This window comes from Alternaria triticimaculans (assembly GCF_023758025.1).
Source record: "Alternaria triticimaculans strain BMP 0046 chromosome Unknown scaffold_6, whole genome shotgun sequence".
In the NCBI taxonomy this organism is placed as follows: Eukaryota; Fungi; Ascomycota; class Dothideomycetes; order Pleosporales; family Pleosporaceae; genus Alternaria; species Alternaria triticimaculans.
Window position 1 is genome coordinate 553,031 of NW_026055963.1, and position 103,024 is coordinate 656,054.

The following is a 103,024-nucleotide window of genomic DNA, read 5'->3' on the forward strand; positions in this document are numbered from 1 at the left end:
TTCGTCTTCGTTAATGGATCAAAGGGTAGCATGTTGGCAAACGAATATGGTGTTCTAGATAGTCTTGGGAGGATATGGGACGAGATGCTGTTATTTGAGAACTGATTGTTGTTTGATATAGCAGAATCATCTCGCCCCCGCATGCATTCGATAAGCCGACAAAGTAGATGGTGTGGTTGGAAAACGCCATGGCATTGGCTCAAACCACTCGCAATTTGGCGAGCGTAATGGCATACTACCTTATACGGCCCCGAGGGGCTATGCGCAAGGCAGAGAATATGTTGCTGCGCAGTGCATGCGACATATCCCCATGCTAATGTCAAACAACAAGATCTTTTACGGAGGTGGATGCACGTCAGGATTCAATAAGCAGGTGTATTTTTCTGAGAGACAAGAGACGAATCGCTATCGAGCTACGATAGCGATTGTCGGGTGTATATGCCTAGGTCGAGTCAGCTCGGGCTTGTTTAGGCTAGGGTAGAAAGCTTGTCCTGAGAGGACTGCATTTCGCATATTAGTTGACAGCCCCATTCAGCTGGCAATCTCATGTCAGCTTACAGTTTCAAGCTTGCCTACTCCATGCTTTCATGACGTCTTTCCCTGCGGAGCGGTCTGTTCAGCGAATTGTACGATCAATAATAATAGGACGGGCATTCTGCAGAGAGTTGTGTCACCAAAGGCCACCGGAATTGCACCAAGCACTGTTGTCGAAAAGGCTGTGAAGGGTGCGTTGCGGCATTGGTTGAAGACCATGCCCCGCAGTCGCGCACGCGAGCGGTACCGTAACATTCGTCGGATCTTGCGTGCAATCTTGAAGCTTCGTCAAAGAAAGTCGTGCGGGTCTTTATTGTGCGGATGTAATTACATTGTGTTGCCAGGTAGATGCAGCGGTACCTAGATGCGTGGAATAAAAAGTGAGCCGCTTGCTATCGCGTCGACTAAACACGAGAACATAGTAACTGGAGCACTTCTGCTTTGGCTAGAGACGTTTTGAGGCTGCAGTGGAGCGCGGGCGGGACCGGGTGCTGAGCCTGCAAAGCTTTCCGGCTCCGCGCCCTCACCTGGAGGGATACTAGCCGCGTCTTTCGCGCTCTGTCTGCTATTGTCAAGCAAGCAGGTGGATATTTTGCGAGTTCGCAACAAGATAGGCGCTCGGCATACCGTTGAGGACCCGCATACCCCGGCCCGCAGCCTTAGTGCCCCCCAATCATCGCTTGCCGTCTGCCGAGGGAGCAGCCGCCCGTTGCGTGTTGAGACCACGATGAATCCAGATCAATAGTCCTTTCTCTTTTGAGAAGGTCGTCAGTCCTATGGCGGGACAGTCGCTTAGGCTTTCGCTTTGTACTGCGATGGTCGCACAGCGTCTCCCTTGTGCCACCATAAGCACACATATTTACCAATCGACAGCATGCACATCGGTTGCGTTACATCTATCGATGCGCTTTCCACGAGAGAGCCCGACTTCATCGTCATTGGCGGCGGTATCGGCGGGTTGGTGGTTGCCAATCGCCTGAGCGAGGATGCAGACAAGAGCGTGCTATTGATCGAAGCTGGCGCCAACCGACAAGGAGACCCCAAGATCGACACTGTTGGTATACTATCAACGCTTTATGGCGATCCTGACTACGATTGGGACTTCATGTCTGAGCCTCAGGTGAGTCCAGCGGCACGATGCCATGTTGCCGTTAAAGAGAACATCGAACTCAACTGACAATCGGGCTTGTAAGACACACGTCAACGGTCGCCAGATCCCGCATCCCCGAGGAAAGGTTCTTGGTGGATCTTCAGCCATCAACTTTGGCGCGATCGTATATCCATCAAAGGCTAACTTTGAAGCCTGGGAAGCACTCGGCAATGAGGGTTGGGACGCTGCTGGCATCGCGCCGTACCTTCGCAAGTTCAGCCGCTTCACGCCACCCAGTGCGGAGACGAAAGAACTTCTCAACATAGACTACATCAATGAGGAGTTGCACGGCAAGGAAGGTCCTGTTCCAGTCACAATTCCGGACGTGTATGGACCGTTCCAGGCGTCGTGGGCCAAGACCCTGGACAAGATGGGTTGGTGCAACACGGATGATCCTATTGAGGGCGAGAAGCTGGGTACATTCGCGTGCGGATTGTCCATTGATGCCGAGACGAAAACTCGCGGCTATGCAGCGTCAGCATACTACACTCCAGAAGTTGCGAAGAGACCAAATCTCGAGGTCTTGACGGAGGCATTCGTCGAAAAGATCCTGACGAAGGGCTCTGACAGCTCTGTAGAGGCAACGGGTGTGAGTGTGCGAACAAAGGATGGATCGAACCATGAGATCATAGCGAAGAAGGAGGTCATCCTTTCCGCAGGAGCCATTCAATCACCGCATATCCTTGAACTTTCCGGAATCGGCCAGAAAGAGCTTCTTAGCAAACATGGTATACCAGTAGTCCTCGATAGCCCTGGTGTGGGTGAGAACCTCCAAGACCACGCCATCTCTGCTCCTTCGTTCGAGATCGCCGACGACCAGTTCTCTGGAGACATCATGCGCGATCCGAATATCGTCCAGGCCGTACTCCAACAATACATGACCACCAAGACCGGCCCGCTCGTCGGTATCCCGATCAGCATGACCATGCTTCCGCTCGTCGACTCTGACGGTCGCATTAGCCACGAAGAGATCGCGAAATTGACAAAGGAGTACATCAACGACAAGGAACTGCCACTCTGGCAGAAGAAGCAGTATGAGCAGCTCGAGAAGCAAATCCTAGGCCCCAAGGAAGCAGCAGGATACGCGATGATGCTACCACTGCAGTTGAACATCTCTTCTGGTGCGACGCAGATGAACGCATTGCTTGCGCCAACTCACCCCAACAACTTCATCACAGTAATGGCAGTCAACAATCATCCCTTCTCACGCGGCTTCTGCCACATCCGATCAGCAGATCCGACGGAAAAGCCCATTCTAGACCCCCAGTATCTTTCCCATCCACTGGATCTAGAAATCCTCGCCCGGTATACGCAATACATCGAGACCATAGTCAAGACCGAGCCGTTCGCTTCTCTTCTCAAGCCAAGTGGAAGGTTGCCCGAGGGCAAGGAAGCCAAGGATTTGGATACGGCGAAGGAGATCGTCAAGGAGCGATTGTTGAGCACGTTTCATCCGACCGGTACATGTGCGATGATGCCGAGGGAACTGAATGGAGTCGTCGACAGCAGATTGAAGGTATACGGAACAAAGAACCTTAGGGTCGTTGATGCGTCGATCTTCCCGATGGAGACGTTAGGTAATATACAGGCAACGGTGTACGCTGTGGCGGAGAAAGCAGCCGACATCATTAAAGATGATTGGAAGATCTGAGAGCGATATGCGAGTACATCCGTATAAATATGAAGAACCGGGATCAGCCTATCCTAGCACTATCATCACATGCCCACAACGCTCGAAAATGGCATCTGAACGGTGTTAGAGGAGAGCAATACAGGCGATGTTCGAATTGACTTGCTCGACTTGTTTGTTTTCAGCTCTACCTACCACGTCGACCAACCACGCTCAACCGCTTGCTGATACGGCTCGAGCGTGATGTTTTGCGTGTCGCCGTTGGAAAGGTAATACATATCCTCGCCCGCATGCTGCGGGCCAACACCATATTCTTCACCCTTTTGAAATGCTCGTAGATCGACTCGATTTGGCGGAAGTACACCATCAACCGTACATTCTTTCATTACTTCCTCGGCCAATACATGAAGCTTTTCTTCAGGGAGAGGATCGAAGCTTATACCGCGTGCAGGCTGCTTGTCCGTGCTCCAGCTGGCTCCTTGGTAGCTGTAGAGACGCCCTCGTAGCCAATCGCAATTTTCGTATTGTATGTAACTCGATACGAAGCCAGGTAGACTACCGCTGGGAATGATGGATGTCTCATAGTGTATGATCTGGCTCGAATAGTCGCCTCGGTGGCGTTTCTCTTCGAGATAGTGGGCGATGCAGGCTTTGTCGCATTCTTCAACCGTTACACCAGGCATGGGCAGGAAATGTAACTCCAGACGGTAGGGACATCCATAGGCAAAGTACGGGGTGTCTCGGATGAGAGCTTCGAGAAGTTCGACCGGCTGGACATTCCCGGGATTGACGTCTTGATGGGTGAAATAGACGTGGAAACTGTAGAGCGGTGGAAGTGGACATGTTTGTCTGCCTCTAAACACCATGAGCGCCTCTTTGCCAGCATGGTCGGTGAATGGAAGAACATGTATTTTGACGCGATATATGCGACCCATTTTCCCCAGGCCTCCGCTCAAGGTCGCGCTGTTTTCGTCTCTCTTTAGGATCGAGCGGGTTGTTGCAGGCTGACGAGACTGGTACGCGGAGGCGATGGGAAGACGCGTTGGTGCCTAGTCGCGGAGACGCCAGCGCACGTGCATGACCAAGGCTAGCCGAATTCATCAGTCAAGCTAGCTGGAGGCATCTCAGGCTATATCTGATCACGTCCCGGTTGTACGTGACTGTGTTTGGGTGTGATGTGCGCAGCGAGTTTCTGCATTTTTGCAGTAGTTACTCGGTTTGCCTGTGGGGAGGACGCTTCTTGTTGGGCGGCTTTCGTCATGACTCCGCACGTACACGGAAAGAACTGCAGAGACTACATCGAGACATGGCTGATAGTGCCCTGTTCAGACTGCGCGACGCCAGCGAAGCGGTAGAGAGATGAACAGCGTAAATGATGGGGATCAGTACCCGTTTTCTGGTGTCGTGATGGCAGCGACGCGTCGATGCGAGTGAGGCCGGTGACGCGTGAGGTCTATGCTTGCGGTCAAGCCGTAAAATGCCGTTGGACAGCATCACGTGTCAACTGGAGCCTTGGCTTTGGGAAGCGGTCAACTTTTGGTTCGCAGCAAGAACCCGAATATTGCACCAACGTATATGAGACAGCAGTAGCACGCCTTCGTATCTGCTCTCGGTTTATCGCGACTACCGCAATCTTGCTTCTCCCACGACTTCATCCTTACATTAATTCTTCGCACCTCCAAGCCATGGCCGCCGAAACACTGGCCGACGGTGAAAATCCCCTACTCATCGACGATATCAGTCAGGCTGACCCGAACAAATATCATCCGTCCGACGTTCTACTCTACAAGTGGTATACCGCCAAGCAAATAGCTACCAGCCAAAACCGTTCAGCACTCTATGCGTCAGCTGCTATGCGAGAGACCTCGGGTGAGGTACCACCCCGAGTGCCGTGGCCTCTTCCATTTCCTCGACCGCGCGAGCAGTTAGAGATTGGTGTCGAAGAGTGGAGAGAAGCAAGTCTGCGCATCATCGACCAGCGTATCGCACTCTACGACTCAAAGTCCTCCGGAAAGCGTTCCCCACTTGCGACCCCTCCGGCCAAATCGGAAAATAGGCATGGCCTCCCCCATCGCGCCTTGGGTATCAAGGAGCTACTTGAGCAGATACTCCGATACGCCACGCCAAGCACACAGTACGCTGCATGGAACGTTTCGAAAGGTTGGAGGGATATGGTGAGATACATCCTGCAAACTCAATTCCGTATTCCATATCCGTGCGGACCTGTCGAGTATGGTGACGCTATTCAGCCTGACCTGAACTGGTTGCAACCATCCGACTCCGAGATCGCAAAGTTTCAGGAAGTCGTGGATCAACTGTTGCAGAACTCGTATTGCGGGTTGTTCCCCGACTCCTTCTTCACGGCACGGCTGTCGCATGCAGACAAGCTGCCACTGTCGACATTCGATGAATTCGCCGCATTCTGTGAATGTGTTCTCCCAGTAGAGTCTACGGCAGCGCCTCTTTCTCGAGATGATGGACCTTGCTGGATGGATCTAAGTCAATTCGAGGTAAACCCACACTTCACCGACCGGTTTGGGGATAGTCTGCAGCCGTTGGATTGTGGCTACGCTCTTACTATAACGCCTCACCTACAGCGACATCTGAGAGGTCAGGCATTGATGCCAGAGCTAAACGAGCTCGTTCATAACATGTTCCTTACGAATCCCCCATGTAAGGGCTTGGGCATATACGCCTTTGGTCCGGAGACTAGGTTCAGAGACTTAGAACTAGTTGAAAGAATCCACAACGTGGACGGCATTCGTATTGGAGATCTGTTGCCACGAATCCGACAGCATCTCCCCATGGCAATTGAGCGCTGGCGCTATAGAGCTCTCTCTATGCGCGAAGTCATTGCGGAAGAGTCGTGGATCTCAATGTCGTCTGACTCGGAGAAACTCTCAAAGTGGACTGAACCTGGCATTCCGCAACTCCTGTTCTTTCTCGAGTCAGCGGATCATAATGAATTTGATCCAACGTTCGCACAAGCCCTTTTTCAAACTCGCGATTCCTGGATCGAGCGCGAGGCACAGTGGAAACGACCTATCTGAAGTCTACGTCACCTTTGGACTTGTCAATCTTCGTCTTGGTTTGAATGTACACTGTAGCGCAACGGGTTTAATCCGTTCCTCTCATGAGATGTAGGCACCGACAAGATGAGATGAGATGAACAAACCGATGCTGATGACGCGGCGAGTTCATCTTACATGACCTCTTAGTGCGACACCTCTCTATAGCCTCAAAAAAAGAACCCCCAACATTGTCCCTCCCACGCTCCCTTCCTTTTAGTGACAAGATTAGCCACACCTACATTAGTCCTGCTTAGTCGTACACCCACCGCACCACCCATCACACTATGCAGTTTATGTTTCCCTCGTGGCAGCCTCAGCCTACGTGTCTTGTTTTCCTTTTCCGTTCGGCGTCCGCGCATCCGAACTCTTGGGGAAAGAAAACAAAGGAGAGAACCCGGAGTCCCCCAAGATGGCTCGCACGTCACCATGCGCGCAAGACAAGATTAGGACGGGGGGTCCAATTACCCGACCGATCTGGTATCGGGTGCAGGATCGGGAAGGGGGTGGTAGATGGACGTCTAGCATGGCCTTCGCACGGACGCCAGACGGGGAAAGGACTGGCGATGAGGGAGTCGGAGTATGTACCCGCACTGTCCAAATGAGTAATCGGATGAGCAAAAGCTATAGTGGGTATCTTCCAAATAGAATGCTCAGGAGATATTCGCTGGAATTGTCTGGCTACCCCTTTGGACCCAGTGTACCATCGCGACTCATCAATCGGCAAATCGAAATAACCGCTGCACTGACGGTATAGAGATACTAGAAAGAACTTTAAGACAGCTTCCAGGCAACCAGCACAGTGCTTCCAACCCGGAAGAACTACCGATGGGTGACAACGTGATGAACCGTGAGTGATCGCGGGTACCTGTGCAAAGCATGACGAACGTGATATCAGTGCTCGACTGCCGATGTAGTCGCCATGGGACATCGCTGATGAGTGTGGCTTCATGATCGTCGGCGACATGGGTTGACCAGGGGAGGCGAGATGGCCTGGGAAGAGTCGAGACGTTCATCACATCGTATCGTGTAGTAATTCGCTGACATCCCGAAAGGATGTGACGAGTCAGCACATTGAAGGACGTGCAGACGCGCATACCCTTCCGCGTGGCACTTGCAAGGAAGAGCCAGAGCATGTCGAGCCGATATAGTTGCCGCCGTCTTCGGGGAATTTCCTAGGTGCTGTATTGAGTTGTAGCTACTTCACTACCAAGATTGCAGTGTGGATCGGACGCGATGGTCGTGACAATTATCGATCACCGTGGATATCATGACCACGCCTCTGGCCGTGATGCATTCCTGGGGACTTGTAACGTCCTTGTTGAGAGCGATAACCCATGCTGAGGACGTTTGTAGGCTTCAACGGTGTGATGCTAGGGCCAGGAGCTGGTCAATTGGAAGCCGTCCCGCAGTCGCATATCGAGCCGTTAGGACATGACTGGTTTTGTAATGCTCTGAATCAGTCCTGATATGGCGCAATCAAAACACACTTCCGAGGGGTCAACAACATGTTGAGCGACGAAAGGGGACATCGATCAGCTTGGACATGTCGTGGACGTCCAATTGTATGCTGTAGCCGGCACCAGACGGGAAAGGGAAGCTTTGTCACTTAGCCGCTGTGGCTAGCGGGTCTCTAATTCGAGGCCGTACCCCACAGCACTGGACCCACGCGGGTGCCGAGATAGGGACAGGAGCTGCGCCCGTGTTGTAGGAGTGGTTTTTGGTAGCCAATACTTGGGGAGCTGAAAAGTAAAACCGTTGCCAACGAGCGAGCACGGTGGCCTCTGTATACACGACGTCGTGTGCATGTCGGTAGATGAGATGCATGTGCATGCCTCCAGGGAGTGGAGCACAGCCGCGGAAGGATCATTAGTGTTTTGACGGTGGAAGTACGTAACGGCTGAGTATTCCCAAAGGCCAGGAATTGCTGGCGGGGAAGCGGCTTGGAGAGAGTGATCTTTGCAAGGAAGAGGGATGAAGTCTTCACAGGACCGGGATCAGGTTTCTTGAGTGCGGAAGTCAATCGAGGCCTCGTACGTCCAACTCGAAGTTTCTGCGTGGCGCAATAGATGCCGTCTGAGGCGCCCGCATAGGCGTCCCTGGTCTTAATGGGTCTCGTAATGTGGATCGCGTGAGTCTCGAAACAACAGCCATGTGTACCTGAGGGTAGGCTGGATCGGGGATACCGCTTACTGTGGCTCCTCTGGTCAAAGACACAACGTGCTGACGACACACAGTGGGTAGGTGGTACCGAAGCCGCGACGTCACCAAGACAACTAGACAGCGAGAAGACGTCGGCGAGTAGGTTAGGTGGAAAAAGACGGCGGGCGGAGTATTGCCAGCCACGAGAGAGCGGAGACAGCAACAGGCGCCGTCAATGTCCCGCATCCGCAGGGCATCGCGCAGAGCGAAGGCGGATCACACTTTGTCGTGATGCGGTGAGATTATTCGTTGTTGAGATAGACGAGGCCGGGGGTGGCCCCTGCTGCTAGGCGGGCGATCCGAAAGCGCTTCGCCACGACGGGCGAAATCTCAACGCTGGACCCTTCGATCTCTGCTCACGACACGCGACAATCGCGCGATGGTGGGAAAAGCAGCATTGCGGCTTGCCAGAATGCGGTAGTCTAGAGGACGCCGCTGGTCTCCCAAAGTATCGGCTCATATACGGGCGCCCAAATCAGGTTGTCCTGCGGCAAAACGTCCAGACGCCGGATTCGGTACTACTGCTCAGCTACCCCGGCTCCGGGACAGCGATTGGCCATGCGTGGAATGCGACTCTACCCACTGATGAGCCGCAGCAACAACCTGCCTGAACCCAGTCACATTAACGCTCCACAGTCAGCTCCCGGCTACTGGTCACCTATCCACACTATTCATTTGTACCAGCAAGTCACAGCGCGAGCTGAAGGGACTACCGACGTCGCTGGTACCTGGACCCCTGCGGGCGAAACCGACACCATTCCGTACCCGCAACGGAGCTCCCGTGGTGCACTGCCAATGGTGCTGCGCAGATGAGCTTTCTGTACTCCAGCATACCATGCTTCCCAACGATGGCCAAGCCCCACTGGAAGTCGAGCCTTTGTGTGCACGGCGCAGCTGGAGCATACGGGTGGAGATCTGGCTCGCCCTGAGTGAAGGTTATATTCCTGTCCATTCCCAGTCCCGTGCTCTTTGGACGCTGGTGACGCTCGTTCCTCAGTCTCATCCTACTATCGACTAACATCGATTAACAAACGTTCACGGCTTTCGAAACACATACGCCATCACCATGAGGTCTCCCCCGCCCGAGGTCCTTGCGACATGGCCCAAGCCGAACTACGTCGACCCCGTCACGAGGGGCTCAGGCCTGATGATTGTCGAGTTGACATTATTACCCATTGCTATGATCGTCGTCTTTCTTCGACTATGGGTACGGATAGCATGGCTCAAGAAGAGCTGGTATGACGACTACCTCATGATCGTGGCAATGGTCTTCAGTATTGGTACGGAACCCGAGCTTGTCATGACTTTCATCATCTAACCCTTTCTACAGGCACAACAGTAATCGTCATCATGGCATCCCAACTGTATGGTTGGGATCGCCACGTTTGGGACCTCAAGCCGCACGAGCTGATGGTCGGTAGACAGGTACGACAATGTGCAACCCGTGTCACCACACGCTGATATTGACGGCTTTAGGCTTCCATGGCAGGCCAAACACTATTCGTCCTGGCCTCTTCCACCGTCAAGATGTCCATCCTCATCTCGTATTTCCGCATCGCGCCAGAGAAGTCGCTCTTCCGCAAGCTCGTCTGGGCAACCTTTGCCCTCGTGTTCGCCGCCTTCGTCGTTTTCCTGGTCGCACTCTGGGTACAATGCATGTAAGTACATCCACGTGATCAACTTGATCCAATGCTGACAACCACAGCCCAATCTCCAGCTACTGGACACTGCAAGCCGACCACCGCGACTGCATCCCTGAAGGACCGCCACTGGTTGTGCAAAGTGTTCTAAACGTCGTGACCGACTTCATGATCTACGCGCTACCTATTCCCACGCTCTTCGGCCTCTCGTTACCGACCACCCAACGTATCGGTCTCGTCATTCTCTTCTCGGTCGGCGGTGTTATCGTTGTTGCAAGCAGCTTCCGCGCCTACTGGGTCCACTACACACTCTTCGAGACATACGATGCCACGTGGGAGGGATACCAGATTTGGGTCTGGACTGCCATTGAAACAAACGTCGGTGTCATCTGCGGGTGCATTCCAGCGCTCAAGCCTCTGCTCTTCCCGCACCGGGCAAGACAGCAAGGGTCCAAGTACGGCAACAACTCGCAAAACAGCAGAAGGAAGGAGAAGATCACGCCTGTCCTTGACCAAGTCGAGATGGACACACGGAAGCTCACGGGCGACGATGAGACGCGGCCCGGGACCGCCATCACCCCGGTCCACTTCCGTGCGCCCTCGGAACGACCGATGAGTGGCGATACCGACGATACCGATAAGAGCCGGTTCGATATCGATATAGAGCAGCAAAAAAGCTTCATGTACTGATCGCGAGGCGCAGTACTTTTCACATTACTTAGTTTAATATGCGCATCCGTTCAGCGAGCGATGTTTCAGCTTTCTGTAGGCAGCAGACCCACAAAGAGCCTCTTCTCTTCAACTCACCTCACTACATCTCTTTCCTTTCTCTTTTCTCTTGTCAATACCCGTCGGATACGACAGCTGGGCGGTTTCTTCCAATTTAGCGAGTTCAGGCTCTTAGAAGCAGCTTCTTCTTCTCGTCGCCTAAAAGGCGTCGAGCACAATAGCGAATCATACGATTACTACACTCTCTTGGCTGTCGCTTCTTTTATGTTTGGCCTCTGATTCGTTCGGTGTCGACGTGTTTTCGCGACGCGCAACAACCATGCCGCAACTTCTTTTTTCGTCTCGCGAAGACTGCGCCACCGGTTGAAACTGAAGGTGTGCTCACTGTCGCATTGCTTTGCCCCAGTCGTGCCGAAGCGAAGCAAGCTATTCAGAGGTCGTCTGCTGCTTTATTTCGGGCAATTGAGATTTCACGGAAAGATACTGCCGAAGCGGTCATCATGCGGTGAGATCATTAAATCGGGGGCTGGTTCGTCATGCCGTGTGCATTGAACATCGTCGAAATGAACAGACAGGTTGGTGGTGTGGAAGAGTTGGAGCATGGTGCGACGGCAGAACTTTGCTTTTCTTCTATCCCAGCTGGACCCTGAGTTTGTCGCTTCAACCTCGTGAAATTGGGCTGGCGGTCGGTCTGTGCAGCGAGCATGTCGTCATTCTGCCAACTTACCTCTGTTCTACGCAACCTTCCATCGCAGCTGCAATTTCCATCCAGTGGAGGCTTGAACATGTTTCCGCCCAGAGCTGGACGGTGAGTTGTCAGGCTCGCGGAAAGGCCAACGCAGCGATGTTCCGGCACGGGATGACGTCCACGCCGCAATGTATACGGGCATACGGCGCAGCGGACGTCAGATACCGAATCATGACCTTGTCGCAATGTCGCAATGCCGGAATTGGTGTCTCATACAACGAGCGCATTTGCGATATTGTCGGGCATAGGAGCTTTTTCAAGAGTCAGGAACCACTCCCGAGTATTTGGGCGGCTGGGCCTCAAACGGTGGCTTGGAGGCTAGCGACAGGGCTGAAGGCCAAACCTCGGCACCAATCCACTGGCACCAGCGACAGGCTGCATACAGCTGCAGCATGATGTCTGCAGACAGCTGTTCACCGCTTCTAGCGCCTGCAGTGTGAATTTAGCGATTGCGAAGATGCGACGCATCAAGGAGGCACAACTCAGCGGCAATTGAAGCTGTGAATAGCAGCAGCGCTTTCCTCGCTGGCGGTTACCTGGACTACAGATATGCCAGGGGTAAAGATTAATAAAAAATCAACGCTCCGGTAGCAGACCCTCGTCTCAAACGTCACAGCGGCGCTCAGTGCTCCGCCGCACGACCGTTGCCGTTCAAACTTACCTCATTGATGCTCCTTTAGGCCTGATGAGGCTTGCGAATCGCCCATCTGGCTTCGAGAAAGCATGCTAGCCTGGCCCCTTCCCGTTTAATGCCAACGCACCGTGCAGCGCCTGCCCCAGCTATGCCTTCCTTCACCTGTACAAACGAAGTCAAAAGTGCCCAAAGGCACGCAGGGACCTGCAATCGCGTCGCTTGCTATTATAAGCAGTAGGTACCTCATCCCTTCCCTAAAGCATTCGCTGTCCCCATTGTTCTCGACAAACAATTCACTTTCAACCCGCCAACATGTGGTCGTCGCTAGTGCTACCACTGCTCGCGCTTTCCTCGCTCACCGTCACAGCCCTCCCCAAAGGTCAACGTTGCAATTGCGAGGAACACCCAGTATGCATCATTGGCGCGGGCCCGGCCGGCCTAGCTGCTGCTGGCCGGTTAGAAGAGAAGGGCATCAAGGCAGTCATGTTCGACCGTCAAGATGAAGTTGGTGGTAAATGCCAGGCTTGGTATGATGACCAGTAAGTGTTACACAGCGTCCGCCTCCAAGCGCATTAGGCGCGGCTGACCACCCTTCCAGAGGCATCTTCCACCCACTCGGCGCCGCCTTCCTCTCCAATGCGTCGTACCCGAACACCATCGACATCCTCAACCAGACCAATGTCTCGATCGAGCCCTTCGCGCTTGCCGGCGCGCGCGAAATGTACCGCTACAATTACACCAACGGCGACATCATGGTGAACCCCGCCCTGACCCCGCAGTTCACCGCGCAGGTATCTGCAGAAATTCCGAGGTACATTCAGCTGTGGACGCAGCGCTTCCGACCGATTAGTGTCGTGAACTACAAGGTACGACACCCGTTGTGGTGCGCCGTTGCACAAACCCGGGTAGGCTAATGCAGGAACAGAATGGTGTACCAGACGAATTCACCGTATCCGGCGCAGAATGGTTCCGCCAGAACAACTTCACTGCGCTGCCCATTCTGCTCGTGAACCCCGTCGCGCTCTACGGTTATGGCGACATCAACATTGTCCCAGCGGTACGTCATCATTCTCCAGAAAATTCTTGCAGGGATCGCGCATGCAGGACGCTAACGTGTGATTAGCTGTACATACTGCAGTACTTCACCCCGGATATCCTCACGGCCTTTATCGGCTTACACAGCGTGTACTACATGGACTTCCACAAGATGTTCGTCGAGTACGCCAAGAACCAGCTATGCAAGACGCCCATCCACACTTCTTCCGAAGTCCGTTGCGTCGACCGGTCCGGCGACCACCCTATCGTGTCTTACACTACACCTATGAAGAACGGCAGCTACGTCTCCTGGGAGAAGCAAGAGTGCTCATCCGTCATCTTCGCATTCCCGCCAAGCATCGAGAACCTCGAGCGCGTAGGTGTGGACATGACAGAGCAGGAGCACGACACCTTCAACAACATCACGACGCACCAATACTACTCTTCCGCCGTAGAGCTCGAACTCCCCTTCGGCGTCTCCTACATCGCCAACAGCACCGACGAGACAGTCCCGCCCCCGAACGACGGCGAGCCCGTAGCCGTCCTCCACCTAAGCAAAGAATCCAACGTCTCCGTAGCCTGGTCCTGGGGTCCATACGACTTCCAAACCGAAGCCGCAGCCGAGAACCTCCTCATCGACAGCTTATCCAAGGTTAACAAGGACCCGCGCAATGCCACGGAGCCATCGCAGCCCTTCTGCAAAGACGACGTCAAGGCCTTCAAGAAGTGGGACTACTTCCCGCATTTCGAAGGCGATGCGCTTTCCAACGGCGCGTATGCTAAGCTTAACAAGCTGCAGGGCCAGAAGAAGACGTACTATGCGAGTGGACTCAGCGGCATGGAGATTGTCGAGTGGGCTATTCGCGGTGGACGTGACGTTGTCGACACGTACTTCTAAGCGCTGTTACGAATTTCCTTGATTGCTCGATTACGACATTGTTGCACGGTATTCGGATGAAATGCCGTGTTAAACTGGACCCCCCACCGTTTGCGACATCTGCGCGTATATACCTGGAGGATACTTGTTTGTTCGTTTTTTTGTTTATCGTTTATTGTTTCCTGCTGTTCGGACAATGATATCACGGCTGGATTTCTGTTGTTTCTGCGCGCTTTAGATGATGATACCTACACGCCTTCGATGAGCGTCATGATCAGTTGTTCCTGGAGGGTTCTGCAATATGAGTGCGGATGGGAGGGACTTTACGATTATGACCCGCATATGCCCCTACTCATGGGGTTCTTTAATGGTAATTACGAGTTTCATTCTGGTTTAAAAAGAGATGGAGATGGGAATTTCTACATTTGGTAGGATTAGATATGTAGATATGTAGATCTTTGAGCTGGAACTAAAATGTATCTCTCACCACAATCTTGGCTCCCTACTTTCTCTTACCTTACTCCAAGACTCCCCGGGTCCTGTATAGTACAGCTGCACATCAAGAACAAAAAGATAAATAGCTGGACTCGCGACGATTCGAACGTCGATCTCCCACTCCACCCTGAGCCTCTTATTGGATCCGGTAGTGGCCTGATCTAATAAGAGGCTCCATACCAGAGGCATGGGGCTACTTAAAGCCTCTTCGACGTGAAACGTATGGTGTAGGCGCTCTACCGTTGAGCTACGTGTCCTTGGGTGGTGATTGTTGGAGGTTTGACGATCCAAATGATACATGTAGTAGTGTATAGAGCAATGACTTTAGCAAATAGCCTTCCTCTCACTTGAAAACATATCGCAGGAGTCTATACCTAAAAAGAAACTACACTCTTCGTCCTATGGCTATGCAAAAAGAGAACCTAGCATAAACAGACAAAAGCCATGCAAAAAGAGAGACTACATAGTCTACAGCCACGCAAAAAGAAAAAGATGCTATCTTAGACATGGTGTGAGTCGAACACACAATCTCTTACAGTCTCAATCCGACAGGTCCCTCCGTGTATCAGAGCCCTCGTTTGCATGCAACGAGGTCGACCCAGGTTGCTCAAAGACTCGATAGCCCAGATCACACCCGTCAGAGTGACTAAGATGCAAGTGCCTTACCATTAGGCCACACGTCTTGAGTGACTTTGCTTTGATGGAGTAAAGGCGGATTTGGATGGTACAGATAGAAGGAGCGAGGGACTAAGTGACTGGGTAAGAGCAAGGACTGGTGGTAAGTGAGGAACCGGAGAAAGATTGAACGTTGGATTGTAGAAGCTCGTTTGAAGATCAAGGCAAAGAGAAGTCCTGACTTACGTGTCAGTCAAGGCCCTGCCAGTGTGCGGTACATCTTGGTCCTGTCTGTAGTACCAGGTCTGATGCAACCAGTACGACTGGCATTACTATCAATTCCGGTATACGCGGAGATCTCGCAGATTACACATGTTTCAAGATTCGAGAATCCCGTCACCACCATCGAACAAGAACGGAACTTCCGGCCGCTCCATCTGTTACTGCTATAGAACCATACGTTGAGACCGAGATGTGTGTAGCAGCCTCCAACACCATCACATACCAAGTGTAGTGCTTGAGAAGCCGCCACAACGGATATCACTCCTGAACCCTCGTGTACTCTCAACCCATCGTTCTATTTTCGTAACAAGCTGACGTAGATTCCGTCAGTGCCAACTGTGGGTCAGTGTAGGGAAACGGCGTGGGTCTAGGTTCAGCCCAACACGAGGAAGACGCGTGTTGCTTACAAGCCTCCCCCTCCTCACGGACGTGCTCGAACGTTATATAACTAGACCGTTTCACCTTGAACGTCTCTTCATCGTCAGGCTTCGACTTCAGGCATACTTATCACAGGGTCTTCCATCTCTCTGCGTCGACTGATTAAATATTAAGCTACTACGGATTACTATCTACCCAACATCCATCATCCATCCGGCCACATCCACGTCCTTGAATCCACCAAACCAGCGTAAACAACTACAATAATCCCAGCCGGAGAAGCCACCGCATAAAGATGCATCAATCCACCCTGCCATTCCTCCCCTCCCCTCGCCAAGCACAAAAAAGTCAAAAAGGTATATTGCGAATCATTTTCCCCAAGAAGGATAAGAGCATCGCGTCGTAAAGAAACGTTAGAGTGAAGAAAGGAGCAACCAGCCGCTACCCATGCTCAGCGGTCCAGTGCTACGAAGGTAACAGTAGCAAAGTTGGTAGATACACCAAGGTATGTCTACAAAGCGAGCATAGCAAGCATGACCGCAGCACCGAGACCGGCGCCGACAGACATCTTGGAAGCTGCACCTTCGAAAGGAGGGGATTCTGGAGAGGGCGAGGCACTGCCGCTGGGGCTGGGGAGCAGTGAGACGGTGACGCTGCCGGTGGCGCTCATGGTGGGCATGGCCATGGTGCTGTTGCTTCCAGTGGGGTAAGGAGTAACCATGGCGGAGCTGGATGTCTCAACAACACTGCTGCTCTTCGCGACGTACGCGCTCGACGAAGATGATGGGGTAGGTGTAGGAGTAGGTGTCGGTGTGACCATGGCCGGGTAGATCTCGGGCAGCAGGCTCTGGACGTCGGTGGGGAGTGCTTGGTACCAAGCTGGCGTGTTGCCAGCAGCGAGCGAGGAAGCCATCTCAGCGGCGAACGCAGACGACGAGGCGATCGCGTAGGCGACTTGGTCGGAAGGGATCGCCTGCGCGAGTTCCATGAGGACGGACGACTGGACTTCGGGCCTACGTCACCAGCATGTTAGCATGGATCTACATTGTAGTCATGATGATTATCGCGGGTAGTCGCGTCGCGTTTGCGGGTGAGGCAGCAACCGCAGATTGGAAAGATGTGGAGAACAGGGTAAACTTACGCAACACCCTGAGCGGTCACGCCCATAGCAAGCGCACCCAACGCCAGCGTGATAGTGTTGTACTTCATCTTGATAGTCTTGTCTCGTGTTGAATGATCGTAATTACAGCGAGTGTGTTTAGGGCTTCGTATGACGTGTTGGACAGCAACGGACCGACAGACGTTGAGTTTAATAAGAGAGTGTGGAGAAAGTCTGCTTGATGATTACGACGCGTTGAACAGACAGTCTGACTGACAGTGAAAAACTGCAGGGAGCGAGCAAAAAACAGTGTAATGAGCGTAAAGGTTTGCGGTAACAAAGTGAGAGCGAGAGATGAGCAAAGGGAGGATCCCCGGCTGTATTTGAAACTATGGGCACAGGGCTCACGCGCTCCCTTCACGATAGGTTTGCTGCTCGCCTGCCTGTGTGTTATTCCCCTTGGGGGGACGGGGGCCAGTGGGAAAAGCGGCTAACGGATGGGGAAAAAATAAGATTACTACACCAATCTTGTGACGGGGCCTGAGGCGGGCGACCGCAAAATGGTAATTGGAATGGGGATATTGGCAGCGCAAGCGAAAGTGATTCGCTGATCGCGGTAACTCCTTTATGCTGTGCTGTTTCTGTTTGGTTGGGGGCCCTCCAGTTTTCTTGCGACGTTTGACAGTTGATTCTTTTTTGCTTTTGCGCGCACCCGTTTGTTCGCCCGCTGGATGTCCGCAACAACTCCAAACACGACGGGATCGTGATCACGCGATAGAGTCGCCGGCGTGCGATGGCGGTTGGCGGCGCTCAGGGCAAGGTGTCTCATCTCCTTGAAGCGCGGAGAAGCTTGTGGGCAGGCCAATCAGAAGCGGCAACGACGTCGTTAGTGGCAGGGTCAAATTTCCACTTTTTAAGCATGGCAGGGGTTCGCGCTGCCGTCTCCAGGGCAGCCCACATGGCCTCAATTCGTGTGCTGCAGGGACGCATGAGGTGCATATCGTGTTCTTCGCAGCCTCGTTTTGTCGCGTGCGAAGCTGGTACTGTGTCATGAGAGCGCTCATGGCATGCAGCGCTGCAGTACTCTTTCAGGTACGGCGTGTATAGGACATCGCCGTTTCCATAGTTCGTCGCGATATGCCAAGGGAGGATTGCCAAACTGAAAACTGACAAGCGACACTGCACATCGCAATTAGTCGCCGGCAATTCGGCACTACTGCCCAGATAGCAGAACACCAAGCGCCGTTTTCCCATCTGCCGTCAAGACATCGTGAACTTGGCCATCATGGTTGATCTGCATAACACATTTCGTTTATAACGGAACACATGTTCTTTTGGTCATTCCACCGTCGAATAACGGCTGGCGGTTATTTTCCCAGGTGCTCGTCCACGGCGCAGGCCTTATTCTGGACGCGGTCGACGAGAACCGTTGGTAGTCAGGGTCAAAGATAAAGCGCGGGTCTCGCTATCTCGCCCTATTACGTTACGTACTATCGTTTCAACCACAACGCGATTCACGAACAACATCTGCAACGATAGTACGTTTCTCGCAAATGCTGATGCATTATGATAGCGGACACAGCTACACCTCAAGAGCTTGGGCGAAGATAATCGAGATCTACGGCACTCATCTACCGACAGAACATTTTAGATGAGGCTGGAACGACGCACATAGCTTCGCAATATCACCGAAGCGCCAATCCGTCTTTCTTCAATCCTCCATCTCCCTGGCGCGTGATACTCCAGCGACGGCAGTATGATTCTGGCCACCGACGGGCTGACCGCATTCCGGACAGCGCGCTTGCTGCATGGGCATACCGCATTCTCCAATGGCGAACTGCACTGTGTTAGATTATGATATTTCAGATCGGAGAGGAGGCACTTACTGGATGGCCGTTCACACACTTGTACCAATGCCCAGAGTGAGTCGCGATACCGCCACGTCCACTAACCATGGCCTTCTTGATAGATTCCAGTTCTTCCTTGGACACTGCCTCGTAGAACTCCTTGCTGAGCATCTTCGATGCAGCGACGACAGCTTGTCGCAAGTTATCCCGTCCACTGAAGGAACTCTCACAAAGCGTGTCCGCCTTTGCCAACAGGTCCTTGGCGGTGTTGCGGTAATTCATGGCCCTTGCGCGATCGTTGTTCTTATCAGACTGAGCACTACCAAAGAACTGGGCGATTCGAGCGTAGTGCAGTGTAGCCTCAACCGCAAGTTTAGGCAGACTCTCACGTATGCAGTCATCAATGAGCCTCTTCGTGTCTTTGAGGAACCGATCCGTCTTGGCAACGGGTGAACCACTGGGAAACTTGAGGGGCAAGGTACTCTGGAAATGCTTCTGATCCACAGTACGCATGATCTCGAAGTTCTCCTCTAACACTAAGCAGCGTACCTTGATTTCGAGGAGGCGGCCGCCGAGGGTGATGCGTTGATCGCGATCGCGTTTGGCAGACTTTTCGGACGAGTCGATTGTCAACCTTGCGAGCTCAACATCCAGTGGTTCACTTCGCGCCATACTATGCACGGTCGCCTGGTGCAGCTTGTATGTCGGTTGGTGTCGGGTATCCATCCTAAGCTGAAACGCCTTGACTGCGTTTAGGAGCTGAATAGTATCCCTTGCGCGATTGTTAATCTCGTCGTTGATGGACTGCATGGTGAACTCGTGAGCTTCCTGACCGCGGAGCTGGACTGGCTTATCGGGAACAACCGACATGCGCGACTTTTCGAGGTCCTTCCTGACTTCTATGAGCTGGCCTTCCAGTTGCTGCAAGTCTTGTTGACCGTTGACGATGAAGCGCTTGGACATCTCATCGATGACAGCTCGGTTGATGAGCCGGTTGTAGCGCTGGGTAACATACTGCTTGACAGGCTCTCGACATTTGGGGCATTGTGGAATCGATGCAGACAGCTCGGCGTCCTCAATCAGTCCGGTAAAGGCGCCCGTCTTCGTATCGACGCTATACACGTCTTTGAGGCCGACGACTCCGTCCAGAGTTTCGGTGGTGAAGAAGTGACCGCAACCGAGAACGACTATGGGCGATTGATCCAGGTCGATTTTAGCATAACGAGACCCCATGATCAAGTCTGGCTCTTCCTCCGGCTTCATGCCACACTCTTGACAATACTCGACCGGGCATACTTCCCCACAAATGCTCGGACACTGATGACCGCACGGGAGAAGCTTGGTGCATCGCTCGTCGCATGGTAAGCGGCTACACGGGGCCGAGCAAGGCATTTTGCAATCGCCTTGATGCTCGCAGGACCATGCACAAGGCTCAACGCACGGAGCACAGGGCTCGTGGCACCTCTGTGGACACTTGGTATGTTTGCAACGTACCTGAATGAGATTAGAGAAGTGTCACAAAATTGATAGGTATCACTTACTTCGCAAGGCGCTTGACAAAGACCGCAATCCGTACCATCGTGACATCGGCGATTACAGTCGTGATTGCAAGTCCCATGCTTTCTACCACAGGTCTTCCTGCAAGTAGCGTGCTTCACCACCGGCTGATCGTACATATCCTTGGTATTGCACTGAGCGCAGGTTCCGGGGCATGGATGACCACACGATAGAGGTGTGTTGCACAGTGTAGGGCACTTGAAGTCTTTCTTGGAGACATCTACCGAGCACTTCAAGACTACATCGTGTTCGCAGCCAGGTACACGCTTCGAGATCTTGACGTCGCAGGGTATGCTGGTAGGATTCTGGGTGAGATGACAGGCGACGCCGTGCTTGACATGACCACATGGAAGCTGTACGTGGTCCATCAATATCATACACTTCCCACAAGGCTCTCCACATGTAGCCTTCTGGCATGCATGGTCGCAGGGCTGATGCCGGCGCTGACACGGCTGCTCGCAAAGGAAAACCTCATGCATGGCTTCCGAGTGACATCGGGCCCCACATTGATGGCCGCAGTCGAGACGGTCGGCGCATGCTTCCCTACAACCACCTTCAGGGCTCAACTTGTGAAAGTCGTCAGGCTGCTGTACTTGGGCGTCGGTATCAGGGTGTCGAGGGCAACGCAAAGCCAGAGCTTTCCCAACTGATTCGGTCGCACGTAGCATCCCGATGACTTTCTGCCACATGTCGACGCTAGAGTAGGTATCTGCATTACCTATGAGGTACATGCCATGTTGAGCGCGACTCAGCAAAACGTTGATACGGTTTGTCGTTTTGAGAAAGCCGACGTTCTGTCTATCGTTGCTTCGCACAAGAGACACAATGATGATCTTCGCCTCTTCTCCTTGGAAATTATCGACCGTCGCAACCCTCAATAGTTCCGACAATTGTTTCTTCTCCAGCGGCTTGCCCTGGTAACTCTCGTGAGCGGGTACTGCGGTCTTTGCTGTATCGTTGTCTTCTACAGCGAAACCGTCCCTCTCAAGCGCTTCTCGATCTCGATCACTGAGGCAGATCTCAAAATCGCTGCTCATCGCGGCGCGGAGTTTCTGAAGCTGGCCAGTGTATGGGGTTAAGACTGCGATGTCATCGGGCTTGTACACACCCTGCCGAACGATATGCCGGACCATGGCATGCACCATCTTGACTTCCCACAAGTTGGACTTGGACTTCGTATCATGTGTATCTGCACCCTTCTCGTTTTCGAAGTTGGTGTGGTCGAGCCAGAAGACATTGCGGCGCATACCAACAACATCCGGCAGCTCGATGGTAGACGGATGGTCCTTGAGCTTATCGTAGATGGTTTCGCGAATCAGCGAAGAGATTTGCGGGCGCATTCGACGCTGTACATTCAGTTGAGCAACAGGCATCAGAGGCCGCCCGGGCTCACCGATCGAGAGTCGCTCGAACTGACTCCTATCGAGCGCGTGAAGCTTTCCTCGCTCGCTCTCGAGCGATAAGTCGCGGAAGTTGCTGACAGAGGGCCGAAGCTGCTCGTGATCACCAATCTGGATGAGATGCTCAACATCGGGAAGCATCGCCGAGATCATGTGACTCTCCATGACCTCACCGGCTTCCTCGCAGATGATCACCTTACACTTCACCTGCTGGAGAACCGAGATACGTTTCGCCAAGCCGGACGTGGTAACCCCAATGACTTCAGCCTCTTCTAGCAGTCGTCGGTTCAACTCCTCATGGATATTGCTCAATTGTCGTTGAGTCTTGGCTGCACTATTGACGATTTCGAAGAGCTCGCTGACCTTGTTTCCTTGAGCTTGCGATACCCAGGAGGCGACAAGTGCGCTTCTCTCAAGCATTGACAAAGAGAACACGCTTGCAGTCGCCCGCTGGATTATCTGCTGTAACTCGCTTTGAGTTAATGAGGTTTGGCCATATGCCTCAGTACCGGCGATCCATACATCGAATGGGTGGCGGCCGGCTGTCTTGAAGCCTTCGTCATCGACAGAACGGAACTGATTGTAGATCTTCGGATATTCTTCGTGGATATGGTCTTTGAGCTTATGCCAGTCCGGACGCTTCGACAAGCCATGAAGACCACCAAAGAGCATCTTGGCCTCCTTCTCATTCTGATCTAGATCCTGATAGTTCATCGCCGCCATATACTTTTCTGACTTGGTCTTCGTCTCCAATTCGCCGACGGTGCGCAGGCTGTGGTTGAGAAGCTTCTTGGACTTGCTCATGCCGCCAACCCGGATGAGCTTGTGGACGCCGATATCGATTAGGTGTTCGAGGAACTGATCCAAGGCGTGGTTAGTGTAACATACGATGAGTATAGGACCGAGATCGCTGTTCTCCTTGATCCCCAGCAGTATCCGCATGATCTGTAGGCCCAAAAAGCTTTTTCCCGTTCCTGGAGGTCCTTGGATGAAGGCGAACTCTCGGGTTAGCGCAGCAATGAGCGCGCGACACTGTCCACAGTCAAGTTGCGTTTTGGCCTCCAGCTTATCGAGTAACGCCTGGTCGTCACATGATGATGTTGGTTCGATAGAAAAAGAGTCTTCTTTGTTGCCATCTTTCAGGAGAGCAGTCACGGGGAACTTGAAGCCAGGCGCGCGCGCGTATAGAGGTGGAGGAATTTCGTGAGTCTTAGGCGTCGAAGGACGGTCATTGTGTTTGTCCGGGACAACCCACTGCTGAAACGGTAGACGATTCAGTCGCTGCATCGCCTGTAGGCTTTCCAAAGTGGGTGAAAAGGTCGCCGGCATGACCTTCGGGAACTCTAGCAGAACACCCCGGGCTGCTCCGATGTTGGCTTGCATGAGCATCTTGACCGTTGCTCGATCTTGAGTTACCAGGCTAGCCGTCATGTAGGCCATTTGATTGTGGTGTGTCAAGCTGTACTCCTTTGTCGGATCAGTGTCCTTGTTTGAGACAGTAAGGAAGATGTGTTGAACGACATTGTCCTGGATCCATATGAAGGACAAAAGCGACCCTTCGTCGAATCGCCTTGATTCCTCCCACCAATTCACCTTTTGGCTAACACTTTTCTTGCGGACTATCGCAGGCTGCAAAAATTCCATCTGAGCTTGCAACCCCATTCGCTTGTCGAGTGTGACATAGCTGACGCGAGCGCTGGTGTACTGATTGGCGCGTATATCTCCTAGGCTGATATTGGGGTGAAGCAACGTGTTGGCGTCTTGCGATACAGCATGCATGATTCCAGCCAATGACCCCTTCAGCTCACCGAAGATATCGTGGCGCAACAGGCGGAAGTAAGTATCTATGTGGCGTTGCACGCGATCCTCAAGGAAGTGTGGCTGGTCGGGATCGGTATAGGGCAGATATTCCTTCGCATCGCTTATGATCTCATCCCGGGTCGGGAAGATTACCATGTCGCCAATGTCCTTCTTGTCGTTGTCAAAGCGGTCCGAGGGGACTACGATGTCTCTTGGGTAGAATGATACAGGGCCGCCAGCATAGTTGTCGTCTTCAACCCCATTGTCACCGGTGGTTTCGGCGAGGAGTCCGTGAGCTCTAGCTACCAGGGCTCGAATATCATGGAGGCGATTGCTTATTCGTGTTGAGGTATCTGGCGATACCAAGTCTTTGTAGAGGTCGCTTACAGCCTGGATGGAGTCCACCAGCGGGATGATCTCATCGTTGAACCGGGCTCTACGCTCACGTCTCAACAGCTCGAAGAGAGCCGTCGCCATGGCGAGAAGGGTCGTCTCGTGGTCCTTGGTAGATGCCGAAGAAGATGTCCGAGCTGCCACCAGAGCCTTGCAAACCCGCTGGAGATATGAGACTGCAGTCCGCCCACCGACACCACCGAAGAGGTTGTAGATGGAACCGACGTGTGTATCGATCGCAAGACATCGAAGGAGTGAGGAATGCGTAAGCGTAAGTAGGAAATGGCGGGCGTTGCTGAGGAAGGTGTCGTAGTCCGAGCCGACAACCTTTGAGTTCAGAATGGCGAGGATATGACGATGACCACTTTCATCATCCGAATCATCGTTGAGGTCTTGCGGGAGCTGCTGTCGCCAGTCTCGGTCTCCAGCTTCGAGTATGCCAAAAGCACCCTCCCAGAGGCGTCGCATGGTCGTTGGATCAGTTTCCGACTCACCAAGGCGGCGCTTCCATGAGCTATAGGACTTTCGTGCGGCTCTCTGCTCATCCGTCTCTTTGGCCCTCGCGGGCTTGGAATCCTTTGTGTTGCGATCGTGCCTGCCTTGGGTAGAACCACCACGTCCACGACCGCGATCTCCGCCTCTGCCACCTCTTCCACCACGGCCGCCTCGTGGATTGCGTCCGTCGCCGCGCCCGTACATCGTGAGCTGGTTCGGGCGTAGGTTTCAGCAAGATCTGTGAGAAGATGCGTCGCTGTAGGGATGGTGTTGGTGATAGTCTCCGTTGGGAAGGAGCGACTGTATGTTTTGTGCGGACGCTAGCCGCCGGAAAAACCCTGCACGGTGTGGTGAGAGGTGAGAGTGAGACGTGAAGCGGTGGGGGGGCGGACGTAGACAGCAGTGCCGCGAGTGCTGTATCCAGCGCAAACATTCTTGCATGAGCATACGGGCGCCTGTATCAGTCAGTCTCGACGGTGCAGCAAGTCTTAAATATATCACCTGCCCTTTATCGTGACTTCGGAAAACTGATGTTGAACGCATCATGCCACCCTTCCACTGTGAACCTGTTGTGATGACGTAATGCGAGTAAGAAGAGGAAAGAGCGAGGTGGTCACCCATCAATCATAGACGGAACGAACAGGAAACACAAGAATGTCAATAAGAAGAACATAGACAATATGGCATTGAAGAAAATCCAATACTCCACCTTGATGAGTCCCGAACGCCAGTTATGCTCTTCTCATGCCCACATCACTTCGTCCCAACATCCGGAAACAGAACCTGCACCATCTCGTCGAGAAGCGTGAAAGCGATATGTGTACTGCATCCTCATTAGCATCATCCACCCAAGAACCATTCCGTAAACTTACTTCAACCGGGTATTATTGATAGTCCCCTCAATCTTCTTCGCCGCCAACTGCGCATTCTGCCTCCCCACAACACTACTCGCCAACTCCGGGACGAGAGTGCTCAGAACCTCGCTCGCCGCCTTCCTACTGTTCTCTTTATCTTTGCTGGTTCGTTCAACACCGACTTTCATCCTGCCGTTAGGCCACATACTGTCCTTCAGCGTGTCGATGTACTTGACGATGTTGTTTTCAGACAGTAGGTTATCGAAAGATTCGCGGACTTTGCGTTCAATGGTGCCGCCAAGAAGTTGGTGCAAGACTACGACGACAGCGCGGCCTCGGAGCCAGTTGTTCTCGCGGTTTAGTTCGAACGTTTCGAGGAAGATGTCGCAGATTGGTTTGACGAAGGGCTCGAGCTCTTTGTTTTCGAAGGCGAGGAGTTCGGCTTCTGCTTCTGCGTCGTTGTTGGGTTCGCCCGCGACCAGAACGCCGGAGGAAGACAGGTTGCCCGGTTGGGCGGTCGCGCCGTTTGTGTTGGCAAGCTGGGTGGTTGCGGCTGATATGAGGTTTTGGCCTGCGACGGATAGCTGATCGAGGACGGGTATGTTGCCTAGAAACTCTTCCATACCATCTGCGACTGAGTTGTAGATGCGAGTTACGAAGTCGTTGGAGTTTGGGTCCTGGTTTCGCAGGGCATCGGCGGGGCTGATCGCAGCTTGTGAGAGGAAGGCGCGTAGTTCGCGGCTGCGGCATACAGCTGGAATGAGTAGAAGCTCCCTTAAATATTTCTCAAGTCCAAGCCTTCTCTTGTGCAGGAAGTCTTTCTGGAGCTTCAGCATCATCTGCCGGCGTGGGAACTCCAGATTTCGGACTTGGGGAAATTTGGCGCGGAGCCTTTTGTTCAGTTCGTGGAACTCGCTGTATCGTCGTGAGACGACCCAAGTAGCGGCAGGCATCTGGTCGCCAGCACGTCGTCGTACTTCGATGACGTACATAGCATACTCCTTGCCGTCTTCCTCTGTGCCGACCATGATTGATTGAATGAACACAGTCGCGCGTCCGTACAAGCTGTTGTCGCTTTCTTGGACGATGTACTGCTGACGCTGTAGCTCTTTCCTCTGTATCTCACGCTGAAGGCTGGCTTTCGATTTTCGCAAGATCCTCAGTTCTGCAGCGTTGTTTGTCAACTCAGCTTTTGATGTAAGAGAGTCGACGATAGACTCTTGGGATACCAGGCGCTCAATATCAGCCGTTAGTGCATCGATAGCTTCGGCGAGACCCAGGTCTCCAGGCGCCGCCTCGTGAATCTCTTCCTCTTCTGCTTTGCTCCTCGGGACTGGGTCATCGATCTCGTCCTCCATGAACCTTTCTTCATCACCAAACAGGTCATCATCAAAGACACCGCGCGTTCTGGGCTCTCCAACCAAGCCAAGGGACGCTATGCTTGGCTTGAGACTGTCTTTGCTTTGCTGCAATTGTGCTTGCGGGGCTGGGGATGACGCTCGTGGTAGATCGACGGATCCTCGCATGGAAACACTGTCTAGTGGCGATTTCAGACCCGGCTCGTAGAATATCGAACCCTCAGGCTCGTCCATAATGTCGATGATGGCAGCCTGCATAGCATCGACGACCTGCGTATTGTTGCCATTGGAGCGGTCATGACCAAAGTCTGAGTTGAGGCTTGCGGTTGAGTGTGCGAGAGGGTCTGAGTCGTAGTCCTCGTCGAAGAGAGGTGCGCGTGCAGATGATGACCTATGTACATCCAAAGAACGGCGTGCAGGTGGCTCAGCGTTTTTGACGGCTCCTTGGCTCTTAAGATCTGATGACGATGCGACGGCTCGGCGCAAGTCTCCTTGTGGTATCTGCAATGCGCTCTTCTGCCTTGACTGGGTGCGAATCATAGCAGGGGCAGCCGCAGACGAATTGTCGAGTGTTTGCGCTACAGTCCTCGTATTCACACTGCTGTTCTGAGCGTTCGCCGCCTCGTCCATGGCCAGCCACTTGTAATACAAGTTGGACTTCTTGAACCTTCGGAAGTAGGGTTCCTGTAATTGTTCGTACGCCGCCGTCTGAGCTTGGAGCAAAGAACGTCGCGCATTATGATACTGCTGCGGAGTCGCCTTCCGCCCGGCTTTGAGAAACTCAGAGACCGCTTGTCGAGCTTCGGGAAGTATCTTCAACTCCGGGTTCGACAAATATCCGTCGTAGATCTGCGCCAGGTCTGCACGGTCAGACTCTGTCCATGCAGGAAGCGAGCCTATATAGTCTGGCGCTTCTTCAGTCTCTACTTCCAATGGATTGCGAAAGCCGTCCACCACGATCCAAAACTGCACCAGCCGCATCAAGTCCGCCTGATCCATGAACTCCATGAAGCAAGACAGTCCTGACGCATCGTACAGCACTTCGCGTAGAGACGCGTTCGCGAACTTGGACGAAGTACGCTTGTGCTTCGGCTTCTCCTGTGCGGCAACCTTTGCCCGAACCGAGCCACCAGCACTGAGGTTGTTGACTTTTGTATCCAGAATCTGTCGCGCTGTTTCTAGACGCCGCAGATAGACAGGGTCTTGATCTTCTACCGTGGAATCCTTCCGCAATTGACTTGACACTTCGCTGCGAAATCGTCTAGCATCTGCAAGAGTATTGGTCTGCCTAATGGCTCGTATGAAACGTTCGAATCGTCGCTCGTTATCGCCGGGCGCAAGCTTTGGAAACTGGACGTTCTTGGGGTTCTTCGGTGAGGGCGGAGCATGTTCATCGAGAGCAGCTCGAATCTTGCGGACAGTTTTCCTTTCCTGTATCAACGATCGTCCCTGAATAGATTAGCGACGGTTTACTATGAGCGGGGATTTTCTTACATATCCCTCCATAAGCTGGTTCCATGTATCTGGGTCAGCAAGCATCTGCATCACAGGAGAGAGGACTGCGCAGGCCACAAGCTCTTTGATCAGTACATTGACAGCGGGACTGGTTGACATGTTCGCAGGCATAATCTTTGGCAGTAGTCGCGTGACGATGCTTCGTAGATGTTGCTGCTGTATAGGCTTGGTATTCGAGTATGCCAACGACGCCGCCGGGTGCAACCGGCCCTCTTTGTATTTGGCTGCGATGGCCAGATCAAGCTCCTCAGAATCTGTGATGTTCCGCGACAGCTTGCGTCCGCGAACTATGCGCTCTGCCTCGTAGGACGCCCGCAAGTGATCGGTGATGAGAGGTATCATGCGCGACACGACTGTCTCGACCATATCTACTGCCAGTATGCGCTCCCGAACTTCGCCCATTGCAGCCCGTATCGCATTGTCCACCTCGTTGACGAATGTCGGGCTTTTGCTGATACTGCCGTACCAGCTCTTCACGAAGTCGCGCAGTATCAGCCCAATGAGCACGTCGATGCTGTCTGATATCATGAAGGACGCGGGGTATAGCGGCTCCATCATGTACATGTTCCTCATGTCCAAAGCCTCCCTCTCAGCCTTCCACCTGTCCGGCGCAACGAAGGCGACATGGCGCGGTCCATAGTCGACCTTTCCTCCGCTTCGTAGGTCTGTGTCCCAGGCGATCGTGAAGGTGAGCCATGCTAGCAGGGCAAGCGTCGCGAGTACTCCGGCGAAGAAGGCGTAGGGCAGGTAGTGCAGCTTCGGCTGCCAATGGGTCAGGTACCCCCAGGCGATGAAGACGGCGATAGCGGCGAAGACCAGATCTCTGCGCTTCACGGGGGCCATAATCGTGCGGGTGGCGCCCGTTTCTGCATCTTGAGCGGGATGGCTGAGGGTGCGGGAGGCTTGGTGTTCTTTGGACAACCCACTTTCGAGCTTAGACCACTGCTGACGTCGACCCGCGTATATCGTATTCAGCGAGTATACAAGCGTTAGTATCTTGATCTTGACAGCGAACTCAACAAGTGTAGAACATAGAGAGCACCTTATGAAGTTTCTGGATTGCGCTAGAGTTTTGAGCGCTATCAACCCCCGTGGAAAACTGCGCTCCTCGTATTTGGTATAACCTCCAATGCAGATAATGCCATGATCCCAATAGTTTACATTCATGACGCCGTTCCAACTCCGATACTATGCACAAGCTTTCTCGTCTGCCCCGACCATATCCATCTAGAATTTCCGTCGTCCAAGTGTCGGCTTCCAGTCGAGCGGGTGTGTCTCTTCCGTGGCGTTCTCGTCCTGCTTCCAAATCTTGATAGACTTGTCCGACTCTCCGGTGATGAGACGCAGGCCGGTCTTGTCGAATGTCGAGCACATAACACCTGCTTCGGCCTCAAGAGAACCCGGTTGTGCGATACTTTCGCCATGCTGGAACCGATGGCCTGTCTTCCAGTCGTAGAACGAGGCTTCGCCGTTGTCGCTACCGGCAAACATGATGTTGTCCTCGTTTACGGAGAGTGTGTTGATGATGCTGTTGACCGGCGAGAAGTTCTGCATGAAGTCGCCGTTCGGGCACAGCCATTGTTTCGCCGATTGCGCCGATCCAGATGCAAATGTGAATTCAGTAGGATGTGTAGCGAGAGAGCGAACCGACTTCTTGTGATGTGTGAGAACCGTTCGAGTCTTTCCAGCGACTAGGTCCCAGAGTCGTATTGTGCTATCCATGCTTCCAGACAAGACTTGGGGCTCGGCTTCTTGACATTGGATCGAGGAAATGGTTCCTTTGTGGCCTCCGAGAACATGGATGTTGCTGCGCGAGCGCATATCCCAAACGCGGACTACACCATCTCGTCCTCCGGTGCAGAGCACATCCACAGTCGGGTGAAGCGAAAGCGAGTAGACTCCGCTCAAGTGGCCGTGGTAATGTCGGATGACTTTGTTGGTCTCGAGATCCCAGCATTTGACCATTTTGTCTTCTCCGCAAGAGAAGAGATATGGATGCCTCGGGCTCACTGCAAGTCCTCTGACTGCAGAAATGTGTCCTGTCAAGGTAATCTTCAGTTGACCGCTGGCTAGATCCCAAAGCTTGATTGTCCTGTCCGCGGCACCGGTCGCGAACCATTGGTTTCCAGGCTCCATCGCCACCGATCGCACCTATACGTAGTCAGCCGCTGTCGCTCTCTTGTATAATACTATCGCATAACTTACCCATCCCATATGTCCGCTAATAACCGTCTTGACCTTCCACGGCGCATGCCAGTCGGGCTTCGCTTGGCGAACCACGTCCTTCCTGACCAACGCGCTGGACGTCTGGTCTCTGCTTGGCGTAGGTCCATGAGCGTTCGGTGCAGCGCCCTTGCCTCCTGCTCTCACTGCCAACTGCATCGACTGTGCATCACGCGCCTTGTCCGCCTTCTCTGAGACACCATCAATCATCTTCTGCATCTTAGGATCCGAGGCCTTCTCTTCAGCGTTCTGTGCCTTGATCTTCTTGCGTCGCTCGGCCGCTGTAGATGCTGCGCTGGCCATCTTCGCAGCTAGTGCGGGTGGTAGCTCGCGTACATGCTCATATTCGTTGCGAATGCGCGATGCGACGCTGGCCTGGTCTGCGGCGGCCGAGGGCGCTGGTGTGGTTGGGTGGATTGAGAAGCTGCCATTCGAAGCGTGATCTAGCGCCGCTGATGACGCGAAATCGGCGGCGAATATCTCGCGTGTCCGTTTCGACGAGGATCGAATAAGCTGTTCCGCCGTGCTGAGAGGTCGCGAAGCTGCGGTTTCGGCCATGTTGGCGACGTGATGTGGAGGGGAGGAGGATTACTGCATCAAGATTAGCTGTGGCTGTTCGCGACTGAAGCGACAGTGATAAGAGAGACTCACGTGTTGACTTATGGGGTGATGCTGAAGGCCAACTGCTGGTCGTCGACTCTCCATCGCGAAGTTTCACTAGCGCGCCTTGCGAGCTAAGCCGAGCTAAGGCCGAGCACTATCTTATCTAATCATCTCCGCCGCCCAAACACTCTCTCACCAGAGTGTCTACCCAGAACACATCTTGCTACCTTAAGTATCGCTTAGCTCGTCAAACCATCTGTCGCATTCTGCACGCAATTCTACAGCTTTCGAATCCCTATTGCGGAAATCGTCTGAATGGTTGCTGAATGGGTTGTTTATTGTGGTACAGCGGCCCCGTCTAGGACAAGACTTGGAGCTTGTGACTGCCGTCCTGGACGATTCTTGCCAAGACAGAGTATGTGGTTGTTGTACCTATCCCCAGGCTGAACATGGTCGTGGCCCTCAACTGCTTCTCGCCAACCATCAACGACGCTTGTCTGCAAGCAGCACTGTATCCCTTGATACCAAGCGCACACCGATGCAAGCATCATATTGTACTCATGGTTGACAGGTAACATGAATAAACTCATGAGTTCGGTCTCCCAACTACCCTGAAAAGGCATTCTAGGTTGTTGCATACAAACAGTCGTACGCCAACACAGAATTCTCAACCCACGCTACATACGAAAAGATTCATCGAGCTCGGGCGCGAAAGCCGAACGAAGTCGGCAAGACATGATACCACAGTGTTGCTTTCGACTACAGCATACTTCATCTTCGTGAGATCTGGATTGAGCATCTCGACAAGCCTGGGAAGCAAAGAATCCAGGCTTCGAGTAAATGACGGTGGTCTATGGCGGTTGGATGGAAGGTCCAATGCACACATCCCAAGCGGAGGAGCCGACTGGTCTTACTCCGCAGTAGGGAACCCAGGACGCAATGCTGGGTGCTCAATGGGGTTACATGACCGGTAATTTGTACGTAAGAGCCCTCATCTGGTTATTCACATGGGTGCCAACTTTGGATCGTCCAATACTCGTCGTGGCTAGACGATCCAATGCCCAACGCTCGCGTGCACACATCAGAATGTGCGGGACATGCAGGGGATACGAGTGAGCCTCTCCTTCGTACAGCATGGCACTGTAATATTGCGCCGCAAAGCTCACATGCCAGATGCTGTCAGCACCGCGCACATGTTTCCTGCATCGTGACCACGTTTATGACTGCGCAAAACTGTCGCGAACCTGTGGATACAGAAAACCCAGCTGTCACGGCGACGATGCTTGTTTCCCCAGATCTTCCGGGTTCTCCGCTTCATAGCTCCAGGATTGCGCAAAAGCAGCTGAACGGCGCGCGGTCAAGCACATGCTGCCGAGGAAGTTGAATGGAGAGCCAGACCGAGTCGTCAGATCCTTCCAGAGGAGGAAAGCCACCTCCGCACGAAATGACGCAGGAACGGTTAAACCCTTGCACTTCAGCAACAGGGTCGTATTGGCGGCACACCCACCACAAAGTAACTCAAAAGAAAGTGTCCTGTGCCTAGAAGTAGGTATTTCGTCTCTTGGGAATAGGAGTACACAAGCATATTTCTTACAGCTGCCTAGACACACGAATGCAGGTACAACAAGGCCGCCAGTCTTACGCCATGCCACCGTCTTTTTGCCGGGAATTTCGCAGACAGCGGTGGACGTTCGGATGGCGCATCCGTTCGGCGGGTTAGCCATGTTCCTGCGCGACCGAGCTTAGCCAAAGGGTGTAAGCATGGATTATCCCGGATGTTTGGCCGAGAATGGTCGAGATGTCGCGGGGTTTGTAACACTGGATCCTGCGCCATATATCGATTCCTGTGTCGCATTTGCGCTTGCCGCCGTCCAATGGCCACCCAGCCGGACTGGAGATGAGAACTTTGACGATTGAAAATCTGCGCAAAGCGACGATGCACATAGTGGTTGGTTTTGCCTCGTTGCGTGGCTTCACAGCCTCAGGGCTGCCCCGGATCTTCTCGCTTCACACTAGTCCCGGAAGCGATTAGGTGGGAACGGCCGCACCGTCACTGGCCTCATGAGACCCAATCAGCAAAAGCTTCTAGTCTCTGCGGCATGGTTCTTGGCGCCTTGATCAATTCGATCCCTGTTCTATGCTGGAGCTCGCCGTCGCCCAACACCAATGCTCACCAATGATGTCCAATCGACGATCGGATGGGTTCTTACTCGGTTCAATAGCACTACACGCTCCTCGCAATCTCTACATGACACTCAAGAAGTTGTAGAGAAAGTTACGCGGTACCATCTCCTTTCTTTCAATCTTCATGATTCACGACCATTCGCTGGCAAGGCGCGCCGCGCCTAGTTGTGTGGCAATAGACTCTGCCCTCACAAGTCCGGCCTCGACGAGCCGCAGCTAGCGATGCGTAGTCTGGGGTAGTGTCATCACGCGCTACCACATCGAGCAATACCTCCAGGGGCTGCTTGAAGATCTCGAACGGGGGCGAACAACACGCCCAGTGTGGAGCCACTTGGGTGCTAGCTTGTTTCTCACCTGGACACGGGTGGCCTACGGTTCCGCTTGATATAAAGAGCTTATGGGAGCCTCCTGTTCGAGTTCCTGCAAGCTTCAACTGTCGTTATACATACATCAAAGAACTTTTACTACACCGATCACCGTATCAACACCAAGACAACCGTCAATATGAAGACCTTCACCATCGCTGCCTTCGCCGCTCTGGCCTCCGTTGGAACTGCCCAGCTCAGCAACATCCCATCTTGCGCCGTATGTCATACCATGATAACCTTTGCACTCATCACAAACTAACACCTTCCAGCTTCAATGCTTCCTCGCTCCCCTCCAGAGCGACGGCTGCTCCTCCCTCACCGACTTCGAGTGCCACTGCAAGAAGGGTGCTGAGCTCCTCGGCAAGGTCCAGCCTTGCGTCCAGGGTGCCTGCGAGCAGGAGGACCAGGCCAAGGCCATCTCCGCCGTCCAGGACACCTGCAAGGCTGCCGGTGTTCCCATCAACATCCCCGGTGCCAGCGCTGCTCCCTCAATGGCCAGCTCTGCTGTCGCCAGCGCCACATCCGCTGCCGCCTCCATGGCATCTTCTGCCGCCGCCTCTGCCTCCTCCATGGCTTCCTCCGTCATGTCTGAGGCCTCCTCCGCTGTTGAGTCTGCTGCTTCCTCCATGGCCTCCGAGATGTCCTCCGCCATGATGACCGGTACCCCCACTGCCAGCGAGAGCATGATGAGCATGACCCCCTCTGCTTCTATGTCCGAGTTCACCGGTGCCGCTGCCCAGGCTACCCAGGCTGTCGGTATCCTCGGTGCCGCTGCCCTTGCCATGCTCGCTTTGTAGATACCCTCAAGCCCTTGGTGGCAAGCATGAACGGATTGACTGGTTAGTCATGGTCAGGATGTAATGGAATCACGTTGGGATGGATGGATCGAATCTTGTATTACCACCTAAAACCGATAATGCGATACCTAATATTTCGAACTTGATCCTTTTCTCTCGTATCATCATATTTTGTCACTCTCTAAACCTGATGCATTTCCCATCCCGCTACCTCGCTGCCATTTTGCAGTGTTTGTAACGCGTCAGAATCTCCCGGTGGCTGTTCGCATTCGGTCGTACCGAAGCTGAAAAGTTGCCCAGTGACGTCAGAGTAAGCACCATCGTGCCGCCGAAATGAGAACACAAGGGTTACCATGCCTTCGTTCGGTTTGAAGCTACCCGCACTTTTATCGTATACAGACGCCACAGCTGTGTAATGCGCTCTTTTTGTGCAAATTATCACGATGCCCTTTTACCGATTCACCGCAGTGGAAGCGACGGAGGCGCTCTCGTACTGCTATTCTTTTGCGTAATTACCGTAGACGGCCTTACTCTTAGCTCGGCTCTTATAGACGTTATTGTGTCGTCTGCCCAATTCAATTGAACACGCTTGGTACCTAGGTATTTGTTGATGAACAACACAATCGATCTCATATACGTCAAGAGAGCTTGGGGACTTGACGGACGCTGTGGAAATTCCAGTATCTGCCCAGTTGTTAGGAAACATAATTGTTGCTGGACAAGGTTTCTCTTGAGCTCTTTCCATTGCAACTCTGTGTCAGTTAGCTAGCCACTTACTTGTATCGTGCGAGGTATACTGCTGGAAGAGAACAAGCCCCTCAACATTTAAGCAACTGTTCGCGATACCCAGCTGCGTCATCTCACCGATGACCGAATACTCAGCTTGAGTGACAACGCCATCAGTTGCGCAAAGCAAGACCATAAAACTTTGGTCCCAGACCTGCGCTTACTCGATCGAAATATTCATGATCCTGAAAAAGGAAAACTACCCCAGCGGAAGTCTAGATCGCGTGCATGCTGCAGGCGCGACGTTAGTAAGCGTTGTAAAGGGTGACAACTCGCTGCAGCAGACAAGGCAACCACACACGATTAATTTGTGACGTCAATTCCTGCCTACCCAGATAGCTAAAAGGGCGCTGTCGTGCTTTGAGATGTAAAAGAGGGGTCATCGTAAACTAGAGAGCGGACGAGCGTAGTAGCAACATTGCCAACTTCAACATTAGCAACCCTTCCTAAACAATCATCATGGCCCCAGAACCCGACCCATACACGATATCAGTTCCCGACTCCGCAATCGAAAAGCTTAAACGCAAGCTCTCAGATGCCGACTTCCCTGATGAATTAGACACACCCGATCAATGGCCCTACGGCTCACCCCTCTCCGACATCAAGCGACTAGCAAAACACTGGGAAACGAATTACTCCTGGCGAGACGCCGAATCCAAAATGAACGAGCTACCCAACTACCGCAAAAAAGTCCAAGTCGACGGTTTCGGGCAGATCGACATCCACTTCGTCCACAAGAAAAGTTCCAACCCCAACGCCATACCCCTCCTCTTCAGCCACGGCTGGCCAGGCTCCTTCCTCGAAGTAACAAAACTGCTTCCGCTCCTTGAAGCTGGTGAGAAAGAAGGGAAACCCGCATTTCACGTCGTCGCGCCGTCTTTACCGAACTTTGGGTTTAGTCAGAGGATTAGCAAGCCTGGCTTTGCGTTGTCGCAATACGCGGAAACGTGCCATCGGTTGATGCAGGACCTTGGGTACGAGAAATACGTGACGCAGGGTGGCGATTGGGGGTTTTGGATTACGAGATCGATGGGTTTGCTGTATCCTGACTATGTCCTTGCTAGTCACATCAATATGGTGCGCGCGCAGGCACCGACGTTTACATCGCAGCCTGCACTTGCTCTGCAGCACGCCATTACTCCCTACACAGAAGCCGAGAGTAGAGGAATCGAGCGCTCGGAGTGGTTTCTCAACGAGGGCCAGGCGTATCGCCAGCTACAATCTACCAAGCCACAGACGCTGTCCTACGCATTCGCTGACAGCCCTGTGGCTCTACTGGCATGGATCTACGAGAAGCTGATCGACTGGACCGACGGCTATCCCTGGACCGATGACGAGGTGCTTACTTGGGTTAGTGTATACTGGTTCAGCACTGCAGGTCCCAATGCGCATGTCAGGATTTACTACGAAGCGCAACACAACCCTACAGATCTGATTCCGAATCGAGAGCGCACGACGACGTGGATTGATCGGGTGAAGTTGGGTGTTGCGCACTTTCCTAAGGAGATTACTGTTGTGCCGAGGGTATGGGCGAAGACTTTGGGTGAGTTATCCTCGTGACGATGAGGTTGTGGCCTATACTGACTGATCTGCCACTAGGTCCTCTCGTTCATGAGAGTGTTCACGATAAGGGCGGGCATTTCGCTGCGCATGAGAGACCAGATGTGATCGTTGCTGATCTACAGAAGATGTTTGGGAAGGACGGACCGTGTTACGGCATAGTTCCAGGAAAGTCAGGTTATTGATATGGGTTTGTACATGGAAACAATTTCGATGGAATGATATGATGAGCTATGTTATGTATCGTCATTGTTTGACAGGTGCCGGCTTTATCAGCTCAGCCGTCGAGTCTCGAGCGCCTTCACACGAGAAGTCAAACCCGGCCATGTGTGCGTCTGTTGGTTTTTCGGTCGTGCATTGCGTGATATTTTTGGCTTCGTCGCGACTTCTCAATGGGGAGAGGACTCGTCCCTGTATCGGATCGATCTCATCTTCAGACACCAATGTCGATCGCGACAAGTCCTTCTCTGCCGCCGACGCCGAAGAATTGAATGTAAGCCAGTGGATTATAAGAGCGTCCCAGCAAACGTCCACCAAGCAGATCGCAAGGCATATCATGCCCAGCTCTTCGCCCCTGGTCAGGAAGAATTGTACCATGTTCGCCGCCGTTGGTATCTCTATCAAGAGCGACCCAATGATACTCTTCCACAGCAGTGTCTTGATATTCTTTCTAGCTGGCGTATCCTGTCCTCCATGCACTGTAGCCTCATTTTGACTCGACTTCCTCTTGAAGATCCTGGAAAGAGTAGATGCACCAGGCAACCCTACGACCGGATAGAGTAGGTAAAAGAAGACCACAGTCAGAATGATATTCGTGAAGAAGTTGACCACGGTGAATGGTATCGATGCGATGCCGCGAATGCCAAAGTGGCAGCGTCCGTCCGATTCGTGCAACTCGGTGACATGGTTGAGATAGGAGTTGATGGCGACAGTACCGTACAATACGACGATCATGGCCATGCAACATAGGTATATCTTGTCTTTTCGCCTATTGACGAAAGGCGCGCGGACGACATGGATGCGTTCGACCAAGAAGATATAGCTGCCATGTGTTAGTAAATGACCGGGTTTCGTCGATACACACTTACATGATAGCTTTGATGAGCGTGTAGAAGATCAAGCAGACCCATGTGCCCGCAACGCAGAGCTCGTAGGTATAGAGCCCCTGGCCTGCCACAAGAACGGCTGAGCAGATGATGAACATCAAGACCAGTACGTATAGCATGAAGACAAGCGCAGACATGAGGCGATGCTTTCTCAAAATGCGGCGTTTGAGTTTCTCGAACCGCGAACCTATGGTCTGTGTCAGAAAGTGAACGCATGCCTGGTCCAAACTTGATGGCGTGATGCATGTTGCAGAGGCCATCGTCTAGCCTCGAGATCGGTTGGGTACGGAAGGAGAACTTACCCAGTAATAGCGAGCACACCATCATGCACAACAGCGATATGATCGTGAAGATCGACCTATCCCGTGGGAGTTCGCCATTGTCGATGAAAACGTTCGAGTTCCGAAAATCCTCTTGCCGCACCTGTAGGGGGAGGGCTTGAGCAGCGAACGTCTGCATCAAGAAAAGACAGGCGAACAGCCTCATTCTTGACAGAAATTCGGAACCGATATCGAAACGAGTCGTACGCGTTCGCAGAAAGAAAGACGTGATCAATAATCATTCGATTGGGGATCCTTGAGTCCTTAACTGGACCCTTTTCGCAACCTGACATCTGTCTTGGTCCCACAAAATGACGGTCCATTATTTTCTTCTTGCGTAAATCATATGGTCAAGCCTATGATCGACCGGGAGTTGCTAGGGACTGTGGCGCTGAGGGCGATCGTTTTGCTTGACTTCCAATGTTGCGTGAGGCTGATTGGGTTTACGCTAGTGATGCGGAGATGGGGCCGGCTGGCCGATGCGGCCTCGAACGCGAGATTCCCGGTGAGAAATCCACGTGCGTGCCGCTGCTCCCGTTCCTAGTAGCTGTTGGATGCGGTTTTTCTCAAATATCTCCGTCAGGGACAGGGTCGGTATTTGAGGCCGGTGTGCATTTTGCTTTTTCTACCTGACAGGTGTCATGGCTCGCTGATTCTTACCAGATGTCGCGATGTCTCAACCATGCATACTTCACCCATTCATACCCCACGTTGTCGAGCGGAAAATCCTGTTGGCTTCCCCTGGCGAGGATCCTAGTCCAATGTGTAACTGGATCTCGTCCCTTTGGAGCCAATATTGCCGTATCGGGATTGCGACAATCCGCCGAACGCCATTGCGCCATTCTCTTGCTCTGCTGAAAGATCCTGATCTTGATCTCCGAGGGTGAGTTTTGCCGACGTTGCAACGGCCTGTTCTTCGCTCACGGGCAACATCTCGTTCCATTCCAAGAACAACCATAGCCAGGATGGAGCACATTCGATGTTCCCTGAGGCAGGTGAAGATGTGCTCAGCAGGACCTTGCACGTCTCCTGTCTTCTCCAAAGAGACAGCTGGTGAAGCTGAATAGTACACAGCCCTCAGATCTGGCAGGGGTCGCAGGGATGCTGAATCATAGTAGTCTGAACGAGTGGCTCCGAGGAACGAGCTGAGCAGATTGACTTCGGAAAGTCACGAACAACTGTGGGGACTCTCGTAAACTTTGCGTACACTCTTCGCACGTTCGTACCCCACGCCGTGGGGTGCAAGGAGCATTGCGAATACTCGGCCAGAGGTGGCTATACGAGCATGTGATTGATACAAGGTCGTTTCGGCTGATGATCGCTGGTATAGGCGCGCTGCGAGAGCATCCTGAAACACCTGCTGGTATCCACGGGGAATTTCTCGTCACAGCCCATGTTGCTGATCACACGTCTATCCAGATGTAGAAGTTGGTCCCCTAACGGCCAGAGGATGTTGAAAAGATGCGCGCAGTCTTCTGATTCGGCTTGGAGAAGACGCTGCGGCAGGTTAGTAAGCCCTTGGAAGTGGCGTGTGGTGACTGACTTGTTCGCCCAGGGCGCGTTCAACCAGCTCCTCCCGCGAAAGCTCAATGAAGACATCGTCAAACCGGCGTTCTCCGACTGCAACTAGTGGTGATATATTGACTTTCGCTCGGTCATATATCAAAGTAGGAACACAGCCGCATTGCAACCTTGGAAGTGAAGGTTGCCAAATGTGATGTGCGTGTGCGATGGGCGTCCCGGCGGATGTCGCGCATACGCGCACGGCGCGTCGCACTAGAGCGGATCTGGACTTGCCGGATCGCTGATCTCCGAAAGCATCTATGTAGCCATCCACTCATAACTCTACGACTGCACCTCAACCAATAATGAGTGGCGATACAAGATTGAAAAAGAAGCGGAGAGGCGGCCCGCGCAGTAGAACAGGTATGTGCCGTGATCTATGAAACTCTGCTGCGATGCTGAGATAAGCTAATGGCATCAAGGTTGGTACGTCTGGCTGCTATTTTCAACGCGAAAACCTGTACTTCTGGCTGACTGAGTCGCTCCAGCGCCACCTGCAAACGCCGTCACACTCGCTGCGATGAGAAAAGGCCAGTATGCGGGAATTGTGAACGCCTCAACCTCGACTGCGAGCTATCCGAGGAGATCGTCTGGGCTACTCCTCGTGTCGATACAACACCGGACGAACCAAACAATGATGCGCCGCTTCTCGTTGACGTGTTTAGGACACGGATGAATGATCTTGACCTGCCTGAAGACACTTTGTCAAGTCAGAACTACATACCTGCTAATGGTGTCACGACAGCAGGTTCCGACGAAGCGAACGGTCCGAAGAAGGTACGCTTGACACCAGAAAGCGCCTTTTTACTCCAGACCTATGTACGCACCGTCGCAACATGGATGGATATCTTTGATCATGCCAGCACCTTCCAGCACAAAATCCCACAGCTGGTCCTCAGATCGCCGCTTCTGTTTCATTGTGTATGCGCCTTTACCGCCAACTATCTAGCCCTTTCCAATTCGAGCAATGATCCTTCTTGGCAAGTCACAGCTTCCAAGCATTATGGCGAATCGTTGCGCCTACTCATAGAAGCTTTGAGCATGCCTTCGCACGAACATGCGCTTACCGCAAGTATGCTGCTCTTGAGCTACGAAATCCACGGAGCCTTGCGCTCTGAAGACTACCGGCGACACTTCCTAGGCCTTACAGTATTAATCAAATCACGACATGTTACCGCACAGTCAAGCGGCACTGATCTGGCCAACTTCTGGATCTATATCCGACACGAGATCGTTGTAGCTATGGCTAGCGAGCAGCCTCTGGTACTAGACCCTGCAGAATGGGAGGTGTCCTGGGTAGAGGGTGAGACTAGAGAAGATATTTTGGGAAACCACATGCTTTGGATATTAGCGCGAGTTCTCAATCTCATTTTTGGACCAGATGGACGAACTGAAGCAGGTAAAGAGCAGCGCCAAAGCTTCCTGCACGAGATCGAAATGTGGCGAAGGGGGCTTTCTGACACGTTTGTTGGTATTTCATATGGGGAGAAAGACGAAGATGGCTTTGGCAAAGTATACTTCCCAGTGGCGGCCGCAGCCGCCACAGCGTTTTGTACGTTTATAGACGCACGTAGCGCTCAGCATAATCTAACGGGTTCAGGGTATCACATAACACATATCCTGCTCTATGCAGAGCCAGAGCTTCAAGACGAGGCATACATTCCCCTGATCCAGGAGCAGGCTATGGAGATTACCAACATAGCAATATCAGATTTCCCCCCATCGCTGATGGTATTCTCTACGCATGGTCTCTTCTATGGTACGTATCCATTCTTCCGGCTACACATAGTCAAATTATTATTCGATCACAGCGAAACGGTCACTGATACGTTCCAGCCGCGAAACATATCCATGGGATCTCAAGAAAGGCGCGTATCTGGAACGTCTTGAACGAGGTTGAGCGGCAAACTGGATACAATACGAATACGACCGTGAGGCTTCTTCAGGCTTTGATAGAGGAAGGCGCGCAAAATCGAAGCGCAAGCATCTTATGAGCGATTCCTACTGCTTCGAAAGCAAAGCCATCGTAATTCACCAGTCTCCGCCTACCAAGTATCTGGAGAATGGCCGGCATCGGACCGAGCCGCCTCGTTGGTCAGCTGCGGGCTGAAGCGAAGCCAACGACTGATCAAGCATTGACTGCGAGGCTTCCGGGGTGATGATGGGGTCGGAAGTTTTCATCCTATCGCATTGTCTGGGTGTAGCGAATTCGGTCACACTCCAGAATAGTGGCGCGTAGAGCACACCTCTTACTGGTAACCATTGCCGTTACCCACCCCACGTACATCCTCAGGCCCAACACGGATGCTGGAAACAATTCAAAGACATCTCCAAAGACATCTTCAAAGACATCTTCAATCACGATTTCAAATTTCCTTATCTATCAGGTTTCGTTCCAAGACAGAGCTGTGACAAGATTTGGCATGCGCAGCCGGGTTCTGGCGCACGTCGCGAGGCTGCGCCGCCTGCACAGCCCGCGAACAGTCGGGTAGGCAGCAGCAACACAACCAGTCGAAAGATGTCCCTTGTTCTAACAAGCGACTGGGCAGCGCAAATCAGTACCCTATTCGCGACATCTCTGAGCGTATCGCATGAACTTGTTCAGCTTTTGGATATCGTCAACGCCACAACTTCGTTTATGCGCGGGCAGTCTCAGCCATGCACGACAGGTTGTTTCGCGCAGCCTCCACGAGAGCGTTGATGGGACGTTGGTTATATTCGCCACTCCAACCGATTTCTGAAATGGCATATTCGTCATTCTATTTCACACCATCATGGTACCTCCACTCAACTCTCAAGATGATCGTGCAGCGTTCGTTGACGCTTGTATTAACAAGCGTAAGAAAGCGATGCATGCCTGGGAGTCACTTGGCTTGATCAGTGAGAAGCTACACGATGAGCAACATGGCTACTTCGTCAACAAGGAAAAGGCCGACAAGGCTAACGAGCTGCAAAGAGTGGTTGAGGGAATAGCAAAGTCGTTCGCTACGTCGTATCGTGGCACCATTGAAGAGCTCCATACGTATCTAGCTGAAGAGAATGCGTTCTTGGAAGACGTCCTCCGGCTCGGACAAGAATTTGGAGTGAAGATATGGGGCCGTATAGAAGACGGTGAAATACGCTCGTCAGGCGAATCCCAAGGAAACGGCATCGAGGAGCAGGACTGGGACGACCCGAAAGACCGCCAGAAGTGAGCACTTGATGCGTTCTCATAAACGACTTTACTGACTCCCTCTCAGTATTATGTTCTACATCCGATGCTGGCTCATATGTACTGTGGTCAGAGAGTACAAGGCGACTCCACGAAAAGGGAAAGCAAAAGGTCGGATCCGCGACTTGCCATCTCAAGATCAACAGAACGAAGACACCGTCGAAGATCTCGCAGAAATTGACAGCCCTAGAATCATAGGTGGATCGTTTCGGGCGCCAGAGCCACCACGCATGTATCCAACACCAGAACCGCGCAGAGATACTACAGCCACCAGTGCCAACGAGAAGACTACAAGCACCAGCTTCACCTCCGTGAATAAGACCACAACACCAAGTAAGAGGAAAGCGCAATATTCCCACGAACGAACACCTTCCGGGAAGCTTGCGAAGCCTTCAAAGGGCGGTCGAACGATCCCTGTTCTCACTAATCAGTCACGAGATCCATACTCGATCCCCATATCTCCTCCTGCTTTGTCTCCGATATCGCCTCCCGCATTCCCGAACCTAGGCCGCTCATCGTTTGGAAGACGAAGAGAGTCCACATATGACTCAGACGCGACTTGGGCACCGCCTCGTGAAGAAACCGCAGACGCGGAAACGGTGGTCGATGCGGAAGAGTTGCATCCCGGAGACGTCGGTAAGTTCCTCACTTGGAGAGGAGTATAGGACATCTAAGCTAATCTGAATTAGATTCAAGAATCCAGAACGACATCGCCACATCTAATGCAGACGAAATGCAATACGAGTACGACAACCAGAACGAGAGCGTCGCCGGCCCATCGGGCACCTACCGAAACCCTCTCAGACAAGATTCCGTCATACCAGACACACAAACGCAAAACGATGCAGTAGACACTATCGTCTACCCTCCAAGTGGCCAAATCATCCAAATCGACGAAGACATATCAAGCGATGCATATACCGACGCCATAATCCGCTCCCTCATCTCCGATCCCTCTCCCACAACCCGTCAAACGCGCATATACCGTCTCGAACTCTACAGACTGCTTGTAGCGTACCTAAATGGCATCAAGAACTTTGATCCCACCAACTACGACTCCGCTGCGGAAGAACGCATGGACTTTCTGCTCAACCAGTTCCATTGTACCAACGCTGATGCGTGGCATTCTGATCATAACGATAGTGCGCTTCGCCTACACCTCGCATTCGAGAAATGGATGAGTATGCGTCACCGTCTCGCCGCTTTTCGCAGCGTAACGGGATATTTTGGCCCACCGGGGAGGCAGTGGGAGGAACATTTGAGGGGGCTGGATGATGTGCCGCATGCGGAGGCTATCTTAGCTTTTGTCGATCTGAAGGATCCTGGGGACAGAGAAGAGGGAGGCAGGGTGCTTGGTGATGGGTTTGATAATGATCTTATGATGATGTTTGATGGGTTAACTAAGTTTCAGGACTGTAATGGGCCAGAGGCTTTCAAGGGGGTGAGGAAGTTTAATGAGAGGTTGTTGGCGTGGTTTAGGGATGAGTGATTGGGTGGGGGTAGAGACAAGACAAACCACACAGGAGACGCAACTGAGACGATACATGATGCGCTTGCTAGTTTGAGATACCTCATCATAAAGTCCTGAGGTGAGGTAAAAGCTTCGGACAATGATGGGGTATATAAACTGATCACACCTGCATATTCCGGAGCGTTGTAGTATCTGAGCACCTAGGGATGCAGAATCTCTCGCACACACAGCTTTGCAGCGACTACGCATCCGCTCTTCGCGATCACACTCTTCATGATTGAGACCATTCCTTCTTGCTTCCAGTCAGCCAGTAACTACCAGACTTGTCACGACACGCAGCAATTATCCGGCCCAAGGTCCAGCGCTGGCGCGGAGGGCGATTGCTTCGATCGAGCTTTCGAGAATGCACGAGCTGGCAAGTGGGTAGAAACCTAATGTGGCTTTTGAATAGAAGTAGGCGCGGATTTCATCGCAGAGGAAGCGACATGTCACAGATAGCTCGGTTGGTGCCATTTGGTCGATGTAAGCGGTTAATTGCTCATATGGGTGCGCAGTCCGATTCCGCTTAGGTCCCTGGCGGCAGAGATGGTCGTAGATCTCGTAGCGCAGTTCTTTGGGGAGACGGAGGAGAGGGCTGGAGGGAATGGATGAAGACATGATGGGTGGTGTACGTATAGGCGGCAAATGACGTGGGTTGGGTTGAGGGTACGAAGGTCTGTTTAGACAGTTGGATGGAAGATGGTAAGAAGGAGGCAGGTTCATGACAGTCATGTACTGTTAGAAGGTGACATGTGGGTTGGCATTGTGGCACGCCTTGTGATGCATGATGACGTACTACCTGGTGTGCTTTGGTTGATCTGGTCATGGACGAAGAGATTGGGTTTGCAATATCCCGGAGCCTGAGCTTCTCAGGCAGTGCAATCGACCGTAGACTATTGCACGCGTCATTATCACTAGCAGGCCATAAGTGAATCAAAGAGCACAATATTCGGGCAAAAGCATAGAACTGTTACATTTTCCGTCCTTGCTCCAACGCCGTGCGAATGCAAGTCATGTAAAAGAGACATATTACATATCCCATATCTAACTCCACAGCCTCAACGTGCCATCCGCACCAGCCGACACACACCACGGCTCCCTCGGATGCCAATCCAGACCCATAACACCCAGCCTGCTCTTGACCTTGTGTCCGCGCAATACCTTCAAAGGAACGATAGTCGCGTTCTCCATAAGATCCCCCACGACCTTTCCGTGGAAAATTTGAATAGTGCCGTCGTCGGAGGTATCGGCGAAGAGGGGCAGACCGCCTTGGTGGAAGCGCACTGAACGGATGGCTTCCTTGTGGAAACGAAGGGTTTTGTAGGGTTTGTTGGAGAGGTCGAGGTCGTGCCAGAGGAGGCGCTGGAAGAAATCAGCATATGTTTTAATGATGTTTCTGAATAGTGAGGACTTACCTTGTCGTATGTTCCGACAATGATGTTGTCACCACCGGGATGCACATCGATGGACGAGATCCATTTAGCACCTGGTTGCAGGATCTTGACGAGTTCCTGCTTGGCGAGATCGTAGCTGCGGATGGTGTTGCGGGTGGCGACGAAGAAGATGGCTTTGGAGGGGTGGAATTGGGCGGTTTGCGCGATACCCTTGAGGCGGCGGAAGGGGAGTTGGGTGAGGTGTTTCGAGACGGTGTGGATGGCTACTGCTGTGCTTTGGCCGCGGGGCGAGACTGTGGCAAAGTAGTCTCCTCTCCGGTGCCAGTTGACTATCTTGACTGCTGCTCGGACTTCGATTTGGACGAGAACGCCCTTGTTCTCAAGACGGGCTCCTGGACGGCTCCACTTGCCTGGGACTGCTTTGGGTGCCTCGCCGAATGTTGTTGTGGTGGGCTTTGATGCTGCGTAACCCCAACCGGCGTCGAGAATTTCGCGGCTGGCTTGCTCAACGTCCGGCGAAAGAAGTGTGAAGGGTACGATTAGGTAGACGTTCTCGCCGCAAGCAGCAGCTACTACGGATGTCTCCTTGGTGGGTCTCCATTGTACGGCATCAACAGCCTCCTCATCTGACAGCTTTGCGTTCCAGACCTGGCGACCAGTCAATAGCTCCCAGATCCTTACGTAGCCGTCGTCACCTCCACTGGCAACAAAGATACCGTTAGGATCGACCGAAACACAACGAACACGTCCCTCTTGTCCACGGTATATCGCTGCGCATGTAGTCGGGAAAGGCTTGAGCTCTTCAGGGTTCGGCAGCTTAGGTAGCAGTGATTCGGGGTCGATGTTGAGTCGGTTTCTCCGGATACGGGGAGCCAAGTAGAGATCCAAGCTTCGCTCAAACCTTTCCTTGACGAATGTCTCGTAACCAGGGACCTTGCGCAGGGCATCGTAATTCTTGGGCAAGAAGTCTGTCTCCCGCTCTTCATCGTCTTGCTCCAGCCACTTCTGCTCCTCAACCTTATCTGGCAAGTACTCGGGCGGTGGGTGGTAACTCGCTTCGTAGCCAGGCGGTGGCAGCTTGGGCGCGGGAATGTGCATTGTGTTGTCAGGGCGGGGCTTCTCGTCCGCCCACACGTCAAAGGTGAAAACGTCTTGCTCTTCCTCCTGCTCCTCCGGTGCCCTGTATGGCTTGATGCGACCTTCCCTAATCGCCTTGACGATCTTCATGACGCGCTTCGCTTCGTGCTTGGAGGGGATGAATCGTCGCTTGGGCTCTGGCGCAGCGCTCAGTGGCATAATCTCCGTGTTGACGCCAGAGAAGTAGGCGACCATCTCTGGGTATGGGTCGTAACCATCTTCCACAATCTCGTTCCTTGTGAGCCTCTTGAGTACATCGAGCTCCTCGGGTGACAGGTTCAGCGGCTTTCCTGTCTGGGGATCCGTCAAGCCTGTCCAGCCCTTGGGTATGTCGATACTGTCCAGCAGCGCATCTAGCGCCTCTCCCTTTGCCGGGCGCATGATCTTCTTGCCGTTGATATCGTAGCCAATATGCGGGTATTCATCGTAGTACTTGAGGTCGATGTTGCCGATCGTGTTGGTAGCTTCGGCGTCAGAATCGTCGGATTCGTAGACTGGGTCGATCTCTTTGTAGATGTAGCGAGTGTTGCCGTGCGCATCGGTGGTGACAGTGTAGTTGGGCTTCAGGTCTTCATCGTCTTCTAGTTCCCCATTCGCGCCACCCACGTCCAGATCCATCTCGTGTGTAGGTACTCCATTCTTCTTGCGCAATGGAACATCCGAGGTATTCAGGTTGCGCATTTCCTCACGAATCTGCTCTGCATCGCTGTCTTCCTCCTCCTCTTCATCTTCGTCGGAAAGACCCTCAATCACACTGCTAGCATCGGTATCGGCGCCTTCATCTTGGCTGTCGTCCGAGTCGTCCTCGGAATGCGACAGGATGCCCTCGAGCAGTCCGTCGGCCAATTCACCTTCCGAGTCACTGGGCTCGGGCGCCGGGCGCGTCACGACCTTTCTCTTGCGCGGGTTGACTGACATTTTGGGCGTTTGATGTTTCCTCCTCACGTTCACCGCGGACTGTCGCAACTTCCCAAAAATTATCGCTAGCGTCCAAGATTTCGGTTTTAGCGCGTCGCACGTGCCAGGCTGCCATCAGCCAAGCATATCCTCGGAGACTCTACAGCAACTTTATCGCAAACTCCGCAACTCCAACTCTCTGTTTACCCCACGCAATTGCATCCACCACCCGCATCTGCTACGCCAAGACGCCACCCCAGACTGATTGCAGCAGTAATTCCACCGACTCACCATGGCGACGCGCCACTCTGACTACGATCGTAGGCGCCATTCCCCGCGCCGCGACCGCGACCGCGGAGATCGGGGAGACCGCTATGGCGAGAGCCGCTTCAGAGACGACCGTGACCGCCGAGACCGCCGCGATGACCGTCGAGAGCCTGACCGTCGAGACCGCGACCGCGGCGACACGTATCGTCGACGTTCGCGCTCCCCGCCTCGCCGCCGCGACCGATCCCGTGACCGAGGAGACCGTGCCGACCGTGGAGACAGCTACAGGCGCGACCGCGACGGTGATAGAGACAGGCGTCGCCGCTCTACTTCCCGCCGCCCTGGTTCCCGTTCATCTGCCACACCTGCACCAGGCTCAGACAGCTGGAGGCGCGATGACGGCAGACGCGACGACAGCAGGCGCGATCGGCTAGATCACTCCTCGCGCGACGACAGGAAGAAAGACCCCGAGACACAAGCCAAGGACAAGCTTGCGGACCGCGCTGCGAAGCTAGCCGAGTGGAAGAAGCTCAATGCCGAGCGCCTGCTCAAAGAGAAGACCGACACATCCGGTTCCGGTGCTTCGCCAGCTGCCACTGCACCTGCAACCCCGTCAGTCACTGCGACGCCCCCGCCAGCTCCGGCATCTGAGGCCAAGCTTGTTGATACCGCTAAGACCAAAGTCATTCCGCAGAAGAGTGCTACTGAGAAAGTCAAGCAGAAGCAGCCCGAGAAGTCGACCTTCAGACTGGATGCTTCCGCCGCAGCCCGTCCTCTAGACATGGCCAAGCCTGCAGGCAAGACTGTCACCAACGCTAGCAGTATGTTCATCCCAAACCCTCGTTTCACGAACCACAAGCTTACACGTACAGACGTTCCCATTGTTAAGGGCAATGGTAACATTGGCTCGTTCGGTCTCAAGACCAAGACTGCTGCTGAGACCGAGGAAGAGAATTCCAGAAAGGCATTGCTCGACGAGGAAGGCCCGACCCGCAAGCGCAAGCTACAGGCTCTCCCCGAATTCGACGCCAACGAGGCACCCTCGCTCGAAGCTGACGGCGACGACGCGGATTCTCCAATGAGTGACATCGGCAGTGATGACGAGAACAACGCGGAGCTTCAGGCTCGCCTTGAGAAGCGTCGCGCTGAGATCGCCAACGAGAACCAAGAGGACACGGCCATGGAAGAGGCAACTGCTGTCGAAGCCCCTGCCGACGACAAGATGGAAGTTGACGAAAATGCAGGCGCCGAAGAAGATGACGTCGATCCTCTCGATGCCTTCATGGCCGATCTCACTGAGCCACAACCAAGCCGCGGAGCTCCTTCGGGTCAGACTATGTTTGCTGACGAGCTTGAGACTGTCGAGACTTCCGTCGAACATGAGGACCTTAACGAACTTCGCGCTGCCAAGAAAAAGAAGAAGAAGGAGGTGCCTACCGTCAACCACGATAAAGTTGAGTACGAACCGTTTAGGAAAGACTTCTACACTGAGCCCTCCGAAGTTGCACAGATGACACCTGAGGAGGTCGCAGATCTTCGCCACGAGCTCGACGGCATCAAAGTCAAGCCTGATGACGTTCCCCGTCCTGTCACCAAGTGGGCGCAGATGGGCCTGCTGCAAGCTACCATGGACGTCTTCACCAAGATCGGCTACGAGAGGCCTACAGGTATCCAGTCTCAAGGTGTACCCGCAATTCTCTCTGGCCGAGATCTCATCGGAGTCGCCAAGACCGGTTCTGGAAAGACACTTGCATTCGGTATCCCTATGATTCGTCATGTCCTTGATCAGCGCCCACTGAAACCAACTGATGGGCCTATCGGACTGATTCTCGCCCCAACCCGAGAGCTAGCACTGCAGATTGTCAACGAGCTCAAGCCATTCCTTGCAGCATCGGGTGTTACCATCAAGTGTGCCTATGGTGGTCAGCCCATCTCTGAACAAATTGCTATGATCAAGCGTGGTGGCATCCACATTCTATGTGCAACTCCTGGCAGAATGATTGATCTGACCAACGTCAACCAAGGACGAGTGCTTTCTTTCCGCCGCATCACTTACGTTGTCCTTGATGAAGCTGATCGCATGTTCGATATGGGCTTCGAGCCTCAAGTCATGAAGATTCTTGCGAATGTACGTCCTGATCGCCAAACTGTCCTCTTCTCAGCAACTATGCCCAAGAACATGCAATCTTTGGCTCGCAAAGCACTGCACAACCCAGCCGAGATCACCATCGGTGGTAAGAGCAAAGTAGCTCCCGAGATCACTCAGATCATCTCTGTCGTCCCGAACAGTTATGAGAAGAAGATCAACAAGACTCTACTGTATCTTGGTCAGTTGTTCTCTGAAGACGAGAATGCCCAGGTATTGATCTTCACTGAGCGGCAAGAGACAGCTGAAGATCTCCTGTCCAAGCTTTACAAGTCTAAGTATTTCTCTGTCAACACGATTCACGGAGCTAAAGATCAAACTGATCGTAACGAAGCGATCAACGACTTCAAGCAAGGTGTTCTTTCGATTCTCATTGCCACATCTGTAGCCGCCCGTGGTCTTGATGTCCCAGGACTGGCTATGGTCTTGAACTTTGATTCGCCAACCCATCTAGAAGATTACGTGCACCGCTGCGGACGTACCGGCCGTGCTGGCAACAAAGGTACCGCTGTTACGCTTATCGAGAACCCCGGTCAAGAGCGCTTCGCTCTTCACATCGTCAAGGCGCTCAAGGAGAGCGGTACAGAAGTGCCTCCAGAGCTCCAGGAGATGGCTAACACATTCCATGAGAAGGCCAAGGCAGGTACCGAGAAGTACTATGGCGGTTTCGGTGGCAAGGGTCTCGACAAGCTCGATGCAGCACGCGCACTTGAGAAGAAGCGCGAGAAGCGTCAACTTAAGCTGGAAGGTGTTGACGAGAGTGAAGACGAAGAAGAGATTGCACCACTCATCAAGAAGCCCGAGGTCGCTGGCCCAGCTGGTGCTGTTAACGCTTCTGGTCCTGCTGCAGCTGCCGAAGAAGATCAACCACACTGGATGAAGCTGCTGAACAGCAAGATTGTGGTCAGCAAGACTGAGCGCCCCGACGCTGCCGCTTCTGGCAAGCCGATGACCGCGCGCGAGCGAGCCATGGCCGCTGCTTCCAAGGTCGACGGCAGGCTGAGCAAGAAGGGTATGATCCACGCGGGTCAGCCCATCGATAACAAGGGCCCCGATGCTGGTCTCTACCACTCAACCATCGAGATCAACGACTTTCCTCAGAAGGCTCGATGGGCCGTCACCAACCGCACCAACGTCGCCAAGATTCTGGAGCAGACTGGTGTTTCCATCACGACCAAGGGCAACTACTACCCAGCTCCTAAGCAGCCTGGTGAGAATGATCTACCCAAGTTGTACATTCTCGTCGAGGGTGACACCGAGAACATTGTCACTCAGGCTATGATGGAGCTCACTCGTCTTCTGCGCGAGGGAACCATTGCCGCTGAGGATGCCTCTGCGACTCGTGGTCCTACCGGCCGTTACAGTGTGGTTTGAGAAGTTTTACTTCCGTAAGGTATGCTCGACACTTTTTTCTCTCTTTCCAGCGTTTCTTTCTGTTCTTTCAGCGTTGCTTTCTTTTCCATGGCGTCAGTCTACTGCATTGGGAGGAATGGTCAAATGGATGGATGGGAAGGGCATGGGACGGAGTTGAAGGTTTCGACAAAACACGGTCGTGCTACGATACATGCCTCTGGGCTATACCAAAACGTAAGTTCTCACCTCATTGCTCCATTCAGAGTCTACGTTGATTTACACAACCCGTCACAGGTCTTTACTCTACTACTCAGCTTTCGTCGGCAGCGACCTCATTGTACATTACGGGCTCGGCCACACGGTCCGCCGGCATGCGATATGCGGGAAGGGGAGTGGAGGCTTGACTCTGGTAGTTCTGGTAAAACATGTCTGGTACGAAGGAGTGGGGTCTTGACTCTGGTGCTTTTCCGTGCAGCCTGATATGGCACGAACATGTAGCTCAAGATAGTCTTCCGAATGAGAGGCATTCCTGCTTATCACATGAACTCCTTCGCGTGTTCCTGACCACACATATCTCGCGGTGTATCCTCCAACTTGCCTGGCGGCACTTACTCCCGATCTCCGGAGACATGAGACTGCATCGCGACCTCATAGCGGGCCTCTTCGCCGATCATGTATACTCCATCGATGAATGATCTCCTCAACATCACCCTCTGCGCGACAATCAATACATGCAGACGCGAACCGACATTTATTCATTCATTCCTCAGACCCAAATCCGTGGTACGACCACGCCGTATTGCCCTGAACACTGATGACGCAGCTCTACAGGACCCACGCCGCACCGCACTGACGCCATATCGCCTCTCAAGCCAAGCTGCAGCTGCATCATCTGAAAAAACCCTCCTCGGGGGTATATCCATCGGAATATGTAGGTGTAGGTGTAATGGCGCCATAGCTGCATGTCGCATATTGCATGCTGCACCTTCCTCCCATATTCTTCCTCTCCAATCCTCCCCTCCATCCTCCGACCGCCGAACCTCACGCCGCAACACTGCATATCTCCTTCGCGCACATCTCCGCCTATTTTAGGCCCGGCGTCCAGGACCACCTGCAGGGTCGATACATGTCTTAACCTCGCGAAAAGCGAACCTGGACTATTCTGTTGATGATGCAGATGCAGGTGTAAGGCGCGTACGTGCGTGCGTGCGTGCGTTGCTCGCAGAAAAGACGCACAGCACAGCCCTGCCGCCCCCCAACGCCACTCGCGAAGCTGGATCTGGATATCCCTTCGTCTCGGATGCGGCTCGGCGAACCCAGGTTCAGGGCGGGTTTTACAGAATGGGGGTGTAGCGGGGGAGGGTGCATGGCGAAGGATGCACGCGGTAGGGTAGGTCTGCGGAAGGACGTTCCGATGTATTTGGTTGGCTCACAGGTTTCGTTAGAGAGGGTGGTCGATGCGAAGTGCCCTGGTGGGGACTTGGTAAAGGGTAGGTGGGGTGAGGTTTGCGGCCAATCTTTCATGTATTGGACTGATTTTTGGTCGCTGATGAGGTCGAAGGAATGGTTTCTGGTTGCTGAAGCGGTCGGAGGAAGTGTAGCAGGTTGATTAGCTGAGTCGTTGGAGGTATCCTTGCGCAATTAGGCGTTCGACGTCGCCTTGCCGGACGTAGAATTGGGAGTTTTTGGTAAGGGTTATGGAGCTGTGACGTCGGTTAGCTGTGGTGACTAGTATGCAATATTTCGGATGCGGAAGGAAGGGTCGTAGGCTTCGGCATGCCGAGATGGCGGTCACGTACCCGTATTCCGTTTGGATCTCGCCTGCGTCCTTCAAGACGCGCACGTCGATGAAGAGATCGCGCGGCGGCTCCAGACTCCCCGTTAGATCGATATCCGTCCATTGCCCCTTATACGCAGCAAGCAGATCACTGTATTGCCTCACATACTCCTCCTCTTCAGGACTCAAACTACTCTCTTCTTTCCCGCCCCCAGCGCCCATTCCACTGCCCCTCCCCCGTTCTCCGCTATGGTCCTTGCTGCCCTGTTGTTCCAGCACGTCGACGCCCTCCCAGCAGTATTCTTCGAGCTTGTCGCTCCGCACGCGGTGGTAGGCGAGTAGACAGCGCTTGTTCCGGCGCATGCAGAGATGGTTTACGAGGAGGGCGCAGGCGGTTTCGGGGGATGCGCTGGGGTTGAAAGACCCGCTGTAGGGGGCGAGGATGGATGAAACGTCTTTGTCGAGGTCGCGCACTTCGCGCACTATCGAGCGTGTGAGCTCCGAGGCGTAGGGTGGGAGATGGGGGAGGGCGAGGGTGCGTTTGGCGTTTTGGACCTGGGGTTGTTAGTGAGGGTACATAGTATTGGGGTATGGGTGAAGTGTTCGTACCAACTTGTTGGCCGCTTCTCCATACATGATCGCGTTCTGTGTTATGGATGTTCTGAGTGTCTTCCTCTGGTGGTGCGAAGATGTGACAATTAAGCAAACGCGACTGTCACTGCAATTTCTAGAATGCGCAGAAGTAGTGGGTTGTTCAGTATAGAGAGGACGCGAGAATTCCCGCTGCGGAGTTCTTGTTCATTGAAAGATCCCAAAGATTGAGTAGTTCGAGCAAGAGCAATACCGCATGCGATGTAACCGTAACATTTGTTGGACCCTCCGCGAAGGGCAGGCGCGTTCCTGACGCGGGGGCAGGTGGGGCGGGGACGGGTCTTGGCTTGTCGAGTCCAACTTCAAACCTCTTCCGGCAATCCCTTTCACAACGCCAGCAATCCACGCAACCTCATTCGCCAGCATCGACAAACTCTCGGCTGGCATCATACATGCTATCACATACACGGAAAGATGGATCGGTAATACGCACGATGAACACGACATCACGTCAGCCTCGCGTCGAGAGAAGAGCAAAGGAGGATTGACCTAATATGTACATCTCGATCTACGCATGCGATAACACCATGTCTAAATGCTCTAAGCCCCCGAGCTTTTGGTCCGATCAACGCCTTGAATGCTGCCCGCCATGGAAGCGCTCATCAGAAACCACCCAACGATGCTGAAAAGAACGGTAATAGCCATGAACGACGTCGCACGTAAGCGTAAGAGCAACATAACCACCCAGAATGCACTAGCTAACGTGATATAGATCACTGCTCACCCATCCACTTATCAAACTCCGACTCTTGTTCGAGCGACACCATGGTCGGGTCTGACTGCCAAGCTTGGTACTCATCATGCGGAAGATCCAACAAGCCATCAAGGTTGTGTTGCTCAAGCCTATCTTCTTGCATGTCCGGATGAGGATTCCGGTATACGGCATTCTGCAGCGCTGAAGGGTCGATGTCTGAATGGCTTCCTCCGTCATAAGCCAACAGCAATGGATCCAGCTGCCCCTCGTCGAATGATGAACTCATATTCGGATGCAGCTGTTGCAGAAGATCGTTCGCATTACCTCCAGGCAATCCCAGCATCGATGGATTCGAGTGGAACTGCATGGAAGAGGATGGCGTGTCTACCCTCCTCATGTGCATGTCGTCTGCGTAGGTCGGACTGATCTGCATATTCGGGTAGGCGGCAGTCTGGTAGTACTGATTGTAGAGCTCGTTGTGGCTTATCGGCATCGGCATCGGTCGCCCTTCGTTTGTCATCTCCCAGGACGATCGGTTGATACCATTGCCATTCGGTCCGAACGACTGATCGAAGTACTCTACAGCAACACCATTTGACGGATAGCTGAATGATCGATCGATTCTCCTGGCCTGTCGGGGACGAGACCTGCCACCACCGGGAGCCCATTCGGCATCGTCAAGGTCGCTAGGTTCTTCTTCGTCAGACCACTCGCTTCTTCGCTTACGAGCCGGCGCTGCTGTCTTGCTAGGCGAGAACTTGTACGTCGGGTGTGCGTTTTGGTGGTTGATCCTCTCGATCTTTGCGTACTCGTTGTATAGCTCGCGAATCTCCGGCGGCTCCAGCGGCCAGCTCTCCCCCGCTACGGACGATACGACTTGATGATTGTTTTGAAGACACCATGACTTGGCCCTTTCCGCAAACGCCGACCGGTACAGCATGAACGAGTTCATGGGACGAGTGATGTATCCATTCCTCTTCTCAACTTCGCGTCTCCTGACATCCGCTGGCCTGTTCACCCATTCCTCCATATTCTTGACCGGGATATGATGCAGCTCCTTCGTCAGTATGCTCAACGGCGCAGTAAGCTTGGGCGTCTTGTGCTTCTCGTTTTTCGGTGCTTTCGGCTTCTTCACTCTCGGTGTCGCCTTCCGTCTAGGGCTGGTCTCATTCAGGCGTGGAGAACTGGACGACGTCGTTGCTCGTCCGCTACGAGTTGTCCTACGTCCGGAATCCTCATCGTTCGCGGATCTTGGTGTCGGTGGCGAGAACAAGGCTTGCTCGTTCTATCATCCATTAGCAATCGGGTCAGAAACAACCGGCGACATTACTTACCTGCATGCCGTTATACGGCCCGTTCTGGTAATACTCCGCTGGTGGACCATATCCCTCCTGTACCTCGATCAGCATGGTTACATGTGTGAAGACGCAGGGACTCTTACATATTGTATACCTAGTCCGAGCCCACGAGGATGGTTGTCGGCATGTGACGCATGTGAAGGGATCCCTTCGTGCGCCACCGAGCCTGGCGAGCCGTACCCTGTCTCACCGAACGAATAGCCGCGATCGACGCCATATTGCGCAACTGGATGCAGCCCGGACTGATAATCTGACCCAGCATTCGGTGGGGTCGGAGGATGTTGTTGGACGAGCGTGTCACCCCTCATCATGGCGAGTGTTGACGCACAAGTTAGTTGCTGCGACAGTGGAGATTGCGGACTGCCGATTGGCCCTGTTTCCGGACTCAACGCAACGCTTAAGCGATGGAGATCGATAGTTGAACAGAGCAAGCGCAACTGCAATGGATGGAATGACTCTTCTGTTGGTCAAAGGCCGTGCAACATGAAGACCGAAGGATTTTGTTGCTGGTGGATACCGAGATGCGTTCGTTGGTCTCTCGAGAAGATGCTGGATCAGACTGTTCTGTTCCAGATATTGTACTGGATATGTGTCAGTACGTCTAGCGAATGCGTCGCTCTCTGCTGGGTTTGCTTCACCGCAATGATGCATAGCAGTTCGCAAAGTGTTCAGGGAACGAACCTGTTGCAGTTACCCGCTTCTCACCGGCACCAAGGCTTTGGTGCAGAGACAATCAGCGTGGACGACTATGCGATACCAACTTGCAAGTCAGACACCGCCGTACTGTTTGAGTTGTGTTGTTCCGGCCCGTGTCTCTTTGTGGCGAAAGCAGAGCTCGAGCAAAGTGTGAAGGGCAAATCAACGGAGAAGGATTCTTTGTCCGGGATCAGTCGCCAGAAGGTATTTGTAGCGACTACACAACCTCGAGGTCGACTGCTCACGTATGTGTATAGTGTACTTAGTCGTCTGAACATGGACAAAGGCACTACCGGATTGGTGTTGGCTGGGCGCGCTTGACACACTCAGACGTCGCGCTGCTTTTGGCCTGCGAACCTCTCAAGCGATGAACTACCTGCGAAATGGCGCAAGACCTAGCTTTCTGGTCCGTTCACGTTTCGAAGTCGAAAATATCATGTCCGTCCTGTTGTGGGGTTGAAAGCGGCCCTCAGCCCCTCCACATCGACAGCTATAGACGGAAGCTACTCTCAATCTAGGCGCCCTTCCTTTCAAATCGCCTACCCCAAGAAGCTGTCTACCAATCTTAGCAGGGGTGTACTATGGCTTGCAGCAGTCATGTGCACTGGGCGCTCGCTATAGCAAGCCACACGCTCACTGGTATCTTTAGCCTCCAGAACGACCCCTGAAGTTATGTTCCGCCAGAACATGGGCTGCATTCCTGCACCAATTGCATCACCGGGGGGTCGCGGTCCCCTTTCCCAGCAACCAATGACATAGATGGTACATGACCAGAAATCTTCCCAAGGCCGAACGTGGTTGGTCGACCAAAACTTGGGTTCTTTCGCTACGTAGTCAAGCCTGACGTGCTGTTCACGGATGGCTGCAGCCTTCTATGTCAGAACCCTGACAGCTGGTCATACTTGGCAGGGCTGACCACGACACAACGACTTCTAACATCCACACCGCACATCAAAATGCAACTACACAGTCAATCTACAGGCGGCGACAAACTAGGCACATCTCAAACACTCGATCTCAAACACATTATCATGATTTTGCGGTCGCCGGACAAAGGGTAGGGTCGGTACGGCAATCCCGACAGGCTGGTTACGATGCGCCCCCGCGGCGAGGTTCAGGTCTGTGTTGACCGCTCAAGCTCAGAATAATTCCGTCCATCTTGCCTCTCGGCTATTGAACCCAACATGCTGCAGCGACGACATTTGGGGTAAGCCCGTCACAGTCAACAGGCACTCAACGTCCTTCGGTGCCAGGCCGCGGAAATCTGGGCAAGGTTCTGCATATTGCATGCATACAGCAGAAATTCGGTTGCTTCCGGTCGATCGTGTTGACATGGGGACCTGCCTTTGGAATGCGTACTATCGCCGTTTCGGCACCACGACCAAACAGTTACAGCCTTGTGCGACCAGGTTTGGCTGAGCCTCAAAGACGATAGTGATTGGTTCGAGCAAGCGCGAAACAAAAGTGGAGACCACTGTCTGGAGTATTGCTTTGAACCAGGAGGCTTGAATGAGTTTGTACTGTTTGAGCATGCTTCTCTGACCGGTCTACCCAAAAATGAACGCAAACGGACTATCACCATGCCAAAGTGCTCTGGCAGTATCGAGAAGGACTACGCCAGGACACATGATCGGTATTCATGGTGGGTACAGCATTGTCGACTCGAGCTACTCGTAGTCACAGGTGTCGAGAGCATCATCTGCGCACGTGTGTGTGATCGACGCCGTAGCTGTCAATGTCTGCCTCCACTGACCCAACTTCTGCATTACCTAGATAGGCTATATCTCCGTTACCTTTGCCAGCTATCGCAATTGCAAGAAACCATTTCCGCAATCTGCCATACGGTGATCCCGTCGGCGGGCTAGAGAGATTGGATCCGCTGGTTCTACCCGTCATCGACCCGGATGTTCTCGGTCACAGACCTCCCCGCGCCTCTTTCCACTTTTTACAACGACTATCTACACCTAAAACGCTCGGTACCTTGCAATAACTGCAAACCAAGAGATGTTGTACTACCATTCCGCGGACGCTAAGAGTCAAGGTCAGCCCCCATTTTGCTGGAAGGGTTTGGCGGTTGAGCGGTCTACCCCACTTCCCAGCATTGTTACCATGGGACGAGCTTCTGGCACGGGAATTCCGTCAATAGTATGATCGAAACCACCAATATCATTGCGCTCGAAGCAAGCTACGCTCAAGCTTCGGCCCTTTTCTGCTCACAGCACGACAAGTGCCGCGCCACCGGCACACTCGCGTTGAAGATGCACTGCATGTCATCTTGCACGCTGAAGTTGCCTAGTCACCTCAGGTATACACGCCTCCGGCACCAGGAAGCTGGCGCTGGTACGCTAGTATGCGCTCTTGCAGTAGGCCAACGGTCGCAGTTCGATCCAGCAACTATGCCGCGAGGTACCCATATACCGATTGATGCTTGGTACGGCTCTCATGCAAGTATCGCACGATTTGCCTGACATTCTTCAATGTACCTTGATGAAAACTTACCCGTTCCAGAATGATCAGAAGACACGGCACAGTGGCACAGTCGACGAAGCTCCCGGCAAAAGCTTACGATATATCTATGGCGTCAAGGCAATATCCCAGCATGCCGCTCAGCAACGGGACGCCTCTGTCGCTTCTGGCGCGAAGGCGCTTATCTCGCGTAGTTTTGCCGGCTAAAGTAGGTGTAAGGTATGTGACGAGTAGCGCACCAGCATCAGGGCAGCACTTGTCACACAACAACACGTGCAAGATCGGGGCTTCCGCTCGATCATCGCTTTCCAACGGTGGACTAAGGTCGTTGTAGACTGAGCGCCACCGTCAGCCTGGACATTCGCCTCTTGCTTTACCCCTCATTTCACGTCAAGGCCTGAATCCTTCTCCATTCCATTCGGCTAAAACGTCAGCGTCGCTCACCACTCCACTCACCTTATCTCCTTGCTGAACCGATGCGGCTTAAAGATGACATGGGTCTTTCCTCAACCAGCTAGCATCGTGTTACGCCACCCCATGGAGTCGGTACACGCTAGCACGTGATGTCACTAACGCTGCGCTCCTGTCGCTTACCCCAGTCGTTGGTTGACGCCCATCCACAACGGCTGCCAGCCTGGATGTGGGAAATGCTGAATCCTGTAGGGGTGGCGAAAGTGCATGTTCGCATTAGCTCGCATCTTCCTGCCCAACGTACGTTCGTTGAGCTATCTAACTTTGTATCACATTGCGCGAATGCGCGCGATATGAGATGGCTGGTCCTAGTGCAGAGGAAGGTCAGGGTATCCTCGCAGTACAACTTGCCAGTCATGCAGCGCACACTTTCCATGGCTGTTCCTTCAATCTCAGCGGTGAGGTCGACAACCAGTACCTTGCGTTTCTGGTAATACCAATTGGATGCAATTCTCACAGTAGCAACGTTGACAAAGAGAGTACACTTTTCCGCCGTGAAAAGTCTAAACAGTGTCTCGTCAAATTTCACTATGTCGCTGAGATAAATCCACTACATTCACGACGCCATCAAGACATTGACACATTGATACGACGCGAGGAACACTGTGATGTGCAAAACATAGACGAGACAATGTAGTGATCAATCAATGAGACAAGCATGTAGAATGGTCATTCATGTAGCTGACGGAAAGATTTGTTTGTGCCAATAATTTATATCGCGATATCATATGAATCGCGCAAACGTGCCCGTAACCACAGCTCAGGGAAATAGTACTCAAGCTGAACGCGACTGACTGACATAAACCCGCGATATGAACCAGACCAAACCAATGTCGTCCCCTGACCACAAAGCTGCGTCACCGGAGTCTTCCAACGAAGAGCAGCAAGGCACAGTCAGACCCGTAACACGAACGAATGCATCATCTTTTGCCGCCCCGACCAGGGCGTCCGAGGCGAAGAAGAACGAGAAGATTGAACTTGCTCAGTATGGGAAGAGGTCGGTGTCGACGAAGGAACCGTCTTCGAGGCCGGGCAGTGCGATGCGGCAGTATTCGTCTCCTGGGTTTGGTAGTAGACCACAGAGTCGTCAGCGGGTGGGGGGTGGTACGCCCACGCAGGATAGGGATGATGGTGAGGTAGATGATGTTGATGACGATGTTGACATTGATGAGGAGAACGCAGATGACGACGAGGCACACATCAATGATGACGACTCTAGTCAGTTTGATAGCGATGTGGAACACGAGAGATGCGCAGAGGAAGAAGAAGAAGAAGAAGAAGAAGAAGAAGAAGAAGAAGAAGAAGAAGAAGAAGAAGAAGAAGAAGAAGAAGAAGAAGAAGAAGAAGAAGAAGAAGAAGAAGAAGAAGAAGAAGAAGAAGAAGAAGAAGAAGAAGAAGAAGAAGAAGAAGCACCGCCTATCCTAGAAGGGGAAGGGCTGGAAGGAAAGCCGCTAGAGAAGGAGGATCTAGGAGAAAATAAGCCAGAAGAGGAAGAGCTCGAGAAGCAAGCACTAGAGCAAGTATCAGAGCCCGAAGAAGAGCTGACCGTACGGGAACAGGAGCAATCGTATGACTTGGAAGATCTCTTAGCCCAGGAAGAGCCACAGGAGCACCATGTTGAGAACTCCAGTCCTGATGTTCAGCCATCACAAGAGCGGGAACCAGCTTTGACGCAAGATGATATGGCTGCAGTGTCACAAGAAGATCATTTCGAGAATGTGGAAAGCGAGGCCGCCGCACCTCAAGACCAGATTAAAAGCGTATCGCCCCATGGTAAGGAGGAAAAACCCGTCGTTCCGCCCGAGATCGTTGCAGAGATACAAGAGCTCCAAATCAAACGCCAGAAAGTGGAAGAAGAGCGCGATGAGGCGATGAGACAGCGTGAAACCGTACTACAAGAGTTGCAAACCGTTAAAGAAGAAGCGACGAACCTGAAGCAAGAGTACGAGAAGCTATCTGTCCAACTTCGCGAGAGCGAAGCCAAGATTGCAGCGCGCAACGCACGTGAGCCTGGATTACCTCCTCTTGAAGAGGTGGAAGCGGAGAACAAAAAGCTCCGAGCATCAGTCGAGCGGACACGGTTGGAACTCCAGGCGAAGAAAACAGAGGCAGAAGATGCGACTGCTGCCTGCAAGTCATTTGATGACTCACTGAGGGAAGTGGATGAAAAGCTAAAGAACAACCAGGAGTCTATCCGCACACTCTGCGAAGTTGTCAACCAAGTGGCCGAAAACTTGCCACGGATCTCGAAATGCGAGGCCAAAGAGCTCGATGCAGTTTTCTTGAGTCTTTCGCAAGATGATGAGACTGGAAAATTGCGAGGTGAATTCCTAAAACTGATCAAAAACTTCAATGGGAACTCTAAAGAGTTGAGGGAGCAGATCGAAGATTTGAATCGTGAGCTAGCGGAGAAAGAATACGAGATTAATAGTTTGGGAAAGACCATCGAAATCGAGAGGAAGGGGTTGTTGAGCCCCGGTCTACCAAGTCCGCATCCCATGCAAACGGGAAAGAATGAATGGGAACAGTACTACGAACGAGAAAAAAAGAAGCGCCGTGATGCAGAGTTGGAGCTCGCCAAAGCGAAGAAACAGCTGTTACAACTCCAGCCCGAGAATGAAAGACTACAGTCAGACCTTACCAAAGCGGAAGAAGAGCTCGCAGAGCTTCGGCCAAAAAACGACCGGTTGGAAATGGAGGCCAAGACCTGGAAGGAAGAACTAGAAGAAAACAAGGCTCAATTCGAACAATGCAGCCTCGCATTCGAAGCGAATATGTCCGAGCAACAGCTGGAGCACTTCCGATACATCCGAGACTACTACCAAAAGGTCAAAGACCATGCCCACTGGGAAGTCCAGGGCCTCCAACAGAAGCTCTCAGTAGCAGACCAAGTAAAGGAGGCACTCAAACGAGACTATAAGCGCGAACAGGTCGTCAACACGCGCTTAGAGGACGCGGTGATTAGACTGAGGAAGAGCGTTAAAGCCCGGGATATCCATATCGGAAAGACAGAACAGGCATTCATGCGCGAAGCACCGTTTCCTATCCGTTCACCTAGTACCTCCGGTAGCCGCACACCTGATAGCGATACCTCATCGTCCACTTCACCTTCTTCGATCTCAGATTGGACTCATCCGCTCGAACGTATAAAGAGGCCTCCGCTCATCCCCCGCTGCCACCTCCCCGCCGCGATCCAAGCGCGCGAAGCCAGACTAGATACCTATAAACGAGAACTTGAGGAAGCGCGAGAGGTGGAAATCTTCAAGGCCAGTGTCAAACCACGCGGATCGACAGCCAGGGGTGGAACTATCGCGACCGATATCATGGACCAAGTGCGGAAATCCGGCATGGGGTCTTTGTATCCGGTTGAAAAGACGGGGTGGGCGGATTCGAGCTGGAAAAGTGCGTGGGTGCGGTGGGATGGGGATTACTGGGCGAGGGAGTTTGCGAAGGGGAATCAAGTAGACTTTTTGAAGAAGGTGGGGGTTTGGCGGGAGGATTGGAATTAGTAGCATGACGTAAATAGCAATGATCTGTAACAGAATGCTGTATTAGTTCGTTTATATGTCTCAGTAATCTCAACAAGAACGAAGCGCTGGAGAGTCCAAAGTAACAACTGGATTCGTTCAAAGCAAGCCCAATATGGCATTGTCGGTGATATGTGTGCGGACAACCGCACATTCCAACCTGCTTAGACCGCTTCAGTGGTCTCAGTCTCGCCCTTCTCCTTCTTTGCGACATTATTGATGGTGGCAAGCGCTTCTCCCTTGGCTTGCGCAGCAGCAACGTTTTCGAGGTCGCGCGCGAGATTGTCACTGCCCTTCTTGGTTTTCCAAGCGTGTGGGCCTTCTTTGCTAAATAGGAACTCAACCTCCTCAAGAGTCTTGCCACAAGTCTGTCCTCAGAGTTAGCTGAAGTCGTAACAGAAATTCCAGAGTTCCTTGCCTCGGGGTAGGTGAAGAAGAATTGGACGGCGGCCATGAAGCAGAGGATTCCGAAGACGAGGAAAAGTCCCCATCGAATGTTGACAAACGCAGGTGGAATGAACAATCCAATGGCGAAGTTGAAAAGCCAATTGCCAATAGCTGCGATACCCATTCCAGAAGCACGGGTTTCTAGTGACCAGACCTCAGCGGCGTAGACCCAGCAGATGGGCGCGAGGGTAAGTGCGTAGAACTGAAAGATATACGATTAGTGTATGGTTCATATGGAATGGCCAGAGGTACTTACGATTATCAAAAGGTAGGAGAATGCGATAACGGTGTACGCCGGCGACCCGGTGACACTCATGGTGACATTCGCGTCGCCATCGACACCATCGGGGACATATGTGTAGAAACCGCCGAGCATTCCAGCTACGACCAGATGGCATATGCCCATTGCAATGGCTCCCCAAACCAGAAGTGTCCGCCGGCCAATCTTGTCGACGAAGAAGAACATGATAGACGAGAAGATGATGAACAAAGCGTACTGCACACCGGAGGAGATAAGCTTGGTATTGCCTTTAAGGCCAGCCATGGCGAAGATGTATACGACGTAGTAAGTCATGACCTGAGAACTGTTAGCAGGACGGTACTACGCGAAGTATGCTCAACATACATTAGCACCCGAAAGCTGCTGCCAGGCCTGGACGGAGAAACCGGCAAGAGTCCGTTTCCACATGCCGTTGTAGACGAACTTTCGCCATCCTTGGGGAGCTAAACGTTCTGCAGTGAGAGCAGTTACGATCTCCTCGTATTCGGCGATGACGTAGGGATCCTCGATGTTGCCGTCGGCTTGGATGGAGGCCAGAATGTGGATCGCTTCTTCTGTACGGTCGACCTTCGCGAGCCATCGTGGAGACTCTGGGAGGAATGGGAGACCGATCATGAACATGACGCAGGGGACGTATTGAATTCCCCAGGCCGTACGGAATGAAGCTGACTCGCCAGGAATGAAAGTACACCCGTAACCGATGAAGTACCTGCGACCTTTTAGCTTGGGCTTACTTCGTGTGTTCGGTGTACTTACATGATAAGAATACCCCACTCAATAGCGAGTTGTTGAATAATAATGATGGCACCACGCTGCGAGTGCTTGGAAATTTCGGCCAGGTAGACGGGAACCTGAGACGAAGTGATACCGACAGTGACTCCGTTCAACACACGACCGGCGATAAGCATGCCGCGACCAGTTGTAGCAACCTGAAGCGCAGTTCCGACTAGCCACCAAAGACAGGCGAACATAAGGGCATCGCGACGACCAAACTTATCGGAGATAGGACCAGCAATAGCACTGCCAACCACTGAGCCCGCAGCAAGGGCCGCGCCAATAGCTCCCTGAACGACGCCGGTTGGGTTGTCGAAGTAGGTGCTGTTCGTTGTTAGGGATCAATAAGTGAGGTGTTTGACGTCACTGCGACTTACAGATATTGGTCACTCGGAATGATGGCACTCATCGAAGAGATATCGAAACCGAAGAGCATGCCTCCCATCGTGGCAACAATTGCCAAGAAGTAGACATTGTAAATCTTAGGAAACCTTTCGAACATCTTGACCGGGACCTGTCCAGAGCCTTGGGTTGATGCAGAGATGGCAGTCGTTCGACCTGTCGATCCACAGACGTGGGGAGGGTCGAATATAAAGGTCGAGAAAGTCGGCACTACACGCCGCTGTGCTCGACGTGACAATCATATCGCTTGAAGCAGTCGTCTCCACTCGAGTCCTTGCTCCGCATGGAGACTCCATACTCGTTGGTCATAGCCCTGGACAGCCAGGTAAAATGGTTAAAATGGTTTTACCGACCCAAGTATAGCGGCCGCATGCCGAGAAGCCTGCCGTCTTGACCATCGGAGAGAAACGAGATTGAGTCAGTGTCGGAGCTCGTGTGATTTGTGGAAAAACGATTCTGGGGTTAGGCTGGAGGCGGAGAAAGACGCGCTCAGGCCCGGAGAGTTGTGGAGATCGCCTCACCCGCGTTGTGCATGTGTGGATGTCGTCAGTGGCATCTTAACCGAACCGGCGGCTCTTCTTGCAGACTGCCGGGATCCGACTAAGGTGGTTGCTTCGATGCGCGATGTTACATGTGACTGGAGATGTTTCCTGAGCAGGTGGTGCTTCCGATTGTTGTTGTGGGTGATTGGGCAGGAATGCGCTTGGAGGTTCAGAACGTACGACGAAGCGCGATCGTCGCTCTTCTCGGCAACGTTGACTCTTCCGACTTTTACCTTACCATCGCGATGCCATCAGCGACGACACATCGCAGTCGCATCGAATTGGGATGGTTGAGATGATTTGCGACAAAGGACATATTCTGTGGAAAGCGAGTCTGGTGAGGGAGCTCTTTTGTCACATGCCTAGGCGCATCTGCTATCGGCGCAGATCCAATATCCCTTCTCATAATCGGAGTCGTGACGAACATCGGACTTGCTCATCGATGATCGGGCTTTCTTCCCTAAGATGTTCGCGTTTGGGCTAACCTATTGCGTCGCCCTGCGCGTCGACCAGGATTCTCACAACATGGGAATGTTGAAGCGGGACGACTCAGAAAGTCAGGCCATTCGCCATAATACGCGTACAAATCTTGCTTCGATCACAGCGCCGTGATTGCAGGTCTGGCTTATAAGCTCACACACCTAGCCAATCTACAGTGTGCGCGTAAATCAATAAAGGTTTCGAGTGCGTATTGACAACAAATTCAGCACTGCGAGCATCGTAGCCGTGATAAAAACTGCAGCAATCGCGAGTCGGTGAGAAGATCCGAGAAAATGGTCGCTATAATGTTTGGCTTTCTTGCTGCATACAACACCTATGTGTGTGATGTAAGATATACTTCCCGAAAGTGTGGCGCATACATGAGAAGACGTGCGAGCCGTGCGAAGGCGTAATGCTGGAGATGGACTGCGTCATCGATTTTTGGATTTCGACTATGTACTGCGCAGACGCGCTGTCGCTCACAAGAGACTATTGCAATCAAATACCAGATCTTGTCGCTGTTTCGAGTAGAGACTAGCTGTGCCCAAGTGCTCCGTACGAACAAAGAATTGCGAATATTACGAACAGCGTATCGGAGGGACATGTTCGCGCTGAGTCTGGCTCCCTACCCTTCAACTTCACCAGATCACTCACTAATACTATTATACCAATAATGCTTCACGCCCGTATCGCTACGCGGTTGCGCAGGAGTCTCGAATACTCCTGCTAAGTTTTGGTGTTCGAGCAGCTATCTGCCGCCCCTGGCCCGCCCAAGCCAGCGGCTAAGTTCGGCCACGTCAACCATCAGTGCCATCAATTCCAAACTGCCACCAGTCAGAACCCCACAAAATTTGGTGGGAAGCACAAGGCCCACACTACAAACGACCTGGCGTTGCATTTGGTGTTCCAGAACATGCCCATTTTTCGAAACATCTGTTTTCAAAGATTTCCTTTATATATGCTCCTTTTTGTTACCATTCCATCAACAAGAACAACAGCTTCACAGCAGTTGCCTCGGTCTTATGGGTAAAACATCACCACATCATTCAGCATCAACACCATCTAACAAATACCAGTCTAGTGGTATGATTCTCGGTAAGTTCTTCTGTACCAAGTGCACATGAGATATATCCTGACATCGCACCAGCTTAGGGAAAGCATCTTCGGATACTTGCAAACCCAAGCACAGCTTGCGAGAGGCCCCGCGTTCGAGTCGCGGTAAGACCCATTTTTTGCACTTCCAGCGGTCACAACACGCACAGCAATCACGGTACAAGTTCCAAAGGCTTGGGGAAACATCTCCAAGCCTTTAGAAAGACACTGCTATGCATATGTGCAAGGAAAAACTTTTTTTGCCTACTTAGGTCTGCCGCACAAGGACCTTGGGACTTCAAATATTCACTCTGCAAGACCTAGAGCGCGCCCAAGACACTCTCATAATCACGTCTTGGAATCTCCGAAATTGTTCTTCAGCGTGTTTTCAAAGCTGTGAGAAGAAGGATTATCTTTCTAACAGTCTTGTATGTTTGCCGTGCTTAGAAGGTTAATTCTGTAGTGAAGCCTCGCAACTAGGTATTTCGCAATTCAACTCTTAATCCTCACTCTTCAAGAACTCCTACTGCTGGATTCTCCCCGTGTTTGTTTGCTTTTCCACGCGTCTTCGTATAGTCTTTTCGTAGCGTGCAAAGTGGAACCGTGATCAGGGGTCAAAGCGCGAACCCTCCTGCTCCAAATAGAAAACCACAGAACCTTGGAAACAACAACGTCACCTCACCTCATAACATCGGATCAACCTCCCATCGTGTAGCCTTCACAATTGAAAATGCAGTGGCGATGGGATTACCCCAGCCCCAACGAATACATCGTCGGGGCGTGGGAGCCGAAGACGTCGAATCACAAGTGAGTTTGCACGCGGTACCTGTATGTTTAATTGGGCTTGGCTGACTTGAAGTAGTTTTTGTGAAGAGGTACGCAAGATAAAACAAAGATATATGTATCTCAGAAGTTAATTGATGTTTAGGACTACATAATAACGCCCTACATCGGCGAATTCATAAACACCCTCACAAACATCACCTACGGTCCGCCTTGCCCCATCCCCCATCCCCCCTCCCCCCTCCTCCCCAAACTCACTCTTCACCCTAGTAATCTACGGCCTCCACGGCCTCCGCCGCGTCGCCCCCAAACCAACCGGCGGCCTCATCTCCACCCTCGCCTTCCCCTACTGGGGACTAATTTCCGTCGGCCTCCTCAGCGCCTGGTTCCACGCAACACTAAAATACCATTCGCAAATGGGCGACGACTTATCCATGTTCCTGGCCGTCGGCGCCATCTTGCACCAACTGCTGTGTTTCAAAGCTACGGTGAATGAGAGGAGGAAGTACACGGCGTATATCCTAGGAAGTCTGATCCCAGTATCCGTGTACCACGTCTGGGCCGACGAGATCATTCTGCATGAGATTGCGTTTGCGGTCATGATATTCTTGGTGAGTAAGTACACGCGCGCGCTTATTAAAGTGCAAATCACGTCCGAAGAAGCTCGCAAGAAACTTGGGAGGATGGCTACCTTTGGCATCTCGACTGGCCTCTTCGGATACTTCTTGTGGAACATTGATTTCCACGCGTGTTACTACGTTACAGTCTTCAAGAGATGGGTGGGACTGCCCTGGGGTTTCTTGTTCGAACTACATGGGTGGTGGCATATTTTTACGGCGATTGGCGCGTATGTGGGTATGGCGCTTGTGGAGTATCTTGTTACGGTTGAGGAGGGGGAGACGGGGAGGGTGGAGGAGGGGTTTGTGTGGCCGGTTAGGAGCGTGTTGAGGGATTTGGATGGGGTTGAGAGGACGGGGGTGGAGGGGAAGAAGATGAAGTGAAGATGCTGGGAGTAGAATGTGTGCTGAGGGATGGTGGTGTGGGTTAGTTGGTTTGTACGGTACTTTGTGTTATTGTATAGCGTTCTCGAGGTGGATGCGTGATGCGAGGAAATTGGTCTTTCGAGGGTGTATCTGAAAGCAAAGAAACCTCGTTCCAAAAGTATATGCGACATCATATCTGCAACTGCCTTACTAGAAGCTACCATCAACGCTCAAAGCGTTCTTCGCACTCCTATCCATGCACTACTAGAAGCAACTCGCAGCTCATCCACCTTCCGTCCTGATGCCATCTCCTAACTCCAGCTTACCAACTCACTCTCCTATGCATCCTCAAATCCCCCCAAGTAGCATACACCGCGCAAGCATTCCGCTGGAGCTATCATAGTAAAGTCCATCTTCTTCCGCCACATCGGCGCCTGATTGGCCGAACGGAGTTAAGATCTCAATGGGCCCGGCAGATGCAAGTATAATGTGGAGCCCGCGTCATCAACATCCAGTTACATAAAAATGACTTCGGGCCCGAGAAGACCGCCGGTTCGATATAAAGACTCAGTGGCAGAACGGTTGACAGGACACTGCACGATATCAACAGCGACACAATCCATTGAGGTACTAGAGTGATAAATTTGCCGGATTTCTATCTACCCCACCAACAGTCTCAAAAATTCAAAGAAGCACCGAAGATGCCTGAACTTGTCGGAAAGACTGTAGGCCCCGTTGGCTACGGCCTCATGGGTATGCATCATTACCTACCTCGCAATCGCTTCGCTAACACATCACAGGTCTGACATGGCGCAAGAACCCACCACCAGCCGAACAGAGCTACGAAGCCATGCGCACAGCACTATCACTCGGCGCCAACAACTGGAACGGCGGCGAGCTCTACGGATCACCGGAGCGCAACTCTCTACACCTGCTCAACGAGTATTTCACCAAGTACCCCGGCGACGCAGAGAAGGTCGTTTTGTCTATCAAGGGTGGTCTCAAGAAGGGTGAGATGGCGCCCGATGGCAGTCGGGAGAACGTCAGGCGTAGCATCGACGAGTGCTTGAAGGTGCTGGATGGCAAGAAGAGCCTCGATCTGTTCGAGTGCGCCAGAGTCGACCCCAAGACACCCATCGCAGACACTGTAGGCTACATCGCAGAGTATGTCAAAGAAGGCAAGCTCGGCGGCATCAGCTTGTCAGAGGTCGGCGCGCAGTCTATACGCAAGGCGCATGCCGTGCACCCGATCTCGGCCGTCGAGGTAGAGTTCTCGCTCTGGGCGACTGACATTCTGGAGAACGGTGTCGCGGCGACATGCACAGAGCTGGGTATTCCTATCATCGCGTACTCTCCTCTTGGACGCGGGTTCTTGGTAAGCACACCCTTTCAGCCAACGACCTACCTCTAATGCTTTGCAGACTGGCAAGTACAAGAAGTACAGCGACATCGAACCCGACTCCATGCTTCAGCACATGCCCAGGTTCCAGCCCGACGTGTTCGATGAGAATATCAAGTTGCTCCACGCCGTCGAGGACATGGCCAAGGCAAAGGGAGTCACACCAGCTCAGATCGCCATCGGCTGGGTACTCGCGCAGAGCGGCGCCAAGGGTATGCCTACTATCATCCCTATCCCTGGCGCTACGACATCGGAGAGGATCGAGGAGAACATGAAGCCGGCGAAGCTCAACGGCGAGGACATGAAGGCGCTGGACGAGATGCTGAAGAAGTTCCCGCCGATTGGAGGAAGGTACCACGAGTCGCAGTCGGCATTGCTGTTCGCATAGACAATTAAGAATCTAGTCTGAAGCTTGTTAGCACTGTAGCTGTAACATAGCAAGCTTAAGATTGTGCATAGAATAGCAGATCAGAAAGAATTGTAGTGTAGAGCTAATCCGCATTTGAGCCGCCGTGAAGCGACTCTTTGGAATTGCAGAACTCTGGAATAGATCATCATAGAAATAGGATGAAGGAGACGGTGGAAAAACTTACCTATAGCCGTTTTCGTGGTGTTGGAGGGAAGTAGAGCAAATTCATATCGCACCCAGCCTCGTTACCATGGTAAAGAATGGAGACGTCCAAATGGACATTCGCCCGACGAATAAGCTTCGCATAGCCAACTGACCAAAGTACAGCTTGGTGTGATTACAATTGAGTGATCGCAAGACGAGGAGGAAGAAAGAGGAAGGAAGTAAGCTGCCCAAAAATATCGAGCTAAACGGGTGGTCCCTGCACCTCGGGCTAGACGTCCAACGCGCCGTACAGCCATCGTCACGCTCTCCAAACGCGCCCACGGCTACATTCACATCCACATCAATCGCCGCCATGGAATCGCCTTCAGAACTCTCCGAGTACGGCAGCGACGATTTTCCCGAGGACATCAAAGGAGGCCGCCATGCCAGCTACGAAGCCACTCCTGACCACGACCAGCGCCCCAACAAGCGACCACGCCTGAATATCCGCGCGCCATCTTCACCACCCCATATCAATACCATGCCGCCCGAGGAAGAGGACGAGCTGTCGGAAGATACGGATGGCTCGGTCCCTGCGTCGCCACACCACCACCCGGGCATGTCGCAAGACGACGACTACGGCCAGGAACAGGTCACTGTCTGCAAATGGGACGGCTGCACGGCGGGTGACCTGCAAAACATGGATAACCTCGTCGAACATCTTCATGAAGACCATATAGGAACACGGCAGAAGAAGTATAGTTGCGAGTGGAGCGACTGCACAAGAAAAGGCATACCCCATGCTAGTGGCTATGCGCTTAGGGCTCACATGCGCTCACATACAAGGGAGAAGCCATTCTACTGTACCCTTCCAGGTAAGTCGCCAGACCCATCTCTATAGCATTACCCTTACTAAGTCCCTCAGAATGCGACCGTTCCTTCACCCGCTCCGACGCGTTAGCCAAGCACATGAGAACCGTCCACGAGACGGAAGCACTGCGCCCCTCGGACCCCGTCCCCAAGCACCACTCCTCCAACCCTACAAACAATAAGCAGCGCCTCAAGCTCGTCCTCAACAACGAAGCCAAGAAGCTGCCCCACGACAAAGGCTCAACACCGGGCTCTCCCTCCTCACACTCGCACCCCCCGAACAGCGCGACCCTTCCGTCCAACGCACCCGCACCCGCCCCCGACGCCGACTACGCCCACAACAACGTCATCTACCTGCAAGACCTCGCCAACCCCTCCGCCCCACCGCTCGTCCAATTCCCACCAGACATCGAATTCACACCCGAAGAGCTCCAGCGACCCGCACCCGAACTCTTCCAACTCCTGCGCCGCCAACTCCTCTGGGCAACGCAAGAAGGCGAACAACTGCGCGCCGAAGCCGAGGAGCTCGAACACACCCGCCAGGAAGAATGGCAAGCCAAAGAACTCCTCTTCGAGAACTACATGGAAGCACAAGCCGCAACCGAGCGACGACGCCGCGTCGATCAAGGCATGCCCGACGACATGGAAGGCTGGCAATCCGTTGAAAACGACATCCAGCCCGCGAAAGCCCTGCCCATCCTACCCAGAGAAGGCAAATTGCCCTGGTGGCGCGACGACACTCAGCAACAACCGCGGATTAAGGAGGAAGCGGTTCAGCCTAGACCGCCTCCCGCACATATCCAACCTATCGAAGAGCCCCAGCCTCAGGTACCCGTTCCGTAGCTTGGGCTGGAATATCTGGATCCCGCGGAGAGGGATATGGCTCTGCAGTTGCAGCAGCGTATACATCATCGTAGGTTGGATGCACTGCGTCTGGGTCAAATTCCTATGTCGCAGGCTTCGCTGGAATATCTAGGTCTGGCGGATCGTGCTGCGTGGTTGGATGCGGAGTGCGTTCATTGGCGTGACCGCTGTCTTGCGGTGGAGGAGCAGTTGAATTACAGGGGCCCGCCCCGGAGGCGTTATGCACATGGGTGAGCGGCGAAGGTGTTGGTATGATAGAACGCGGCTGCGATGAGGCGGTGGACAACTGCGAAGCTCCGGTGTTGAGGGCGATGACGGCGCCATGCCCTCGTATTTTTCGATAGTACTTTTGTATTGCTATGGGATAGAAACCTGGGTGTTCACGGGTCTTTGGGTACATTCAAGGTTTAAAGATACCAATTCATTCAATGCTTCCATAGTATACAGCTTCATTCCCTTAATCCGTGTCTGACAATTTTCCAATGCCAGTTTTCCATGCCTTGCTCCCGCATAACTCCCATAGTATGCCTATTCGCCGTTGCAGATATGCCTTCCATACCCCCTCCGCCCACCCGCAGCATGCCTTGTGACCCATCGAAGCCAGCAAAGGCTCCATAGATAGATAGTAAGCATCTACCTACCCTTCTTCTTCTCCGCCTCAGCGTTCTTGAACGGGAAACCAGACGTCCTCTTATCCGCGCCAGTCTTCCTGCTAATCCTGCCGTTGCTGCTTGCAAACAGAATGCACCACAGTGCCACTATAGCCAGGAAACCAGAGCCTAGCGTTCCCAAGCTGAAGGCCATGACGCCGGTGCGTGTCCACATGGCGTAGCCGTAGAAGGCGAGGGCGGAGTGGAACATGGCGGTTACGGTGAGTGTGGGGAGAGCGTAGGGGGCTTTCGGGTCTTCTTCGTTGGTGGTTGCGCCTAGAAGGTGTTAGTTCGGTGTACGGTGGTGGGTTGGGGAGGGAGAGGGAAAGGTACCTTCGGAGAGTCGACTAGACAATGGAACAGACCCCGTGAGGAGGACAGTCAGGATACCCAGGGCGATGAGCGAGAGGCCCAGGGTGCGGGAGAAGTAGACTTCGAGAGCTAGTCATCCTCGTTAGCACCTCATCGTTTAATGTGTTTCCCGGTCTTTCGTGCATACGTACTGGAAGCTTCGCGGACTTCGGGGGACAACAATGCTACCATCATCGTTGGGGACGCGATCAGAGGCGCGGCTTGGGTCGCTGTGTTTGTATTAGCAAGCTATACGATAGCCTGATGGAGTAACGGAGAGCTTACCCAGCCATGCGGCAGTGCCGTAGGAGTAGAAGTAGTAGACCTAATCCTCATCATCAGCATTCGTCCAGTAGGCAAACAACCATCAACCCTTCTCGCAGCAGCCTTCCACTTACATCCATGATGAAGGAAGTCTTGTGATGTCAATTGAGGTATATCGTTTGTTTCTCGATGCGTGATAGAGAGGAGTTGCAAGCAAAAATGTTGTTTCGTGAAAGGACTGAGAGGAAGGGTTGAGACGTGGGTCGCGGTGATGCAATAGCGATGTTCCTGGCGGGATTTGCGCAAGCATCCGCGCAGTCGCTACGTCATTGCTGGGCTAACATGGATACCGCGGCACATGGCGACACGCTTGTTTGGGAAATCGGGTTTACTTGTTTCCCATGCGTGTTACTGCTTTCGTGGCATTAGAGAAAGTAGTCTAGTTCTATTAGTAATGTTTTGCCTAATGTTACGCTATAGAAAATATTATAGTGTATACTTATAAGCTTATTAATTACTAGTCTACTAATTTAATTTTTTTTATTATTTTACTTTTAAACTCTAACTAAAATATATTTTACTTAATTTTTAAACTTTTTTTAATTTTAGCTTTTAATATTAATAAAAAAGTTATTATTACTAGTAGTAGTAGTTTAAGTAAAAACTTTTTTATAAAGTTATTTAAAAGTATTATATTTACTTTAAGTAAAAAATTTAGTATTAGTACTAAAGCTTATATTACTATAAATAAAATTAGCTACTACTATAAAGTAAAAAGTTACTTATAAATTTACTTTTTTAAAATAATTATAAGTAGCTTTAAAAAGTATAGTAAAGTTAGTAAACTTTTACTTAATATAAAAGTTATTAATATAATAAATAGTATATATTAAGTAACTAAAGTATACTTATAGCTTTAAGCTTACTTATTAAGTAGTAAAAGTAGTTACTATTTTATATATAAATAAAAATAAGTATAAAAAAATTAATATATAAGTATAAAGATTTTATAGAAATATTAATAGGCCTAGCGTATAGCTCTAAAGTACTAGTAAAGTAGCGCTATAAAGCGCTTATAATAGCCTCTAGTATAGCTAAAATAAAGTAGTTTATAGTAGCTTCTATAATAGCTTCTAAAATAATAACCTTAAGAGAACTTATAGAGGTAGTAATAGTAACGCGTTTAAGAGAAAAGCAATTAATATAGCAATAATAATAAAGCTTAATTAAGCTTTAGTAAGTAAGGTAATATAACTAGTAATAAGATTAGCTTTAGATAGACTTACTAACGCTAGAAGAACTTATAAAAGAGTAGTAACGTAGTTAAGAGCTTATTTAGTTAGTATAGATTTAGTATTAGATTTAAGCTACTATTTGCGTTTTTAATAAGTCTTTAGATCTCTAATTTGCTATAAGTTATAAAATAAGAATAAGAATAAGAATAAGAATTTTATAAGCTAAGATTTTAGCATTTTATTACTTTATAATCTATAGCTTAGTTAGTTATAAGCTATTAAGAATATATAATTATATTATAATTTTCTCTACTATAATATAAGTAGACGTTAGTATTTATAAAATAATTACCTTACTACTCTAAATTTTAAAAGCTTTAACTACACTAGAGGTAGTAGCGCTAAGAACCTAAGCCTTAGTCTACCTAACGCCTGCACCTCTAAACGTAAGATTTTAATCTTTTTAGAAATATATTTTTTTATATACTAGTAACAGACCTTACTCTTTTTAGACTAGCTTCTACTATAGAATTGTTAGTTTGCTAATAAATAAAGATTTTATAATTTTATTTTTTTTAAGTATTAGTAGTATATAACTATAATAGTATACTTTAGTTATTAAGTTAAGATTTTTTTAAATTTCTATAGTTAAGATACTAAAGCTAAGGCTTACTTAGACACGTAATAGAGCTCTTAACCTAGACTCTCTAGTCTAAGTTAAAATAACCTACTTATATACGTCTACTTAATATAGCTTTTAAGCTTACTAAGACTACGTAGTACTTTAGGCGCCTACTACCTTAAATAGCTACTTAGCTAGTACTTTTATAATATACTTATACTTATACGCCTACTTATACTTATATATTTATTTATACTTATATACCTACTTATACTTATATATCTACTTATATATACTACTTTATATACTATATAATACTTAATTACTTTATACTATATATATTATATTATATTATATATATATACTAATATACTAAATATAGCTTTATATTTAGCTACTTTTATAAAAATACTATTACTAGTAATATTATAATACTATTACTTTTACTATTATATATAATTACTTTACTACTTATATATAAATACTTATACTAATATAATACTTAACTAATATATTATATACGCTTTATAAGTGCTTATAAGATATATAAGTATAGCTTTAACTTATTTTATACTCTTATTACTACTATCTAATTTTTATAAACTTTTTTTATTTTTTTCTTATTTTTCTTAAACTTCTTATCTTTCTTATTTTTTTTAATTAGTATCTAGTCTTTTAAGTCTTTTAGCTTCTTAAGCTACTTATTAATAAACGTATTAGCGCTTTTTATATATATACTATTAGCTATAAACTATCTTATATATATATATATATATATATATATATATATATACTTTACGCGCTAAAGTCTTTAATAAACTTACTAAATAACTTAATAATATTTTTATTTAATATCTTACGTAACTACTTTTTATAGTTTACGCTTATATTCTTCTATCTCTTAATAGTCTTAGTATTTAAATTTATAAAATTTACTACTTATAGAGCTCTTAACCTAGACCTTCTAGTCTAAGTTAGAATAACCTACTTATATACGCCTACTTAATATAGCTCTTAAGCCTACTAAAGCTACGTAGCGCTTTAGACGCTTACTACTTTAAGTAGCTACTTAGCTAGTACCTTTATAATATACTTATACTTATACGCTTATTTATACTTATATACTTACTTATATTTATACGCGCTACTTTACGTACTACGTAATACTTAGTTACTTTATACTATACGTATTATATTACATTATATATATATACTAATATACTAAATATAGCTTTATATTTAGCTACTTTTATAAAAATGCTATTACTAGTAATATTATAATACTATTACTTTTAATATAGATAATTACTCTACTACATAAATACTTATACTAATATAAAACTTAACTAATATATTATACTACGCGCCTTAGTGCTACTTAAGTAAGAAGAAAATACTTCTTTAGATTATTTTACACTTTTAGCGCCTCTAAAAATTCTAGCCTAGTATTACTTATCTTCTACTAGCTAACCTAAATAATTAACGCCTTTATTAGATTATTTTACTACTTTATAAACGTATTCTTAGCGCCTTTTAGCTTACCTATCTTTTATTAGCCTATACTACGTAGCTATATATACGTATATATATATATATATACTTACTATATACTTACTATATACTTACTTACTTTTTTATATTCTTAAAGAATTATTTAAATAAACTAAGCTATTACTATAACTTTAGCTTTAACACGCTAGTTACCTTTTTATTATTTTTAGTAACTTTAGCTATCTTTCTATACGTAATTATCTCTACGCTTAGAGACTTAAAGTCTACCTTATTTATAATTTATATTAGGTAGCTTTCTAGATCTATATATAATTAGCTACTATATATATATATATATACTATAGAATACTTACTAGTTATAACTAGTTCTAAAATAAAAGAAGACGTTATTTTATTAATACTTTTAAATATTTAGAGATTTAGAAAATATTTAATATAAAATACTTCTTAAATTAAAGTTTTTATAAATACGCTATACGCTTTTTTACTACTACTCTTTTATAACTAAACTACTCTTTTAGCTCTTTCTCTTTCTTTAGCTCTTTAGCTACTACGCTCTAATAATATATATATAACTTAAATTAACTTAAAATATCTACTACGTTCTAGCTACTTAACTTATACTTACTATACTTACGCTTTCTATTTTGTTTGTAGCTACTATAATTACGCGCTTACTACCTCTTCTTACTACTTATATAAGCTAGTATTTCTTTATATATAATTAGTAACTATATATATATATATATACTTATAATACTTACTAGTCTTTTTAGATAGTTTTATAAAAATCTTCTATATACTTTAGCTTACTTATATATTTCTTTCTTACTTTATTAGAATATATTTAATAATACTTTTCTTAGACTAAATAAAGTTCTTTTAAAGTGCGCTTTTTACTACTATACTTTTATAACTATTTATTAGTAAACTAATAATTCTATAGTAGAAGCTAGTCTAAAAAGAGTAAAGTCTATTACTAGTATATAAAAAGATATATTTTAAAAAGATTAAAATCTTATATTTAGAAGTATAAGTATTAAGTAAACTAAGGCTTAGATTTTTAGCGCTGCTACTTTTAGCGTAGTAGTTAAAGCTTTTAAAATTTAGAGTAGTAAAGTAACTATTTTATAAATACTAACGTCTACTTATAGTAGAGAGAATTATAATATAATTATATATTCTTAATAGCTTATAACTAACTAAGCTATAGATTATAAAGCTATAAAATACTAAAATCTTAGCTTATAAAATTATACTTTTACTATATATATACTCTCTATCTCTATCTCTATCTCTATTTCTATCTCTATCTTTATTTTTATTTTTATTCTTATTTTTATTCTTATTCTATAGCTTATAGTAAAATTAGAGATTTAAAAACTTATTAAAAACGTAAATAGTAGCTTAAATTTAATACTAAAAGCTATACTAATTAAATAAGCTTATAACTATATTCTTACTATACTTCTTTTATAAGTTTTTCTAGCGTTAGTAAGTCTAAAGCTAATCTTATTACTAGTTATATTACTTTACTACTTTACTAAAGCTTAATTAAGCTTTTTATTATTAATTAATTTTTTTTTTTTTAAACATATTACTACTTTTATAAGTTTTTTTAAAGTTATTATTTTAAAAGCTATTATAAAGGCTATTATAAACTACTATATTTATACTATACTAAAAACTATTATAAGCGCTCTAAAGAGCTACTTTACTAGTACTTTAAAGCTATATACTAAGCTTATTAATATTTCTATTACTTTTATTTTTATTACTTTTATTTTTATTATCTTTACTATATATATAGTTAGCGTAAAACTTTCTATTATTTTTTTTTCTATTCTTACTTTTAAAAAGCTTATTAGTAAGATATATAAGCTTTTTAGTAGTTATAGTTTTTTATTTAAAAAAAAAATAAAATAAAAAAACTATTTTATTAACTATTTTACTAAGAGAATACTTTTAATTAATTATACTATTACTATTTATAACTAAGTATATAAAGTAAAAAGTAAAGTAATACTACTTTTTTCTTTAGCTTTATAAAAAGCTATACTTTAATAAAGAAATACTTTAGCTAAAATACTTTATAAAAGTAATAAAAGCTAGTATAGTAAGAATATAGTATTTATAGATTACTTTATATAGTAAGATACTATTTATTAAATAGTAGCTATAATAGACTACTATAACTTCTATTAAAATCTAGAAAAATAGTTATTATATTATAGTTATTAGAGAATAAATACTATAAGACTTAGTATAGTATTTTTATTACTACTATATTATTTTAGTAGTTTTTAACTACTATATAAACTACTTAGAAGTATATAAATATATATAGTTATAGTTTATATAAGTATTAGTACTAATAGTAATATACACTAAATATTTTAAAATTTTAAAATTTTTTAGCTATTCTAAGATAGTAGCTAAGCTTTTTTTAATATCTTTTTACTAAATAGAGTTTATAAAATTAGGTATAAGGTACTGCTTTTATAACTATACTTTTAATTAGCTTTTTTTTCTTTTAGCTCTTTAGCTACTATAGTTTAATATATAACTTAAATTAATCTAAATCTCTACTACGTCTTAGCTACTTAACTTATACTTGCTACACCTACGCTTTCTGTCCTGTTTAAAGCTGCTACAATCGCGCTTACTACCTCTTCTTAGACACGTGATAGTAATGTTTGCGCAGGCGGGCGGGATTATGTACGAGTGCGATGGCGTTCGAGGCTGAGCACCTGGATGTATGGAAGATGTGGCATGCAGCTGTCACTCCACATCTCCAAGTCCTTTAGCGAAATCTACCTAGCTGTCTAGCTATGTTGCTGCGACGGTGGACGCGTAGCTACCTTCGCTTCCCAATGGCTCGCAACACCACGAGGCTCGCGCATCGTGCTTCGGCACCCCACGGAACACAGCCCTGGAGTCATCAAGCAGCTGCAGCATCTTGGGTAACAAGCACACGCCGACAATTCGTGTGCGAGGCGACCATCATATACGCCTTCAGGGCTTGACTCCATCTCCGGTAGTAAACCTCGTATCGCTCAATCTAACAACTACCGCACATACAGCTCCCAGAGTCAGCGCCTCCCGCACACTTCCCAAACGGGAAAGCCCTCCATAAACCATCGATTCCTGTCAACGGCTGCCAGACTCCGGCCCGTGGTACCCTCTCCCCGCCCATCCAACGGTCAAAATCTACCGCAAGAGGCAAGGAAACAAGAAAACCATCGATGATAGTAGATCCCGCTATCGGGAAAAGATCCACGAACCAGAAGAAGACAGCCTTGGATCGAACAGCCGGGTCTGGAAGCAAGAGAGTCTGGTTAAGGGGTTGGAGGAGTTTGGTAGCGAGGCAGTCATAGATGCCGAGATGGGAAAGAATGAAGGAAGCTTGGAAAGGTGTGGATGACGGCGGGCGACTGGACACGTCGCCGAAAAAGCAAAAGAGGTCGAGAGCTGACCTCGGGAGTCTGGGTCGAAGATGTCACGCGACGTACATGAATGTTGAACTGCGAAGTGAGACGTATCTTGACGGAGAGCAATGCGTCCAACGCATACGACGCCTTTGTTGCAAATGGGCACGATGGACTAGCAAAACCCGAGTCGCGCATCCATGTCCAGGGCGTTCCAGCATACAGAACACGCAGATGATGGACACAGCGCATCCCGCATTCTGTTCTACTTCCAAAGACCTCCGCCTCCCTCCCATCCCGCGCAAACACTCCGAACCTTGGACCCATCTCCTAATCCCAAATACCTCACTCCCCACGCCCCCTACCAAACAACCAAACTACCGAAACAGGAAATTCCCCATCCCCATAGATTCCAGAAGGCTTGAGGAGAATTACTCGCCTATGCACTAAGTAAGACAAGGCTGAAGACTGTTCCAGACGTTGCAAGTACCATCAAACTTACTCCGACACCAAACAGCCCGAATTAGGCAATACGACAATTCAACTGTAGATTTCAGTTCAGGCGTCCCACCTGCGAGAGTTTGGAGCTTGCAAATATTTAAATTTGTTTTGGGTTTTGAGTTTGGTTTTTCGGGGTCAGATCATGGTCCGCCCGGTCGTGCCAGCGCAGTGCTGCGGTACCAGAGCGCGTACCAAAGTATGTTTTCAAAGATGTTCCCGAAAGGGTAATTCAGAGTCGAAGTGTTGATTCCAGATGTGGAATGTGGCTTGATGTGTGAAGAAGTAAGAAGAGGGCTCTGCTCCTTTGATAGGTTTGTGGTTTCTTTTCTAGGGCGGACGGTCGATGTGTTGGGCGTTCGTGTGCCTGAATAGGAAGGAGGAGGGAAAGTATGGATTCCGGGCATGAATCGCGTGTGGTTTCTCTGGAAGATTGGATGGGCGTGCGCTGTATTGCGGATGTGCTCGGACTGGTTTGAAATGTAGATATGGGGTTCTTGGAGCGCGGCGTGGATGTGGTCCGCTTGTGGAGTTGGTGGGCGAAACATGAGCGTGGAGACGCGAGGTTTACGAGAAAACAGAGGCTTTTACATTTGTCTAGTACGTGCTTACTGCTATCGTGTATAACGAACGATAAAGCGACGAGCCTGATCGGAATTGTTGCAGCGAGCAACAGCCTAGACAACTTAATCCTCAAGTGTTTATACATCGGCTTGTGATTTCTTTTGCGCTCTTTTGCGCTTAAGACCTCTTTTTTGATTTCGTTGGACTGCCATGAAGACTACTCTGTGTTTATCACTAGTGGGTTTGAATCCCGTCTCATAGCCCAGCCCCAGAAGATCCAGTCTACCCATGCCAGCACGTCGCCGATCTCGCAGGTTGATACAGATCACCCCCAGGGAAGGGTAATCCCTCAACCCCACCAATCCGTCCTTTGCAGAAATCCTCGCTGTCACACAATGAATTAGCACGCAGTCCGCCACGAACGAGCTTTGTGTTTTATGATGATAGAGTGGTAGATCATAGCAACGTACCGGAAGAACCGGCATCTGTATCCCTCGAATATGAGGACAAGCTTGACGGTTTTCCCAAAGTTTGGCGAACATCCGCCGTTGACGAAGATACCGTTGAATTCGGGACCGTTTGCGAAGATTCCGGCTATGTTATCGCCTCCGGGCATTATGTGTACAGGTAGTTCTTGGTTGGTGGGTCGGCTGTTGGCTAGGAAGGGGAGGGCGACGAGGGAGAGGAGGGCTGATAGATGCATGGCTGATGTGTACGACGAGAATCTCGAGGAGAGAAAGATACGTGAAAGTCAATAGAAGGTATCGAGTATGAATGTGACTGTGTATGATGAGAAGAAGGAGAGATGACATGTTTATATAGAGAAAGGCAGGAAACAGAAGCTAAGCAACAACGTAGGTACGAATGCCAGGATTGAACAAGGAATTTACTCTCATGTATGAGTACGGCGCAGTCGACTCCAATTCATACGTATTGCCGAGCCAGCGCATGCGTGCATATATTAGTTGTAGGGTATCTCGACGTGCCGCATTCTTCGGACGGGTCGGATGATCCGACTATGTGCCACAATGTTGTCTACAAGGAAAACGGAAGGATTGCAGTGAAGTGAACCAACTAGAAGATTCAATTAGAATGGTATTGTAAGCCCTTGAGCTTCGCTTGCAGGCTTATTTGGTAGTCTTTCGTGTGCGTAACAGACGATCGAACTGCGGAATACAACACCTGCAGCTATCTCTGCCTCACATATTCGCAGCTTGCTTTGGCAAAGCCTCCGGTCGGACACGGGTCTAAATGCTTCAAACAGGTAGTGCGAGCGAGGGTTTTGTGGATATTGAATGTAGCTGGGTGCGCTCGAAGGATGAATGCTCGTCTATTGCGCATGCAGGTCTTGAGCACTAGGTAGAACAGTGGCGGTTAAATCATCGGCTCCAAAGACGTCGATGGAAAGAACGACTTCCTCTGAGCCTACGCGGAACCTGGTTCTCTGTTCAAGACTGACCAAAACGTAGTGAGAAGCTTCAAATAGCCTGCGAGTTGAATGAGTGATTACGACGAGCTCATCATGAGCCTAGGTAGCTACGATGGCGGGGTTACGTTACGTTCCTGCCCCACCCAACTGCACTTGCACCCTGGAAGGGTTCAACGGTGCCTCCTTCCTACATGTTCGAGATGACGTGCACGTGTGATCCTGCGTAGATATATTGGCCTTTGAGTGCTTTCGACTTGTCTCTCATCTCAGCACTGCTTCTCAATTGGGAAGGTAGGTGAGTATCTACGTCATTGCGATAGTTGGGTTCCTGCATTGTGCTGTGGTGAGATTGTATGTTACTGGACGCCTTCAGCTGTATCAATGCTCTGAGTCATCTCTTACGACGTCCAGGTAATGATAAGACGTTGTTCTGTACTTGTAGAAAATGTCGCATCCTTTGTGAACCCTCCGTGACTGAATACGACCGACGCTGATCGTACCGCTGGATAACCACTACCTCACAACCATGCCACTCCAACTGCATCCGATGACCGAGGAAGATAGTCTGTCCTGGACACGCGTACGCGCACTCGCCTACTACGGTCCGACGCACGTCGTCGTACACAGCGGCCCCATTAGCGAAACATCCATACGAGGTGTAGCTGAAGACCGCAAGCGCGAGATCAAGAAGCCAAACACGTGGCATTGGAAAGTCGTAGACACGGATCTGGAGCCTAGTTCTGACGACCCACCTAACAATGGCGGGCGCACAATCGCCGTGTCAGTATGGAGCATGAATAACGTCTCCGCAATGAAAGAAGGCGAGAACAACGAAGCACCTTCGATTCCGGCGGAGAAATCAGATGACACTCCTGGTTTCCTCCCACCGGAATTGCGTCTCGATGCTCTGGGTTCGTTGCTTGGTCCTCTACGAGCTGCTCAAGCCTCTATCATGGGCACATCGACGCCGCACTTTATGCTGAATTCACTGGCCACGCATCCGGATCATCAGGGTCGCGGAGCTGCGAAGATGATGCTGGACTGGGGGATGCAGAAGGCGGATGAAGAGGGGCTGGTCACGTATTTGGATTCCACGATGACCGGAAGGCCTGTATATGAGAGGAGGGGTTTTGCGCTGGTCAGGGCGCTTGAGTGGGATCGGGTGCCGTGGGGAGGAGAGGGTAAGGACTGGCATGGGTGCATGGTTCGGCCAGCGAAGAGCGTGGAGAAGTAGTTGTGTTGTGGAAATACATAGCAGAGATGAGAATGCAGGGCGTACCAGGTCGGTGGATAGCCGGCTAGCCGCCCGAAGAGCCGTAGAGCGAATGCGAACGCCCGGCTCGTGGGCTGTCAGACCCCGCAGCCTGCGCCCACGTTGCCGGGAAGCCAGCTGGGACGGTCGAGCGTGCAGATGTTATTGCAGCTGGCCGTTGAATTTCTCCAGTACCATTTCATAAATTTAATCGCATCATGAGCGCGGCGGTGACGTATCCATTCCTCTCCAGAAAGCAGCGGGCGCGGCTGGGAACGAGCGCAGGCACTTGCAGCCTTCTCCGCGCCTGATGGCCCAGCCCTGGTAAGAATCCCGGGCGGCGCGGGTTGCAGTGGTCGACTATGATGCATCTGGCAGGGGACCTGGAGCCCGCCTGGAATCCTCCTACCAGCCGCCTCAACCCATAGAAGGTACAAACAGACTTACACTCCACCAACACATTTATTCACCGCCCGATGTCCGCGCAGGGCTAATCTTGGGGCATGGGACGCAACGCGCGGAAGCGTATCTCGTACGGTAAGTGTCGGCTGCTGCATGCGCCGTTGCGACAAGCTGGAGCTGGAGCTGGAGCTGACCTGGGCGCGCAGTGCTGCCACTGGCCAACTCGGCGGGCGGCCACAGGCTGGGAGTCAATGGCTTGGCCGTCGACCCCCAGAACTCGATCCTCTACTCGGGCGGCCGTGATGGCGTAATCTGCGCCTGGGACCTGCATCTCGACCTCGACCACTCCACCGCCGACGACGACGACCCCTTCGCCGACTCCAACACGACCGACTCCAAGCCCCCGCCCACGCAGTTCCGCAACCAGGTCCAGGCCCACACCCACTGGATCAACGACATCGTCCTCGCCCAGAACAACGACGCCCTCGTCTCCGCCTCCTCCGACATCACCGTCAAGGTATGGCGACCCGCTGCCACCGACAAGCTGCCCCCTCAGACGATTGGCCTGCACACCGACTACGTCAAGCGCGTCGCATCGCCGGGCGGCAACGAGAACTGGGTAGCTTCGGGCGGCCTCGACCGCAAGATCAGCCTGTGGGACCTCAATGGCGCCGGCAAGAAGCTGGAGATTGCTGTCGGCGAGGATGAGAACACCGCCAAGGGCTCTGTATACGCCCTGGCAGCAACACCCAACCTCATCGCTAGTGGCGGGCCGGAGAGCATCGTCCGCGTGTGGGACGCGAGGTCGGGCAAGCGCATCACCAAATTTGTCGGTCACACGGACAATGTGCGCGATATCCTCCTGGCGCAGGACGGCGACATGATCCTGACGGGCTCGTCCGATCAGACGGTCAAGGTGTGGTCCATGACGGCAGGCCGCTGCATGTACACGCTTACTATGCACAACGACAGCGTCTGGTCTCTGCACTCCGACTCGCCCGAACTCGATGTCTTCTACTCTTCCGACCGCTCTGGCATAGTCGCCAAAAGTGATGTGCGCAACTGCGCCGAGATGGACGAGGGACTCTCGCTAGCAGTGTGTCAGGAGCACGAGGGTGTGAACAAGGTTGTCGCAGCTGGCGACTATATCTGGACTGCAACCTCCAGCTCGAGCATCAACCGGTGGAACGACGTCGAGACAGCAGCTGAGGTGGAGCTTCCGGAATCTTACAAGTGGCACAGGAACAGCGTGTCGACTATGCGATCGCGCATTCCTTCGCCTCCCGCTGGCAGCCCTCCGAAGAACGAAACGTCTAAGATTCCGCTCAAGTCTCTACTGCGCATGTCCAATACTGCGCCATTCCCGCAAGCGCTTGCGAGCAAGGATGCAGATACCTCAACTCTAGCCAGCACGCGCAAACCCTCCGAAGTACTAGCGGCTCCCGAACACAGCGCTGTTGGGACCGTCCGGGCACTACCAGACTTTACAATCGAAGGCCAGAACGGTCTCATCAAGCATCATCTGCTCAACGATCGGCGAAGAGTCCTCACTCTCGACACTGCGGGCGAGGTGGTTCTATGGGATCTACTGCAATGCGCACCCATCAAGTCATACGGCAAGAAGCACATGGAGGACGTCGTGCCAGAAGTTAACACCGTCGACACCGTCGCTCACTGGTGCGCTGTCGATACAAGGATAGGGACCTTGACGTGCATGCTCGAAGAGAACTACTGCTTCGATGCCGAGACATACGCAGATGAGCTGGAGCTAGAGGAGCAGATTGACTTCCGGGAAGACCACCGCATAAACCTTGGCAAATGGATATTGCGATACCTTTTCTCCAATCTCATCGACGAGGAAATCAAGCGCGATGAGGTCCTGCGCGCAGAGCTGCTCAAACAGAAGGAAGAACAACCTCAGCCGGGTCGCCCGACAAACATTGAGCTACCGAACATGAACATCAACGGATGGACAGATGCGACTTCAGGACCTGCTTCAGGCTCGACCATCAGAGCTGACGGAATGCGCCTACCGCATACGCCAGGTTTAGCCATTGGTCTAGCCACGCCAATGGCAGCACCTATGAGTGCAGGACGCAACTCTACCACCAACCCCTTGACTCCTACCAAGGAAGAGGGCGCACAACTGGAGAAGACGCAAACCCAACGGAGCTCGACTCAAGAAGGCGGTGACTACTTTGGTTCTGCCTCTGCTGCTAACGGCAACGGAAGTGGAAAAGCCACCGAGGCTTCGAAAGACGGCTCTGCGGACTCAAAAGAGGAAACTGTCCAGTCACCTACCGAGGCCGATACGCCAGCTAAGAAGGGCAAAGGCATGTTTGGTAAGAAGTTTAACATGGGCTTTAGCATGAAGAAGTTTAGCACTGGCACAGCTGCCCCGGAGCCAGCCAAACCCGCCGTTGACGAAAAGGCCGAGGACAGCGATGCACACTCCAACAAGACGGATGAAAAGACCATTGAAGATAATTTCTTCGGCGCTCTTCAACGGATACGGCAGGGTTACGAGGAACAGCTTGCGGCCGGCGCGACCAAGCTGGACACGCAGATTGCACCCAGTCTGCCTAACGAAACACCCGTACTAAAACCACCTGCTATGACCACCATCCTGATCCAAGAGGACCGACCCGACTCCGGCGGTGTAGCCGACCTGTTCGAGGGCAAAGTCGGAACCCTAGGAACCCAAGCCGACCTCATCGAAAAAGCCGCACCAATGTGGCTAGCAGAAGTCCTACTACGAGTTCGTCACCCCAAACATTCAAACCACCCCTCTTTACTAACGCAACCCCCCCACAGAACCAACTCCCGCCCAAAGACATCGTCAAAGTATCCTTCGTGCTAGAACCGTTTAACAACACGCTCCCCTCCATCTCATCCGACGGGTACATTCCCTTTGCCCTCCCCTTCGAAACCGCCGCCAGCGCTAACGCGACTCTCAGTAACAACCGCCTCAATGCAAATAGAATGTTGCGCGCACGCAAGATACTGGGTTATGTGGCTGAGCGCATTGAACCCGCGCCCACCAAGGAGGATCTCGAGAAGTCGGCGGAGAGTGGTGGCGTGCTTAAGCCGGATGAGTATTTGGAGTTGTATTGTAATAATCAGGTGAGTTTGACAGTTACTTGTTATATAACGTTGGTGGAGGGAATTGTGCTAATTTTTGTTTCAACAGTTAATCCCGCCAACCATGACACTAGCCAGTATCCGCGCACACATCTGGCGTGGCGGCGGCGACGTCCTCCTCCTTTACAAAGCCAATGGCCGCAAGGAAATCAGACATGCACCTTACCCTGGACCGCAGTCTGGTGCGCCTCCTGGTCCTATGCATGGATTGAAGGTGGGTGCCGGGTTGAACTCGCAGCCTGGGAGTAGCAATGCGAGTGAGGGGAAGCAGAGCAGTGAGGCGGATAGGAGTACTAAGGATGCTGCGGTTTTTGGGCCGTAGGCTGTGTTTGGTTTGGTATGGAGTGGTTCCGTTCGTGAGGTTTGGATATGCAAGGGGGCAGGCTTGGCTGGCTGTGTTGCAGCTCGCTTGGGAGGGATTAGTATTGTTCTTTGGATAAAGACCAGAGGGGTTGAATAGTGTATATAGCATACCCGCTTGCCAGTAGACTCTTCCATGAGTCCGTGGCCTCGGCCTCGTGCGGCTGAGTAGGATGAACGTAATCCTATACTCTCATTATTGTTGTTCCCTCCTCCACCCTTTCCCCAAAACCTCTCCATGATTGACCATGCCGCTCGCTCACACCTCACACCTCAACCACACCCCCCAACGCATTACTCGCCCACTGATAACTCCCCAAGAAAATCGCTCCCCCAACACTAATCCAACCCACCCTCGGCCCCATCCCCGCGAAAAACGCCCTCGGCCCACTCTCCCTCATAATCGACGCCAACATCTGCATCATAGGCTGTTTCTCCCTCGCAAGCATCATCCTCGTCTTCAGCACATCCAACGGCGTCGTGACCCCCGCCGCCACAGCCCCCGCCACACTCCCCAGCAAACCCCCTTCCAGACCCGTTACTTCGCTCCGCCCTGTCCGGCTCATCCGCCACTTTTTCAGCGCCTCCCAGAGCGGGAATTGGATTACGGTAAAGGGCACTTCGCGGATTATGGTTATGGACCACCCCCGGTAGAGTTCCATCCACACGTGTGCGAGGCCGTGGGTGTGGCGCTGGCGCAGGATGAAGGTGAGCGCGGAGAGGGAGGAGGGGTGTTGGGAGGCTTGGGCGCGTTGTTTTATTACTTCCGTAGGCACCCTAACTGCACACGCAGCAACCTCTCCCGCGCTGGCTGCGGCCATGTGCACGAGTGCTTCTGTCCCACTGTCCCTCGCATCTTCTTTGTACGGTTTCCCTTCCGCGTTATACCGCACGGTGGTTGTAGCTAGGCTTTGGCTCTGGGCGAAGGTACGTTTTATCGTGTCGTAGGTTATGAAGAAGAGGGCGGCGCCGGGCGCGGACCCGACGATTGCGCTGCCGACGCCGCGGTAGATGCCGTTGAAGCCGCCGCTGGCGGCGAAGCCGGAGGCGGATTGGAGGCGCGTTTTTAGCGTGTCGAGGGGGTAGAGGGATAGGTCGACTGTTGTGCCTGCTAGGCCGCCTGCCTGGGGTGGGCTGTTAGTTGGGTGTGTAGAAGATGTGGGTTGATGACTCGGATCGATGCGCTGTCGCGTGCTTGGGAGGAATTGGAAGGCAATTTTCTGACAGGAGAAAGATTCAGTTACTTACTATAAGCGACCTCAAGTATGGCGACTCAACCCATGCTTGTGGTGGTTGTGCGAGTGAGGAGTCGAGCATGGTGGGAAAGTATTCGGCGGGCCATGACGATGATGTTCGAGATGATTGCAGAGCGAGGAACGGAAGGTCTGTGCGCAAGCTAGTGGACTATGCTACGGGCTTCTTTCGTCCCTAATCGCTTTCTCACGCTTCAATGATTTCCTGACACACAAAATACAGGCAGAAACGGTCGCTTTTCAAAGGCGGTGTACGACAGACAGAAGATGGCGCGTTGAAAGAATGTCTGCTTCGGCTATGAGTGTGAGATGTCTGGCTAGCACAAGGATTCCGATATGCGATGCGCAAGATGGACAAAAGGAGGCAAGGGATGAAGATCGGGATCGTGCTCAGTCAAATGAGTTGGGCGAGGCGGAGAGAGTGATAACGAGCAGCGGTGAGGCACAACACCAGTCCATGGAAGACGAACCGGAAGACAAGAACAACAATCACCCCTCGGATAGACAATCGTCCCCGAGATCATCGCTTCTATCTTCCGAATTGGAATCGGAATCAGAAGATGGCAGCGAGTCTAACAGGTCAGATCACGAGTTCGATACCAAACCGTACACGAGCTGCATACAAGAAGCTCAGCTATCACCGGATGGTACCTGCGTCTTCACATCGGACTATAGTCGTCAATTTTCTGTGTATCCCATCTCCAACGACATCCTGACCCAGACCAACGCTCAGCCTCTCACGCCCTACGCTTCTCTTCGCTCTGCCGATCCTATTTGGGCTTTTGCTGTCAACCCGCTCTTCAACTTACAAGATGCCAGCAGCACGACTGTGCTGATCAGTCGACGGGATGCTTACATCAGTCTGCACAACGCCTTATGGTCTACCTTACAGAAACACATCGAAGACAATCAAATCTCAGGGCCAGTAGATATATCCACCCCCCTAGCATCCTACAAACTCATCAACAATCTGACTGAAGCCGTCATCGCACCCCTCAGCCTCGCCTACTCCACCACCGCCACCCACTTCTTCGCCGGCTCAAAAGACGAAATCGCCATCTTCGACCTCCTCGAGACCGATAAACCAATCCACACAATCCGCACCATACCCGCCAAACGCAACAAACTCAAAGGCGGAGGCCGCGGCTTCAAAGGCCAGATTTCCGCTTTATCCCTCTCGCCCCCCTCTCACACATCACATGATGGCATTCTAGCAGCCGGCTCCCGCACCCGTTACATCGGTATCTACGACCCCGTCGGCGGCACAGAAGTGACACATTTCTCCCTCCCAGGCACGATCAACGGCATCAAATTCCGCAACGAAAACCTCCAAAGCGTCATGGGCGACGGCGTCACATCCCTCAAATGGAGCCCATGCGGCAAATACCTCTACGTCGCGGAGCGCAGTTCAGACGTCCTCCTCATCTACGACGTCCGCAACTTCTCGCTCACCTTGGGATACTGTGCGGGGAGACAAGCGCTCACTCGTCAGAAACTGGGGTTCGATGTTTGGAATGCGGGACAGAGTCCGTATGATGTTGAGGGGATTTCGCATGAGGTTTGGGCTGGTGGGATGGATGGGAAAATGAGGGTTTGGAGGGATCCGTATAGGAGGGAGGGGGCTGTACAGGCTGATGAGGTGGTGGAGGTGGGTGATGGGAAGGCGCCTGTTGTGGGCAGTCTTGTTCATGCTTCGGGGAGTTTGGCGGTTGCGGCTTGTGGGAGGGTTGGGTTGGGGGGTGATATGGAAGAAGGGACGAGGAGGGGTGGGGGTGTGAGACCCGTGGTGAGGGAGTGGGGGAGTTTGGATATCTTGGGGTTGGGCTGAGATGTTGCTCTCGGAGATGCTGAGACGTGGTAGGTTAATGAGGTTCAAGAAGTGTTGGGCATGATATTTGCGCATCCGCCTTCGACGCGAAAATAACGCGTGGGCTGCAAAGGTCCCTGAGCAGAGAGAAACGATCTTCAGACGTCCGAGGAGCTTCTGCAGCAGGCCTAAAGTACGAAGGCTAACCAAGTGTCAAGAATTGCAACTACCTGTTCGTGTTCCATTATACCTGGGCGCATCGCATATTTACAGACCACGCCACACAACTACATGACGGAAATTTCCTCGCTCCTCGCTTCCTTTATCCGAACGACCGCTACCGCCCTGTCCAAGCCCCGAACCTTTTTATCACTGTTCCAATCTAGGATCGTCTTTTGAGGCATCGCAAGCTCTTCGCAGTATCAAGGGTATCTTGCTATCTACTCTCTCACCGCCACACGAGTACTACTGGGTGCCAGTCTGCCGGTTCATACACATACCCGCTACCCCGTCAAGGTCTAGAAGACCTCGAGGTATAGCCGGAGTAAGGAGTGCAAGCGTGATCCCCATCTGGAAGTCGTCGGTTCCTCGCTGGATTTTCTTACTATTGTTCGTTGAATGTGCATGGGTTTAAAACGCAGGTACGGCGCAGCTAAGCAACACGCTAGTTGTGGCAATGCTTGTGTATTTGTTGAACATATTTGTTCAGATTATGGAATAGTACATGTCTTTAATAAGTTTTGGTTATTGAAATTAAGCAATGAGTAGGACGTTCTTGACATTACAACCTTGGACGAGCTGCTCTTCCCTGTAGGTTTATTCGTTCAGCTCAGCTATTCATGCTTCATCCACGATAAGTATGGAGTGCGGTCAGGAGCGACAAGCACCAGACACATATATGTAAGTTTCCAGATCTACCAGCTCTTGAGTGGAATTTTGTGTTGGTCTGCGGTGTGCTACTGTGGGTAAATACACAAAAGGCATTTGCAAAGACCTACCGACCCACTGTGCGCAAGATCTTCTTGTTATATTCTCATCTTTATTACAAGAACAATAGTAGGATAAAATGATTCTACGAATTCGCAAGATCCAACAAAAGTAAGGGCGCGCCTGTACGTTAGGGCACATCAGACGAGCCAGACTGCGCCAGAATCACACATGGTAGTATCACCATCTCTCACCGTGAATTTATCGCTTGGGTCATTTTTTCCCAGTCTCTCGCTGTCTATATAAGCTGCCTTCTCTCTGTCGTTACACACAGTATCATCGAATACTCCGATCACTCCATCTTACTCCACACCACCTCTTACTACCAAGCTATCCGCAAAACGACCAGCCATGCATCTCGCCGCCCTCCTCTCACTCGCTGCTATTCCATTCCTAGCGAGCGGCCTTCCAGCCGCCGAAACAGAGGCCACGCATCTAGCCCCCCGTGCTTCCGACGCCGGCTACATCTATTATGAACCAGGCGGTATCCCCGATCATTTAAGCCATAGAGCCCCCTTGATAGCCAACGGTGGTTGTTCGCCAAACTTCCCGGGACAGGCCGCTACCTGCACAGTTTTTGCAGGCTATAGATGCCGATTCTTCCGGTAAGTTATCATCGTGCTGTGCGACTTGATACGAATTTGGGGGTTCTTTTGTACTGTGGTCAATGTGAGATCAAGATCCTTGAAGCTGGTTACTAACGAAACATGTGATAGGGACAATAACTGCAAAGGCCTTATTGGTGGGGTTGAAGGGCTGCCTTCTCCAGGAGGAGGGCTCTATCAAAAAGCCAGGTCCGCCACTTGCTGGCGTGGATAGAGTGGTTGCGGCCACGAGGAAGGTTATCGCCATGTACGCTTCGCATGGGAAGTCTTTCAAACGTACTCTGGAGAGCACAAGTCGGTGGAACGGAATATACGGACGGTCATTTTACTAGTATATACGAAGCAGCACCAGAATGAACTATTTGTTGCATTCTGCAACATTATTATTCCTTGAGCTTATACTTAAACGCGATATCCAGCTACGCCAACCCCAAACTCTTACCCAAACCAGCAAAGATACTGAAAGGATGTGACACGTCCCTTTGGATAAAAGCACATCTCATCCCTCCATGACCACCCCAAGTTCGGAATAATCTTGACCTGTACATCAACGTTACTTCCCTCCTTCTTGCTCTTCTCGACAAAACGCTCAGCCCAATTCTGAGCAGCGTTTCTTAAACCAGTCCAAGTCGGACTAAAATTCGGCTTTACATCGCTGTCCTCGAGATCGGCGTAGTAGTATTCATTACCATCAATGCAGACCAACTCCAACTTCTGTAGTCTCGTAGAATCCACCATATCCGCAAGCTCAGACATATCCCCAAACGTCGCTTCATTAACCAAACGCGACGTCTTCGCGCCCTGCAACTCCTCATCGTCTTTCTGCTTTTTCAAGAACATACTCCCCGGAACACCAACACTAAGACTCTTAAGGCCAGAACATCTCTTCACAACATCAATAACACTCCCAGCGCGGTACCAAGCAGGACTCAACCGCGGTACATGATCAGTCTCCCGCACAGTCCCTATCTCGAGGTTCTGGATGCAGCTCCATGCGCTGGACGGCATGCCGAACATCCATAGTTCCAAGTTGATTACGTCGTTGACAGCGATGGTGGTGTGGCGCAGATATACCTCAGAAGCTTCTTGGTTGATTTGACGGTTTAGGCGTAGGTAGGGTGGGAGGCGGGAGCTGAGGGGTGGTAAAGGGGAGGGGTCGCTGGGTTGGGCGTATTGTAGTTTTGGAGGCAGGTCGGTGAGGAGGCGGGTGTAGATTTCGTCACGGATTTCGCGGGGGAAGAGGGTGAGGAAGGGACGGGCGCTGGATGTTTGTTGTGTGTCCATTGTGAGAAGATCCGGGGTTGCGTAATGAGCGGTGATTGTCTCCAACGATAACTGTATAGATAACCCGAGTGGGTGATGAAGAGCTCGAGATGTGTGAGCAGGTTGTAGCAGAGTTATATGATCATGGCCACGGTGGCTGTGGGACGTTGTCAAGTTGATTCAAAGTGGCGGTGCAATTTCCATGTACCGGTCAGAAGCATCCGGCTGACATTGAGCAGGCATCTGCATAGTGCACCCTTCTCGCTCATGATTTACGTAGATGTGTCACGAAAAATGCCCGATGGAAGGTTGAAAGAGAGGTTCTGTCAACAGTCGCAACTGCCCGACCCATCACTGCGCCACATTGCACCGCCACAACTCCAAAGTTGCTGCCTACCTAGGTATCGATCCAAGTCACTTCCCAGCATTAAACAAAACTGCCTATCTCAAAACCCCATCAAAAGACAAAGAAGGGAATTTTCATGGAAAACACCTCCACTTAAACCCCCAGAATGCTCGACCTAGCAACCCGCCGCCGCATCTGCGAAGATACAATAACCCGCTCCCCCTCCATCGCAGCCTCCACCCCCAACGGCTCCCTAACCAGCTACTTCATCCCATCCCAACTACCCCCTTTATCAAAAACACACCCCACATACCCATCCTACCCCGCAATCCCCCCAGTCAGAATCCACAACAGCGACGCCTTCGCCCTCGCCCGCTCCCTCCCCGGCACCTCCAAACCCGGCATCCTAAACCTAGCCTCCGACGCCGAACCCGGCGGCGGCTGGCGCTTCACACTATCATCCACGCAGGAAGAAGCTCTGTGTTATTCATCCACGTTGTATGCGACGTTGAAGCCGGAATGGTATCCGTGGGCTAATACGGGGCCGGGGTGTGTGGCTGGTGTTGTGTCGCCCGATGTCGTCGTTTTTAGAGATACGCTAGATAATGGGCTTGTTGAGTTACCGGAGGATCGGCGGCTTGTGGTTGCTGTTATGACGGTTGCGGCGCCGAGGTTTCCTGCTGTTGTGACGGAGGGGGAGGGGGAGGTGGTGTTTAAGGAGGAAAGTGTTGTTGAGGAGGTACGGGAGAAGGTTAGGTTAGTGTTGAGGATGGCGGCACAGGAGGGTGTGGGGAGTTTGGTGTTGGGGGCGATGGGGTGTGGGGCTTATGGGTGTCCGCCTAGGGCTGTGGCGAAGGAGATGAAGGGTGTGTTGGGGGAGGAAGAGTTTGAGGGGTGGTTTGAGAGTGTCGATTTTGCGGTTTATGCTAAAGGCCCGGCTGGGATGAGGAATTTGGAGGCTTTTAGGGATGTTTTTGGAGGGGAGTGAGAGTGAGAGATTTGATGGGGATGCAACTGGTCGTTGCATTGTAGATTGTATGTACATATTTGGTAAAGGTAAAATAGATACAGAGAAGATAAATCATGTCGACTTCCGAGTCGCAAAGGCCTCACGCCTTACGCACACTTCCAATCCACTCTAGATCTTACCAACACCAGCAGTGTTAGCAACATTCGAGCTCGCCGCCGAAGCACCAGCAACATTCTTTCCCTGGAAGTTAACCAAGAAATCTGTCTGAGTACCACTGAAGCTTCCACTGCTGCCAAAAGAGTTAAGCTGGCAAGTGTGGCCAAGATAGGTCTGACACACTCCGTTTGCACCCGTCGAAGGCGCAGAAAACAACTGCCCCTTATTGTTAAGCAGCGGCGTGTTAACATTCTGAAACACATTGCCCTCTGCAACAACCATGCCGCCTGCTTCAATATCAAACGCATGGCCCGTGTTGCTGTAGAAGTAGTTGTTTACGGCGTGGAGCAGCGTGTTTCCCTGTCCACCAACCTTCGGGCTGCGGCCAGAGGTGTGGTGGATGTAGTTGCCCTTCATGGTGATGAGATCGCTGCCGCCGAGGAGGAGGATGGACCAGTAGTGGCGGCCGTCGCAGGAGGCGGACCAGGAGGTGCTGCCGTCGAATTCCGAGTTGCTGATTGTTACGCGGCCCGAGGCGCCGTAGCCGGCTACGAACATTTGACGGCCGATGAGGGAGATTTTGACGTGGTCTGCAGGGGTTGTTAGAAGTGGGATGGGTTAGGAAGGGAGGGGTTGGACGTACCGATCCAGACTAGGTCGGACTTGTCGAGGGTGATGGCGTCGCCGCCCCAGATGTACTGTGGGTTGAGCTCGGTGATGTGGATGTTCTGGATGATGATGTTCTGTGCTCCGTTGGCGATGCGGAGACCTTTGCCACGGATGACACCCTTGTTGCCAACACCGATGAGGGACTTGTTGGAGCCCATGTTGATGGCAGTTACACCGGCATTGTCGTACTTGACCTGGACAGACGTGGCGCCTGCTCCAGCGTTTCCGTTGTCACACCAGTTGGCAGAGTTGATGGCGTCTTGACCTCCGTTACCAGGGCATTTGTTGGATGCAGGACGGCAGCCGGTGGCTGTTGTGGTTCCCTCAGTACCCTTGAAGTTGAACTCCCGGTCGAGTACGATACAACGGGCAGTGCTGTCGCTGAGCCAGGTCTTCAGCTGGGCTACCGAGGAAGGTACAACACAAGCTGCATTGCCACCTCCCGTAGTACCTCTTCCGAAGCCTTCAGGTGTGCCCTTGACTCCGTATGATTGCCTCTCTCCAAGAACGGCGGCGCTGGCTGTGTACGCGCCTGCGAGCGCAAGAATAGAAAACTTCATAGTGAAAGACGAATGAATGAATAATGCTTTCCTGAAACAAGACCAAGGGCTTAGTAAGTAGAAAGAATGGTTTGATACTGTAGATAGTCCTTTACCGGTGGCACATCTGCTCTTTAAAAGCAATTGCCATGCTAGCTAGAAGGGTACCCCTCTGGAAGGATACTCGGCAACCATGCCGGCATCGAGATACATCTGATGTTGAGGAGAGTAGTTTCTGCGTCCTAGTGTTGATTTCCTCCATTAGCAGGACGGAAGGACCAGCGCTTGGTGATGATAGGGGCATGGTAAAGCACCAGCTCATGGCGCTAACGCACGCTACAAATGACAGCGGCGCGCAGTCAAGAACGCCACAGGGACTGTGAGTAGTTTGACAGCTATCCAGATCCCTGCAATCTTGTTCTCTTCAGGTACTGTTGCCGGCATGCTGTCGTTGTGCCAGGGACCGTGAACATGTTTGCCCTGCTTCTGGAAGTTGCATCATTTCGGCTGTCGCGCTCGAGCCCTGATGGGTCCTGCTCTTGGAAATAGGTGTGGGACCATTGGTACCGGACGTTCCTAATCGCGCGACTTAGGTGCTGACGGTGTCTGCCCAGGTGTTCGCACGTGTAGTCGATGAACGTGTATTCCACGTCGGACCGAATGACTACACCACACTGCTGTTAGATCGTACCCTAGTCGCTCATCTTTTCGCGATCAACCTCGAGCTAATCGCTGGTCAGTTGATCTGGCTTCATATAGAGATAGCGCTTGAGCGGTGGAAGAATAATGCAGACCTCGGCGTTCTCTTCGGAACGGGTAGGGCGGATGGCAGACCCTGGGCTAGCACGTTTCGTCTCTCCGCACTTTGGTAGACCTGCGCTAGCGTAGCATATGCCGGCGCTACAAGCACACCAAGCACATCTCGGCAATGTTTTGCCCGGTCACAGGCATGTCGGTGTTTGAATTGCCAGCATTCCAGCCATACCCATCTGTGCATGTCTGATTCACGGAACAGAAAACCCGTCTTTGACAATGTGATGCTGCAAATGATCAAAGGTCGCCCCGGGAGCAGCAATATCAGGCGTATACGCTTGCTTTGCGACTATTATGCACGGAAGCTGGTATCCGCACCTGTCGAGTGTCGGAAGAATATTCACGCGCGTAGCTCGTCGGACTTTTAGATGACAGGACGCGATGGATGGAGACTACGAGGTGGATTTAAATGTCCGTAACCCACATCCACATGGCTACCGAGTGTTCGGACGACGTGTTGAGTAATCGAAACTCTGACTGACTGCAACTGTTCATATTTTTAGTCTTCGTAACATCGTAAATGACTTGTATTTCATGTACTCATAGCCACTCATACTCCGGTCTTATGCATCAAGCCCAGCCACGACTGTCATCGTCATGAGACTCGAGGAAACGCCCTTAATCAGCTCGACTGACATATTTATACATACTCTCTGTCCGCACAGCTCTGGATCATGCCCTTGTTGGTCGCGTCATACTCAATCAAGTCGATCTTGCCGTCCTTCTCGACAGTGTTTGCCTGGACGAAGACCTTCCTGGGTGTCTTCTTCTTGAGGACGGCCGGCCTGACCATGTTCTCGTAGAAGGGCTCAACAGTGGTGATCTCGTCGTACATCCTCTTACCGGCTGCGTAGTCTGCAGTAGCCTTGTAGATATGCAGCTTCTGGAGGTAGTCGTTTACGGCAGGGCGACCTAGATCGAGAATACGATCACGCTCAAGGCGGATGGTCAGGTCGGAGAGATCATCCTTTTCCCACTCCAGCTGGCAGAACTCGACACCGGCATTGAGGAATGTGCGCAAGATGGAGAAGCGAGCTTGCATGTGGGCTTGACCCCACTTCCTGCTCTTAGGATCCCAGAACTCTAGAGCTGCGATACCAGCGCGGGCCATCTGAAGGTATGCTGTGAAGAGAACGTCGCCGGCCTCACTGTTCATGTCGGCCTTGCCGTCACCAAAACCGAACAGTTGCAAGATGGGGAATTCGCAAGAGAGCGCCATGGCGACGCACTCGGCACGGCACTCCTCATAGGAAGCAGCGATCGTGCCGAATGTTGATCCCCAAGTCTGGCCTGGCTTGTACCAAGACTTTATTGGCTGGCCGCTTAGTGGTGAGATTGGAGGGTTCTCTTTGTCGAAGTTGAAGACGCCTGGCTCCGTCTCCTGGAGAAGCTTACCACAACCGTGGCCTAGCAGCTCGTGGAGGCCGACCTGGACCTCAAACGCAGGGTCTCGGTACTTTTGGTACGTGGCCAGGTCTTTGTCTTTTATGAAAGGAACAGCCTCGTTTGGTGCTTTTGCAGAGAGGATGTTGCCAAGCGATACGTTCTTGAAGCCGAAGTTCTGCCGAATGTCATCATAGTTGGGGATGTTGATTCCGGCAGGGATGCTGTTGATGTTAGATGAGGTCACAGAACAACGAAAGCTTTCTTGACGTACCCACTGCCCGCAAATGTCAGCACCTCGAGCGAGGTGAAGTCAGGGCTAAGGAACTTGTCCTTCTCGAACGACTTGTCCCACGGTAGCAGAGGGATGTACTGTGGCGCGGTCTCGACCAACTTGCCAAAGGCTCGCGTCCGTTCCTTGTTGACCATGGCAACGAAGCCTTCCCACTCGCCACGAATGCCGTGCGGGTCGCGGTATGTCTCGATGAATCCGATGTCCGATTCCACCTGAGGTCCCTTGTCCTGTACCCATGCCTTTTGGCTTTCCTTGAAGGCCTGGAGTGACCCTGTCCTGAAGCTCTTGGAGTATTCCTCCATCATCTTGATCTCGTGGTCATTGGCTGCGTATTCCTTCGCCTGCTCAATGTGGTGCGCGATGGTGTCCATCTCCTTGGAGTAGTCACCAAAGACTAACTTCACCTTGCTGCCATCTTCCATTGTCCACTCGCTTTCTTTCAGATCGCGTTGTTCTGCCGATGGGTTGTCCGAGGCTGAAGCAATGAGAACCTCGTATCCATCCTTCGCCTTCTTGATCCTTGTGTTCTCCGGAAGCAGTCCTTTGCCTTCGAGGAAATCGCTCACGCTAGAGATCTGTTCGCTGGTGATGTCGGGGCTGTCGGGGTAGTAGGTCGAGATGTGTCCCGCGCCGGGGTAGCCCAGATGCAGCTTTCCCACATCGTCGCCGGCATATATGGCGTCCTTGAACTTTTCGTATATGGCCAATGTGTCTTTGGAGGCGGTCGCGAGTGCCTTCAGCTGTCGCGGATCGAGGCGGGGTACGAACTTGCTGTCTCCGAAGGACTTGAAGTTGCCTAGGTTGCCTAGAAACTGCGCTGAGTAATCGAGGTATGCGTCAATCTCTTCTTGTGAGAGACCTGTATCTTTGGCGAGGGAAGCATAGTCGCCCTTGGCGTGCTTGTGGAGGGCGACGATGAAGTCATAGATGTGCTCGGATTCGGGGGAGACTTGGCGGAGGACGACGCGTGTTCCGGCGAAGCATGCTCTGTATTATGTGTCAATTGATACCCTACGAGGAGCTGAATTATACGTATATCTTACACTGAGAGGTGGTGGGCGTAGAGCTTCTCCTTGTCGCTCAGCGCATCAAAGTGAGGCTTGATGGTCAGAGGCACGACAGTGGGCGGGCTATCCGCCAAGTACTGTTTGAGCGTCTCTGAATCGATAGTGGCGGTCATGTTGTTGGTGGTAGTTGAGGTTGAGAGTCGTCTCGTGAGCTCCAAGGGCAGCGGCGGGGAGCTGATGCGGGCCCAGTAGCGTGGGCGTGGGGTAACCGCTGCACGTGTCTCACCTGAGGTCGTGGCAGGTTCGCGCCTTCCTGCCGCGCGCCACGAGCTGATTCGCCCACGCGTGAGCCTCCCTCCAAGAGGCTGCAACAAACGCGGCTTAGAAAGCATCGCTGTTAGATATGCTTGCTTTACGATCGTAGTAGAGTAAAGATTCCTCATTTCGCTCGCTTAGCTGGCGCGAAGTTCCGCCGAGGTGTTCCCTTCGCAACGCGTCACGGTCCTGCTTTCTCCACTACTCTTTGACGTTACTCTTCTTCACGGCATCATCACCAAACTTCAGCAAAATCGTTATATCCAGTCGCAGATTCTCTCCACCATGGACGACCTTCCCAACGAATTGCTCATCTACATCGTTGACCACCTGAGAGGCCCTACAACCTGGGCAGAACCAGCCGACTACAGCCGCACGCACGCCCTTGCGGCTCTTTGTTGCGTTTCCAAGAAGTTGTACCATATTACCAGACCGTTGCTCTACGAATCGATAGACCTGCCCCCGAATGACGGTGTTCTGCCCCAGTCTCGAAGACTTTTTGCTCGTCTCCAAGAGCAGCCAAGCCTTCGCCTCGAGATCAAAGCCCTTCGACAGAAGACGCCTGCTAGGCTGAGACGGGACGGCGAGCGCCGTATGCGCGTCCGCGATGAGTACATGAAAGACACTACAAGAGACGTGAGAGCCTTTGGGCTAGGCACGGAAGACGCCTCAGCACTCGTGGGCCGTTGGCTAGAGTACGAAGACCTATACTTCGCTCTAGTGGCATTTCGGACACCGAACTTGGAGCGTTTATGGGCACGGTCGGCCCTTGAATACCAAGGGCTCTATGACGATTGCAACAATACCCTTCTCGAGGGCATAGGCCGTATGGCTATGGGCCTAAGTCGGCTTCACACTCACCGATTTGACAATCTCAAGATTTTGTATTTCGATTTCTCTAAAACACCGCAAACGCCCGCGCGGTATGCGTTCCCGTTGTTACTTCTTCCCAACTTGGATGAGCTTACTCTTGTCGCGTTGGGCGGCTATTTCGACATGGCTGAGAATGAAACTGAAGTCGGTTTCGAATACGATGACGCCGACGGCTTGATCATTTTCGGCCGCCCTTGGTTGTGGCCACTACGCTCATCGCCTATCACCAAGCTCTCGCTATTCAAACCAGTTATCTCCGAGAATACGGTCAAGAATATGATAACGTCGTGTAAAGCTCTGGAGCGATTTGAATGCTTTCACCCACTACGTTCCACCCCGCTCGATCAGTGGTTTGGGGGTCTCATTCCCGCGCTGAACAATCACATCGAGAGTCTTCAAAACTTATCGTTATTGTGTAGGCAGCATTGGCCGTCATTAGAGCACACTGGCATGGCTCAGCTCGATTCTATTCATGAGTTCACCAATTTAAACTCAGTCAGGGTCTCTTTGTATCTGGTGTCTGATCCGGGGGATGCTCTGAATGCTCGAAGTCTGCCTGCTTTCTTACCGCCAAGCATCACATCACTGCACATCCACTATCCCCGTGAGCCAAACGACGAAGCCGATCAACAACTTGTCGATGTTCTCAGCGCGCACAAGGACGGTACCTTAGCGTCGCTGAAAGATGTATACATCACATGGGTATACTACCAACGCGGAGAGGAAGAATTCGATCTGCTAGAACGACTTCAGTCGCTGGTACAGATCAAAGCGCAATACGAGGCGTCATCCATCACGTTTGACATTATGTTGACAATCAGAGACGACAAAGGTAAATGGCCGTTGGTCAGGGGATCGTCAAGCAGTGCTAACGTCTACTAGGGATCAGACGCAATTGGCCTAAGCTGGCCAATCTAGGACTGGTCATAAATGGGACCTACCTGAGCACTGATCCATACGATGAACCTGACCAGAAAAGTGTCTTTGTCGATTTCACGACCTCTCCTACTCGCTACACGGCGCAGGAACTACAGGATGATCGAGATCATTGGTCTTTCTGGTGAACCCGCGATTTGTATACCAGGGGCCACGGGGTATACTTAACACTCTTATCAGCTTCGTTTCCCGCTTCTGAAACTTGCCTACCTGGCTCGACATGAACCAGC

General features: G+C 51.3%; 30 protein-coding genes across 30 annotated transcripts; 17 read left to right on the forward strand and 13 right to left on the reverse strand.

The window, feature by feature from the left end:
• Positions 1-1,408: 1,408 nt before the first annotated feature.
• On the forward strand, positions 1,409-3,335 carry J4E78_005081 (uncharacterized protein; the record flags this gene model as incomplete). The annotated part of the gene is made up of 2 exons (XM_049365703.1): positions 1,409-1,654; positions 1,728-3,335. 2 exons carry the CDS (start codon positions 1,409-1,411, stop codon positions 3,333-3,335), a joined length of 1,854 nt encoding a protein of 617 aa, XP_049222418.1.
• Positions 3,336-4,999: 1,664 nt separating this feature from the next.
• J4E78_005082 (uncharacterized protein) lies at positions 5,000-6,364 on the forward strand (the record flags this gene model as incomplete). The annotated part of the gene is made up of 1 exon (XM_049365704.1): positions 5,000-6,364. The coding sequence occupies one exon, from the start codon at positions 5,000-5,002 to the stop codon at positions 6,362-6,364; it is 1,365 nt and encodes a 454-aa protein (XP_049222419.1).
• Positions 6,365-9,650: 3,286 nt separating this feature from the next.
• J4E78_005083 (uncharacterized protein) lies at positions 9,651-10,914 on the forward strand (the record flags this gene model as incomplete). Its single annotated transcript, XM_049365705.1, has 4 exons — positions 9,651-9,864; positions 9,915-10,009; positions 10,061-10,242; positions 10,290-10,914. The coding sequence occupies 4 exons, from the start codon at positions 9,651-9,653 to the stop codon at positions 10,912-10,914; spliced, it is 1,116 nt and encodes a 371-aa protein (XP_049222420.1).
• A 1,733-nt stretch (positions 10,915-12,647) lies between these two features.
• Positions 12,648-14,268, forward strand: J4E78_005084 (uncharacterized protein; the record flags this gene model as incomplete). Its single annotated transcript, XM_049365706.1, has 4 exons — positions 12,648-12,874; positions 12,934-13,201; positions 13,261-13,392; positions 13,459-14,268. 4 exons carry the CDS (start codon positions 12,648-12,650, stop codon positions 14,266-14,268), a joined length of 1,437 nt encoding a protein of 478 aa, XP_049222421.1.
• Positions 14,269-16,528: 2,260 nt separating this feature from the next.
• On the reverse strand, positions 16,529-17,226 carry J4E78_005085 (uncharacterized protein; the record flags this gene model as incomplete). Its single annotated transcript, XM_049365707.1, has 2 exons — positions 16,529-17,030; positions 17,159-17,226. The coding sequence occupies 2 exons, from the start codon at positions 17,224-17,226 to the stop codon at positions 16,529-16,531; spliced, it is 570 nt and encodes a 189-aa protein (XP_049222422.1).
• Positions 17,227-18,827: 1,601 nt separating this feature from the next.
• Positions 18,828-29,178, reverse strand: J4E78_005086 (uncharacterized protein; the record flags this gene model as incomplete). The annotated part of the gene is made up of 6 exons (XM_049365708.1): positions 18,828-18,953; positions 19,003-20,204; positions 21,074-24,689; positions 25,377-25,431; positions 25,481-28,269; positions 28,315-29,178. The coding sequence occupies 6 exons, from the start codon at positions 29,176-29,178 to the stop codon at positions 18,828-18,830; spliced, it is 8,652 nt and encodes a 2,883-aa protein (XP_049222423.1).
• A 384-nt stretch (positions 29,179-29,562) lies between these two features.
• PRP46 (pre-mRNA-splicing factor prp46) lies at positions 29,563-31,116 on the reverse strand (the record flags this gene model as incomplete). The annotated part of the gene is made up of 2 exons (XM_049365709.1): positions 29,563-30,486; positions 30,541-31,116. The coding sequence occupies 2 exons, from the start codon at positions 31,114-31,116 to the stop codon at positions 29,563-29,565; spliced, it is 1,500 nt and encodes a 499-aa protein (XP_049222424.1).
• A 2,733-nt stretch (positions 31,117-33,849) lies between these two features.
• Positions 33,850-34,510, forward strand: J4E78_005088 (uncharacterized protein; the record flags this gene model as incomplete). Its single annotated transcript, XM_049365710.1, has 2 exons — positions 33,850-33,930; positions 33,983-34,510. The coding sequence occupies 2 exons, from the start codon at positions 33,850-33,852 to the stop codon at positions 34,508-34,510; spliced, it is 609 nt and encodes a 202-aa protein (XP_049222425.1).
• Positions 34,511-35,755: 1,245 nt separating this feature from the next.
• On the forward strand, positions 35,756-37,041 carry J4E78_005089 (uncharacterized protein; the record flags this gene model as incomplete). The annotated part of the gene is made up of 2 exons (XM_049365711.1): positions 35,756-36,839; positions 36,896-37,041. The coding sequence occupies 2 exons, from the start codon at positions 35,756-35,758 to the stop codon at positions 37,039-37,041; spliced, it is 1,230 nt and encodes a 409-aa protein (XP_049222426.1).
• Positions 37,042-37,102: 61 nt separating this feature from the next.
• J4E78_005090 (uncharacterized protein) lies at positions 37,103-38,178 on the reverse strand (the record flags this gene model as incomplete). The annotated part of the gene is made up of 3 exons (XM_049365712.1): positions 37,103-37,898; positions 37,945-38,149; positions 38,175-38,178. 3 exons carry the CDS (start codon positions 38,176-38,178, stop codon positions 37,103-37,105), a joined length of 1,005 nt encoding a protein of 334 aa, XP_049222427.1.
• A 1,972-nt stretch (positions 38,179-40,150) lies between these two features.
• On the forward strand, positions 40,151-41,745 carry J4E78_005091 (uncharacterized protein; the record flags this gene model as incomplete). Its single annotated transcript, XM_049365713.1, has 5 exons — positions 40,151-40,154; positions 40,381-40,622; positions 40,845-41,397; positions 41,446-41,604; positions 41,657-41,745. The coding sequence occupies 5 exons, from the start codon at positions 40,151-40,153 to the stop codon at positions 41,743-41,745; spliced, it is 1,047 nt and encodes a 348-aa protein (XP_049222428.1).
• Positions 41,746-42,644: 899 nt separating this feature from the next.
• J4E78_005092 (uncharacterized protein) lies at positions 42,645-44,545 on the forward strand (the record flags this gene model as incomplete). The annotated part of the gene is made up of 4 exons (XM_049365714.1): positions 42,645-42,650; positions 42,689-43,035; positions 43,085-43,692; positions 43,746-44,545. The coding sequence occupies 4 exons, from the start codon at positions 42,645-42,647 to the stop codon at positions 44,543-44,545; spliced, it is 1,761 nt and encodes a 586-aa protein (XP_049222429.1).
• Positions 44,546-45,610: 1,065 nt separating this feature from the next.
• On the reverse strand, positions 45,611-48,015 carry ERB1 (Ribosome biogenesis protein erb1; the record flags this gene model as incomplete). Its single annotated transcript, XM_049365715.1, has 2 exons — positions 45,611-45,928; positions 45,982-48,015. 2 exons carry the CDS (start codon positions 48,013-48,015, stop codon positions 45,611-45,613), a joined length of 2,352 nt encoding a protein of 783 aa, XP_049222430.1.
• Positions 48,016-48,286: 271 nt separating this feature from the next.
• On the forward strand, positions 48,287-51,781 carry PRP5 (pre-mRNA processing RNA-helicase; the record flags this gene model as incomplete). The annotated part of the gene is made up of 1 exon (XM_049365716.1): positions 48,287-51,781. One exon carries the CDS (start codon positions 48,287-48,289, stop codon positions 51,779-51,781), a length of 3,495 nt encoding a protein of 1,164 aa, XP_049222431.1.
• Positions 51,782-53,369: 1,588 nt separating this feature from the next.
• PSF1 (DNA replication protein psf1) lies at positions 53,370-54,173 on the reverse strand (the record flags this gene model as incomplete). The annotated part of the gene is made up of 3 exons (XM_049365717.1): positions 53,370-53,463; positions 53,560-54,092; positions 54,147-54,173. 3 exons carry the CDS (start codon positions 54,171-54,173, stop codon positions 53,370-53,372), a joined length of 654 nt encoding a protein of 217 aa, XP_049222432.1.
• Positions 54,174-54,901: 728 nt separating this feature from the next.
• Positions 54,902-56,551, reverse strand: J4E78_005096 (uncharacterized protein; the record flags this gene model as incomplete). Its single annotated transcript, XM_049365718.1, has 3 exons — positions 54,902-56,167; positions 56,217-56,273; positions 56,324-56,551. The coding sequence occupies 3 exons, from the start codon at positions 56,549-56,551 to the stop codon at positions 54,902-54,904; spliced, it is 1,551 nt and encodes a 516-aa protein (XP_049222433.1).
• Positions 56,552-60,685: 4,134 nt separating this feature from the next.
• J4E78_005097 (uncharacterized protein) lies at positions 60,686-63,382 on the forward strand (the record flags this gene model as incomplete). The annotated part of the gene is made up of 1 exon (XM_049365719.1): positions 60,686-63,382. The coding sequence occupies one exon, from the start codon at positions 60,686-60,688 to the stop codon at positions 63,380-63,382; it is 2,697 nt and encodes an 898-aa protein (XP_049222434.1).
• Positions 63,383-63,564: 182 nt separating this feature from the next.
• Positions 63,565-65,403, reverse strand: J4E78_005098 (uncharacterized protein; the record flags this gene model as incomplete). Its single annotated transcript, XM_049365720.1, has 6 exons — positions 63,565-63,768; positions 63,819-64,049; positions 64,104-64,424; positions 64,473-64,836; positions 64,884-65,225; positions 65,279-65,403. 6 exons carry the CDS (start codon positions 65,401-65,403, stop codon positions 63,565-63,567), a joined length of 1,587 nt encoding a protein of 528 aa, XP_049222435.1.
• Positions 65,404-68,616: 3,213 nt separating this feature from the next.
• On the forward strand, positions 68,617-69,201 carry J4E78_005099 (uncharacterized protein; the record flags this gene model as incomplete). Its single annotated transcript, XM_049365721.1, has 1 exon — positions 68,617-69,201. The coding sequence occupies one exon, from the start codon at positions 68,617-68,619 to the stop codon at positions 69,199-69,201; it is 585 nt and encodes a 194-aa protein (XP_049222436.1).
• A 683-nt stretch (positions 69,202-69,884) lies between these two features.
• On the forward strand, positions 69,885-70,970 carry J4E78_005100 (uncharacterized protein; the record flags this gene model as incomplete). The annotated part of the gene is made up of 3 exons (XM_049365722.1): positions 69,885-69,936; positions 69,984-70,558; positions 70,605-70,970. The coding sequence occupies 3 exons, from the start codon at positions 69,885-69,887 to the stop codon at positions 70,968-70,970; spliced, it is 993 nt and encodes a 330-aa protein (XP_049222437.1).
• Positions 70,971-71,508: 538 nt separating this feature from the next.
• J4E78_005101 (uncharacterized protein) lies at positions 71,509-72,848 on the forward strand (the record flags this gene model as incomplete). The annotated part of the gene is made up of 2 exons (XM_049365723.1): positions 71,509-72,010; positions 72,061-72,848. 2 exons carry the CDS (start codon positions 71,509-71,511, stop codon positions 72,846-72,848), a joined length of 1,290 nt encoding a protein of 429 aa, XP_049222438.1.
• Positions 72,849-73,502: 654 nt separating this feature from the next.
• On the reverse strand, positions 73,503-74,274 carry J4E78_005102 (uncharacterized protein; the record flags this gene model as incomplete). The annotated part of the gene is made up of 5 exons (XM_049365724.1): positions 73,503-73,795; positions 73,853-73,960; positions 74,023-74,100; positions 74,156-74,195; positions 74,269-74,274. The coding sequence occupies 5 exons, from the start codon at positions 74,272-74,274 to the stop codon at positions 73,503-73,505; spliced, it is 525 nt and encodes a 174-aa protein (XP_049222439.1).
• Positions 74,275-83,948: 9,674 nt separating this feature from the next.
• Positions 83,949-84,656, forward strand: J4E78_005103 (uncharacterized protein; the record flags this gene model as incomplete). The annotated part of the gene is made up of 1 exon (XM_049365725.1): positions 83,949-84,656. One exon carries the CDS (start codon positions 83,949-83,951, stop codon positions 84,654-84,656), a length of 708 nt encoding a protein of 235 aa, XP_049222440.1.
• A 521-nt stretch (positions 84,657-85,177) lies between these two features.
• Positions 85,178-88,539, forward strand: J4E78_005104 (uncharacterized protein; the record flags this gene model as incomplete). Its single annotated transcript, XM_049365726.1, has 4 exons — positions 85,178-85,211; positions 85,283-87,834; positions 87,891-88,199; positions 88,267-88,539. The coding sequence occupies 4 exons, from the start codon at positions 85,178-85,180 to the stop codon at positions 88,537-88,539; spliced, it is 3,168 nt and encodes a 1,055-aa protein (XP_049222441.1).
• A 304-nt stretch (positions 88,540-88,843) lies between these two features.
• On the reverse strand, positions 88,844-89,894 carry J4E78_005105 (uncharacterized protein; the record flags this gene model as incomplete). The annotated part of the gene is made up of 2 exons (XM_049365727.1): positions 88,844-89,701; positions 89,826-89,894. 2 exons carry the CDS (start codon positions 89,892-89,894, stop codon positions 88,844-88,846), a joined length of 927 nt encoding a protein of 308 aa, XP_049222442.1.
• A 219-nt stretch (positions 89,895-90,113) lies between these two features.
• J4E78_005106 (uncharacterized protein) lies at positions 90,114-91,658 on the forward strand (the record flags this gene model as incomplete). Its single annotated transcript, XM_049365728.1, has 1 exon — positions 90,114-91,658. The coding sequence occupies one exon, from the start codon at positions 90,114-90,116 to the stop codon at positions 91,656-91,658; it is 1,545 nt and encodes a 514-aa protein (XP_049222443.1).
• Positions 91,659-93,667: 2,009 nt separating this feature from the next.
• On the reverse strand, positions 93,668-94,513 carry J4E78_005107 (uncharacterized protein; the record flags this gene model as incomplete). Its single annotated transcript, XM_049365729.1, has 1 exon — positions 93,668-94,513. One exon carries the CDS (start codon positions 94,511-94,513, stop codon positions 93,668-93,670), a length of 846 nt encoding a protein of 281 aa, XP_049222444.1.
• A 1,463-nt stretch (positions 94,514-95,976) lies between these two features.
• Positions 95,977-97,193, reverse strand: J4E78_005108 (uncharacterized protein; the record flags this gene model as incomplete). The annotated part of the gene is made up of 2 exons (XM_049365730.1): positions 95,977-96,554; positions 96,608-97,193. 2 exons carry the CDS (start codon positions 97,191-97,193, stop codon positions 95,977-95,979), a joined length of 1,164 nt encoding a protein of 387 aa, XP_049222445.1.
• A 1,432-nt stretch (positions 97,194-98,625) lies between these two features.
• On the reverse strand, positions 98,626-100,843 carry J4E78_005109 (uncharacterized protein; the record flags this gene model as incomplete). The annotated part of the gene is made up of 3 exons (XM_049365731.1): positions 98,626-99,592; positions 99,643-100,650; positions 100,707-100,843. The coding sequence occupies 3 exons, from the start codon at positions 100,841-100,843 to the stop codon at positions 98,626-98,628; spliced, it is 2,112 nt and encodes a 703-aa protein (XP_049222446.1).
• A 427-nt stretch (positions 100,844-101,270) lies between these two features.
• On the forward strand, positions 101,271-102,762 carry J4E78_005110 (uncharacterized protein; the record flags this gene model as incomplete). The annotated part of the gene is made up of 3 exons (XM_049365732.1): positions 101,271-102,058; positions 102,410-102,655; positions 102,741-102,762. The coding sequence occupies 3 exons, from the start codon at positions 101,271-101,273 to the stop codon at positions 102,760-102,762; spliced, it is 1,056 nt and encodes a 351-aa protein (XP_049222447.1).
• Positions 102,763-103,024: the final 262 nt, after the last annotated feature.